This window comes from Tetrao urogallus, assembly GCF_951394365.1.
Source record: "Tetrao urogallus genome assembly, chromosome: Z".
In the NCBI taxonomy this organism is placed as follows: Eukaryota; Metazoa; Chordata; class Aves; order Galliformes; family Phasianidae; genus Tetrao; species Tetrao urogallus.
Window position 1 is genome coordinate 20,105,987 of NC_136816.1, and position 137,975 is coordinate 20,243,961.

Below are 137,975 nucleotides of genomic sequence, written 5' to 3' on the forward strand. Positions count from 1 at the left end.
AGTGCTCCTGACTCACCACTTGCGGACAACATTTTCTTGGAGGAGAGGAAGGATAAGGACTTCAGCCACTTATACCATTAAGTTCAGATGCTACCGAACAAATCACTGTGCTCAAAGACACTGAAGGTTGCATTAATAAATCTAATCTGTGTGTTTCAACATAAGAACATAAATATACTGTGAATATTAAATAGCTTTTAGAAATTCTGAATATAGGACAGGCTTCCATTGTCTCTGATCACATGTAGCTGTCAGTTGCCTCTTTGGCAACAGTATGTATTGTCTTAGTGTCTGGAAATCAGACTAGCTTTGTGAATTCTTTCAGCTTTGGGTCCTGCACACTAGAGTTTTGACCACTGTTCTATGAGTATGAGAAATACGGAATAGCAAATCAAAAAAAAAAAAAAAAAAAAAAAAAAAAAAAAAAAAAAGAAAGAAAGAAAGAAAGAAACGAAAAGAAAAAGAGAGAGAGAAAGAGGAAAAGAGGAAAAGACCAAAGCCAAACCATTGCTATAGTTGCTTCTGTGTAAACTTGTGTACTTTTTAGCGAACCATGAACTCTCTTTTCTTTTGTTCAACTCTTAATTGTCCAGGAAAATACCAAGGATTCTGTGCTCATTGGAATATTACCCCAATAATTTAACTCCCTATAGTTGGGAAGTACCTAATTAAAATGAGAAAAAATGTTTTAACAACGCGTTAGGTATAATGACAGGGTTCAAGGTGGTGAAAGGTAGGACTGCACACCATAAAGAAAGCATCTCTTTCCACTGTCAATTATTTTGTTCTAAACGGGATGGCACAAGCCACAAGAAAAACTGATGAGGCAGGCAATTGTGTTCTACCCTCTTGGCCCAGGAAATGCTGGAGCTTTCATCTTGTGCCACTTGCTGCTTTTGTAGATGTTGTCCTTGGAGAATGACTAAGTGCTGTTACTATTCAAGCGCCTGTAAAATTTCTTTTCCTCAAGTAAATACACCAGCAGAAATATTTGCTTCTCATGTGCCTGCTAATAAACAAGAAGTAGGGTCAGTACTACTTTGAACATAAACATCCATTTCCCATTCAACCACCTGTGCCAAAAATCAGTGTCATGGACTCCATGAAAACTTGCTGAAGTTCTTTAAGTCTGCTTATTGGAATAAAAGTGTGCCTTTACCCAACTGCACAAGAGGTTTTGGTGTTTCACAGTGATAGCTGTGTACTAGTGATGGCTCGTGCTTGCTGTGAGTAGACAGGGATATAGTCTTGCTAGGGTTTGTAGGTGTGGGCTGCATATTGCTGATATCACAGACTATATGCTTCTACTAAAAAGTAGTTCTGAAGCAGATTTCAACTCAAAAGGGAAATCCTGGCTCTTCTGAAGCAAAGGAGAGGAAAGGAATTCCACTGACAGTGAAGACAGGATTCCACTTCTGGCATTCATCCGCAGCTATGTGTTTGTACAAGTGACAACATGACAGCAGCTTCACAGAGATAGCTTGTGGAACAATTCGTACTTGCAGACCTGATTCTGAAAGAACAGTTCTCCACATCACTCTGCTCTCACCTTGCCCCAGTGTAAGAGGTCCCCATAAGAGTTTCTTCTAAGGACTATCCTTTTTATGCTGCCAGCTGGAACTAACAGGAGGGCTGTTCTGAACGTAATGCCTCTCATGTTATGATGTTGGTCCGTGACATCAGAGGTAGATGCTGGCAGTAGGACAGCAAAAGTTGAACCTTCCCACCAACATCCCATTACTTGTTGTTGCTGTGTGACAGGTGGCAGCAGAGGGGCAGTCTGTCAGAATGGTGTCCAACATGGAAATGCACATGAAGCAAAGGTGCGTCACTGAATTCCTCCATGCAGAAAAAATAGCACCCACTGACATTCGTCAATACTTGGTGAATGTTTATGGACACCAAGCAGTGGTGTGAGCACAGTGAAGTGGTGGGTGGTGTGTTTCAGCAGTGGCGACACCGACAGGAGGTCACCTCCTGTGGTACAGATGTTTATAAGCACAGCATGCAAGCACTTGTTCATCACTGCCAAAATGCAAAGCTAATGGTGGTGATTATGTTGAAAAAATAGCATTTTGTATGAGAATTTGCTCTATCAAACAGTCTTTGTGTCTGTTGTGGTTTCCATGGAAACAAATTACTTTTTGGTGTGTCCTACCTATAAAGATCCACTTCCCTTCTAATCTCAGTCCCTTCCTTTTATATTTGGGTTCTGCTGCTGAAACAGGTTTATCTTTTTAAAATCAGTCAGGTTCATGGAAGTCAGTGATTCTGCCTGTGCTCTCAGGATGGGAAGCTTCGGGACTATGAAGTCAGCAGGAGAATGGGGCAAAATGGGGAGGGAAGAAGTGTTACTGCTACATTATTACTAGTCTTTCTAGAACTCTCCTATTCTCCCTTAGTTATCTTAAATGATAGTGTTCGCAGCAGGTTTTTCTGTTTTAATAGGAGAGAAGCTTGTATTTCTTAGCTAGTAACCAAATGATAACCTTTCTCAGAGCTTTTTCAGCCTGTGGATTTCAGCCTCAATAGTCCTTAACAAGGCACTTCAAAAAAGCCATTTAGAAAACTTCAGTTCTCTAACATGAATGGTTTGTTTCATCCTCCCTTAGCCTATGTATCTCAGCCTTACAGCACTGAAGTTAGGGAGCTCTGCTGCTTTATATTGTTTGGGAACCTAGCAGGGAAAAAAATCTGTTCCATTAGTCTTCCTAAGAAATTTGCTTCAGAAGTATAATTTACAAAGGCAGAACGATTTTATCCTCTCTTACAGTGTTCACATCACAATGCTAACTAATTCCATCTCTAATGATTTACTTCAGAATATTTTCTGCTAACAGCTTTCCCAGAAGAGCAGCATAGCATGGGCCACTATCCAGCAAACAGCTGTTCTGAATGATAAAGAGCATATTTTTTGTCACCAGCATAGCTGTTTTATTCTCTGGTTCCTTATGAGCTCCCATGCACATTTCATTCTTGTCCTGGCAAACATGCACCAATTCCCCAAGTTTTGGTACCACATTTATTTTTAATTCCTCTGCCTGTGACAATACTTAATCAGCAGGTAAAACAAACATCAGTGTATTTCTTCTCTTGTTGTGAGGACCACAGCAAAGTGTTTGTTTTGACACTCTCTCTCAAGGCTCTCCCTTCACAGAAAATGCGTACTTTGTATGGATTACATTTCCTGTCTCCAGATGGTCTGTAAACAATGCTAAACATTCATATCTTTAAAGTTTTAATTGCTCTCCATAGGGAACCTAGTGAGATATATGTTATACTTATTACCCAAATTTATGAGGAGCAAGAGACAGGAATGGTGAGTGGTATGAAAACCACTAGAAAGAGGAGGTAAGCTCTGGGATAAATATGAGAGAGTTCTTGGCTTCTATGAACCTGGTATCTACCTGTACTACATCTCCTCTCAACATATGCCTTCCTGCATTATCTACTGCACCTGAATTAGCAACTGAATGGAGGATCTAATCACATTTTGGGGTACAAATATTCAATCATATTCAATCTAAAGAGATGCCTTTCACCTAAAAATTATCTAGAATTCCATTACAACCAAACACTTTCAAGGTGTCCTTCCTTTTGCCTTATACTCTTGATATCCTTGACAGTGTATTGGCTGCACAGACATAATGACAACTTTGTGAGGAGGCTGCTTGCAGATGGATGTGCCTGATCTGCTTGGGGATATGTGACATTTCTGCACATCCTGGGACTCCTAAGAATTTTCCTCCTAGTAACAGCAGCAGAACTGTGAACAATGTGCCTGCAGACAGACAAGATGAGCAAAGTGATGGGGAAAGAGGGCTATGATGTCACAGAGGGCTCTGATGTCGTTGACATCGCTGAGACTTGGTGGGATGACTGGAATGTAGGAATAGGTGAATATAACTCTTTAGGAAAGACAGGCAGTGGAGAAGGGGAGGGGTTCTTGCCCTCTACATCAATGACCACCTGGAGTCCATGGAGCTTCACCTGTGGATAGATAAGGAGTTGACAGAGAGCTTTGGGTTTGGGTTAAAGGGAAGGAAAGGAAAGGAGATACTGTCATGGGAGTCTGTCTTGCTTTGATCGTCAGAGTGAGGGGGTGATTCTTTGATATACCTCAAGTGAGACACAAGTAAGGGCAAATGTCATCTGACCTGTTTATTGTCAATTGAAGTAACGGGGAAGGGAAAGGCTGGTATTATTTAACTAAGAGTGGATCCAGGGGAAACAGACAACTCTCTGGTAGCAGACCCAGGAGAATCAGGCAGCAGTTAAGTACCACACCAAGAGGCATCCAATATAAGGCACACCCCTCCTTGGTTGTCGGTGTCTTTTTTTTAATCCTCTGCCAGTATGGCATTCCTGGGCACTTAGGTTAGAGTCATGTGCAGTACCTGTGGGCATGCAGGTTCTCTGGATGGTTATCTCACTCCAGATGTGCCCACAAAAGGCTGCTCATTGGCCATTTAGCAGCTGCTTTTCTCTGCAAGCCCCTGGCTTGCAAGTCTTCAAACAAAATATTTCTTGGACTTGTCCAAGCTTTGAGACAAAGGTTCAGAAATAATCTCTTACAGAGTCTGCTACAGATTGCCGGATCAGGAAGGTGGAGTGGATGAAGCCCTCTATAAACAGGTAGGAGCAGCTTCACATTCACAAAACATGGTTCTCATAGGGGACTTCAACCACCTTGGTATCTGTTGGAGGGCAACACAGCAGTGCACCAGAAAGCAAAAAGGTTCCCAGAATGTGTTGATGATAACTTCCTCTTCTAAGTAGTACAGGAATCTGTAAGAAAAGGTGCTATGCTGGGCCTCTTCCTCACCAATGAGGAGGGGCTGGTGAGTAATGTGAAGCTCAAGGACACGCCACCAAATGGTGGAGTTCAAAATCCTCAGTGTGACAAAGAGGGTTTGATGCAAGCTTGCTAATCTGTACTTCAGCAGAGCAGACTTTGAACCCTTCGGGGAACTGCTTGGCAGTGTTACCTGGGAGGAAAGCCCTGAAGGGAAGAGGTGACCAAGAAGGCTGATTGGTATTCAAAGCTGATTTCCTCCAAACCCAGAAGCAGAGCATCCTTAGAAAAAGAAGGCTGGCAAGAATGTCAGGAGGCCTCTGTGGATCAACAAGAAGCTCCTGTACTTAAACTCAAACAGAATGTCCATAGGAAGTGAAATCAGGAACAGGTTACCTGGGGAGGCCACAAAGAAGCCATCCAAGCAGCCAAGTGTCAGGTTAGGAAAGCTAAAACCCAGACAGAATTAAATCTAGCCACAGACATAGTGGCGAACAAGAAGAAATTCTACAGGCATATTACTACAAAAAGAAGGTCAGGGAGTATGTGGGCCCTCTCCAAACGGAAACTGGTGACCTAGTCACAAAGGATATGGGGAAAGCTGAACTGCTCAGCTTTCATTGCCTCAGTCTTCACCAACAAGAGCTCTAGCCACAGCACCCAAATTGTAGAAAGCAATGCTGAGTACTTGGAGAAGGTAGATCTGTAAGTAAAAAACAGCTTCAAGACCATCTAAAAAACCTGAAGGTGCACAAGTCCATAGGACCTAATGAGATGCATCCATGGGTTCTCAGGGAACAGGCAGATGAAGTTACGAAGCCACTGTCCATCATATTTGAAAGATCATGGCAATCTGGTGAAGTTCCCATGTCATCTGAAATACATGAAGAAAGCTCTCTATCTCGAATGTGGTGTTAGAAAGTGGCATTCTTTTATTCTTCACGATGCGCATCAGAAACTTGACAAACAAATGCATCCTCTCAGAGTTCAGGTTCAGCATTTATACAGTTACAACATACATATGCAGTGCATTGTCATACATATTCATTCTTTTCCAAGGTCTCAGATATGTGCTAATGTCCCTTTGGGCATGCTCAGTGGTATTTAGGGTGGTCAAATGCCCATCCACTTCTTCCCCTTTTTACACCATTAGCTTCATTATGGAAACCTTTGAACTCACTTTCATTCACGAGTTTGAAAGATTTCCATTGCTTGTTAGGCCACAGTGAGCCATTTTTTAAAAACATTGCATATGGAACCCAAGGAAAATATCCTTGCACGTCTTGAGGCAAAAAATAAAAGTATTCTGTGGTGACTCCAGTACTTCTCATGAGGCAAAATCATTGAGGCAGAAGATAAAAGTATTCTGTTATGTCCCCAATGCAAAATTATTAAGAAAAAAAAAGACTGTTATCCACTAAAGCTAAAATGGATAGTTTTAGAACTATCACTTATGAATTCCTTTTGCTAAACTAATATATTGGTTCTTAAACTAATGTACTAATCCCTATTGCTTAGCAAACCAACCTGTATCATCCTATATCACCACTGATCTGAAAAGGGGAAACATAACCCCCCATTTTCAAGAAGGGAAAAAAGAAAATACAGGGAACTACTGACCAGACAGTATCACCTCTTTGCCTGGCAAGATCTTGGAGCAAATCCTCTTGAAGGCCCTAGTGAGGCAGGTGGAAAATAAAGATGAGGTGATTGGTGGTAACCCACATGGCTTTATCAAGGGCAAGTCATGCCTGACAAACTTTGTGGCTTTTATGATGGAGTTACAGTGTCAGTGAATAAAGGAAAAGTAACTGACGTCATCTACCTGGACTTGTGCAAAGTGTTTGGCAATGTTCCACGTGACATCCCGTTCACCAAACTGCAGAAAAATGGATTTGACTGATGGAGCACTCAGTGGATAAGGAATTGGCTGAATCGTTGCACTCAGAGTTGCAGTCAGTGGCTCAATGTCCAAGTGGAGACCAGTGACAAGTCGTGTTCCTCAGGGATCAGAGCTGGGGCTGGTACTGAGTATCTTTGTAAGTGACATGAACAGTGGGATTGAGTGTACCCTCAAAGCAAGGACTGAAGCAAGTTTGCAGGTGACACCAAGCAGAGTGGTACAGCTGACACACTAGAGGAAAGGAGTGCTATCCAGAGGGACCAGTAACAGCTTGAGAGGTGGGCCCATGCCAACATCATGAAGTTCAACAAGACCTAGTGCAAGGTTCTGCATGGAGCAAGGCAATCCTAAGCACAGTTACAGGTTGGGCGAAGAATGGCTTGAGAGCAGCCCTGAGGAGAAGGATTTGGGAGTGTTGGTTGATGAAAGACTCAAGACAAGCAGACAGTGTGTGCTTGTAGCCCAGAAGGCCAACTGTATCCTGGGCTGCATCAAGACAAGTACGATCAGCACACTGCGGGAGGTGATTCTTCCTCTCTGCTCTCATGAGATCTCACCTGGAGTACTGTATCCAGTTCTAAGGCCTCTCACACATGAAGGACAAGAAGTTGGAACAGGTCCAGAGGAGGGCCACGAAGATGATCAGAGGTCTGGAGCACTCCCCTCTGAGGACAGGCTGAGAGACCTAGGACTCTTCAGCCTGGAGAAGACTCTCAGGGTACCTTATAGCAGTCTTGCAGTACCTGGAGCTTACAGGAAAGATGGGAAGGGACTTTTTATAAAGGAGGTAGCGACAGGACAAGGGGAAATGGTTTTAAACTGGAAGAGGGTATATTTAGATATTGGGAAGAAATGCTTTACTGCGAGGGTGGTGAGATCCTGGGACAGGTTGCCCAGTGAAGTTGTGGATGTCCCCTCCCTGGAAGCATTCAAGGCCAGGCTGGATGGGACTTTTAGCAACCTGGTCTAGAGGGAGGTGTCCTTGTCTGTAGAAATAGGGCTGCAACTAGATTGTTTTAATGCTCCCTTCCAAGCCCAACCGTTCTATGACTTTATGATTCTTTGATTTTACAATTCTGTGAAAGGACAGGCGAGCTTTAATTGCACTCAGGTCTGGGGCACACTGCTGAGTGTCAGGACAGATCAAGTCATGGATGTAGTGTTATGGCAAGACAGTGAAGCCTTGGGCTGATGTTGGAAGCATGTCCAAATGTAAAGCATGTTGCTTTAGAGCAGAAACTCCCGATTGCTCAACTTTCAGTTTTTGTATCCTGGTAGTGTCTTATGGGAAACAGATTTTCAGCAGTCACATGCTGCAGATTTCTATGATTTCCCTTATAATTTCCAAAACCATACAAAAACAACTGTCAAATTTTATGGAGACAGCAATTACAAAGTTAGAGAATTCCTTCAAGATTTGTAAAAATAGTTGTATGGATAGCAGGGTGACTGATTCAGCCTGCCCACAAAGGGAAACTCTGCAGTGTGCACTAGACATTGATAAGCTGCAAAGGACACACAGAAGTACTACCAGTTCTGTTACTCAGACTTTTTTAAAAGGCCTAGGCATCTTAGGAGGAAATGTCACTGGAAAGTTCCTGGATTTCAGCACTTTTCAAACTTTTGCTTATTGAGTGCATCTACAGACATTTTTTTAAGTGTTTGAGGTTTACATGAAACCAACAGAGGCTGTGTTGTGCTTCTTAGAAAGAATCTTGGAAATGAAAAGGCTAAGATAAAATGTCATCCAAACAAGGTAATGTTTACCACAAACCCGAAGTCTCTAGTGAACATTTTGCAAGATAGTTGACAGTGATGTCCAGCCTTGTCACTCACATCTAAGAATTTCTCAAGATAACACTGATCTTTATATTAATGCCAGAACAGTGCTGGCTGTTAATTGCTTCCAAGAGTTTTACAAAACTTCTAAATCTAGTCCTGATGTAGAGTGTAGTTTCTCCATCTAGATAGCTGACTCTTAGTTTTTATGGTTTTCTGATTTACTACCACTTTAATAACTAACACATGCAAAAACATGTAATGTCTTTCACTCTCCACATTATTGTGATCTGGATTTAATTCTGCTTTTGGCAAAAGTACTCAAGAGGTGTCTGCTCTATTTTTGATTTGCTTTTCCATACTTGAATCTCAAACTGGAGAAAAATACAGAGACAGTATCTCTGACTTCTCAGCTTGATAAGCCAATGTTTAGTGAGTTATGTTGAAAATCTCTTTCTAATACTAAAAAGAAAAAAAAAAAAACCAACACATTCAAATACACACAACAATATCTTTCAAACCTATATCTCAAGAGAAACCCGAACTCTGTAGTCTACCATGGCAGATTTGTCCAAGAAAGTCTTATTTCTCTATACAGCCTACAACAGATTTCTTCAACTGGCCTTTTTCCAAGACTGCATTCCCTGTCTCAATGTAAATTGTATGAGGCAGCCAAGGACTGTTGTCTGAGGACTCTACTTGCCTGCATTTTCACAGTGGCCCACAGAAGTGACCATTTGCTGATAGGGTGATCGTACCACCAGCTCATACTCCTTCTGAAGATGTTCTTCCTCTGAAATGTTTCACCCTGACTCCAGTCCCTGCTAGTTCTGCTGACAAATGGTACAGCACAGTTTCTGATTGTTATGAGACAAATCATGAGAAAAAGTAGTTGCTTATGGTTTGCAAGTCAACGCGTGCTCAATATTTAAACCCAGCTATTTTTGTGATGTTTTTGTCATCCTGCTGCTCTGCAACATGTTATGAGAGAAAAGTGTAGGATAATGCAGGCCTTTGATTTATATCCTGTACTGTGAGCTTGATTTCCTAAGAAAATCTAGTTGGTACTAAAGCATCTCCTTTTCTGGTAGTCTCAGTGTAACATATTCTTAACCCACTGAACATCCTCTCGACTAAACAGAAAAGTTACTTATATTGTAAATGTAGATGTAAGAGTAGAGACGTGGCAGAGGAGACAGACAGATGTTGTTGCCTCCCAGCACAGGCAGAACCCAACCCTTACATTTTTTGAGCTGTAGGCAGTGGACTGCTTGGCACAGATCAGACGATCGCCATGCGCAGAGCTCAGTGCAACATACTGTTTGTTGCCAGGAGGTGTTTGGGACCTGAATGGGAGTGAGGAGCAGCTGGGATTGTATGTTGAGGAGGGGAGGGTCAGGGAACAGAAGGGCCAATTTTTACTCAGTATACTCATGTAGCGCTCATCATGGAGCAAGTAATTACCTCTAAATGTAATTAAAGCAAGTATTTAAAATACCTTTTCTGAACTGGGATGAAACTCTGAAGGTAATGGATATACTCAGACTTCTGGTTTATAAATTCGGTCTGATGTAACTCATTTACTATCACCCGTTGAGCCTGACCCATCAGCAAATTGCTCACCCATTGCATTATTTCTTTTCTCTAGCTGTATGCTGGACATTTGTCCAGAAGGATAATGTGAGAAACAGCACTGAAAACTTTTCTGAAATTCAAAAAGTTTACATCTTTTTTTGTCTAGCTAGCAAAGAAAATAGTGCCATCTGCCCATAAAATTGTTTACACTGCTTTCCCAAAAAGCAGACTTATTTAGTATGTAAATGATGAGAAGGAAGAGGAGGCTGTGGATTCATTTTCTGTGCAGATGCTGACTCTGCCAAGTTAAAAACAGCATGTGATGGGCTAGCCCACTGCACTAGAGGTCTGAAGCATCACTGAAGGCTTGTAGCAAGTACACAAGAAAGAGGCAGTGAAGATCACAGTAGGATTCAAAAGCGAGAACTCGAATAAGTAACATTTCCAGACCCTCAGACTGACAAACTCAGAAAGAGGAAACTGCAACTTCAGCAAATAAATTTGATTGCCTTCTGTTACATCTGAAGAAGACCATCAGAGCTTCCAGACTCCTGACTCCCTTGAGTGCAGAGCCCAATCCTCTTCTTTAAGAGAATTTTACATCTGCCTATAAGACATTTACAGCGCTTTTGCATTTTGAAAATTGAGTGCCAAGCAGTTGAATTCTTTCAGTCTCTTACTTTTACCAGGTTGTGGGTGAGCTTTCCACAAGTCAGTAACATGTCAAGCAGGATGCAGGTATGAGGAAGCTGGAGGAGAAGGAGAGGGCTTTGTCAGAAAGCAGACTTCTATATTCTATTGCAATTGAGCAGGGAGTTGGGGATTAATTCAGCACAGTGGTGGTGACATTGCCAACTAAAAACACCTTTTGGTCACTGCTGAGGAAGATTCTGATTCTGATTTCTTCTGAAGAAGGAGGAGAGAAATTACCCTGAAAACTTAGGAAAAAGTTCTTCACCAAATGGGTGGTTAGGCACTGGAACAGGCCTCCCAGGGCAAAAGGCCTCATGGAGTTCAAGTAGAATTTGGCCAACACTCTCAGGCGGCTTGATTTTTTGGTGGCACTGTGAGGACTTGGACTCAATGATCCTTGAGCTCCTCTTGCAATTCAGAGTATTCCATGATTCCGCGATTTCTCCAAAACATCCTTAGATTTTTCCTTTCTCAAAGAAGGTGTAAAAGACAAAAAAATGTAACATGTCCTGTGCACACCTAGGTATTATAGAAAATCCACGAGGAGATGTTCTACAATAGCAACCTGAAAGTGAAAATGAGTTCAGCTATAAAATGCCAGCCAAAAGCTCCTCTTGACAGAGCTCCCATGAGACAACTAGTAAGGAAGAGTTATTCACTGTATGAGACTAGACAGCATACAAGGAGGCTTTCCATCCTCTCGTAATACTGCAGTGTAGGCACAAAATTTATTTCTATTTCCTTATTTGACTCCTTAAACTGACTGTCTTTGGTTATATCCTCTAGTCAGGATTTTAAAGTCATTGGACTCTTCTTCAGATTTCTTCCTGCCATTTGGACAGATCAATATGCTGTGCTCATAGAATAGCTTAACTCAGGAGAGAATTTTTATTCCAAGCCAGAAACGAGTTTGATTTGGTAACTGCATTACTTTAATCTTAAATGAAGTCACAATTCTGCCTGGTTTGGCATAGTTCCTGACAAGAGGGCAAAGGGACTCATGGACCCATGCCCCAGGAAAGAGGGAAGGGTGAAAGGGAAAAGGTGAAGGCTTTAGGAAAACAGCAGCAACGAACTAAGGGAAAACAAAACAAGACAAACAAACAAACAAAAACCAAAACACTTTATTTACTAAACATTACAGCAGAATGTGAGATGCTACAATGTAATACGATTGGAATTAAAGCAAAGAAATCAAATAAAATGAGAGAGGGAGAGTTTCCAGAAGTGAAGTCCTTGCTCTAATGCTGTCGGTGAGACAGCCAGGAGCACAGAGAGCAAAGAGGCAGTCTCATGACTCCCTGTCAGTTTTATCTTTCCCTCCGAACAGAACTATGAAGTCTTCTGGGAACTGTAGTTCATTCTTCTCTTCTGAGAAGAGGTAACCCGAACTACTGACAACCTATGGAACTGCAGTATTAAGTCTTTAACTCGTAGTACACTATGTGATATTACAATGTGGAATACCAATCAAAAATCATAGAACCATGACAAGTCAGTATTACCAAGAGCTGTATAACTTTAAGGAAATGTTTTCTTGATGCAGTTGTTAATCATTTTCATAAAAGTTTCCTTTTCCTCAGTAAGTATTGTAAGTAAACGCCCTAAATTTACTTGTAGAGGACATTAGTGGCTTCATATAAATGCCTCACCAGTACACTTAATTTGTTTTAGGATCTTACTCACTCTTTTAAGAAATGCTAACCATATCATTTATGTCAACAATTAAGGGGGAAATTAAATGCAAAGAGATACTTGGCGCCTAAATATAACAACCATGAGATAAAATGCATTTCACCTAAAGGGCGGAGAAAAAAGACATCTTCCTCTACAAATGCAAAACTTCAAAGGCAATCTAAGCCTGTCAAACTGCTAATCTCAAGTGGTAACAGAACTGGATCTGTCAGGAAACACTAAATATGTCCCCAAGAAATGTTTTTCCACAGAAAACACAGTATCATTGAAAGCACAGAATGATACTGCACTTAAAACCACCAACAAGGCAACATTATTATTCAGTACTAAACTGCAAACTGAATTCCATGCTTGCAACTCTCTTCTTTTACTTTAATTGGTGATTATATTCCATTATACAATGGCAGGATGAGTTTAAAAGGAAAAGTGTTGAAATACAAAGACATCTTTTAATCAGCATAATTTAATCATAGAATAACAGAGTAATCCAGGTTGGACACAACCTCAGGAGCTCTTGAATCCCACCTCCTTAAGTAAGGACAGCCAAGAAAGTACAACAGTGTATTACAATAGCTGCAGAAGCTGGCCCAAGAATTGAGAAAATCTGCCTTCTGAAGTCAGTGGAACAAATAAATATTATATCAAAGTAATAGGTAGTAAATAGGCAGAAGGCTCGTCCTTAGTGCAATAGTGCAGCAAGGAAGAGTTGTACCAGTCTTGTAGAAGGGGGTTACATCTGGAAGGCATTTGGAAGGGGAAGTGGAAGGAGAAGGAAGTATTCTCCTTCGCTTGATAACAAGCAGCAGTGTTTGCTGGTTTGCACAGTGCAGTCTGTGAAGAAACATGTGGCTTGCTAAAGCAGGAAGCAATGAAATCTGCTGAGCTTTGACTACTGACATAATCAGATTATTACAGAGAAGGTTCTGCGCAGAGGTTCTGTGCCACTTCTGCCTCACACAAAGTTAGTGAGAACAGTTCTCTGCAGAAGGTCATGCTGCAGTGAGATATCCTAGACCAGAACCTAGCCTGTGAGATACATGTTTTTCATCCAACTCAGAAGTTAAATGTTAAAATTCTAAGTTCTTATTTCCTCATGCGCTCCTCTCAAAGAAAGGCTTACAAAAAAAGTAACAAGGTATGACAGGGCAAGGTGGACGAAAAAAAAATTTAGGACAAGACAGGTATGTTCTAAAGCAGCAAAGAGATATAATAACTGGTATACAGATAGGCTGGTGAGTCATACTGAGTCTTTTTGTAGACAACATGATTTCATCCTTATCTTCTCTGCCAAATCTGTTATGCTCTGCCTCCACAAAATTTAGTAATGAAACCATCGATGACCAGATCCCAGAGGAACTATCCAAGTATACCTTAGCTGATCATCTCACAGAATCACAATCACAGAATCACAGAATTGTTAGTGTAGAAGGTATCTCTGGAAGCCATCTGCTCCAACCCCTGCTTAAGCAGGGCCTCCCCAGGCCTGAGTCCAGATAGCCTTGGAAGACTTCCAAGTGGGGAGAGTCCACCACTTCACTGGGCAATCTGCGCCAGTCCTCAGTCCCTCATGCAGTAATGAAGTGCTACCTGATGTTCAGAGAGAACCTTCTGTGTTTCAGTTTGTGTCCTCTGAGCAAAAGGTTAAATATTTGAAATTAATTGTGTTAATTGGATTGAGTATTGTTTATCCTCAGGGATGCTGATCATGTGCTGTATTAGGGTATGCTCAAAAAGAAGAAAACCATGTCAGATTCTCAACCTCTGTGACTGTTATCACCAAAAAATAAAAGAGAAAGTTTCTGTTTAGAGAATGCAACAGTATGGAGAACAACAGCTTTGCAAACTCAGTTTGGCTTGAATCAGAAGCCTTTGATTTCTTCCAAGGCAACTTGTATCAAAGAACATAGATTACAACAGATTTTGAGTAAGACCTCTGTGTTCTCCATCTAAAGTGCCACAGAAATGGTATTTGTGACCTTATGCAACCATTCTCTGGCCCCTGCATTGACAGCCCGTGTTTTATAACAACCAGAGACTGTTTCACATGATAGGATGAGCAGCCAGATAATCCAGAAAGGCAAAACACCTTCCATCTCACTTGGAAGGCATCCTCAAAGTGCAGATAACAGCTGTTTATCCTGAGGTGTTTTCCTGCTTCTTGGCAGCAAAAGCTCTTTGAGAGTTGAGTAATCCATGCTTTCTGTAGCCCTTTGGTGAACTCTAGTAACCCTACTGCCTGCTGCTACTTACTTGGCATGAACTATACAGACAGGTTCAAAAATTCCCTTGTGAGCTGGCACTTCTCAGAGATGCAATTTTGAAAATGGTTGTTAGTCTGGGTGTCTTCCACTGCACTAGAATAACCCCAGGACTAGGACAAAAACACTAATTGATAAACACCCTCCCAAAGAGGCCATGTATGTAACAATAGCTTGTGTTCTGCATTTAATTATAATTTTGCAAGCCTGAATGGGAAGTAAACACATCAGCTAAGTGATAACTGTATATGCAAGAACAATCAATACAGGAGTTCCATCAAAGAAAAGATCTGCTGAAAGTTTTATTTCTAATTTAGTTACTGCTTGTTTGTAGCTAATTAAGATAAATTCTAGGGTGCTTTGGGACATCTTAAATCAGTGATTTCATTTTGTGTTTTTTATTTATAATTATTAAATATGACATGAATTACCACCTATATCTTCTATTTGGCCAAATATGCAAACTGGCCACAATAAGAAGCAACAAGTACTAACAGAGTAGCTCAGATTTAACTACAATGCCTCTAGCAATTAGACTATATAGCATCAATGCAGTTGCAGCAAGAAATGGTTCAGTCAACACACCAAGTAGCCAAAATGCTTGCATGGCCTTTGCTAAAATGTATGTATATAAACGCAATGTACATGCATATGTGAGTGCGTGTGTGTGCTTTTTTTATCTGTGAGTTTTAACACAGAAATATGACCAAAATATTAAAGACAGCCTAGGAGGATTTCCGGATATATGTTTGTTATATACAACCACCAGTTGTTGTTGATGACCAAAAAGCAGTTATTTTTATCATGAAGTAACAAACCACACAGTATTCCTTTGATTTTCTGATCTACAAGTACGTTTGCTCCTGGATTTGTGTCAAATATCCTGGTGACCTAAAAAATTTCCATGAATTCCATAAATTCTCAGAACACATTACAGACAGTACTGAATGGCCCAGAAAGCCTTCTCATTTGCAGTCCATGCACAAAGGTTATATGATCTGCGCTTAATTTGGGTTATTAAGGGCAACCCAAAAAACCCCAAAAACCCCAAAAAAAGCAGGAGCAGCCATGAGACCAAACCAGGGTCCTCATGGCTTTGTCCAGTCACATCCTAAAAATCTCCAAGGATGGAGAAGGTACAACCTCTCTGAGCAATCCGCTCTACTGCTTGGCTGTCCTCATAATAGTACAGTTTCTCCTTAAATAAATCTGGACCTCTCTTCTACTGATGGCTGTTTCCTACCCTCCCACTATCCACTGCTGTATCCTTAACAAGCTTCAAGTCAACCAGTAGGACTATGTCATTAAAGCTCCATCAATTTGGAGGAAATACAGATGCCCTTATGGTAAATTTAAGCCTTCTTAACAGGTAGTGGTTTTCTTTGGTCCCTTTACAAGTTGTTGAGGACCGCCAACAACAGCAAAAAAAGCACTGTCAGGATGCATTCACAGGCACAGGAAAGAATGGCATGTCAAATTTCAGCACTAGAGAAAGGCGAAACAGAAAGGTAGAGTACCACTCTGTAGCAGGCAGTAAACAATGGAGGAACTCGGCATAGCAACCAGAGTAATTTTATTAAGCTGCAGAGGAAAAAGTTTTAATGGAGAGAGTATCATCTCAGGTCACTAATGAGGAAGAGCTGGCTCCCAGACTGCTGTAAATCTGTTGAGCTCTGTTTCATTCAGTGGAGATATATGCCTCTAACACCACCTCAGGATCAAGCCTGAAGTACCTTACTCTCTAAGGAGTTACTGTTGTCTCATTCTATGTATCATCTTCCATGCGTTCGTTACACCAGCAGGGAGTTGCTTGTTATGTCTGTGCAATACCACATTGCATGACAATTCATTCCTCACTGACATGTCAGAAATTTTTTTAATGAGGTACTTCTGCTGCTCCAAAATAGGGTGAATGTTGAATATTAAGTTTCGCTGTTTACATTCAGCATTCATTTGGATCAAGTGGTAAATGATGGTTCTGCATAGTTTAAACTTCTTTCACCACATTCCTGCTGTTTAAACAAATAATAATTACTCATTTTTCTTCCACTGTCACAAGGCAAAGGAGGAAAAGTCATTGCAAGGACAGAGAGTTCTGAGTTTGCAGGATGCTAGAAGGTTTCTAGGCAGTTTACTTGCACAACTGTTTGGTGAGACTGAATGAGGGCTATGTAAAACAGAAGAAAAGAATAGAAGGATCTTGTTCAGGTTGAAAAGAAAAGCTATCTCAGAGACAAGGTTGTGCATACTTTTCATTCTGAGTGAAGCTGAAACTGCAATCTGATGAAATTCTGGTATCAATAATAGAATCACAGAATCATTTGAGTTGATAGGGACATTTAAAAGTCTTCTAGTCCAGATGCCCTGCAGTGACCAGGGATACCTACAGCTCGATCAGGTGCTCAGAGCCCCATCCAGCCTGACCTTGAGCGTCTGCTGGGATGGGGCATTCACCACCTCTCCAGGCAACATGTGCCAGTGCCTTACCACCCCGACTGTAAAAAACTTTACTCAGTCTAAATCTCCTCTTCTTTAGTTTGAAACCATTCCACTTTCTCCGATGGCCACAGATCCTGCTAAAGAGTCTGTCTCCTTCCTTCGTATAGTCCCTCTTTAGATACTGAAAGGCCACCCTGGAGCCTTCTCTTCTCCAGGCTGACAGCTCCAGCTCTCTTAGCCTGTCCTTGTAGTAGAGGTGTTCCATCCCTTGGATCATTTTCGTGGCCCTCCTCTGAACGTGCTCCATGCCTCTACTGTACACACCTGGATGCAGTACTCTAGGTGAGGCCTCACCAGCACAGAACATAGGGGCAGGATCACCTCCCTCAACCTGCTGGCCATGCTGCTTTGGATGCAGCTCAGGGTACGGTTGGCTTTCTGGGCTGCGAGGGCACATTGCGGGCTTATGTCCAGTGCCATCCACTGGTACCCCAAATTCTTTCCATCAGGGCAGTGCTCTATCCTTTTGTCCCCCAGCTTGTTATGATAGTGGGGTTTGCCACAACCCAGCTGTAAGACATTGTGGATTTGTTGAATCTCATGAGGTTCACCTGGGCCCACTGCTTGAGCCGGTCTCTCCAGATGGCATCCCATTCCTCAAGCATGTCAGCTTGATGTAATATGCAAACATGCTGAGGGTGCACTCAATCCCACAGTCGTTGAGTTAAAAGTCATTCTATGACATTGCTCTAGATCTTTAATTATGTCCCCTGTCAAGGCAGGCACTTACGTAAATGCTAAACTCTGACTTCAGCAGGGTCATTCACATGCTTCAAAGCTAAGACATACACTTGTTTGAGTGTCTTGGTAAATCAGGGGTGAGTTGGATTAATTTCAGAGCCAAACTAAGTAAGGATTTGTCATGGATTAGAAGAAGTTAGGTTGGCTCCTAAAATGATATGCAGTATCACATGCTAGGGCAGATAGACCACAAAGGCTAGAAAGAATTGTGATACCACACAATTCACATTGTATTGATTTTTAATGAGTCTGTGGGGTAGATCTTCTGATGATGTAATTCCAAATAACAACCTCGCAGCTGGCAAAATTATGCTAGTATGTATTTGCTGAGATTTACTGGCAGAACAATAGGATGGCAAAGTAAAGAACTCAGAAGTCCGGCCTCCCAGGGCTGTACACCAAGTCTTAGCTATGCCACCTTATGCCTAAGTGGTGCAACTGCAGTACGATCTTCAATCCTGCAATACCTATTCACACTTTTTTTTGTGTAGCTAATGAACAATCTGAACTACATTTACTTTTACTTTTTTTTTCTTTTTCTTTTTCTTTTTACAATTTACTTTTATACAAGTGCTCCTAATGTAGCCTTTCCTTATTCATTAGGTAAGTACCCTATCCATCTGCAGGACACCAAATCAGATCCAGGTTTCCCAGTGATGTCTCAGTTAAAAAATACAAACACATAGTAAAGAAACATGCCAAGGCACGCAGCCTAAATCTACTTGATCTGTCTGAACCAAATGAGCTTTCTTCCTGATCATTGAGCCTTATGGATTGTTTCCATTCTAGATTTCAGCTTTCCATTTTCTCCTGTTGAGATGCATGAAAAAAAAAAACATCTTTATTTGTAAGTGTAAAAACTGGAAAGTCTAGGAAGTCTATTGATTGCATCAGCTTGTTTCTGCTCAAGCTTCTAAAAATAATTACTTCTTATCTTTATTAGAGTCCAGATTCAGAAGACTTCAGAAGAGCCTTAGACCAGAAACAATTAGCCTTAATTGTAATTCATTTCAGGTTTCAGGTTTCAGCTATGACCACTTAACATACTGTACATTCTAAAGCACTTCAGAAGCATTACAAACCAGTTGATAAAGCATTAACTGTTTTTCCATTATTTTATAACTAACCAGAAGAATGTATAATTATTTTACAATCAATAAAGGTAAATCATAAATTAATTCCGTTATTACATTATTGGTTTTGTCTCAAGTAGTCCAATCTCATCATAGTCAGACCTGGTATGTGAACTAATTTTTTCTGAGGAAGTCTCCATTGAACAGAAATAAACATGTTTAGAGAAAGTGCTTTAAAAAAAATATTAGCGTGTTGATGTATTTGACAGATTTGTGTAATCACTTATATACTCTATGACTCCAACATTAAAAAAAATACAAACAAAATATACATAAACAAAACAAAACAAAAAAAAGGGTGCTTCAGATATATTTGAAACTTACCTGTTGAGAAATAACATATATGTTTAACTCAAGAATAAAAAGGAAAAGGCAAAGTTCATGCTGAAGCTATATGGAGTCATGGCAGCAATACAGACAACAAGCTTTAACTACCCTGCTCATTTCTCAATTGTTGTGCACAGGAGTCATCGGTGACATTAAGGAACATAAAGGCAGAAAAAGATAAAAAATACATTTTTAGTACAGCTGATGCTATGTGAATGTGTTTGCGTTCATGAAACAGTTGTGATAACAAGAGCTTAAAGTCTTCCCAAACGACCGTACATCAGCAGGAATAACAAACCTGCAGAGAGTTGCTAAGATTTCAATTTAATAGCTATCATCAACAGGATAGGATCTCAAAAAGCACTTAAGCTCCTGGCAGCTGTTACAGATGTGATCTTGATACCCATTCTCACCCCTAGTAATTAACAAGAGGAGCTGCCCAAATTTAGTAACTGCCAAACAGACTCTGAAGCTCTTAAGCCATGTTAAAGAGAGGCCTTTTAACTTCCCTCTCCAGTCCTGTTGTTTCATGTTACCTTCTTTCCCTCTGCGCAAATGGTCACAGTGTTTTAACACAGGTTTAACACCACACACAAAGCTAAAATGTAGGCAGTGACTACTTTTAGTAAAGTGTAAACACACAGAGTTAACTAAATATGAAAAGGACATGTTGCTCATCTCCAACAAAGGTGAAAGCAGCCCCTTTTTTCTCCTTCCTTACAACCCTTCTCAGAATTGTTATACAATAAACATTCAGTCTGTTTTGTGGATTCATACCAGGCCAGAAGCAGTTTATTTCTGCAGCAACAGGAGAGAACACAAAGCAATGGAGGTTTAGCCCTCTATCAGTATGAACTTTGACTTATAATAAATTAGTAGGTCATGAATACGTTTACAGCAGATATGAACTGCTCTGTGAAAGTGCCTGATAAAGCAGGCATGTGAAGGGAACTTTGTTCCAACAGACATACCTGTGTGCTCCTGCTAATTCAGAATCTCAGCTATATGGCTTCAGCATACCTTTCTCCAGATCATCCATCTCTCGCTTGTGACACCGCTGTATCCTTGACAGGTTTTCAGGCATAAGAACATCTGTTTCTAGAAAATCTGCTATCTGAAACATAGCAATTGTTCATGTGTCAAAAATGCTTTTTTTGCTCCTCCTGTTGCTGACTGGTATATTAAGATTTAACAATAATTCAGACTATTATCTTCTTAGTGTGGGAGTATCCAAGAAGCAGAGTTTCTATAGCATCAGAATTTATTGATAGAGCAATGTTGTTTGTTCTTCACTAAACTTTATTCCACTGTCTTTGTGGTTATCCTAGCTATTAGGTAGGGTTAGCTATTAGGTGTTACTGATAGGTAATACATATCTCTACAATTCTACAACTATATACAAGGAAGTTGCAGAGAGAAAGCTGTCTTTTCTCAGGTGACAAGAAGCAGCAGTCTCAAGTTGCTTCAGAGGAGGTTTTGTTTTGACACTAGGAGAAAGTTTCATCATGGAGATTGCTGAAGTATTGCAGTGAGCTGCCCAGCAAAGTGGAGTTTCCGTCTCTGGAGGTATTTAGTAGGTAAATGGACATGGCACCAAGACACATGGTCTAGTGATGAGACCTGATGGGTCAGCTTAAAGATCTTAAGGTCTTTAAGGGATCTTAAAGGGGTCTCCTGGGGATCTTAAAGGTCTTTTCCAACTTAGCAGACTCTGCAATTCCATGATCTGCTCTAGAGACCACTCCCCCCTGTAGTTGTGTGGCAATTAGGTAAACAGACATTCCAGGCTGACAGTACAATTCTATTCCTACCTAACAGTAATTCCTGGCATTACCGAAGTCTTATCTCTAAAGTGTATTTGCTAAATAACTTGCTACATTAGTGAATTTAAACCAGAAACACATGATGATCCCCTGGCATGTTAGTCCGCCAGACTTGAGATCTGCAAAAAAAATATATATATTTTCTAAAAGCAGAAGAAACATAATTAAAATGCTTTTTAGGAAGGCATTTTCTGGGTTTTTAGTTCAACACTTATGGTATTAAAATACTTTACTTTTTTAAATTGAATTTTGGGGGACTAGCAAAATTTGTTGCACAAAATTAAAATGTTCCAGGTCTTAACTCTGAGCTGAGATTCTTCCTCTACTCTGAAAGGATGGGTTGTTTCAAAATGGCACCAAGAGAGCTGTCAGCCTTTCAAATTATTCTTTAATCACAAGGTTACAATACAAACTTCCTTTTCCCTGCCTGTGCCATAGAAAGTGTTCGTCCTCTTTCTTCCCTCATCTAACTCCCAACATGCAACTTTATGTGTGGGCTTCTTAAGCAGAGATCTTCTAGATAGCCTGCTCTTTGGAATTAGCCCTAAATCATAGAATCATAGAATCATAGAATCATAGAGTCATAGAATCATAGAATCACAGAATCACAGAATCATAGAATGGCCTCGGTTGAGAAGGACCACAGTGATCATCTAGTCTCAACCCCCTGCTATGTGCAGGGTTGCCAACCATCAGACCAGGCTGCCCAGAGCCACATCCAGCCTGGCCTTGAATGCCTGCAGGGATGGGGCATCCACAGCCTCCTTGAACAACCTGTTCCAGTGCGTCACCACCCTCTGTGTGAAAAACGTCCTCCTAATCCATCAAACAGTACATCCTTCAAATCCATACCTCTCCAATTTAGAGAGAAGGATGTGGTAAGGGACCATGCCAAAGGCTTTGCAAAAGTCCAGGAAGATGAGATGTATCGCCCTTCCCCTGTCCACCGAGGCCATCACTCCATCATAGAAGGCCACCAAATGGATCAGGCAAGATCTGCCCTTGGTGAAGCCATTCTGGCTGTCTCAGATCTGGGAGATGGGGTAGCAGAAAGGATATATTTTTTGCTTGACTTCACAGCAACAAATTGCAAACCTGACATGCAAAGGTGCAAGGAAAAGCGGTAACATCATGTATTGTGGAACAAAGCCTGCAGAAGTGCTGTGCAGCTACTAGGAATCAAGCAAAGAACTCTGTGGTGTGGACAATCAGCAAGCCAGAGTTTGAGGGCAATTTAAAGGTCAGATCATACGTATAGTACAAACACACTAAGGCCAGTGAGAGGGACTTGCAGGACTGGCTATCACACATAGAAGACTTTGCCATCTAACAGCATAAAGGCAGCACTGTTCAGATACTAAGGGCTGAAAAGAAGGTGTCTCTGGACAGAGTCAAGCAAAAAACTGAACTGGCGTGTCTAGGCACAAGCAGATCCCACCTACTCACCCATGCACATAGAGACACAGTGCTTTACCTTTCAGTAGCAGAGAGTTGCCGCTTGCCTGAGAGAGCAGCAACAAATCAAGGAATAGCAGCTGGAAAGCTGTAATGATGCAATGCTGATGCACTTGCAGAGTGACAAGAGGCAAAAGTTGAACATTTCAGTCTTTGAGAATGAAATGACTGTCTCACCAGCTCATCTCAATGCCCAAAGTGCAGCACATTGGGAAGCTGCAGTTCCCAGCAAAGGGGCAGCCCAGCAAGTCATCCAAAGGGCAGCAGGAGCTGCAAGCAACGGAGCTGCAGCTTAGCAAGAGACCAGGCCATGTTTAGATGTTCTTGGAGGCTACAACATGCAGATATATCTATAAAAATAGGAGGCAAATTCTCAAGTGATATAAATCTGCGCAGCATCAGTACTTCCAAAGGATTGCTGAAATTTTATATAAAAAGAGGCGTAATCTCTGCTTTGGCTAACAGCTATTAATGTCTTCAGAGCACTAATGATAATTTTGTCCTCTTTTTGTGTAACTAGCCGTAACAGTACTTTGACCTGCATGTGGCCTTTAAGGTACTTAGGGAAACTAGTTAAACTGTAATAACAAACAGCTCTGACATTACACTATCTAACCCAAAACATGCAAAGGGCACATTAAATGAAAAATTCTGGATTTACCACTTTCTTCCCTCTGTTCATAAGACCAGCTATACACCAGCTTTTCAGTGTTTAGTTTACCTTTCACTTTACATGTGATAATTGCAACAGCTTGAATAACTTCAGTTATGCTTAATGCTCACAGGAAAACTGAGTTCCTTTACAAAACAATGCAAAATAAGACGCTCCCTTACATGTTGCTTACAATACAGCAAATAGTTAATGATCTTCTGAAATATAGGTGTATATATGTATATGATTTTCATGTCTTTTTTTTCCCTTAACCTTCATCCATGGCAGATCACTGATCTTTTTTAAACAATTCTATCAGCATAGGAAACAGAAATATGGAGAGCAGAATGAATACCAGAACTAGGGCTATGGAGGGGAGGAATCCGTAGTTAAATATTTGCTGAGCTGGTTATCATCTGAGACAAAATTAACACGTTATATCCCCTACAGCACTTCTATTCTGCACTGCCTTCTACTTTTCCTAACAGTTATCAAATATGTAAAGATGTAACAAAAGTTATATGCTCTGAAACTGGAATGGAAGCATGCCATGCTCACCCAGGCGTGAATGACATCATAAGGTGCAAGCAAAAGTGACAGCAAGCCAGCTGATCTTTCTTATTGGGCACAGGGAAGCAGTATTTTTTTCCAAGGTGCCAGCTATGGAGCAGCTATTAGTCTGTCAACAGCTGAAGTAACAAAGTGGTAAAAAAAAAAAAAACAAACAGATTAGAAATATGTGAAATAATTGGAATTTGACCTTTGCTTAGCAAGTCTGTTTTTAAGGAAGTTTGATATTTTTATAATAGCTATATAGGTCCAATTAAGTTGTTAAGACAGATGTAGCGTGTTAGACTATACTGCACCAATCCATTTTGTCTCACTTCTTAGCTACTACTGGTATTTTTCAGCCTCTGACAGCTGATATCTGACCTTAGTTCTCCAGAAAGCTTTGTTCATGTGTGAGCTGGACTCATCTAAGGAAGGGAATTCACATTGCAATACATTCGCTTGCAATACTACAGAAGTCAAACTGCTTACACAGCAGTCTTGATCTGAGATACGTTATATGCATCTTTCATTACCACACTTTTCCAAATGAATGAGTAGTCCAACTCATAAAGTTGATGTTCAGCTTTAATTGCACTATATTTTTTGCCGTTCTAGAGATAAACACTGCCTGTATTTCAGCCCTGAATTATTTCAGGTTTCTTTTCATCTGTTGTTAATTCAGAGGTTTTGCTACAATAGACACTTTCATTCTCTTTCTCTTTCATCACCTGTCACACGTCTCCCAGTGTCAGTCTTTACCCTATCTCCCAACTGCAGGAAAAAAGAAAAACAGCTTTCAAAACAGGGAAGAACACATTCTGAATGACCTACATATTTCCACCTTATCTTGCAATATCAGTTTCTACAGTGACTGTAATGAATACATGCACAAATCAAGCAACCTCATTTTTTTCACCTTGCTTTTCTACTTTCTTGAGGTGATGAATTTTAATGTCTGTTGCTCCAGGATATCTTTAACAATGCTAAGTCACAGTATGGGATCAGGAGAGATGAACGTCGGTTTACAGTGTATCCTATGCACTGCTCTTAACTAATCTTTGCATGAAGCAACATCTACAGAGTAAATATAAATATATATAATAAATAAAAATAAATATATATAAATATATAGAGGAAATAAAAACAGGCAAGACTGGGACTGCTAATTTTACTGATTTGACTTGCTTCGGTGGACAGGGGAAGGGTGATGGATCTACTTGGACTTCTGCATAGCCTTTGACATGGTCCTACACCACATCCTTCTCTTTAAATTGGAAAGGTGTGGATTTGAAGAATGGACTGTTCGATGGATTAGGAATTGGTTGGCTGGATGCAGCCAAAGGGTTGTGATCAATGGTTCTGTGTCAGGGTGAAGTCCAGTCACAAATGGTGTCTTTCAGGGTAGGTTTTGGGACTGGTGCTCTTCAACATCTTCATCAATTACATAGATGCTGGCAGCAAGTATACCCTCAGCAAGTTTGCAGATGACATCAAGCTGAGCAGTGCAGTCAACACATTGGAAGGAGGGGAGTCCATCCAGTGTGACCTGGACAGGCTGGAGAAGGGGGCCCATGTAAACCTAAAGAGGTTCAATAAGGCCAAGTACAAGGTGCTGCACTTGGGCCAGGGCAATCCCAGGTATTTATACAGACTGGGGAAAGATCTCCGTGAGAGCAGCCCTGTGGAGGAGGACTTAGGAGTTCTGGTGGACAAGAAGCTGGGCATGATCCAGAAGAGTGCACTTGCAGCCCAGAAGGCTAACTGGGTTCTGGACTGCGTTAAAAGAAGGGCAACCAGCAGGGAGAGGGAGGTGATCGTCCCCCTCTACTCGGCTCTTGTGAGGCCCCATCTGCAGCACTGCGTCCAGGCCTGGGGCCCCCAGCACAGGAAGGACATGGAGCTCTTGGAGTGGGTCAGAGGAGGACACTGAGATGATCAGAGGGCTGGAGCACCTCTCCTGTGAGGAAAGGCTGAGGCTGTGGGATTGTTTAGCTTGGAAAAGACAAGGCTCCGGGGAGACCTCATGGTGGCCTTCCAGTACTTGAAGGGAGCGTTATGAACAGGAGGGGCAATGGCTGTTTGTGAGGGTGGATGGTGATGGGACAAGGTGGAATGGCTTTAAACTGAGACAGGGGAGGTTGAGGTTAGATATTAGGAGGAAGTTTTTCACCCAGAGGGTGGTGACACACCGGAACAGGTTGCCCAAGGAGGTTGTGGATGCCCCATCCCTGGAGGCATTCAAGGCCAGGCTGGATGTGGCTCTGGGCAGCCTGCTCTGGTGGTTGGCAACCCTGCACATAGCAGGGGGGATGAAACTGGATGATCACTGTGGTCCTTTTCAACCCAGGCCATTCTGTGATTCTGTGATGATTTAACAGGCTAGTAATTCTTCTGAGGATGACAGTGTAATTCAGTTTAGCATCTACTCAGCTGAGCTAAAACAGCATATTTCCCCAGCATAATCCACTGATCAGGTGTGAATGTGAGTCTTTCACAGCCCTGCATTGAAAAGGCTGGCTGTGTAGTGCAGGCTGTAGAGAAAATCTCCCACTTAATCCCTCACAGTGGCTAGTATATCATCAAAGTTTTAACTGCCAGCTGTCTACATCTTCTAGCAACTGCCTTTCTTTCAGAAGGAAATTTCTTACTCAACACATTCTCAATAGTAATTGTACTGTTTAACTCAGTTTTCCTAGAAATTCTGTCTTTTTCAGATGTTTTTTTTAAAAAGTAGTACCCAACAAACAATTTCTCCAGAATATCATAGTATCTATTTCATAAACATTGGAGGCATTTCTTACATTAACAGTCTAGATCTGCAAATGCTCCTCATCCTGTTCAAGACATAGAGTACATGAAGCTATAGTGGAATATTATGAAATAGTTGATCAAGTTAATATGCTTGCAGTAGATTCCTCCCATAAATGTTTGCTCTGGCCCAAGCATCCCTCTTACTCAGATGTCTCTAAGTTCAGCTGATATCTTCATCAGCATGAAAGAGCATGAAAGTTGTCTCATGTTGGGGTAGACAAAGGTATCAAGCACAAGGAAGTACTTTGAATAGTTTGCTACTTACTATTTATTCCCTAGGGGGAATTTATTGTATGACGGAATCATAGAATGGCTTAGGTTGGTAGGAATCTTAAAGCTCACCTAGTTCCAATCCCCCTCACATGGGCAAGGCTGCCTCCCACCAGCTCAGCTGCCCAGGGCCCCATCCAACCTGGGCTTGAGTGCTTCCAGGAAGGGGGCACCACTTCTCTGGGCAGCTGTGCCAGGGCCTCACTGCCCTCTGAGTAAATAATTTCTTCCAAATATCTAAACCTCCCTTCTTTTCATTTAAAACTATTGCCTGTTGTCCTATCACTAACAGTCAGTGTGAAAAATTGGCTACAGTCTTATTTATAAGCTTCTTTAAACACTGGAAAGCAACCGTGATGCTTCCCAGAAGCCTTCTCCAGGATGAACAAGCCCAGCTCTGTCAGCCTTTCTTTATAAGAGAGATGCTTCAGTCCTCCTCGTGGGCCCTCCTCTGGACCCGCTCCAGCAGCTACACATTTCACTCGTGCTAGAGGACCCAGACCTAGACATAGTACTGCGGATGGAGCCTCACAGGGGCAGGGCAGAAGGGGACAATCTCTTGGAATGGAATGTTGTTTCTGCATTAGAACTAACAAGATAACTATTTTACTAATAGTTCTTTTCAAATGGAATCTTTTTACTTCATCGGGTTCTCTGCTAGTCTTTGCATGCTCAGTTGAAGTAATTTATAGTCAAGACAAGAGTTGCAGTCTTTGTACCTATAAATTATTCTATCTATCTAATGGAATTATTCAATCTTGAGAAGAGAAGGCTCAGGGTAGACCTCATCACTCTCTACAACTACTTGAAAGGAGGTTGTAGTGAGGTGGGAGTCAGCCTCTTCTCCCAGGTAACAGTTATAGGACAAGAGGTAATGGCCTTAATTTGCACCAGGGAAAGTGCAGATTAGTTTGGATATCTGGATATTAGGACAAATTTCTTCTCAAAAGGAGTGGTGAGGTGTTGGAACAGGCTGCTCAGGGAGGTGGTTGAGTCACCATCCCTGGAGATGTTCAAGAACTGTATAGACATGACACCAAGTGACATGGTTTAGTGGGCATGGTAGGAATGAGTTGATGACTGGACTAAATAATGAACAAATTGAGAGTTTGTGGGTGAGAATTAAGGGGCAGGGTAATATAGGTGACACTGTTGTGAATGTTTACTAATGTTTAGTACAGGCCACCTGATCAGGAGGAGGAAGTTAATGAGGCCTTTTACAAACACCTGGAAGTAGTTTGAACAGAATGTTACTGGGAACTTCAATCATCCTAATATTTGTTGGATAAGAAAAACTGCCAGGCACACATGGTTCAGGAGATTCCTGCATATGCACCAAAGATAACTTTCTCATGCAAGTGCTGCAGGAGCCAATGAGGAGAGGTGTGCTGCTGGATCTTGTTCATACAAATAAGGTCTGGTTGGAGATGTGAAGGTTGAGAGCAGCTTGGGATGCAGAGATCATGAGATAGTGGCATTCAGGAGCTTGTGTGGAAGAAGCAAAGCAATAAGTAGGATTGCAATGCTAAACTTCAGGAGAGCCAACTTTCACATTTTCAAGGACCTTTTAAAGGTCCTTGACAAGGAGGTACCCCACAAACTAGAGTGTTGGAAAGCATGGAACCCAAGCTGGTCAATACTTAAACACTGTTTCTTCCAAACTCAAGATTGGTGCATCCCTAAGAGTGAAAATCAGGGAAAGTGGCAGGAGACATGCATGGATTAGCAAGGAACTCATGGATAAACTCAAAGGGAAGAAGAATGTCCATGAAATGTGGAAAAAACCAGACCTAGCTACTTGGGAAGAAGATAGGAATGATGTTAGGGACTGCAAGAATGCAAAGAGGAAGGCTAGGGCCTACTTGTAATTAAATCTGGCAGGGGAGGTCAAGGATAACTAGAAAGGCATCTTTAAGTAAGTCAGCAGCAAAAGGAACACTAGCGAAAATGAGGATCTGCTTAATGAGATGGATGTGCTGGTAGCAGGGAGCGCTGAGAAGGCAGAGTTACTGAATGCTTTCTTTGCTTCAGTCTCGACTATGACTTCCCCCTGGCTGAGGAGGAGCAGATCAGAGTGCAATCTAGCCAAAATCAACTCATACATATCCATGGGACCTGGATTGGATGTACCCACGTGTGCTGAGGGAGCTGGCAGAAGTGACTGCTGCAGTGCTTTTTATTGTCTTTGAAAGGTCTTGGAGTGTGGAAGAGGCGCCTGAAGACTGGAGGATAGCCAGTGTTGTTAAGGAGGTCAAGAAGGAGGATTTGGGCAACTACAGGCCCGTCAGCCTCACCTCCATACCTGGAAAAGTGCTGGAGTAACTTGTTCTGGATGTCATCTCCAAGCAATTGGAAGAAAGAAGGTTATCAGGAGGAGTCAACATGGATTCACCTAGGGGAAATCACACTCAACCAACTTGATGTCACTGGCTTGCTTGGTGAGGTAGTGGATGTTGTGTATCTTCACTTCAGCAAGGCGTTTGACACTGTGTCCCTGAACATACTCATAGACAATCTTAGAAAGTGTGGGACAGGTGGGAGGGCAGTGAGGTGGACTGACAACTGGCTGACTGGTAGAGCTCGTAGGGTTGTGATCAGCAGCACGGAATCTGGCTGGGAGCCTATAAGCTAGTGGAGTTCCACAGGTGTGGTACTGGGTCTGTTCTTGTTCAATATCCTCATAAACAATCTGGAGAAAGGGATAGAGTCCACTCTCAGCACGTTTTCTGTGACACAAAGCTGGGAGGAGTGGCTGACATATCAGAAAGCTGTGCTAACATTGGACTCAGTAATTTTCTCTCCCTTCCAACCCCTATGATTCTATGATTCAATGATCTTAATGGTCTTTTCCAATCTTAATATTTCCATGATCTTTCCAGGCAGCAGGCTCACCAGCCTGTAGTTTCCTGGATCTTTATTTCTACTCTTCTTTAAAAATGGGAGAGCTGTCTGAAGCTGCACTTAATAATCTCTAGACGTTCCTTGCAATCACTGCAATTCTGTGATTCCCTTTTTCCAGTCACTTCACCTGGCAGCCATGACTTTTCGAGTACAATGGACAGTGGTTTGTCAGCTACATCAGGAAGTTCCTTCAGGACCCTGGAATACATGCCATCAGGCTCCACGGATCTGTATACATTCAGTCTCATAATGTAGTCTCAAACTTGCTCTTTGCTTACAGTGGGAGGGATTTGGCTTCTCCGACCCCTGCCTAGAGGTTCAGGGACCTGAGATAAATGGGAAGCCTGACAGCCAGTGAAGACTAAGGGAAATAAACTGCTGTGTACCTCAGCCTTCTCCATGTCTGTTGTTGCCAGTTCTCCCTTCTCATTTATCAGAGGGGTACATTCTCCTTTGCCTGTCTCTTTAGATCTATGTACCACTAGAATTCCTTCTTGTTATTTTTCAGATCTCTTTCCAAGGCAGTCCTTGTCCAGTCATACTGGCCTCCTGCCTCCTTTGCTTGATTTAATGTACTTGAGGATGGAGAGCTCTTGCACTCTAAGAAAAGTGTCCTTAAAGAGCTGCTAGCTATAGTCAGTTCCTCCCTCTGTTCATAAGGACAGTTTCCCAGGTGAATCTCATCCACTGATTATCTAAGCACCATGCACCCTGCCTGCTCTATCCCAGTGAAGCAGTGGACTGCAGCTTTGCTTAGTTTATCTATCAGCAATCTGAAACACCACAAAACATAATTTACAAAATTCACATAACAAAGCTGGTACTTTTCTGTGGCTAAATTTTTGCCAATACTATTGTAGTGTGTGCTTTTGAGAGCTCTCCCCTTCTGTTCAAAGTGTAGAAGTTTTTCTTGTTTCCATCATCCCTTGATGACTAGTAAGAAGCAACACCCATCCTGTGAAAGAAGATGTGGATCCAATGTTTTCAACTGCCAAGTCTGAATAGCATCAACTGTAAAGCCTAAGCACAGAGCAGCTGCCCCTTAAAACTGTCACAGCTGGTTTACTATGCAACCAGCCATCTGCTCAGCTAACACAGACGACTAAGAACAGATCAGCTCTGGTGTTTGCTCTTTTCACTGGTTCCAGGTCAAAATAAGATGATGATTTTGATCTTCACATTATCATGGAGATGGCCTTTCCAACTGTCGAAGGCTTCTGCAACACAAGTAGGACAATGACACAGTCACATGGACAACAAGCAGAGCAGCTGCAGGAGGCAGAATGTACACAGGGGCTACAGCAGCTACTTGGGACATTCTTCCAGAGGAAATAGAGATGTCCACACAGCGCACCACTCTCCTAAGAATATGCACAGACGCAGAAACAGAGCTTCAGAAGACCCTCATGAAAGGATAAAGAAGTCTTTTTATGATTTCTCTTTATGAAACTGTGAAATGCTCAGATACCATAGCAGTGTCTAAGAAGGGAAAGAGAATTAAAAATGGAAGAAATGAAGCTGCAGGAGGAGTGAAAGATTAGGGCTTGAAGAAGAATGTGGACTACTTCTAAGTCCCATGCCTGTCCTCTAACTCAGCTGGGATGTATTCTGCTGATTGTGTTACAGTGCTTTATTTTCTGAGGCTCCCATTCAGAATAATCTCTAGCAATCTTGAAATCAAGTTCCAAGTAAGTGAATAATCCAGATAAAGTAGAAAAGATTGCTTGTGTGCCCAAAATGCAGCATGTGTGTCTTGCTGAATAGAAATTAAAGTAATCACAGCAATTTCTACAGGTGAAATAATTGTCACTGATATATTCACATAGTGTATCACTTACTGGAAATCCTGCAACATGTTAATTTCACTTCCAGCTTTATGAAAAAACAGAAACTGACAGTGACATAAAAAAAAGGATATATGAAAGATAAGCTATTCAGTGGCAATAACAAACAGTGATATAGAGGTAAATCTTCAGAATTTTAATTCTAAAATTACCTTGGTTTTGCTGTGAAATTGTCACAGAGCTAAAGCTGAACTTGTTCAGTTTGCCAAAGATCTTTCTAAAATACGCAAGCCCTACTGAGTTCCAGTAAGGACCAAACATTCATGTAGGAAAAAATGAGCTTTTTTTAACAGTCTGGTAGCTGACAGAGCCCTGGTTCTTAAAGAGTTCACTGGAAATCTGGATAGACTGTAATAAGACAGTATGAATGAGAATTTGAAGGGAAGGGAAAAGTCATGAAAACAGCAAAGAGCCAAGCTTTCAATTTCTGTGGTAAATGGGAAGCATTACATATCTTATGAATGGTAGATCAGCCTTATCCTGATCCTTGGTCACCAAGTTGCCCTCGGTATCCAACAAGGGATGGAGACTCCCCCTAGAGACTCTCCCTAGCCCTCCTCTTGCTGTTGATGTATTTATAGAATATTTACTGTTGTCCTTTATCTTGGTGGCCAAGTTCAGTTCTAGCTGGGCTTTGACTTTTCTAATTTTCTCCCTGCACAGCTTCACTACATACCTGTAATCATCATAAGCAGCTTGTCTACTCTTCCAGAGACCGTAAACTTTCCTTTTGTTCTTGAGTTCCAGCCAAAGGTTTCTGTTCAGCCAACTTGGCCTCCTTGCCTGTCTGCTCACCTTCTGCGACCTGGGGATGCTCAGCTCCTGCACCTTTAAAATTACTTCTTTAAAGTATTCCCAGCATTCCCGGGCTCCCACACTCTCCAAAACTACCTCCCAAGGGACCCTCTCAACCATGGTCCTAAAGAGGTTTAAGTCTGCCCTCCAGAAGTGCAAGCTAGAAGTTCTATTGACTCCCTTCCGTGATTCAACAAGGATTGAGAAATCTAACATCTCATGATTACTTTGCCACAGATGGCCTCCAACCTTTACATCCCCCATAAGACCTTCTCTGTTAACAAACAGCAAGTCCAGGATTTTGCTTCTCCTTGCTGGCTCTTCACCAGCTGTGTCAGGAAGTTATCTCCTACACACTCTAGGAACTTCTGGGACTGTTCCCTATCTACTATATTATAATACAACAGATATCTAGGAAGTTGAAGTCCCCCACAAGAACAAGGGGGAGAGACCCTGAGACCTCATGCAACTGTCTGTAAAGTATCTTGTCCACCTCTTCATCCTGATTGGGTGGCCTGTAGCAGACTCCCATGATAGCGTCAGTCCTATTGGCCTTATTGGTCATGGAGTTTGTCTGGATTTGCACCTTCTAACTTCATTGCGTAGACAAATAGGACAGTGACAAGGAAAAAAAATAGCACAAGGAGGTGGAAAAAAATATTACAACCATGATTTTTAGCCTAATTTTCAAGTGACACAATATAGCTGCTGCCTGAGAATAGATGTAGTGCTACATTCAAATTTTCATATTCTGTGAATTTATTCTATGACAATCTTCTGCTTCTATGAGGTTCTCCAGACTGTCAAGGTTGTCACTGTGACAGTGTCCTGGGATCAAGCAGAAGGACAAATGAGATTTACACGCTCCAGAGAATAAGCTCCACATAAAAGTTACTATGCTTTAGAATATTAACTGCACCCATTTGTGTGTGCTCAAAAGCAAGAACGGTACAGATATGAAGTGCTGCTGCCTATGCTGGTTGATGTTGTTCATAAGAATTTTGCTAGGCAAATCCTGTTCAGTCCATAAAGACCCTGAAATAGACAAACTGCTGGTTTTCAGTAGCGTTCCCCACTGTAGTCTAAGAAGAACAGATGTGTTGTATGAATTTTCAGCTTTAAGAATTCACTCTTAATTAAAAATACAAATGTCAGGAGGTCTAGGATGATTTTTTTGACAACCTTTCCTTTTTGTCCTTGAGATAATATGAACTATTTTGCATAAGAAGTTCTTTGGGAAATGATTTGATACACTTAATATGGTGAAAAGCATTATGATCCTGTGAGAAATGCAGAAGCAATGTCTTTTGACTCCAGACTGAGACTACACTTGTTTTCAGATCAGTGACCTAAACAGAAAAGCAATGAGAAGTAACGTGTGGTGAGAAGTAATTCTGTTCTTCACAGAGGGGACAGTCTGCATCTCTACTTCTTACCTAGAAATATCTGTATATTGCTAAGACTAGAGACAGTAGCCTTCACTTGCTCCTGTGCTCTTGTATCTTCATTTCATTCTCTGGTCCTAATACAGAGCAGCTCCTGCACTGTCAGGACTTTCTTCTGACCTTCAAAGTACTTAAAAAACATTTGCTTCAGCCAAATACCCCATCTCTGGAGGTGCTGAAGGCCAGGTTGCATGGGGCCCTGGGCAGCCTCATCTAGTGGGTGGCAGCCCTGCCCATGGCAGGGGTTGGAACTATATGGGCGTTAAGATCCCTTTCAACCTAAGTCATTCTATGATTTATGATTTAAATTTAATTTAATCTCAAAGATTTGGACATAAAGAAAACTAATTCATTTCTAATGTGGTGGGACAAGACAAAAATACTGACAGATTTGCACACAGTATAATTTGACCACTAAACAGTAGGTTTGGCAGAATCCCACAGATATACACTTGGGAGGGAGGATGCACAACTCAGGAACTCATGCTACCTTCATCTGGGACTAGCAAACAATACTGGAGCAACTGTGAGGAATTCATCAGGAGACAGGTACTTGCATGATAAACTGGCAAATGCGACTTCAAAAAACTTGTTTCGTTTGAAAAAGTCTGCCTGCTGAAAATAACCTTCTGCTTTGCCTGCCTTTCATTTCATAGTCGGAAAGCAAGGTCTTCCTTTCGGAGCACTTCTACCACTAAGTAATACACAGAAAGTGGGATTCAGTGCAGCTAACACTTCAAAGGTTGGATTGCACTTCTGAAAAGTGCAAAAGAGAAGCTGTGTGTTGTAAAAGCATATTGACTCAGTGGGCAAGCGGGCACATTTGGCACTAGAAGAAGCATACAAGTGCTTGTTGAAGTCAATTCTGAGTACAGTCTTACGTCTATAGCCAAGATAGGACATAAATAAAAAGATGAAAATAGAAGTCAGCATTGTCAGGTTGTAGAGGAGGTTGCAAAGTGTGCTTCCACTAAATACAGATCCAGATGCTTGAACTCCATAAGGTAGGATGAGATCAGTTGTTTTTAAGGATACAGCTTTTAGACATTGCTACTGAGTTTGTAATGACAATTTTTGGCTGAAGACTGTGGTAGAAATGGGTGGAAACTGTTAGAAATATCTGGAAAAGGGAAATGTGAAAACAGCCTTCCCAGACATGGACATGTCTCCTTCAACCATCTAAAAGAAATGTGGATCTCTTTCTAAGTGTCCAACTGGAAAGTATCTCCATTAAGTACCTGGCCAATGACAGGCATATATAACTTTCCAAAAGACTGGGAAAACAGCTGGACGTGGATGTTTTATAAATGAAATGCCTAAATTGATGCTTTAATCCAGCATTTCTCAGGTGATAGCAGTGGCATTCAGTTCCAGATGACCATAGCGTAATGGAAACTTTACAAAAGAGTCATATGTTTAATAGACACTGGGCAGGATTCAGGAGAAATTCAGATGTATTATGCCACCTTAATCTATGCAGAAGTTTATGATCAAGAATAGCAAAGTACGCATGACACAAGGAAAATAACAATAATAAATCCAATTATTTTTACTTTGGTGGTACATCTTTTCTTCCTACTGCTAAATTAACAGAGCTGATCAACAGCTCTGAAGCCACTCATATTTTCTGCAGCCTGCTCATCTGATACCGGTCAGTCAAACTTAGCTATTAGTTGTGTTCTATCCTTTCAATCATGGAGGATAAGTAAATAATTTGCTATCAGACAGTCACATATGAAAAGTCAAAATAAAACACTCAATAACAAGTCTGGCTTTAGTTTTAACACTGCAGTCCCTAGATGAGTTCAACATGTCCTCACTTTCTCCCTGGGAACGGTTCATAGTTCTTTGCTGTGTAATGACTAGCTCTTTTTATCTTTCCACTTAATTTTCTCCGTTGTATCTCCACCACCAACTGCATGTCAGACTTTACAGTACAAGTTTACAAATGCTTTACTGGCCTTCTTGTCTCACTGTTTTTGACACTGCAGCAAGAATGATACACTTCTGTTTCAGTAAAGCGAGAACTCACTCTCAATATGCCAACAGTCACCTAGGATAAGAACAGTAAGCTAAAACATCCAGACACAATAGAGTTAGAGGTATTTGTATGTACATTCAGATCTTTCCATCAAGAACTTTGAGACTTAAGCAGGACTGGCATTATTTTTATGGTACTGATGTATGAACTCATTCAGGAAGAGTGAGAGCAAACATTAAGATGTTTGGCACTGTATTCCCTTTATAGGTTTGATGTTCTTTGAAAGTTCGTGCTGTTTTGAAGCAGGAATAGTTACTTGTACTGTTCAGATTACAAAGACCTGCTAACATGGGTGCAGCTCACATACTGGTCTATCTATGTCCAGAGCAGCACAAAATCTAGCAGCCAAGATTCTGCTTCACTTGCTCTCATGCTCACAGTAACAAGAAAACTACTGGCATTTTGAAGGGTCTTGTTCATCCAGGAACTGCAAAAAGTTTGCAAAAGGTCAGTAAACATATTAACAATATATTAATAAGCGAAGCATTGATCCCCAATTTAAAGGACTTTCTCAAAATAATTCAAGGTATTCACTGTATACAAAGGGGTCTCTGAATCCCAGTCAGTCAGCTGTTATGTTAAGCAAATCACTTTTCCACTGTTATATAAGCTGACTGCTACCTAGAAAAACCTAACTATAAAAATACCATCTTTCATAGAAGTAAAGAGTGTGTCACTGGAGATGCTATTTCACTCTCAACAGAGCTCTCCTTCAAATATCATAAACCAACTTCTGCCTCTATTCTAGTATTTTGCAGTCTTCTTAGTTTACTGGTGAACAACAACAAAGCCTGTGTATTAAGCTATCTATGTGAGTAGGCCTTGACTTCATCAAAGACATATTTACACAGATAAAAACATTGTTTTGTATTGGACACGTGTTTCTGGTCAGACACAGATTATCTACCTAATCTCAGGTAGCTTTAAGCAAGTAGCATTCCAGAGAATGGTAGGCAAGCTGATAACATTTTTGTCTTTGATGTACAAACGAGGTTGCATGTTTGTAGAGAAAAGGAGAAAAAAAAAAGCAACAAAAATAGGGGAAGTAAGACCAGATTCTGTAATAATAATGGTAACAACAACAACAACTGTAGAAACCATGCTTGATCATCTGAAACAAATAGCACTAAACACTGAACACAGCTCTCAGGGAGAGCTGTTTAGAGAAACAGAAAACATTTACACTATATATTTCATCAGTATGACAGCTATGAAACATGAAGAACTCTCATAACACCATACAGTCATCGCTTCAATGAGTTAAACGGATAGATGACTTTTTGAAATCATTGTAATAACAGCAAAGCCAAACATGACCCACTGAGCTTGACCTTAAACAGTGGAAACATGAGAGTAAAGAATGCTAGAAATCTCAAGGTCAGAGCTGTTCAAATATATATCTTTCTGTTGCAAATCATCTGAAGACCTTGCTTGAGCCCCTGGGTAACATGCAATCACGTAAAAACATTTTCTTTTCTGTATAGTTAATGATTTTAACTGAGAAAGAGAAAAGATTTGGAACAGAAAAAGGAGAAGCACACTTGAATTTCCAATCTTCTTTGTAGCCAGTATGCAGAACTGACTTCATCAATCATTGTGTGGCTAGAATCAGATTTATAGGAAGACAGAAAATCTGGTAGCAGATCATCTTCTTGAAGAATATTATATGAAAAGCCAGAGTACTCTTGAAGAAAGAGTCTTGAGCTTCCACTATACTGGCAGAAATAACTGCATCTAATAAACTAATTAAAAGCACAATTAAATCTATTGTAATTGAGTCAGCTTAAACATTTTCAGTTTGGTCATTCGATTCAAACAACCTCTACATCCTGGTCCACAAAACAAACTCCCCAAATCAGAAACTAAATGCAGTCTTGTGCTAACTAAGCTCCTTAGTGACAAGAAAGACCAGTCACAGGTTGATGGATGAAAAGCAGCACGCAACTAGCAAATCTGATGAGCTATAGAACTCCTACACTTCCAACCAGCAGCTAAATAAAAGGATGGGGAACACTTTCCCTTTTCTGCAATCACTTCAACATTACTTCATCTCGGATTGTCACAGGTGCTCCCACTGATATAGGAGCTATGTCATCTGAATAGCACTGCAAACAGATCTGCATAAGTATCATACAGAAAACATCACAGAAAAAGATCTATGGGAGAAAAAATCCACCGTCCACATGAAGTCCTCTCAGTAGAGTTTGGAAGAGAATTAAGGAATATTACTGCATCCGTGCCCTGTGCTTGACTTCTTGAACATTGTTTTGGCTCACATTTGAGAAAGATGAAACAGCTGGCCAAGTGTGACTCTTATAAAACAGAACAGTGAAGAGAGAAATGCTGTAATCTATTTTTGTGGAAGGGAGAATAATCACCAGTTTTAAACAGCCACTTTTTGACCTGTCTGGTGTACAAATTAAAAGGTGCGCTTTTTGATATAGTCATAAGAGGGCATGCAGTGTGGTTTTCTTCCACCACACTAGCTTGGAGAGAAAGCAAACTGCAGTTTATTTATGTGCTTTGGTCAGTAATTTACAATGGCATCACTGCAGATGAGTACCTGGAGAATATAACATTTTCTTCATCAATCAGGTTTCACTAACATAACGCCAGTCCAGCGCTGCTCTGCTTAACTAAACACACGCAAATGATTTTGATGTGCTAACTTGCAAAAGCATTGCAAAATTCAGGAAGGAGGGGAACGGAGATGTTATTTTGCTTACTGGGCAGAGAAGGAAGAGCCATCAGTCCATAAAATGACCAAACCAACAGGCCTGGCAAGTAGAAGTTCATAGTTGCAGTAGTGCTGCTGTTAGTGAACTGCTCATCTTCACATCCTGTCATATGAAGTAGTTTGATTTTCAGATGAACTAATGGCAGTCAGCAGGAAGCTGGAGGCCTAGCAAGGATGTAAGTGGTTATTTGCAAGTGGTTCCTTCCAGAGACAAATCCTCTTCTCGTGGAAGGCAGGCTTGAGCTGCATCTTCACTGGTATTGCAGTGTTAATTCCATCTGTCCCAAGTAGTTATCAACTGTACTCATGCGTTCTGAGACTACTTGAGTCAGAAACAAATCTTGGGCCCAGAAACATGAATGCCAGCAGCTGGCAAGCAAAGCACCAAGTAGTCACAGATGTGTAAGAAGCTCAGCTCGTCCTTCAGCCAACCATTTAGGTGTATAGTTAAAATCAATGGCTTGTGTACAGTGCTTTGCTAGACTAGACCCTCTTGTCAACAAAGTTCTGATACTGAGTTCTGTTACAATTATGCCAGACAGTGGGAAGCCTTTCTGATAAAATCATTTAGCTGTGTTTTAAATAACGTCACTCCCTGGGGGGAAAATAAACACAGCAGCCAGTGGGGGTTGATTTTTGGCAATAATATCTCTGAGAAGTCATTAAAGTTTCTAAAATATTCTATTATCTGCAAAAAGCCAGGAATAAAATTAAAAACAAAGTCTTGTATCACTGTATGCTAAACAGAAAAGACTTCCACTTTGCAGGAATAGCCAAAATATTGGGATAAAAAAAATGTTGTCATTGCAAGCTATTTTTAACACAGTAGTTAACAGCATTTCTGCTGACATCTAAATGCTCTGTGCTAAAAATATTTTCTGCCTTCATTCTAGTGTGAAATTCTAGTGTGCACAAAGAAATAGCTGCTGTCTTCTTTGAACACAGACTAGATCTGACTTCAGAGGCTAGATGCCGGAAAAAAAACCAGCAGAATCCCAGGGCCGTGAGCTCTTTTATTCTAATTTAGATATGCAGTTATTACAGCTCTGTGGCAAATCATGTCTTTGAATATAGAAACAGCAAGATGGCTATCTTACTGCACAGTACAAAGAAGGAAAAGCATTATTTTTACAAACTGCACAAACACATTGACAAATACATTGTTGTAAGGGACTCTTCCACCTTCTTGAAAATAAAGTATCATAACATCTGAATAGAAATAAGATTCACCTTTTTTTTCCCTCAGGTTAAGCAAACGTACTTATAGATGGGGGCACTTACTTTCATAGAAATAGCAGAAATTGAACTAGATTCTCCAGTCTTTCAATGAAACAGCCTGTCTTCAGCAGCTATCATATATAGAGCAAAGTAAAAAAATATATATATATATACACACATTAAAAAAAAAAATAATATATATATATATAGCTTCAATTTTAAATGTACAAGAAGATCATAGAATCATAGAATGGCTTGGGTTGGAAGAGATCCTAAAGATCATCAAGTTCCAACCCCTTGCCACAGGCAGACTCCAGATCCGGAACTAGACCAGGTTGCCGAGGGCCCCATCCAATCTGGCCTTGAACATCTCCAGTTATGGAGCATCCACAGCTCCTCTGGGCAGCCTTTTCCAGCACCTCACCACTCTTTCAGTAAAGGACTTTCCCCTGACATCCAACGTAAACCTTTCCTCCTTGAGCCTAAAATCATTTCCCCTTGTCCTATCACTGTATACCCTTGTAAAATGTTGTCTCTCTTCCTGTTTATAATCCCCTTTTAAATATTGGAAAGCCATGAAGAATTCTACTCACAGCCTTCTCTTCTCCAGGGTGAACAAGCTCAGCTCCCTCAGCCTATCTTCGTGGAGGTGCTCCAGCCCTCTGATCACCTTAGTGCTCTCCTCCTAGACAGACCTCTGGGGGACAGCACTCATCATCAGCCTCCATGTGGACATTGTGCTACTCACCACAACCCTCTGTCTATGGCCTTGCAACCAATTCCTTATCCACCGAATAGCCCACCCCTCAAATCCATATCTCTACAATGCAGAGATAAGGATGTGGAGGAGGAGCACGTCAAAGGCCTTGCACAGGTCCAAGTAGATGACATCAGTCACCTTCTCTTGGTCCACTGATGTCATCATTCCATCATAGAAAGTCACCAGATTGGTCATGTATGACCTTCCCAAGGTAAAGCCAAGGGCTGTCTCAGATATCACCTGCTCATCCCTAATGTGCCATGTCTTCTAAGAGGATCTGTTCCATGATCTTCCCAGGCAAAGAAGTGAGGCTCATTGGCCTGTAGTTCCACAGGTCCTCCTTGCTACCTTCCTTGTATACGGGAGTGATATTTCCATTTTTCCAGTCCCTGGGAAGTTTGCCTGACAGTTACAACTTCCCAAATGTAATAGAGAGTGGCTCAGCAACCATATCAGCCAGCTTCTTTGGGATCTTGGGATGCATGTCATCTGGCCCCACAGGCTTGCATACGTTCAGTCTCATGAAACAGTCTCAGACCTGTGCTGCACTTATAGCGGTGTGGGAGATTTTCTCCCCCCAGTTGCCACCTAGAGGCCCAGGGATGCTATGTGCATTTTGAATTAGAGGAAGGAACAACTCTAAGCTTTTCTTGTGGCTTTTCTTAATGTATGTAAAATATTCCACTTTCCTATTAAAAACAACAACAACAACAACAAAAACCACTTTTTGCTAAGAAAAAAAGAGGAAAAAATCTCTCCAGAAAAGGGTGTTAACAACACAACTGTGTACAAAGACTTGATGGAAATAGGAAGAAAATATAAAATCACTTCAATCACCACAGCAAGCAAATTTCCTTCATAGATTTCAGTACTCCTAGCCACGGGGAATACAGCTGATGAAGGTTAAAAGCACTAAATTGTGCATGTGGAATAATTTTCAGAGGGCTCAAGCCACCGAGCTGTAATCAGGTTTTAAGTCAGAAGATGCTGAGATCTGAGTATATGGTATCTGTGGTTTTAACCTGGCAGACAGCTCAGCGCCAACAAACGGTTCACTCTCCCCACATTGAGATAGGGTAGAGAACTGGAAAAAAGTTAAAACTTGTAGGTTGAGATAAAAACAGTTTAATACTACAGAAAAGGAAGGGAAAATAATAATGGTAAAAGAATACACAAAATAAGTGATGCACAGTGCAATTGCTCACCACACACTGATCGATTCCAACCTTCCCAGTTTCGTTGTTCATTGTGACATCATAGGGTACAGAATATCCCTTCAGATCCCTTTGGTTTGCCTGTGTCCTCTCCCAGCTCCTGGTGCATCCCCAGCTCCTCACTGGCAGGGCAGTTTGAGTAGCTGAAAAGTCCTTGGCTCTGTCTAAGTACTGCTCAACAATAACTACAACATCAGTGTGTCAACATTATTCTCATTCTAAACCCAGAACAGAGTACCATACCAGTTACCAGGAGGAAAATGAACTATCCTAGCTGAAACCAGTTAATGGTTCAGAAGATTATGAAGACTGTAAAATGCAAAACAGGCACTAGTAAATAACTTCTTATTCCAGCTGAATTGCCCTTGAGGCCCAAAGATTTTGGTACAAACTTGAAATCTCACTCAACCTCTATGAAAGGTTGAAATGAGTTTTTGTACTACCAAGTTCCACCTGAACACCTCTACTTGAATGACAACTACTTGTTTGGAATGAAATGCAGGAGAAGACAGTCATTCCTTCATCACTAATAAACTGGAATGTTTTTCTACTTTGTGGACAACCAGAAACTTCACTTTAAGTTTTACTCTGTTCTCCAGTCATTCTAATGGGAATGTTACTGAGAAGTCCTTCCAAAGTTTATAGCACTGCAAAATAAGGTAATTACAGGATTATGAAAGATGGCAAACGTGTTTTTCTCTATACTGCACGATTGCCCTGGCAAAGAACAGTTCATAACCACACCTTTCAGCCAGCAATGTTTCCAGATCTATCAGGGCAGAAAACTGCAGACTTATTCCAGACTGGGAGGTCTTGTTCTCCTCATTTGTTGCAGGATAGACCCAGCACATGGCCAGATTGGCCACATTGACACATCTGCCACATTGGCAGATGGCCAAGCACAGAAGATGTAGCAACTTCAAGATTAATGTAACAAAATAGAAACTGATAGGGTCTGGAACTGTTTCATGCATCATGTTCTTTATCTTCTCTGCCACATGCCTAGAACTTTTAACTCTAAAATCTCTCTGTAACATCGCATTCCTATTAAATGCATTTCTTGGGCATTCCCTATTGGTAGAATGTGCTTGGAACAAAAAACTGTATTTAAATATTCTCCCTATATTGTGTGGCTTGGACAGTCAAACACAAAAAGGAAGAATCTCTGCAGAAGGAGATTAAAATAAAAATCTCTTTAAGCCCGAATTTTCCAAGTGATTCAGCTTAGCTCCAAAAATTTCCGCTGTGATCCAGCATCAGCTTAGATTTCCACTAGTGTTAGCCAAAACCAGTACAAGATTTGTCTCAGAGACAAATTCCTTCTGATGAAAAATGCAAATACTGTCCACCAAATAGAAAAAATCTCTGGAATCAGGGTAGGGCCTCTGTTGCTAACAGACCAGCAAAACAAAGCCTGAAGGATAGTATTACTAGGAGAACCTGTCAGATTTGCCTGTGTCTTGAATCCAACATAACACAAGTGACTCACTGGCTGCAGGACAGACTGCATCCTTGAGAGGGAGTCCTGCTTTTTCCATTCACATGGTATCCTCTTGTCAGAACTTCGCAACTCACCAACAGGGACAGAACTGAAGTAGACTGCAAGCACTGGGGAAAAAAAAAAAAAAAAAAAAAAAAAACCAACAAAAAAACACACCTCCACTTGTTTTAGTAACGCAAGTTCTGCCACCTAGTGACAAAGAAAGATTAACCTACAGTTAATGAACAGGCTGAGGGCAGATCAGCTCAAACAGCTAAAACTGTGCCATAATATCATCAGCACCTGCAGTTCAATCAGGCAGCCTGCCTGCATGCTCAGAGCATAAAAGTAGAAGACCGTATGCTGCTTAGCAAAGCACAAAAAGGATGATCACAGCAATATGTACATGTGCAGTCCCAACATTCATTCAACCACACAACACTTCAATTGTTGATGACTCTACACCTTCTGTGGGGAGCTCAACAAGTGGGCTGAACTATTGCCTACATAAAAGCACAACAATGGCAGAGAGCAAGAAGGCAGACACTGACTTTCTTTTCCAATTCTTTGTCTTATTGAGCTATGAGCATGGTTTGGATCCCAAATCTCTAGCACATAGGTGGTGATTCCAGCAGGATGTTCCTGTTCAGAATTCACACACGGAACCTTTACAGCACCTATTCAGAGTGAAGCTTCACAGCATTGCTCTCCAGATGAACTGCCAGCAATAACCACCGTCTGTGAAGCGTGTTGGCCAGTGAGTTTTTCAATGCAATATTCTAAACACCAGGTGGAGTACTCTGAGTACATTCATACATGAAAAGGACATCAATTGCACCCAGTGAAAATGTATATGCTTCTCTCTGCTGAGGATCTTCTGACCATATTTTCATTGTCTTGTGCCAAAGGCTCTGGGAGGAGATAAGACATTAAGGTGGAAGTTCAGCTGTGCTTACCACTGGAAACAGAAATTGAAAATGGCATGGTCCATTGCAGAGCAAAACCATGTGGTTTCTACAGATCTGCCTTTAAAGAAGTACTTCTCAGTGTCTACCTACAGCAAACTATTCTGTAAGTTTATGTAAAGGGGATGGTAAAGAGGATAGAAAACTACAGTTGCAAAGACAAGCTCCATGGCCACATCTCCTTGAGAGCAGCCCTGAGGAGAAGGACTTGGAGGTCCTGGTGGACAAGAAGCTGGACATGAACCAGCAGAGTGCACTTGCAGCCCAGAAGGCTAACTGGGTTCTGGACTGCATTAAAAAAGAGGTGGCCAGCAGGGAGAGGGAGGTGATCGTCCCCCTCTACTCGGCTCTTGTGAGGCCCCATCTGCAGCACTGCGTCCAGGCCTGGGGCCCCCAGCACAGGAAGGACATGGAGCTCTTGGAGTGGGTCAGAGGAGGACACTGAGATGATCAGAGGGCTGGAGCACCTCTCCTGTGAGGAAAGGCTGAGGCTGTGGGATTGTTTAGCTTGGAAAAGACAAGGCTCCGGGGAGACCTCATGGTGGCCTTCCAGTGCTTGAAAGGAGCATATAAACAGGAGGGGCAATGGCTGTTTATGAGGTGGATAGTGATAGGGCAAGGGGGAATGGCTTTAAACTGAGACAGGGGAGGTTGAGGTTAGATATTAGGAGGAAGTTTTTCCCACAGAGGGTGGTGATACACTGGAACAGGTTGCCCAAGGAGGTTGTGGATGCCCCATCCCTGAGGCATTCAAGGCCAGGCTGGATGTGGCTCTGGGCAGCCTGCTCTGGTGGTTGGTGACCCCGCACATAGCAGGGGGGTTGATCACTGTGGTCCCTTTCAACCCAGGCCATTCTATGATCTTGCTAAACTAAAGATGCAAAAAGCTGAACCACTTATGAGTCTTTTTACTTATTAGTAAAGCTTGCAGTTAGTCATTAAAAAGATGCCAGAGCTGGAAATACAATCCAGGCTTACTTTCTCCCACTTGCTTGCTTAAACCCCTAAAAAATCCTCTGTCCTTGTGTTGTTGTACATCTGCTTTACATCCTTAGTAATACAGCAAAAGAAAAAGCTACTGGAAGGAAAACTACAAGGCTTTAATTCTAGTCATCCGGTTCATTCTTTTTCATATATTTGTTATTCTGTGATTTCCATTAGAATCAATGGAACTAAAACAAAGTTAGAGGAGAGTTTAGTGCAATGTCTACAGAACTATATGTCTTATACAGCCACTCAACTTCATCTCAGTAGAAGGCCAGCTATTAAGGAAAGCCTTTTCACTGTACTTCAGTGTACTTAGCATTAGCTGGGATTCTGGTTGGAGCTATAGTATTTAAGTAGAGAGATTTTATTTTTATTTTTATTTTTATTTTTATTTTTATTTTTATTTTTTTGCCTAAGAACAATATGAAAAGGAAATAAATCAAAAAGTATTTACTCTTTCTGATTAATGGCAGACTTCCTGCCACAGAGGTATTTCTAAAATCTTTGGAAGGCATTCCCTCCTTCTGCACAGTATTTACTTACCACTTGGAATCCAAGGCACTCAGGATTGTCACAGTAATGCTGTGAAGTACATGTAAATCACCAGAAGATCACTCAGCTTTTTCTTCTTCATACTACCATGCTAAATGGAAATGCTACATTGTTGGTAATTAAATCATGTATTAAAACAACTAAACACATCAAGATTCTGGTAGGAGAGAAGGATGACAGCCTCTTGCTCCACAATATACATATTTTATCTCCCTGCTCCATCTGGTTTATTAGCTCGTCCTGTTTCTGATCAGGGAATAGGAAAATCTAGCTACCGCTTCAAAGCAGAACCACTAAGGCAGCATTTGTTTCAAAACCAAAATGAACTAAAAAATAACGCCAGTAAAAACTGGGAAGTTATATAGATGCAAGAAGAGATCTACAAAATGTTTTGATTTTTATGTTCTTCTAAGGAACCGAACGCAGAAATTGCTGAAGACAGCAGCTATATCTTAGGGACACAGTGGAGAAGAGTGTAGAGATCTCTGAAGTGGTAAATCTAAAATGTTTGACACAGGTAAGGTATTCCGCTATTATTCTTGCAATGTTTCCTGATGCAAATATGCAGGCAGCTTTGTTTTATGAACCATACTGCCCTACATGCTCCACTGGAGACCAAAAATCCCAGCAGTAGACTGGATATTCCCAGGTCAATACTGCAGACAGTCCTTAAGTGACTCATGTTTTGACTGTCCATCCGCATTGCATTCCAGAGTCCTGAAGGAACTGACTGACAAAGTCACCAGACGCTTTCAATGATATTTGAAAAGTCATGGTGGTCAGGTGAAGTCCCTGGTGAGTGGAAAAAAGGCAATGTTATAGCCATTTTTAAGAAGGTAAGAAAGGATGACCCAGGGATCTACTGATTTATCAGCCTCACCTCTGCATCATGGAAGAAATATACACCTATACAAAACAACTGTTATCCTAACAAACAAGTATTAATGACTTGTACTTCATGCCTAGATGCTGAACTGGTGGCTCTGATCAGAGAAATGCTTTGCAATAGGATGATATTTACTCTTATAAAGCCCTCGAGGTTATGCTCTTTGGCAAACATGTTGGAATCAAAGCTGAAAAGGAAGTCAGGTCTTTCGAGCATAACTGAAGCTCTTTGAAACTTTTACTTTGCCATCATTTTTACTGCAATTGAACTACCTTCCTGTTTTAAGAATTTTTGACTTAATAGTTTCTCAGTGAAAATCACAAGCTTTTCAAACTGAAACAACTTCTTGTGATGCATAAATTCTGCCATAAATCTGTGAGAAACGAGTTTTGATAGCTGAAGTACAATGTGTAATGTATAGTGGAGTCTGCGCCTGGTGGTCAGCCCTGGCATAATCAATTGTCCAATGTGTAAGGCATTCACATGGGAAAACCAGTGAACAGTACAAGAACGGTTTCATGAACATCTGTAGTACCTTATTAATTAGCTGATAAATTGATAAAGCAGCTTTTTTAATAAAAATGTGGAGTTAATTCCTTTTTTTTATACCACAGAATAAATAGCTACTAGAAGCTGTAACTGTGGTATTGTAATCTTTTACCCCTGATAAGTAGGTCTTATTGTGTTGAGTCCAATATCTAACATTAGTCTGAGAATCAGTGAATGCAGTATTTTCTGCAAATACACAGCTCTTCCTTTTACTGTTCTCACTTATTCATTGTCACTGCTCCTAAACAGACTTGCCATACCCACAGCTATCTGAGGGAGCCAGCTGCTCCACAAGGGAAAGGAGACAGTGACTTTGTTACGGCTGGTATGAGCAGAGACCACACCAACAAGGTGCCAAGATGCAGAGCGCAGGTCCAGGTGATGATCAGGGACAGAGATGGTGGTGTTGGAAATATCCAAATAATTTATCAGGACGGTATTTCTGATAAAGCAGATCCTATTCGCAATTGCAATGGCAGGCATCCTGCAAGCAGGAGAGCACACAGAAAACAGTGTTACATCTTTTATGTCCCTTTGCCTGACACATCTCTTTCTCCCCTAGTTCCTCATTGGCTGAGTACTTCACATTCACAATCTTCTCGAGTCTTCAGTAAACATACAAATACTGGACAAACACACATCTTGGCTGGCTAAGCGTAAACCTCTAATTACTGAATTATCTTCTGCACTCACTCACTCCACACTTGGTCATTGTTTCTGGATATCTGCTTGTCCTCTTTGCACAGAGATAAGCTCGGGAGGAGGACAGAAGGGAGTATCTTGATGCCTGCCTGTTGCATGCCAACCTTCCCATGGGGTGAGACACTCTGGCCTTGCATAGAGGCCCTGGTGTCTCTGATGTTTGTTAAATCCGTTTTTATTTTGCTGGGAGTTTCTTATCCTAACAGTAGAACCCTAAAATACATTCTCTAGTCCATAACACTATACCCACATTGTTTGGAATTTAAAAACTACTGCAGTTTTGCAGGAAAGAATTAATCACATAATTCAGCAATTATGTTTCTAAAACATGCTGCTAACATATACAGTGTTCCTACTTTTTACATCAACTATTTCTAAGGATAAGTTACAGAATACAAATACATTATGTTCTACTTCTTCAAATCAATTGCCCTTTTTAACATCTAATGCAGAAACAACATTCCGTTCCCACAGTGGTAAGGCTCAGATGCTATCCATTGATGAGGCAGTCGATGTGAAGCCAGGCATCCCAGCCAACAGGCATGGGTCATGCTGAGGGCTGGCAGCTGACAGCTTTGCCTATACAGCTGTGATGTTGCCAGGCAAGGGCCAGCAGTAAACCCTCAGTGCAGGGGCGGAAGGTCCTTGTTTCTGGCTTCATTTACAACAGTTCCTAAGAGTGGAAGAGCTGACCTTGGGCTCAGATAGCTGTACTCAACTCAGCCGACTCAATGAAGGAGGATGCACTCTACACCCTTCACAATGAAAATCTAGAGCAAGCAGGGAGAGGATTCCTCATCTAATTCTAAGATTTAGAAGAGATTTTCTGGTATTTGGATACTACAAGCACCTACCTTGGATAGACTTGATGGATAGGCTCCATTCTTCTACAATAAAAAATATTATTGCAGCATTGTAAAAATAAACATAGAAGCAAAGTACCAAACAAAGGAAGAAGGGAAAAAAACACTTCTGCATTTAAATGTTTTCTGTCTTTCGGAGTGCAAACTGTATCATGATATCTCTGGAACTTCGAAGTGGCACACTCTTCACTCTTACCCAACCCTCCCACCAGTTATGGCTAACAAGAACTCCCTTACCAGTCACTGCATCCTACCCTATGGGTTTTCCAGCATAACATGAACATCGGCAAAGCTGCAGTGTTAGTACTCAGCATGTGTTCACATCTCCATGGACAATATCAAACTGGCTGCCTCAGTCAGGTTTCTGGAATTTAATCAGCAAGGGACTGTGTCAGAAGGAATAATGAAAATCTCTTCAGAACATTAACAGCGCTCACCCCACCTTCCTTCTATGTTCTTATGTCTGCTGCCTTGGTCCATTCACACTAACGTCTCAATTCTGTATGATTAATTTCAATGAAAGTTAAACACTTTTGCTCATGTCTGCCACAGCTGTTTTGATGTGACAGCAAAAGAACTGTTTCTCATTCTGTCATCAATAACATCTTCAAGCATCTTCTACAGCATTTTGCATGTCAGTCCATTATTTACATGCAAACCACTTCTGCTTTTATTTTGGAAGTGTTCTCTTACCTGGAAGCTTACAAAAATTGATGATGGAAGCATCAGGCAAACATAATGCAGGTGATTAACGGTATCAAAAAAAGCAAAGAGAAATGTACTGAGTACATTAACAGTATAAAGTACTGTTAACTATTCAGAAATGGCAAAGAAAAAAAATCTGCAAACAAATCCTGGCTTTCCATGCATTATAATACTATTTTTTGGATGTTTTGAAGATTTAATGGAATACTTTGCCAAATGAAACAGATGTAGCTACAACAAAATAAAACAAAAAATATATATATATTAAAAAACAAAAAACAAAAAACAAACCAAAAAACTCACCACTGACTGATTGTGTTCCTGTAAAATACTTCTGAGTTCAAATGAACAATCAAAAGCAACTACTACATATTCTGCAGCTGCTCACAGTTTCCAGGTAATCAAAGATAAAAGTGCTGATGTGAAGAAATGTTTGAAGACATTAATAGAACTTGCTCTTTCCAGGAACAATGCCAATCACTATTCAGTGTTTTTTTCTTTCGTACTTATACCATGGGGATATTGCAGATGGGCAAGGATGTTTTTTTCCTGCTCAAGGTTTTCATGGCCTTAAGTCACCACAGCTGTTAGTATGAGGATGCATCAGCTACAGAAAAGGGCTGAGACACATGCCTGCTGATAATATGGCTTATGGTAAGCGCTCTCTATAGATGTAAAATCCTCTCCTGAGATACCAAAGTATTCTCCTGCAGTTAGCGATATTACTGTCCTACCCTGCTTCTGCTATAGGCACAACAGTAGCAGTGTACAGGAGGTATGAACTTGCGAAATAACTCACTGGCCAGTCTAGAACTTGCTTGAACACCAGCCAATGATCTGGTACTCAATGTACACAATGCTATTTTATAGCACGTTAATGGAGAATTAGTACATTGCTGGGCTTGGTGTGGCTTGACTTTTTTTACCCATCTTCCTTTCATTCTTCCCGTGACATATTTTTGTGTAGGAAGCTGATGGCACCAGAAAAAAAAAAAAAAAGGAAAAAAAAACTAGGTGGATGGTTGGACAAGATGATCTCAGAGGTCTTTTCCAACTCTAATGATCTTTTATCAAAGTCAGCTTATCTAGCACACAATAAAATGGGGTATCGCCTTCAACTGCTCTCCACAGTTCTGTTACGTGACGTGCAACTTGCTTTGCCATACTGTACTGTAGAGAATAAAAGTTGTTGAAGGAATTACCCAACTGACTAGACATCTGTGTCACATCAGAGCTCAGTAGATGTCAGGAATTGGATGCACCCCATTTGTGTCACTATAGCATATTGTCACCCTGATTGCAGCTCTTTGCAGGCTAGAATCTGATACAGAAAAGAAAAAACACTTTAAAAAAATGTAAAGATGCTGGAGTAAGGCAACATGGAATCAGAACACTAGAAGAGCTTCATCCATGCATTTAATTGAAGGAATAACGTTTAAGGTTTTGCAAATGTCCTTGACAGGAAGGAAAATTAACATAACACCAGATCAGATTTTTCATCATTCTTACAAACACCAGCAGGTTTTCTCTAAGCAAAGCACTTAGCAATGAGCTTAAAGGTAAACATCAAGATAGCACTCAGAACTTCTGTGGAAATATTATGGTTAAACACTTTGCCAAACTGAGGCCTAGTTCCTAATAATCAGCAAATGACTTCAGAAATGTTAACAGGTATTGCTCTAGAAAAACACATAATCACTAAAATGCCATTACTCATTGCTTGATGAACTGCAGAGGAAACTAAATATGCTATTCCTTCTATATGCTCTCTGTCATAACACATTAAATCCATTATTCCCATAGGTAACAGAGGTGCAGCTAAATTTTCTCCTCAAACAACAACAACATAATTATCACCTATCAAATTCACAACATTGCTATTGCTTTCTGCAGAGAACAGCATAAGTGATATAAATAATGAAACATATCTCATATCTGATATCATGAAATTTAAGTCTGCTTCAAGGGACATGGACAGTCCAATATCTAATACTGTTGAAAAAATGCAATAAAGATCTTCTGGATGCATTTGTATTGACACAGTATCATTCAACTGTCTAGAACCAGTAAATATTGAACTCCAACCCAAGCTCCATCTCTTTCCAAAGTTAAATTATTTTCTTAAATAAGTGATGTGATTTTTTCTTTTAAAAAGAAAATCAAGATAAAGGGAGCTGATGGATGCACAGAACTTCTGAAAGTCTCTATATTTTTCATGAGACAGAAAAAATAACGATCCATATCTAAACATTTTTATGAGCACTTACAGGCTTCCACTAAGCCAGACAACTATAACAAAGTGTTATAAGCTTAGAGATTAGCATTTTTACATGTGCAGGAAACATATAAATTGAAAACCTCAATTTCAAATAAATTTTGATTCCTCTTTACATATATTTGTACTTGTTTTTAATTGGAGTGGTGGACACTGCATACAAATAAATTACTTCTCAAATTTTTTATACTCTCATTTTAAAGATAGACCTCAGCGTTATAGAACAAGTGAGTTTCTTCAGATAATCAGTCACTGCCTTGAAAACCCATTCTACGTTTAAGAAAAAAACAAACAAAAAGTCATGCAAAAATCAGCGAGAAGCCCTTTGTATTTTCTTTCAGCTGTCACCACCAGCTTCACTGACTACATGTGTACTGGCAACTGCAGTATGGATCTGTATTAGTATGAGTCCTATCACAGTTCCATCTCTCTATTCACACTGCTGATGTAACTCATCCCCATCTTCATCAGTGTCTATTCACTTACAGTATATGAATAAGCATTTGTGTCAAAGGTGAGGCACAGTAGTCTTAAGCCCGCACCTGAGTTGAACACAAATTCTGAACATGATGCAGATATCCTTCATAGTCAATAATCCATAACAGTGGCATAGACTCATAGAATGAAGGAATGGTTTGGGTTGGAAGGGACCTTAAGGACTACCAAGTTTCAACCTCCTTGCCCACCAGATCAGATTGCCTGAAGCCCCATCCAACCTGACCTTGAACTCATGCAGAGAGAAGGCATCCACAACCTAGGAATTTCTATTTGGCCAATGATTTAGCTAATATAAAGTCCATTACAGCTTAAGACAGTCTGGATAGTGATTTCTCCTTCCCTCTCATGGAAAATACCATACAGTAATCCAACTGCATGTTAAATATTGTCACATCTCCTTTCTTGTCTTACTTTGAGAAAAAGGTAAATATTTCCTGATGCTTCCTTGCATAACATTAATGAGTGCAGAGTGGAACAATACCTTCCTGAACAGCATCCTCTCTAAGAAAACAAAGACAAGTTCCTTTAGCATAGGTTTTGTTTTATCTGTTTGGTTTGTTTGTTTTATGCAATGACTTTTCTCCAGATTTACGGCAGCAGCTTTACAAGAGATTTGTAACAGACAGTGCTCCATCTGCAGCCTTGCATTCCCTGTGAGAGAGCCATAATTCACCTAGACTGAAATGACAGGAGATCATAATGGCTAATCATGTATTATGATTATACTGCTTCTGCTGGAAGACTTGCACTTGGCTTTCTGTGTCTCCTTTGGGCAATGCAAAACTTTCTCACAAAGCTGAGACAAATAGTACTATTCTGATTACTAATGTGACATCAGCTGGACACCTCTCCTCCCCCTCAGGCATCAGCATTGTCCTACAACATGAAAAGTGGGTTTCTCAGTGGTTTGGATGCTGGATACAGAACACTCAGTTGCAAATTGCCAGCACGATTCTGGCTCACATTGGTGATGATGTAAACATCTGACAGATGTTTTGCTTGCATGAAATGATCTACTCACATAGTTCTCATGCACAGGTGTCCAACATCAGCAAAAAATAAAAGATTTCAATGATGCAAAACAATACAGAATCATAGAATCATACAGAATCATAGAATTGTAGGGGTTGGAAGGGACCTCTGGAGATCACCCTCTGCTAAAGCAGGTTCCCTATGGCAGGCTGCACTGCAAAGTGTGCATACAGGCTTTGAATGGCTCCAGAGAAGGAGACTCTACAGTCTGTCTGAGCAGGCTGTTCTAGAGCTCCATCACTCTCACAGTAAAGAAGTTCCTGCATCCTAGGATACCAATGGCATTCTTGGCCACACTGCTGGCTCATGGCCAACCTGCTGTACATCAGGATCTTGAATAATGAGAACAGCTCTCCCATATTGTGAGAACAGCCTTTTTCTATAACGTGAGTGGATACAAGCTGAAGGATGCCTGCATACAGGTAAGCTTAAGAACAGAATGCAGAGTCCATGGAAACTCGCTGTCAAACAATGATAGGAAAGAAGAACAGATACACTTGTTGAAGATAGGTCAGTGAAATAGATTCCTCAGCTTAATACAGCACCAGTATGAGCTGGTTAGGGCTACCCCCTTCTCCGCCCAAAAGGTTGGAAGTTCACGGTGAGGTAAACTACTAGCCTTCATCCAATGACCACCAGAAACGCCCACTGCATTTTTAATATACATGCTCAAGAGGGTGGGACAATATATTAATGATTACTTAGAATTCTGGCCCATTTTCTTGGAATGTATTGAATATGTATATGTTACGTCTTTAAATATGTAACCACTGCTTTACTCAGTGTGCAAGTTAGGAGGAGTTATCCCCCTCACACCCGGTGCCATAATAAACATGCACACTTTATAACCTTCTTTCTTCCAGTTGCTTGGAGATGACATCCAGAACAAGTTACTCCAGCACTTTTCCAGATATGGAGGTGAGGCTGACGGGCCTGTAGTTGCCCAAATCCTCCTTCTTGACCTCCTTAACAACACTGGCTATCCTCCAGCCTTCAGGCGCCTCTTCCACACTCCAAGACCTTTCAAAGACAATAAAAAGCACTGCAGCAGTCACTTCTGCCAGCTCCCTCAGCACACGTGGGTACATCCAATCCAGGTCCCATGGATATGTATGAGTTGATTTTGGCTAGATTGCATTCTGATCTGCTCCTCCTCAGCCAGGGGGAAGTCATAGTCGAGACTGAAGCAAAGAAAGCATTCAGTAACTCTGCCTTCTCAGCGCTCCCTGCTACCAGCACATCCATCTCATTAAGCAGATCCTCATTTTCGCTAGTGTTCCTTTTGCTGCTGACTTACTTAAAGATGCCTTTCTAGTTATCCTTGACCTCCCCTGCCAGATTTAATTACAAGTAGGCCCTAGCCTTCCTCTTTGCATTCTTGCAGTCCCTAACATCATTCCTATCTTCTTCCCAAGTAGCTAGGTCTGGTTTTTTCCACATTTCATGGACATTCTTCTTCCCTTTGAGTTTATCCATGAGTTCCTTGCTAATCCATGCATGTCTCCTGCCACTTTCCCTGATTTTCACTCTTAGAGGGGCACCAATCTTGAGTTTGGAAGAAGTGATGCTTAAGTGTCAACTATTTCTCACAGGCCCCTTTACTTTCCAAATCTGCAGCCCATGGGGTACCTATAAGTAAGTCCCTGGAAAGGTCAAAGCTTTAATATAGAAAGGATATATAATTTACTTTAATTACAGGATCAGTGGACTACTACTTAAAAGGTATTTTGCTGACACACTCCTTGAATATTTTTGACAGATATCAGTGGCCAGGACCTTTGCTGTACACTTCTATGCTCACAAAAAAGTTACTAGGCTAGACAGTTTCAGAATGTGGGAAGTTTTCATCATCCTGATTCACTCTGAAAACTTTCTCCTTCTCCTTCCTTGGAGTTTTCATCTCTCAAACAGAAACAAATCTAAGCTGATCAATTTATGGGGCTACAGCAAAAGTAGAATCACAGAAGGTTTTCTAAGTTTACCAGTAACTTCACTAAATTATCTGTTCTTCTGTGGTTAGGAAGTCACCAAGAAGAAACTTAAGAACTCTTTCATTGAGCAGTACATAACTTCTCCTGGTAAGAGACAAAAAATTCTGCAAGAATCCTTCCATTCTAACTGCATAGCAGGAATACTCAAACGCTTTTGCCATGATTGAATAAAACTCTTAACTAACAGTACCTTCAGTGTAAATACTAGAATCTGTAGGATACAGCTTCAATTCAATCAATGCTTGTAACTGGTGTCCCAAGTGACTGATGCAACAGATGCCGTAGTTTCCCAGTAGTAAACAACTGTAAAAACATGTTTAACTTTTCAGGAAGACCATCAGTCTATATAAAATAATGTAGCCTCGAGATGCTGAGTAGATCAATGGACTTTACCACCACATTGCTCAGAGCCATACCATTTGCAGTGTGTTTACTGGAACACCTTCTCATATTGTTATTTCATTTCTGTTCTGGAATCAGCAGAATCAGTCTTACATCCTGCACTGACAGACATGTATGAAGGAAAACAGCTAGTTTGTTCACAGAGCAAAATGAATATGTGATTCTACATTCAAAAGGAATAAAAAAAGAAAAAGCCAAACAAGAAATATTGACGCTAGGAGCACAGAAGTTACACAGGATTACATTGTTAAAAATACAGAGTGGTTGCCAAGCATTTATGGGTGCAAAGCTGTTAGTGGGCGGAAAAGGTTAGCATAATGGTAACAAGTTGAATTTGTCTTTTAGAAAAGGGAGGGGAGCACAGACTCTAATAACACCTTGTACAGCAGAACTGGCTTTTAGCCTGCATGATGCAACTTTTCATTAACAGCAAGGCTTGATCTGGATCTCCTTTTGATTAAGCAGGCAGCTCAGTACTGAGGCTTGTCTGAAAATTCTGTCTCAACATTCTCATTTAAAGATATATACAAAAGATCTGAATTTTATCTACTGATACGTTAAAGGCATTTTTCCCAGTAATTAGGAATAGAAGCTAGAGATTGTTATTCAACTTTGGAAAGCCATTAGGTCTTTAAATATGGTTGCCCAAGGTCAGGATTCTACACCTGGTGAGAAAAGATAAATTTTGTCACGGAATACGTGCTTTCTGGAATGCTTCCTTATCTTCTATTTTGTCCCTCCGACATTTCCTAGAGCAGAAACAGTCTGGATATAAGCTACAATTTACTTATGTACCAAAGGCATTTTGTCATTTTAAGGCCTTCTTTGTGTTGCTGTCGCTCTTTCTCAGTATCAGATGATACTTCAGAAATTCTAACCTGCCATTCTGAGACTAGAAATTAAATAAACATTCATATGAAGTTTATCCTTCCAGGCTGAAGGGAGAAGGGTAGATTCAAATCTGTTATACAAGTCTAAATTTTTATTAACCCTAAATCTGGGCAGTTAGATTTAGATTCTAACAGCTTGTGATATAAAGATGCCTTAGAGCTAATTATAATCAGCTTCAAAAAGAAATCCATAAAGCATGGTTCAAAATATCTACTTAAGCATTTGCTTAAGGTTCAACTTCTGCATTACTAAATTAAGATTCAGCTGTTCTGCTTTCTGTCCCCTCAAGTTTATCCCTGAAATACTAATCTGAATTTACACAAAAACAAGTGCAAACATGAGTAAGAAAGAACTTTCAAACCCTTTATCTTCTTTCTGCAACTGGCCCAAAAAAGTGCAGTTCAACTAACAAAAGCCAGACATTTACTGCTGCCTCTATTACTGCCTCTGTCAAAAATACAACTAATTTCCTCAGGGCAGAGACACAGATAAGGGCAATTACTCTGACGACTGCTTCTAATGCTTACACTTGACCAATTGCTTTCTGCAGTTATCACATACTGATTCTAGACCCCAGCTACCTATGTGACAGCTGGTATGTCTTTACAAGCTTTTCCAGAAGTACCCCTCCTCACTGTGAAGGCCCAGAATTACTTAATCACTACAAATCTACCGCTCCCTCCACACAGCTGCACAGAGCTTCTGACTGCTGAAAGAGTCTATAAATGTGGAGATCATGATTTAATCCACTGCTTTCTTCAGATAATTATGCTGAATGTATGAAGTGTCTAATTAAAAAGCAGAAGCAATATTAAATAATAACAACAACACTTTGATGAAATACAATGACTACATCAAAAAAGTCTTCTTAACAACTAAGTCACACCTACGGCACAGGTATCACCTTGCTGTTACTGAAGGAAGTGAGACAGACAAAGGCTAGGCCAAAGGTCAATTATACAAACAGCAAAAGTGACTAATGTGTTCAAAGTCGTGCAGTCATTGACTGGAAGTTTCTTATTGCCTATTCCTGCATTGATCATCAAGGAAACATGCCTCCTAAAGCATTAATGCTTTTGGCTTGCATGGGCTACACTGAGTGAAGAGAATGGTCTCGGGCCACATATATGTAGGTTACTCTGAAAGTTATGACTCCTATTTATTTCTACAGAAATTATAACGAAGAGTACAGTAGCACTGTTTGATTGAATAAATTCTCAACTACAAAACACTGTTTTTTCACACAATCACCACCATTAGCCATGCATTTTTGCCAGCAATGAACAAAGGCCTGGATGTCGTGCTTGTAAACATCCACAACAGCAGTCACACCACTGTCACTATTGCCACTGCTGAAGTGCACCCACCACCTCGTGCTCACATCTGCTGTTTGATCTCCATAAACCAAGAGTTGATGAATGTCAGTGGGTACAATTTTTTCCACATGGGGGGAGTTCAGCGACACACCTTTGCTTAATACATTCCAATGTCAGATGCTGTTCTGTCAGACTGGCCCTCTCTGCCATCTGTCACACGGCAACAAAATGGAATGCGATGTTAAAGGGAAGGTTCAGTCTTTATTGCCGCAACACCAGCATCTAAGTCTGATGTCGTGTCATAAAATAGGAGGCACTGATTTTGCAGCAGCCCTCGTTAAATGTAAAACATAGTTAATGTATATAAAGTAACAACACTTATTTCAATTTCAATTTTTTTTTAATTAAAACATACACTAACGTGAGTAACAAAAACATAAAACTAGTGCAATATGTGACCTTGTTTTTGTGAAACTAATGCATCAGGCTAGTTCAGTGGCAGTGGATGAAGTTCTCAGTGAGCTCTAAAGGTGTTCAAGTAGAGATTTTTGTTGAAATTTTACTTTTCCTGTACTTTATCCTTGACAATTGTTCTCAACTGTGCATGCTACCAAAAAGCAACGACACGAATAAGGCGTGACTGTGAAGTGACGGGCATTTCTCTCTGTTAAGAGAAGTCTTATAAAAGTCTTGAGATGAAAAAGGAAAGGATAAAATTTCCTTGCAAAATAAGCTGAAACTTTGGAAGCATAAAGAAGGACGGGGGGAAAGGGGGGATCCCTGCAAAACAAGATAAAGCTGAGGAGAAGAGTTTTGGTCACAAGGATCTGGTTAAACAAATATATCTTGCAAACTCTTGCTGGCTTGACAAGACAAAGAGGAGAGTTAATCGTGCACCACTATTTGGTTATTGCTGAGGGGCCAAGGTGGGACATTCAGAAGGGAAGAGATGTCACCATGATGGTATGGGGCAGGGGGCAGCTGCATTGTGAGCTGTGCTGGGCCTCATGCAGGCTGCGGTCGGACAGGCCTGTAAGCACTGCTGCAAAATACTACTTTGAAGGTCACACTTTCAAATACCATGTAAGTATTTGGATAGAATCAGGCAGAACAATGAAAAACGATGGCAATGTGCATATGAGTGGTAAAAAAAAATTTTAACCCACAAGCAAGAACTTATGAAATTTGTGAAGGCAACATTGTTTGCCATTAAAGTCAGAAGAGCTAAAAAAGATGCATGATTCATAATTCACCCACACAACAGTTTTAGCTCTATTTGAAAACCTTAACTAGCCTCCTTTGCTAGTCACATGCCCTCCTTTAAACTTAAATCAATCTGGCGTTATTTCTAATTGTGGGTATTCTGTTGTATCAATGGGATTGCACTGACCTTCAAGTAAAACTGCTGGGCCACACAACCTTACCCAGAAAGGGGCTGCAAGCTTCCAAGGAGAACTCTCCTCCATTCTGAGCGGAGTTGTTGCCTTTGCTGCTATTAATGACTACAAGATGCAGCCTCGCCATTACTGATCTCAGCTGCACTGAGGCATCTGTTGCCGGGGACTGCTTCACACACGTGGTCCTGCCTACACTTGGAGCCTGAACTTTGATGTAGCTGATGAGCAACATGAAACCACTTTTTCTGCAGCCACGGAGGCAGACACCTCAAAATAGCGATCCTGGAGCTTGTCTCTGGGAAGGCTGCAAAACTTGCCCAAGCCAGCCGAGAAACATATGGCAATCGCCCTTACTGCAGGGATACAGGAGCATCATCTGCAATCACTCCAGGCCACCCTTTCACCTGGCCACATGAGACCACAGCTGCGACTAAAATAAGAGCTGCCGAACGGGATAAAACGCACCCAAGGCATTTCAAGGCACGGGCCCGCGGGCTTCTCACAGTGCCTCCCAACGGGGAGCAGAAAAGCACCGCAGAGCTGCGCAGGGACCTCCCTCTGCGCTCCGAGAGCCTTATCTGCAGCTCCCAGACCACCGGCGGGGCACCCCGCGCCGCCACTTCGCTCGGCAGCCACTCAGAGAGGGAGGGCAGCCTGGCCCCGCGCCAAGCCTGCCTCCCTCCCCGCTGTCGCCTAGGCAACAAGGCGAACGGGCAAAAGAGATTGCGCCAGCGGAAGCGACCCCCCGCGCGGGGCGGAGCGGAAGCGGAGGCGGTGCCGGCCGGTGGCGCAGGTACCCCCGGCGCTGCAGTGCCCCGGCCCCGCCCTCGCGGCCCGCCCCGCCCTCAAGCCCCGCCCCGCCTTCAGGCTCCGCCCCTCGACCGCGGCCGCCGCCGCCGGGGAGGCTGCGGGGGCGCCGCGGCGAAGTCGTTAAAGGAGCGAAGCTGTCTTGAAAGGACCCGGCACTGCCCCGCGCCGCCTCGCCCGTCGCCGCCGCTGCCACCACCGCCCCGGGGCGGGCCGTCGCGGCGGGTGGATGTCCAGCGCCTAGCGGGCACCGCCGGGGCGGGGACGTACGGACGCCATGGGGTGCTGCAGCTCCGCCGCGCAGGTGAGCGCCCCGCGCCCCGCTCTGCACCTCCGCCGCCGCCTGGGCCCCCCGCGCCCCCGGCCTCGCAGCCCCCGCCCGCGCTGTGTCTTTTGCCCCCGGGGCTCCTCCTGTCCTGGCTCAGCCCTTGCCCCCGGCCCTGCCCCGCTCCGGGCCCGGCTGCTCCCGCCGCCCTTCCCGGTGTGTGGGGCTGTCCTCGGTCCCCCCACCCCCCGGCCACTTTCCCTCGCCGGGTCCCTCCACTCGTGTAGCGCTGCTCCCCCCGGAACTTCACACTGTTTGCTCGGCCTCCTTCCTGAGGTTGTGACCGTGACTAACGCCGCGACGGTGCCCGCCCGTAAATGTTGGCTCTCAGGTTGCGGTGGCTGGATCCAGCTTCCAGCGGGCTGCTTCTGTTGGAAAGTCCATCTCTGCCGTCCCGGATGACTCATCACAGGGATGAGTTTTTTAAGTCAGCCGTTCAGTGTTCAGTCAGTATTCCTCTTTATTACCGTATTTTTAATCTTTTTTTTTTTTTTTTTAAAGGATTTTCCTTTTTAAAGGATTCTGTCCTTCCCACGCAAAGCGCTGCAGAGCTGTCCAGTTGCAGTAGGAAGTAACATCCTTTCTGTACGGCAAATTTTGCTGCAAAGAGAGAGGCAGTGAGCTTTGTGTGGTATGTGGGGAAATGGTCTGGAGTTACAGAGGATGTCGTTTTCCACGAATGTTAGAGGAGATGTTCAGATCATGAGGCCACTGCAGCAGGCTGCTGCCAGGGAGTCTGTGATTTGAGGTTTGTTAAAACTGTGCTGGATAAACATCTGCCAGGAGTGGCTTAAGCGAGGCTGATACGGACTTTGAGCACTGTGAGCGAGGCAGATGTTTTGAAGTGATGTTTGGAAGTCCCTTCCAACCTCATTTCGTTCTTGTAAGCTTTTCGTACCCCCTTTAAGGTGTTTCTTATGAATTTGAATTGCTTGTTCGGTTTATGTTCTTTTCTTAAATGAAAAAGCAGGTCTGTGGTTTTTGTTAGACCAAAAGCAGGGAGAAATAGAAGATTGGATGTTTTAAGTTCTCAGATTTCAAATAACCCATTTCATTTTGAGGTGTTTTTTTTTTTTTTTTTTTTTTTTTTTGTGAAATTTGCCTTTCCGCGCCAGATCTCATGATGCTGATGATATGCTGCTGAAACTCTCATTTGCTTTCCTTGTGTGTGGCAAGATGTGGCACAGTAATTGAGCTTAGCATCCTGTCTACGTAACTGAGCTGTATAGAATGGTTGATTATTTAATTCCCTAACCAAGAGCAATTCTGCATCTCCTCAGGAAATGTGAATCAAAGGCTAGTTGCTGAATATTTCATCAGCAACAGTTTTCTCTGGCATATTGTTTGCAGAAACCTTTCTACCAACAGTGCAGCTCTGCTTTACAGCCTATCATCTGTCATCTCCTTCCTTTATCATTAACAATAGATGTTGGTTTCCTCTATTCCTGCCTTTATGCCTTCCCCTCCCTTATTTCCTCCAAAGCTTTCCTTGAGATCCATCAGATGTTCTTTCATGTTGCCTCGTATCTTGTTTCTCCCTGTTCAGCTTCATGTTAGGCTTTCAAAGTCTTCCTTATCATAACTCCTTATTCTCATTCCTTATGACCTTATCAAGTTCATTTCTCCTTAAGTTTATTCTCCAGATCCCTAGCTTGTTTGATCTTCATCTGCTAATCCTCATTCTTGTTTCTGAGAGGCGATTACTTGTATTTTGGCTTTGCCAGCCATTTTCTTGTCTAGTTCTGCATCTCCAAGTCCTTTCTCACGACTGCCACCTCCTCATCTCATTGATGTTACTGCATCTACCTGTGACTGGCTGTTGAACCAGGCAGATTTCTTTAGTGTCTTCTCCATAGCTCTTATTTCATGCTCAATTGCCTTTTTTTTTTTTTTTTTTTTTTTTTTTTTTCTTTCAGTGCATTTCCTGGTTCCTTTGCTTTGTAGGCTGTCAGGAGCTCTGCCTTGGGCTTTTTCCTGTTTTTCTTTCCCTGTAGAATCTAAAGGCTGCAAAAAGCAAAACAAACAAAAAAACAAACCTGATTCCAACTGACGTGTTTACCTTTTCTGTGCACTGAGCCTACTACTTTCAGTGATGGATTCCCATGTTTGTTGTCTGCTGCTTCTGCCTTTAATTACTTAGCCTGACCCTAAATTCCTATTCATTCTGTTTATCTCCAAACATCTGGGCTTTTGTTTTTTGGTTTTTGTTTTACCTTTTCCTGGATCTTACTGCCTTCCAAATCTTATCGAGTTACTGTCCTCCATTTGTAGAACTGACAGCTTCAGTCTGCATTCCTTCTTTTCCAAACTCCTGGAACAGGAAGTAGAAATCTAAATTGTTGGATATTCTCTCTTCTTGTTCTTGTTCTTTCTCGCTGTTATGGCTGTCATGGTCTATGGTTCTTTAGGTGCTCATGCTATTCTATACTTATTTATGTGGACTTTGCTGTAAGTTTTTGTGCTTACTTGTTTCTCTGCATTTTAAACCGTGAGCTTTTTGACCAAACCTTGTGCAATGCTGGCTAAACTTTCCAACTGTGTACTATTAATTGATTAGGATCCTCTTCATGCTGCAGTTTCTTTGAAGTGTGGTTGTAAGGTAGAGGTGCAGTGACTTATTTGAGATGAAAACCTTGTAAAGGGTGGAAAAAAGCCTCACCTTTAATGCATCTCTTGCCTTGCAGTGCTGCTGCATTGTCAGTACCTTCATGCAGTTGCAGCCCAAGGTCCTCCCTCACTGTGTTTTCATCATGAGTTTTGCAAGGTGCTTCTGTCTGGGTGCATCTCTTTCATCATAGATCTGCTGTGCAAGAAACTCTGACAATATTTTAATTCTTTTTTTCTCATTACTCTTTGTTGCTGTTATCCTTTCGAAGTGCACTTTCTGAATTTTAGTGCTGAAGCTCTGAGTAGATAGTCAAATTCCTTATCAAACACTTGGTTTTATCTATTTAGAAAAAATGAGTTTGCAGTTGTGGGGCAACGCTCTTTCAGATCTTTGCATTACTTCTCAGTGATGTTTTCTGTCTCACTGTACTAGTCCATGATAAATTGAATTTGCAGGAGATACTACAAGAGTTCATCACTTCTGTCTCATCGTAACTGTCAGTCTCTGCTGTAGAGCTGTTTGACTGAAGTAATCCATACAGTTGGTGGTGGATTGTTTTGTTTGTTGTTGGTTCTGTTTTATTTATTTTGTTTGCTTTTGCAAGAAAGCTTCCATGATGGTTTAATTCTGATTGCTCCAGTGGTCTGGTTTGCATCTCTGTTGTAGGGATACAGAGTTCTGGAGTTCGTGGAAGGGGACAAGCTGTGAGACAAAGTGGATCTTCTTAAACTGCTTTTTCTTGGGTTAGCTCCAATATGGAATTCTTTCTCCTTTCCTGGTCTTATGTGGATAAAGTGAAGAAGCTGAGTGTAGTTACTAGGTGTGTGCTTTGGCATTCTGTTGTAGGATCAGTGTTTGTGCTTGGTCAGGGAAATAACTCTGTGGCCTCAGTGTTTGTGCTTCGTAGCTTTGTGTGTGTGTGTATGTGTGTATGCATATGTATTAATCTTCACATCTTTCTTTGCTGTAAACTTCGTGTAAAATGCATATGAAAAGGACTTCAAACCTTGCTGGAAGCTGTAGGGAGGAGTGGGTTAAATATAGCATGAGCTTTAGTAGTGGACTTGTTTTTTTTACAAGACCAGAAAAACATTCTGTAAGAAAAGGAGAAGACGGATCATCCATTAACCTTCCTATGGCACTTGATGTCAAAGCATCAAAGAGTAAATTTGGAATTCATAGTTTTTATAATATTTTCATAGTTCTGGTGAAACATAAGCCTCTTGTGAGCTCTTATGGACAACATATATCATTCATTGCACATTAGCTCCAATAAGATCTTGCAGTCAAATTTCTAAATGCAAGGGGAATCAAGACATGCCTGCTTCGCTGCTACTATGAATATGATTGTGGAAGAAGATGATCTGGTTAACGGTGTTTATAGTTAAAAGAATGAGATGTGAATTCTTCCAGCAGTTACAGCATTTATTTTCCTTCTCAGCACCTTGATTCTAGATGAAGTCTCTGGCAAGCAGATGCAGAATGAAGGATGAAGCATGCAAGTAGGATTCAGAAATGGTGCTTTTTAGTCAGGCATCTCACAGAGCTTTTTACTTTTTTTTTTCTGGTATTTCTGGTCTGTGAACTCCATTTACTCCCTGTGAAGCATCAGGTGTATGTTTTACAAATGCTGTCACAAGCAGCTACACAACCTGTGCATATGATTCCTTTTGATCTTTTCATAGAAGGAAATACTTTAACTACAGAGCTACTTGCAAATACTCCTTTTCAAATCCATTGAGTTTTTTTGCAGAGGCCTAGCTCCTTCTGGAGTGTAGACTGTCTTTAAGTTATGTCAGATCTTAAAAGTTGTAAGTAACACATTATTTCGTTTGTGAGATTGATAACTCTTGACTGGCTTTTTTTTTTTTTTTTTTTTTTTTAGCACTTCAAAAGCTGAACACTTGGATTAAGAGCAAGTATAGAGTATTGCATCATTAGAAGATAATTTTTCTGTAAAGAGAGAATGGTTTCAGGAAAGATTGCTATCTTAATGGTGAATGCTGAGTTAAAAGCTTATGGTAGTCTAACTGGCATCTGGATTGCTGTCAGCTGTCAAACTTCCAGGTTGATAATCATAAGGGGTGTATTCAGGATTATGCCACTGACTACTTCTGTTTTTCCTGATGCAGAATTGGCAGTGTTTGTGGTTATGTGGTGAAGTTCCCGGCGTCTTGACGCTTTTAGCTCTGAAGGGAGCTTTTCATTAACTTTGCATGCGCTTTTTTACTTTAGGCTAGTTATAATTTTTGTTCATTTGAACATCAGTTGTTTTGTCTGTGAAAATCAGAACTAGTGAACCAACTTGAAACTGTGTGTTTTATTTTGTATTTGGATCTTTCTCACTTGAAGAATCGGGGCGGTTGTATAAATCCTGCAGTTTGCTTCTGAAAGCCAGTGATGAAGCAGGGTGTTGCCAGATTATTTATACCCACTGGCTGAACTGATTGCAAATTTGTACCTATATTTGATGAAACTATTCAGAGAGTTTGTTTATGCATAAATTGCATGGAGCAAGTTTGAGTTGGTGAATAGGCTTTCTAGTCACTTTAACAGGCTTAGGAGGTGAGTGAATTTCATTGCTTTTAATAGCCTCCTATCCCTGGGCCATCCCTCTCTCCCTTTTTAAAAAATATTTTAGATAAATAAATTTGTAATGGGGAATACAACTGTACAGTTTAAAAACAGCCTTAAGAGTGTTTTAAGAAGAAAAAAAGCATTAATATGCAGAATCTTCCCTTTCAAATCCATCTTCACCATTTCACGATTTTTTTTCTTTTGCTTTACTAACACCCAACATGCAGTGCACTGCAAGAATAGGAGATGATTGCACCCTATAAGAAAGTTGAAGTTCTAACATATGCTTAATAGTTTCTAGCTGTAGCTGTTTGAGCCAGTAATACTGCTGGAGTGAAGTGGAGCGTAATGACAAAGGGAATGTGGTGACTTATGCACTTATGCCTGACATCCTCTCATCCTCTCTTAATAAATATGATGTAATTAAGCAGCTGTTTACAGCACAAATGAACTCTGGCCTGGATTTTTTTTTTTTGTATTGGAGCCAGTGTTGCTGCTCTCCAGATGATTTATTTGACTGAGAAAGGGAACTCTGAATGTTGTTTTTGTATCTGTAGAAACTAAACAGGAAACCCATTGAAGTGTTTTGTACGAGGCTATAATCCTTAGGACTTGGGAATTCCATCACAGGCTCCCCCTAGTTTGCTATGAAGAACTGCAAAATAATTGCTTACACACAAGGAAATGTGTTTTTGTGATGAAGTAAGTACCTGATGCATTATTTGCCTTTTTATTCTCCTACTCTTTCTTCCATATATGAAGTAGAGCCTTCTTAATGTTGGTTCTCATTAGTTTAATGCGCTTTAGTGTCCTCAGACATTGGGGCAGTCCTCAGACTGCCCTCTTATTGTAATCCTGAGTGGTTTTCATTCCTGTTCTGGAACCTGTAAGTCAGGACTTTTTACGGAAGAATCATATTAGCTCAACATTCTCCTGCTGTCTGTGAGGGGAAGCTAGTGCTGATGATAACCTTTGAAGTATGGTTGAATATTCCCAAAGGCTTAGCAATTTCTGCTATAGCTCTGTCTTTCTGTTTCCACATGCAGTGATACGAAATAGTGTAGGTGACCAATGTATATATCCAAGAGTTAGTTCCTAGTGTTTAGTGTAGAGTCATAATTTTTTGTTCCAGAACTGTGTTTGTGTTGGCACATGCCAGTATGACTCTCTAAGCTTGCAGAACTCTTTACTAAGTGGGTCTGTGCATTCAAAAGATAGGAAGCTCTTCTGCAGGGATTGTAAATGCAGTAATAATAATTAAAACAAAACAACAACAACAAAAAAAAAGAACAACCAGGTCATGAACTCTTAAAGAGGTGTGTTGATTTTGGTCTTGAATTTCAGCTTTAGATACTTCAGAAAGGAGAAGTTCTTTTAAATCAAATTGCTTACAACAGAGTGCGCAGAAATGGGCAGCATTTTCTTACTTTCCCGTGGAAGCCCCACATTTGGGAATTCTGCTGAGTGCCACGTTCTACTGCTGGTGTCATGTTGTGACAAAACTATCTTCTTTGGAAGCTAAGCGTGTGCTGTAGCTGTACAAAGTTTTACTATTCCAAAGTTTTAAAAATAAATGATAATTTGAGACTCGCAATCTCAATCGTAAAATCCGAGAAGCTGTTCAATAGGTTAATGGACAAATAACAAAATCCATGTGGAAGAACTAACTCGGTGTACACTATCTTTAAAGTGAGCTTTCTTTTATGCCATAATTACTTTTTATTGATTGTAAAGCCCCATGGAAATACCAGACATGCTCTGAAATGCGTATTTTACTTACATGAAAAATATTACTGTGGTATTTTTGAAATGTCTCGACTCACTGCTGCTTTCAAATAAGTACTTCACTAATTTCTTGAAGAGAAGAAACAAGAACAAAATATTTCGAGAGTTAAAAACTGAGGTTTTGTCTCTGGATGGCTGTATTTTTGAAATTTAAAATATCAGCAGGTGTGCTGATCGTGTCAGCTCTTTTTAAAACAGCTGTGTCACATTGTAAGATAAATATTTAAGTTGTAGCCTATAATGGAAGCGATGTCACCAAGGGGGTTTTAGAAGCAGTGTTAAATATGAGTCGACTGAAAACGAGTGTAATATGATACACTGCACAGTGTGTGTCAGATGCATAAATGAAGTCTCAAAGTATGAATTTCCAGTGTAAGCATATTACGCCATCTACAATATAAGCACTGTCTTATGTGCTTTTGTTTTCACTTACATTATATTGAAAACTTGTAAATACTGTGTGGTGTGTATGAGAATATTAATGAAACAGCAGGTGTGGAAGTACTGAAGTACAGTGTAACTTCGTTACCTTTTAGTGCATAACATTACAGCCATATTAAACTATCAGGAACCTCTTCCTTTTTGTAGTTGGATCTCTGAACATCTTTTCTGGGAACAAGGCCTTGGATAATGGTTGGTGATCTGGAGCCATTAGGCAAATTTGGGTGCAGGTCCCAGAAGTTCAGCTAGCATTTGCTTCACAGCGTCTTGAAAAATAAATGAGATCGTAGTAGAAGTAGCTCAGAAATATGTATGAAATGAACCACCACCGTAACTCTCATATTTTGTAACACAGTTCTTTTTGGTGTAGCCTAGAGGAGTTTGGATTGGCTTATATTATGCAGAGAATAGTATCATTGTGGAGGGCACTTGCAAAGAACACCGCGTACTGTTTTCATTTCTTTTTAGAGATGAGTGACTGCCACTTGTGGTAGCGTTTGTGACTTCTGTAATAGTACTGCAGTGCCATTCTCCCTTTCCCCTGGAAATGGGAGCCTACCTTCTGTTGTGTAAATAATGCGCATTTCCAAGTTTCTGTCTGCCTGGAGAAGCTGTATTGGCAGGCTTTTTGCAGTAGGAGTCCAAGTGCTAACCCTCAAGGACAGATCAGGCCAAGTCTAGAGTCACAAAAAGGTTTGGGCTGGAAGGCAGCGCGAGGCTCACCCAGTTCCAGCCCTGTGCCATGGGCAGGGCTGCCACTCCCACAGCTAAGGCTGCCCAGGGCCACATGCAATGGGGCCTTGAAAGCCTTCAGCGATGGGGTACTGCAGCTTCGCTGGGCAGCTGTGTCAGGGCCTCTACTCAAGTGACGTATGTCCTCCTAATATCTAACCTAATAGGTAACCCTGGCCAGGGGTGCGCCAGCTCTCATCAATTTGTGACTCTCCTCTGGATCTACTCCAGCAGCTTTGCATCTTCTTTGTGCTGGAGGCCCCAGGCCTGGATGCAGTACTCCAGGTGAGGCCTCACAAGAGCAGAGCAGAGAGGGACAATCTCCTCCCTCTCCCTGCTGCCACACCTCTGTTGATGAGCCCATACTGTTGGCCTTCCAGACTGCACACTGCTTCCACAGAACACACTGCTGGCTCACGTCCAGCTTTTTGTCTGCCAGGACCCCCAAGTGTTGCTCCCTGGGGGATACGTCACTGGCTTCCAACTAGTTGTAGAGCCACTGACCACAGCCCTCTCACTGCAGCCATCCAACCAATTCTTTATCCACTGAATAGTAAGATCGTCAAATCCCAATCTTTCCAATTTGCAGATGAGGATGTGGTGTGGGACTGTATCAAGGTCACTACTAAGAATTTCTTTGTTATTATGGAGGTGTTTTTATTTCTACAGCATCATTTAGATATTGTACTGAGGGACATGGTTTAGTGGGACATTTTGGTGACAGGTGGGCAGTTGAACTGATGATCTTAAAGGCCTTTTCCTACACTGGTGATTTTGTGATTCTATGATTCCACCTTTCAGGTGAACTCATAGTGATTACTAGAGTCTGAGTTTTCTGTACCTACTCAAATAATGAAGGAGTACTCGTATATTGCTGCATAATAAATCAGCTATAACGTGAACCTGAGGGAATTGTCAGAATCTGTGTTTGGCTGTTGTGTGGCTGCAGTTCTATACTGTTGGGTATTTTATCTGAACAATTTTAAGTGCTGCTCAGGAAATCAGCAGGTAATGAAACAGCTTGTTCCAGCAGGTGATGGAACAGCTTGTACTGGATGTCATCTCCAGACAACTGGAAGAAGAGGAGGTTATCAGGAGTAGTCAGCACGGGTTCACAATGGGGAGGTCGTGCTTGACCAACCTGGTAGCCTTCTATGATGCTGTCTCTGGCTGGGTGGATAGGGGGAGAGCAGTGGATGTGGTCTACCTTGATTTCAGCAAGGCATTTGATACTGTCCCCCACGATATCCTTATAACAAAGCTGAGGAAGTGTGGGACAGATGAGTGGACAGTGAGGTGGGTTGAGAAATGGCTGACTGGCAGAGTGCAGAGGGTCGTTGTTGGTGGTGCAGAGTCTGGCTGGAGACCTGTAACTAGCGGTGTTCCTCAGGGGTCGGTGCTGGGTCCGGTCTTGTTCAACATATTCATCAGTGACCTTGATGAGGGGATAATGGCCACCCTCAGCAAGTTTGCTGATGATACGAAGTTGGGAGGATTGGCTGACACGCCTGAAGGCTGTGTTGCCATTCAGCGAGACCTGGACAGGCTGGAGAGCTGGGCAAAATAAAACCAGATGAGGTTTGACAAAAGCAAGTGTAGAGTCTTGCATCTGGGGAGGAATAATTCCATGCACCGGTACAGGTTGGGGGATGACGTGCTGGAGGGGAGCTCTGTGGAAAGGGACCTGGGTGTCCTGGTGGATGACAGGTTGGCCATGAGCCAGCAGTGTGCCCTTGTGGCCAAGAGGGGACCTGATCCAGGTCTATAAATATCTAAGGTGTGGGGAGCAGAATGGTGAGGCCAGACTGTTTTCAGTGGTGAGTGGAGACAGGACAAGGGGAAACGGCCAGAAACTGCAGCATAGGAAGTTCTGCACAAATGTGCGCAAGAACTTCTTTACAGTGAGGTGATGGAGCACTGGAACAGGCTGCCCAGGGAGGTGGTGGAGTCTCCTTCTCTGGAGATGTTCAAGACCTGCCTGGATGCCTACCTGTGCGACCTGGTGTAGGGAACCTGCTTTGGCAGGGGGGTTGGACACGATGATCCCTGGAGGTCCCTTCCAACCCCTGTGATTCTGTGTGATTCTGTGTAATGTTGAACATTTTAACCGTGTTAGTGTTTCTGTAGTTGAAGTCATGAAGTCATTGCAGACAAATTCAGCACTTAAGGACTTTACTTTGGCAACACTTTTTATCACATGAAAATTTTATGTAGAGAGCTAGTTCACTTGAGATAGTTCTTTCTCTCAGATGCTTTATGTGTGAAGAACTGAGTGTGTTTATTTTTTAGGAACAGAATCATCCAATCTTCCGAGTAATAGAAGAGCCTAAAATAATCAGACTTAATTCTTCCTAGAGATAGCTTGCGTCAACTTCCATATTGTCGGAGGCTTAGGCTCTGTTTGTTATGTGTGAAGGCTTTAGAAAATGGGCATATCTTTTCACTCCCTCTCAGTAGGAGTCCCTTTATGCACTATTTTAACAGGTTACGAGCTACTAATGCTTTTCTTTGAAAATATGAAGCAATACCCTAGATCATAATTTAACATTCAGATGTTTTACATACTTTCTCAGATCAGTTATCTATTATCTATTAGATTGGCTGTATATGCAGACAAATCCTCTCCTTTTCATGAAGTAATGTCTGACTCATCAGAGTTTTCATTCATCCTCAAGAAGGACACACTTTGTCTACTTGTGTGATGGTTATCATGTGTGTTTTAACTTCAAAATGAAAGTCATAGAATCATTAAGGCTGAAAAAGACCCCTTAGATGGTCTATTCCAACCATCCACCTACCAACAATGTTGCCCACTGAATCATCTTCCTTAGTACCACATCCCTGTGTTTCTTGAATACCTCCAAGGGCAATGACTGGACAGCCTACTTCAATGCCTGACTGCTCTTCAGTGAAGCTTTTCCTCATATCCAACCTGAACTTCCCCAGGAGCAACTTCGCACCATTCTTTTTCGTCCTTTTGCTAGTTACCAGGAGAAGAGTACAACTCCCACCTTGCCAAAGTAGGTGCCACTGGAAAGGCCAACAGTCATGGAGTCAAAGATGCAAGGGGCTGAGACATCTTCACTGTCTCCTTGTGTACCTTCTATTTACCAGAGTAAATTCACACACAGACAAGTGTAACTGCCTAATTCATGAATTCTGAGTTCCTCTAGCAGTCACAGCTAGAAAAAAATCCCAAGTATTTATAAATATTGGGGATTCCTTGTAAACATAAATCATCACAGGTGGCCCACTGCAGATGTGACTGCTCTCTCCATGAAGACCTGGGAGCAGGGAAGTGTGGCACAGGGCAGATGCTCTTGTTGCGACAGATGCTCCAGCTCCATGGTGCACAGCCTCTGGTCAGCAGTGCACCTGCCATGTGTGCCACGTGTGCCTGCTTTTCAGCAGCAGGCCCTTCTGCTGGGATTCACTGATTTCACAGATAGTTTTGCACAGCCTTTGAGCTGTTCAAATGTCCCCTCCACACTGAGACAGACCAACAAAAGGTACTGATACTTCAGGATATGATGTTGTTCCTAAAGCTCTCATCTGTCCTGTTCCCTACAGCCTTCTCCCAGGTAGTCCCATGGAAAAGAGGAGTGAAGTAACAAGTGAGAAGGCAAACAAACCAGGAGAGATATGTAGTGTCAACAGGAAACTAACAAACTGGCACAAGGCCGTGATATACCCATATGGTACTTTTAATACCTCTGCGAGCTTCCCATTCACTGCTGAGCAAGAAATCTATATGAGCTTTTCCCAAATCCCACCTGAGAGAGTTTGGAAGGAAAAAACACTTCTATTGGTAGCATTAATTTTGGATATAGCCTACTTATTCATTGCAGTTTGGATTCATTGTGAAGAGGGAGAACTATCTGGAAGACTGGATACTTTATGTAATTATGTCAAAATGAGGCAACTGTTTATAGAGTGGGAAAATTCTTTCTTTCTTGGTGTTAGCTTCCAAAGTAGAGTAATCTAGAAATATACTGAACTATTAATGAGGTCAAGACTCATCTCCTCTTCCATTTCAGTTCAAGAATCAGGATCTGTTCAGAGAAGTGAAAGAAATTTTGTTCGGACAACGAATAGTTAATGCTAGTTGTTCATGTAAACAGCTGAACAGTGTAGAAAGGTGTTCTGTGCCTCAGGCACAAAAGTGCCATGCTGTCTGGTAAACCACAGATTTACATTCTTGCAGTAAAAACTTTTTTTTGTTTGTTTCACCTTTTTTATAGGTTGCATTCAAAAGCATCAGTGCTTCTGCATAAGGTTTACCAATAACAAAGAAAGTACATGGAAGCAAGTTAATACTAATCAACTGAATAGAGAGGTAATGATGTTACTGGGGGAGGCTGGCCAGTGGAGTGTCTTCCCTCAGATTTTCTCCAGCACATACCAGTGGCAGCCAGCAAGATGTCCACACAACTCCCTTGATAATGTGGCCAGATGTATACAACAGCAGGAGACAGCAAAGCATGATGTATCAGGGTGAGCAAGGTAGCTCACAGAAAGCAAGGATACTTACAGCTATAGGGCAGTTTCTCACAAACAAGTTCCTTCTATCAGCGTGATGAAGCTAGAAGCAGTTTACTTGTGCTTCCGAGCTGACAACTGCTCTTTCTCATGGACTGGTCGCCTGTTCAGGCTGTGATTTGTGTTTTTCCACAAAGCTTGCTTCATGGTAAAGGCCAGCATATGAATAGGCCTGCTATTTAGCTCATAAATAAAATGATACATAAAATGATCCAAGAAATGTGCCTTGCCTGGTAATTAGTTAGTTAGGAAACACTATTTGTGACGGACAAATGTTTGAAGATTTTTTTTTTTTTTCTGGCAGTGTGAGCATATTTGAAAAATAGCTTGTTGGACAGCTTCTGGACAGGATGTGTTTTTGGTAGCAAGCTGTTTGACTTGGTGCTCTGGAGGAGAACTCAGGAGTGGACTATGCCTTGGGTGCCATTTTTTGCTATGTGTGGTATTGCACCTGACTTTAGATTTTCTGGAGCATTATAGTTCTACTGTAGATGTAGAGTGACTGTACAAATGCCCAGTGTGCAATTCAGATAAACTGATAATCGGTTGATCTTCTTTCAGGAGAGAGCTGGCTCTGCAGGACACAGTAGTTGTTTCCCACAAAAGGACCTGGTCAGGATGAGTGTCTTTTGCCTCCAAGTGCTGTGTATTAGTGCTTTGTGAATGCTGTGACTGTATTCTGTGTAAATAGGTGCTCAGCTACACAGCCATTCCTGAATTCCTTCATTTGCAAATACAAATACAGCTTCCAGCAGCTGTTACTTCTGCTTGCTCTCCTGCAGTCAGCTGCAGTTGCGCATACTCTGAATCTAGATGTTAAAGCAAAGTGATAAAAAACAGAATTCAAAGGGGTTGTGGTTAGATCAGTATCGCTCTTAGGTTAGGTTTTGTAACAAGTGATCTTAGACTGCCACATCACTAATAATGTCCCTGGGGATTTATTAAAGTACAATGAAAGCTATCCTTTCATTTAGAGAGAAAAACAACCTGAAATACTTTCAGTCCAAAATTTCAATACCCTCTTAGTATTACTGAAACAGTCTGAAAAGGATAACAGTGAATATTCCTTTTTTTTTTTTTTTTTTTCTACAGAGACTCTGCAGAGCAGTAGAGAAATTAAATGAATTGTAGATATGAGAAGTTCATTTATATGATCCTTTTGCAATGATCTAAACAGATGATTATTTATGTTTCAAGAGAAAAAGCTTTGGCACAAATTGCCTACATTTAATTCCTTCAGAGCAATACTTGTTCTCCCCCAAATAACTCTTATCATTGTCCCAACTTCAGCCAGGTTGGTACTGGTAGCTAATTCAGGATTGCCAGTTAATTCAAAGCTTTTTACATTCCTGTGAGTTAATGAATGACTGAGGTCGAACTGTCACTGCAAGAAAAAGGGCTGTGGCAAGAGCTGATTTATTCTGAGATGCCAGAAATCTTAAGAAGGGTAAGAAAAAGTGGGGGGCAAAATAAGGGAATGTTTATACTGCAAGAAGCACAGTAGCTGTTTCAGAAGTAGGAAGATATGAATGTATCATGTGGAAAGTCCGAGAGAAATAAAAGTTAACCAGTTCCATGCCTTGCAGAGCTAATTACTTTTTTTTTTTTTTTTTTTTTTTTCCCAGATTCTGTGCTCAAAAACAAATAGAAATCTGTGCTTCTGAAATAACTAGCAACAGACTCTAATTCAGATATCCATGCATGCCAGCATTTGTTTCATCAGCCTAACAACTGTTCTGTGGAAGTCGAATCTTAAATTTTATTAAATTTTCTGATTTGATGTCAACATGCTCTTAGGGAAGAAATCTTTTTAAAGAGTGTGCAGTTTCTGTGGTAACTGAGATACTCAAAATTTGGAAGGTGGGTTGGATAGAGAAGGGCGACTAAGCATTAGAGGATGAGGTCTAACAAGTGCAGTGTGTTTGTTAAGGGGAAGTACTGGGGTAGATTTAGGTTGTGAACTTACACAGCCTTTAAGGAAACGTAGGTCACGTACTGAATTTAATGGTGAAAGCTGTGGTGAAGCCTTTGTACATGTTTTGTGTCTGTGTGCCTGGCAGTACTGTAGCCTAGCAAAACTTTCAGCAGAGTAGTGAAACCAGTTGGTCTGAAAAGTCATCTCATTAAAGCATAGAATGAACTGCTAAAAGGGGGATTGGGCCAATTGCTCAAGTGCCTGAGACTGCACTTTTAAATCCTTTAAAAATGTAGACCTGATTGTTTAGAAACAGCTCTCTAAAGTCAAAATTGTTTTGTATTCTCTATGGGGTAGAAAAAGAAGCGTCAGTTTCTAGGCTAGGAAATGTGAGAGCTTATTCTCAGTGACTGCAAATGGATAACCAGGTGTTCTGTTGGATTGAAGGTAAGAAATAACTAAAAGAAAATAATTGCCTTCTAAGAAGGAATGTCAAAATGTTTTATGTGTATCTCTGTTTAAAAATAATTTCAGTTCTTTTGTCTTATTTTCTGGTATTTTGGCTGCAAGTAGAACAGAATAAAACAAAATGCTAAAGCACAAGAATTTTAAGTCACTGTTGAATCTATCATTATTTGAAAATGCAGGTAACAAACAGTTTGTCATGATTTTGAACTTTCCAGGAGCTCTGGGAGCCTCATCTTGAATATTTCCCCCACATTTCACATTGCAGGAGACATTGTGTCTTTAAAGAAATTCTTTGATATCTGATTTTCAACATCCAATTATCTTTTGTGCTTTTTTTTAAATGTCTTTTTTGCTTCAGACTGTGTCAGGGTAATCAGTGTTCTGTGGCTTCTGTTATGAGGTTGTTTTCGCCATTCTGTGCGTTCTCTGTAATTTCTTGTGTCTGTAATATTGGTCTGACATGCCTCATATTTTACTTCTTTTGTGCACTTACTTAAAAACATGCACATAAGCACTCAACTGCCCAACAGGAGTGATGCCCTCCAGTAAGTACATCAATTACAGTGAAAGTATAGTGAAAGTATAACCACTGGTTTTGTGCTGTGCTGGTAACTGTAAGGAATTATATTAACGTGTGCAGGAGAAATCTATATTCAGATTTCTCTCACAGCTTAGTCCTGCAAAGGTGTTCTTTGGAAATGTGAGGGAGAGAAGAAGCTGGGAGAGGCATCTGAATGTGCTTTGAAGTGGTTGGATAGAAGGAATGTCAAGAAAATTGTCTTTTCTGTTTTGTATTTGCATATGAACACTTGCTTACTTGCAACAGTGTAGCTCTGAATTTGACTGAAGAAGTTTAAATTCTTCTCACTTCTCTCCAGTGAAAGTAAGCCCACGTTTATACACCGAACTTTCTAGGTTTGGAATGAAGATGTTGTTGTAAAATTGTGCTAAACCCAGCAGTTCTTGTGGGAGAGAACGTATTGTTTTAGTGTAAGTAATAGGATGTTATGCCAGAGGGACATACCTCGGAACCTTTGAGACAAGATTTTGTCAGTGGTTAAAGAACGGAGCATGTGCATTCTTGAGAGATAAATGGAGAGTCTGGCTGGCCTGTTAATTTTTGTGCTCACCTCCCTTGGGGAGGTCGCTGGGTGGAGGGTGGGCTACCAAATTAAAGGCTGGGAGACTTACATCAGCACCCAGAACTGCACAAGAGGAAACAAAGTTATTAGGCAGATATGTGAAGGGGAGATACTAGCTTGGTATCTTTTGGATTCTGTTTGCTTGGAGAAACAGGTGGACTACCTAGAGGATATGCATGTGAAGAATGTGAACCTGGCAGCAGGCATGGGACTCAGCATTGGGAACTAGGAGGTACAAGAGCTCATTTTTCTTACAGCAGGCACTCCTGCTTGCAGAACACATGCTGTTGCAAAAGTGAAATATAATACTGTTCACTGAAATCCTTGCCTGGGCCTAAGTCATTGGCTTGTGTTTCTCACATTCTCATTTGTTTTTGGGAACTATTGAGTTTGCTAGCCATTCTTGAAATTGTTCTAGCACAGATTTCTCAGCGCTCATTTGGATTCTTAAGCAAATAACTCTTAAACCATTGAAATTGGGAGTGAAATCAGCTGTTGAGGGCAAGAAAGCTTTCCCAACCTGCCAGTTAACTTGTGGAGCTTTTTATTGCCTGTGGTCCATTTTGTCTGACAGCATTTCTGGTTCTCTGCACTGTTGCAGTGGTGTGCAGTCCTGTGCTTTCTTAGCCATAGGGGATCCACAGGTAGCATAGCATAAATAATGAAAGCTTTATTTAAAGAGCGAAAATATATATTTTTGAATTGTTTCCTCTCTTTTATTTAAACTTCCTGCCTTGCCAAATGTTGAAGGATTTTAATCTGTCTTGAAGAAAGCTGCAAATTATTAGAACTGCTGATTTATGGGAACAAAGCATCGTTTCTAGACTGCAGGACAATGAACACTTGTTATAGCTTATGTTTAGCACAGACTCATAATTTCTGTTGCTGAAGAATGGAAACTGGTATCTGAATAGAAGTATAAGTGTGTAGTGTGCACAGGGAGTAGCCAGTACAGAGCCATAGACACACCAGGGTCAAAGATGATAATTAAGGGTTGTGAAACTAAGGAAGAAGTTCAAGTGAAAATCCGGAGTACAAGGAAGCAAATGAGAAGAAAACAGCAAACAGGTATTGGCTTGGGTTGTAGCAAGCCCTGAATTAGAGGTGGGGAGAGCCTACCAGAGACATTATCCTAAAGATGCGTAATTTCTTACTGTACTTGTTTGCTGAGTGGTTAAAGTGCCAGTTGATAAGTAGTATCTTTTTAATTGCTTCCAGAGGCACTTTTTATTTAAAATAACTTCCCTAATGCTTTCTTTGTTTTTCTTTTTCTGTTTTTCCCCTACAAAAGCTAGTGTTTTTGAGCCAAGTTAAGACCACTCAAGACTGAATTCATCTTGGTAACTTTCTACATACCTGTTATGCCATGGCTTTTCAAGTTGTCTTTTTGAAACACAAATTGCAGTCCACTTTTGGAGGTAAAATGGGTTACTTATTGTAACTGTGACTTGTCAGGCAAGCTGAATGTCCTTCAGAGGATGTCCAGAGGCTTTTAAAAATCCTATTAGAAGATTTTGTTTGCAGATGGTACAGAGGATAAAAAAAAAAAAAAAAATCAAAAAAACCACACCACCCTATCCTTCTATCTGCTGCCTCTTTTCTCAAGGGCAGATTACTCTTAAGGTGCAGCTATGGCTGAAATTTTTCTCTGTTGTGTATAAATAAAAGTAAGACTCTCAAATATCAAGGGTTCTTGGAAATGAATTTGGGAATACGAAGCGCAAAGCTTTACATATTTTGTGTGATTCATTTATGTTAATTAAAACAATATAAATGTCACAATCTTACTGCAAATGTTAAGTCTGAATAGTGTGTTGGTTCTAAGCGTGAGCTTGCCAGGATCAGAAGGCAGTTTTGTTGAATGAGTGTAGTAGGATGAATGATGTGACCTTTTAGTGCCTCTTACAAGTGATTGCTGAGTAAAGTAGCAAGATTTTTGACTGATGGTGAATGTGTAGGGCACAGATGAAAAATACAAACACGTGTATCTGCCACTGCAGTTTCTTTAATATGTGGCAAAAATAGGGTGGAATTTCCTAGTGAAAGTCTGAGCTATTCAGAAGGATCCTTTTTGATACACACTGCATGCAGGATTTACTTTACTTGGTATCGTTATTGTTTTCAGATGGCATTATTTGTGTAGGATATCCACCCAGATATGTGAATAACAAAGCATGGCTTTCTAACAGCACAAAGGCTACATGCTTTTATTTTATCTTTTTTTTTTTTTTTTAATATAAGAATCTGGGAATAGAATGGTTGGTTGAAATGTCAACAGTGTTTGTTTTTATTCAATATTGACATTTTCTACCCTGTCAACTAAGTCTTGAAGATGCTTTGGAGTCGTGAGTGGAAAAAGAAATCTGAAACTTGGGTAGGCAATCCCCTTTGATTCTGTTTCTGAAGAGAGCTGTTCTTTATGCTCATATTTCAATCTCATTCTCCGAACATAAGGTCGGTGTGAGTGGTCTCTTGGATCTTGAGAGAAATGTGTGAACAGTACTTATTTTGGAATTAATTGTAAAGATGCACACTACCTGAAACTATCTGTTTTTAAAAGTAGCTATAATTAATATTGTCATGATAATAATAATAATGACATTCTAGTATGGTGATTTTATTTTATTTTATTTTTTTCTGCTACAGCTAGTGTTAATTCTTTACATGAAAATTGTCGTTTTCTTGAACTGTTTGACTGGACAGCAAAAGACCTAAGTATTTTAGTGGTGTATGCCCACCTGAGAAATTTTGCCTCATGAGCAGCAAACAACTTGAATTGCTTAAGACTGCCTGTTTATTATTTGAAGCATAGTAAATAGCATTCAGCTTTATTGTTTTGACCTTGTAGTACAGAACTTTCCTTTCTGGCTCTTGGGCAATACTGACTAGAGAATTCTTTCCTGAAATGTTGTGTTCAACTGCTTCTTTGAAGGTAGACAAGTGTTTCTTTAACACCAGTTTATTGTATCTGTTGTACATGTACTGTACTTGTTAAACCTGCCTGTAGTGTTTTAAAGAGTTTTTGAAAAGTATAATACCAAATAATGCAAAGCAGATGTGGAAGTCTACAGTAGAAGACACTGATTCAATGCTATTAGCTTCTTTCTAGATAATTTAAAAAAAAAAGAAAAAAAGAAAAAAAGAAACCTGTTTATTGGATGAGTACCTGTAAATTCCTGCATAAATCAGTTTTTTTCTAGGTAAATTATTCTTTGTTGACGTAGTTGCCAATGGAGATTTTTTTTTTTTTTTTAAAGTGCCTTTCACAAGTCTTACTGTCCAGTTTTTTGGCCATTGATATTTAAGATTTGATAGATAACTCCTGCTGTATGTTAATGTCCCATAGTATCATTTTCTGCCTTTTTATCTATTAGGAGCAGAAAACTTAAATGTTGTTAACCCCATCTCTCTTTTCTCATATAAGAGCTCCAAACGAGAATGGAAACCTTTGGAGGACCACAGCTGTACAGATGTACCATGGCTGCTCTTGTTCATCCTCTTCTGCATAGGGATGGTGAGTAAAACTTAAAGGGTTTTACGACTGTTACATAGTTGAAGAGTTTGCATTATTTGAGGAAAGTTCTAGACTCAGTGACTTAATGAGTAAGGTCAGAATATACTGACATTTGAATTATCAGCTGTAGAACAGAGTTGAGTACTATACACAGTCGGAAGACCTTTGATGGGATTCAGAATTAATTTTTTTTGTGCCAGCTTCTGCTCCAGCTTACTTCCTAAAACTCCAGTTCTTATACTGCTGTGACTTCTTGGTATCTTGTGTTGTTTCATGAACCTGTGTATTCCTTTTTTTTTTTTTTTTTTTTTCCTAGACACAGAACATCTGTCAACATTCTGTATAGCTGTGCTGTGTGCCGTAGCCCTGAGGAGTATGGATTTTCTAAAAGCTATCAGCTTTCTTTTCTGCAGTTCCTTAATCTCTGGTCTTTGGAATTCTTAATCCACCAACAGAATTCCTTTTGTTTTCCTGTAGTGCTAGTCACTGAGTGCACTTGAAATGCAAAGATGACAGTATTTTCATTAAATAATGTAAGATACATATATCTTAAAATAAGATATGGATATCTTAAAAGCTTTGAAAGCATTCTATTTCGTGAGATAAACGGCTTTAGTTGTGGTTGTTTTTCTCCAGCCTGTGGTGTTGATGATCTCTGGTTACTCATTCTGTACCCACCTGCTCCACCAATCATAAATTAGTTTGCTATAGGTTAGAGTCCGAGATTGTCTTGTCTGAGGAATACAATACACAGAGCAATTACCCCGTTGTTCACATATCCTTTTAGTTGGTGTTCTATGGGAGAGTTCAACTGAGCAGTCAAGTACCAAGATGGGCTGAAATGTCATCCTTGCATTGTCTTAATTTAGATCAAATGGGGAGGAATTACATGATTTCTTTTAATTGTGTTTAGGGAAAAATTTTTGAACCATCCAAGAAGCTGAGTACTATAGGATGTAAGATGCATGATCTTAAGGCCTTCATGTAATGTAAAGAGATCCTGTAAACTGAGTCAGTGTTGGAAATTAGCTTTAATTTTTACTTGTGATAATAGCCCTTTCCCGACTTTGACCTTGTTCTCACTTTGAGTATTAAATCTGTAAGTGCGTTAGTGCATTGGAAAGAGGAGGACAATGAACAGCTTGCTGTCTGAAGTTTCTCTACAGTGATAGCCTGTCCATTATAGAGGACCTCTGTCTTGCATCTTCAGACCTTTAAACCCACTCGCATTTTAAGTATTCAGAGCCGACTTTGTTACCTGTCGTTGTCATCTCATGTGATCCTGCTGCTCCATGCATTTGTGTCAACTGATTTCTCATGTCATATTTTGCCTCATCATTAATGATAGTGGGGCAAGCATATGGTTTGCTTCTCCCTGCCAAAGGCATAGCTAGAAAGCTGGTGATGTTTTTCAAAACAGTATCATGTTCACATCATTGCTGGCTTGATGCTAGTTTTGCTAGTGTGAGAGCTCTGAAAATGCACAGCAAGGTCTGCCTGACATTGAGTGTTTGCCATTTTGCCCTGTGAGTCATTTTGCATTCTCTTGCACTGTATCTCTTTTTTTTTATTTTTCCAGATTTGCACCTAATGTACGGAGCAGTCGTGGCTTTCACCTGGCCACTTCTTTTGCTTTAGAGCAAAAATATTTCTTTAAAATGAACTTATGTCATATAGGCCTCTTCACTTCAGCTTATCATTGAAAGCACTTAATTTGAAGGAAGAACAAACCATAATGCAAGAAAAGCAAGACTGTCTGAAGTCCTGTAAAATGCACTCTCAACAGTGGTAGCTCTCTTTTGTAGCTCTCTTTCACTGTGTGCCTTTGTTCTCTCTTCTGCTTCATGCACCACTTGATGAGGGTATTATGACTCTCAAAAAGGAACACCTATGAGATTCTTAATTCTGCTTGGATTAATGTGCAGTGCTAGATATGAGCCCTCTTTTGGCCTTGCATTTTGTTTTATAATGCACAGCAGTTCACTGTGGATTGTCCTTGTCTTTCCTTCTTTGACCTGAAAGAATTTTTAAAGAAACTTTGCTTAGAAACAAATGAATTAAACTAAATTTTCCCAGCTGTCCAACAGAATATTACCATTGTGGATTTTTTTTTTTTCCCCACAGGGCTTTATCTGTGGCTTTACAATAGCTACAGGAGCAGCTGCAAGACTGCTTTCAGGATATGACAGTTATGGAAATATCTGTGGACAGAAAAATGTCAAGGTGGAGGGAATAGCCAACAGTGGTCTGGACCTCACACAGAAGAAGTAAGTATGTGATTCAATTGTTCTATTCTGTAAACCAAAAAAACCAAAATTTCATCCTTTCATCCTTTGAAAGTGATTTTCAATGGAACTGGAAAATGAATATTCTAATTCTTTTCTTCTGATCGCTCTCCAGTCTTCACATCTGTGGAACCACAACCTTCCATAACACAGAAGTACTTTAAAAAGTGTGTATTGACGAAAGTGTAACATGAATGCAGTTAAGTCATTGAGAAATTTCTTATTCTTGGCATCCACATGGGATGTGGGGGTATCTGTCAGATCAGAGGGTCATCTTTGTTTTGGTTTTAGGTATGACAGATGCTCAGAAATTTGAGGTTAGGCCTTTGTTATCTGTGCAGAAATGATAGGGCTTTTGTGATTGGTTTCTGCCTTTGAGTTTAGGGGAACTGGAAAATGTCCAACACATTAAAATAGGACTTCAAAACTTTAAACTTTAGATGGTATGCAGCATGTATAAAAGGGGCATGTGGAGAAAATATGCAAGAGCAGTGCAGAATTCTTATTGAGCAGTGTCATGAGGAAAATACACAGAGATCAGAATCAGCAAAGTTGGGTTCTATCTATCATGAGGAAAATAATAATACTTCAGTATTAGTTCAGGAGCTAATTAATGGTAATTCTGGGGTGAAGACTTGGAAACCTGTTGAGTGAATGTCTGTTGAGATCTTCCCTCCTGTCAGTGTTGAGAATGCATGTATACAGTTTGGGTAATTTCAGATAGTAAGCTATTTAGACTAGCACTGGAACTCAGGTATTAACTGACCAAAAACAAAGTCTCTTTCAAAATTTGATCATGTTGAAGAGTTAAAAAATCTTCGATTTCTGACAGTGATGTGATTTTACTTCATGCTTTTACTTTCAAACTAATGGAAAGTCATTAATTTGTGGGTGTTATTTTAGGAGGATGCTTTTCTAATGTATGTTGTCGTTGTAATAAAGATTTCCAAACATCTAATTTAAAATTTAATGTTGCCAGGTATCTGTTGTGTCATTAGAAGAAATTAAATAAATAGTCTGAAAACTTCTACAGATTTTTTTCTGTCAGGAGATCTTTTCTTAAACTGATCGGAATTTCTAGGAGAGTTGAAAAGCTTAAAACTTACCCAGCGTAATTTTCCTATTTACTATGTCAGTATTTCAGTGCTTTTTAAAGTCAGATGTGTGTTGTACGGAAGTGTCATTCTTGTGTTATTAGAGAAAATAATTCAAGTGCTGTTCCTTCAAGTACAAAATGATATAAATATGCTGTTAAATGAGAAGAGTTAAGGTGGCATTTCACCTTAATAAATAAATAATATTAAATATTAATATTTTAAACTTCCATCCCTTGATAAAGAGATGGTGTCTGTCTTGGTATAGGAAGGTGGAAAAACACAGGCACATGACTGAAATATATAATAGTGTGATAAATTCCAGAGAATCCATTTGACAGAGATCATCATGAGGAGAAACATCTGCAATCGTGAAATGAATTCATCTTGTACAGACATGATGGAAAGATTACTAATAGAAATAGAGAATATTTTAAATGCAGTTAACATACAGTGTTTTTTATGTGTCAAGCCAAAGACTTTGTACAGTTCAGAAGGATCACATTTTTCTGAAAAAGGTATTGCAGCTTCAGAAATGGCTTAAGTGAATGATTGGGTACACTTACATGGGATGGGATCATTTCTGTTTGGTAAGAGTGAGAAAAGGCCTTCTTTCTAGTAGGACAAATTATTCTCCAGCTATTCTGGTATTGTCAAAGGTATCCTGATTTGCTAGAAACCAATTCTTTTGTAGCAAGTGATACTTTGCATTCTCATACTCCATGACTTTTTAATTTTTTGGGGTAGTTTTTCAGAAGAAACAACCTACTTTCGTAGAACAATAGAATGGCTTTGTTTGGAAGGGACCTGAAGGATCATCAAGTTCCAACCACTCTACCTCAGGCAGGATCACCAACCTCCATATCTAATGCTAGACCAGGCTACCCAGAGCCCCATGCAACCTAGCCTTGAACACCTCTAGGGATAGGGTATCTGACAGATACTTTGCTCTGTCTCTATTATATTTTATATATTATATTTTTTATATTATATTTTATCTGTCTCTAGCAGATGGAGCTCCTGCAGTGTCCGAGGACAGGTCATGGGAATATTCCATGGTCTGTTTTTTTTTTTTTTTTTCAGGAGTACTTTCCAGACATATGTAGAAATCATGTTGTCTTATTCCTATTTAATATTTCAGTTTGTATAGGGAAGGGAAGGGCTTTCAGCTCTGTGATTCTGGAATAGTTAAGTTATTCTCATTTCATTCTGCTGGCAGAGTAATTCTGTCTTCATTTCCCAGTCCAAGGCAGAAGAGCTAAATCATCTCTAAAAACAACATTTTCTTTCTTGTAAATAACAGTAAACCTTACAGACAGTAATGAAGAAGTGAAGAATGATCTGCATGAATATGAAAATCTGGTAGTAAGGATAAGGATCTCACTGTGGTGTGATCATATAGGTGCACAACAGTTACACTGAAATCAGTGAAGCGGAATTGGGGAAGGAGTTTTCTACAGCTTGATCTTGTCAACAAAGAGTGAATCAGATGTCTTTGTATTCTATGAAGGAAAAACAGCTTTCATAGACTGTGATTTTGGAGTAAGATGTAGAATTATAGTCCAGCACTGGATTCTCAGTAAATCTCTCCACTTTAGATTAGTTTAGTTAATTCAAGTTTTGGCAGTTACGATAGGGATAAAAATGGCTTTTTATTCAGAAGCATAGTTGGTTCCTATTGTTGTTGTTCAGGTTCCTTAAATGCTAGCCAGTGGTATTTTTGATCAGCAATATTATGCAGAATTGAGTTATTGCTCTTCCTTCAAGTACAAAATGATATAAATATGCTGTTACAGAGAAGAGTTAAGGTGGCATTTCACCTTAACAAATGCCTTTGACTCATGAAAAGTGTTGATGTTTAGCTCATAACAAAAGCCAGGTAGAGTTTTAAGCATGCATGCAGGAAACTTTATTTAGTAAAATTAGATGCTCTATACATCATTTATTTTGATTGTGATAGTTTAATTCAGTTCTCCATTATGTTGGTAAGATGCTTATAAATAACAGTAAATGATTGTTCTGTAAAGTGCTCATTTGCCTGTATAGAGATGCCTTCAGGATGTCAATGACACTGGCAAATAAAAGAATGTATGAAGTACTTGAAGGTAATATAAGCTTATTGACGTAATTTGCCACTGTGCTTAAAATGTACTGTTCATGCTTCCAGAATCGAGATGTATTGTATAAAAGGATGATGCTTTGACTTCCTGTTTTTACATGGGAAGAGGAGATCACTGCATTTCTCATGGTCATGAATAGGTCACTTGTCAAGAGCCAGAGCCATTGATGCTCTGTTTCTAATCTCAGATCATTTCTGAAATTACATTACTTCCTTTTACCGTTAGGAAAAAAAGGAACATATCAAAATAGAAACTCCAAACAATAAGGAAGATTATCCTATATACCTGTAGTTTTTTAAAAAATTATTTTATATATTCTTTCATTATATATGTATAAGTTTGATACAATTTTAAAACTTATTCTGAAGTTCATTTTGAACGTTCTTCCTCAGCATGAACAACTTGATATTGATCTTACTTTCAGATACTGTGACTTCTGAAAATTGACGTAGTCTCGTGCCATCTTTCTCTATGTGTATAAGAATTCATTTAAAATGAGACATGAACTCAACATTTTTAGTTTTTATTATACCTATGGAATGTAGACATATTAAAAACTTAATGCATTTATTTTTACCTGAAGTAATTTTTTTTCACTGTGCTGAATTTCAGAGACAAATGTTGTTTTCCAAAAAAAGTGGGTTGCTGAGATATTATATAAGAGTTATTAGGCTGTGAGTTTGACATACTGAATTTCCTAAGGCAAGCAAACTTTCACTTGCAGCATGGAAGCTGCAAGTCTTTGTATTGCTGATCTAAGTTACGGTCTTACCAACGAACTGGTCTATTTTTGATTCTGAACAACTGAAAGTGCAGTACAAGACATGAGCAAAACTTGTTCATTGGTGACATGGTATAGAATTTTCTACGATAAAATTAGTTGTTTTCAATAAATTGTAGCTCAAAAGTCAAACCTTTCCTCTATCATGCTGTTGTTTGATATTTCATGTTTTAGCTGTTTGAAATAGAAAAATGTGATTCGTAGAGCATGGATTGAAGTCACTGATTTCGTAGCTTGGAATTTGATTTTCAGCTGCCTTATTTCTGTTAGAGTCATCTCTGAACTGTACAGTGTAGTATTTGAACTACATGTGTCCATTTAAACATACTTCTATCCAAACTGTGTATGGCACTATATTTGCATTGTATTTCTGAGTTGCCTGTCCTGACTTGAAACTGTAGTATTTATTTTAGAAAACACTAATTTCTTCTAGGTGTTAAGATTATAGATTAGTCCTTGAGTTCATTTGAAGAATGTTGGGCTGTCTTCCAGTCTGAGTACCAGCAATGCTGAAGTGGTTTTCCTTTGCTTGTCCCAGCAGTACATGTTTAAGGATGCTGGGAGTACCCTCCTGCACAACCATTGGAGCCCAGCCTAGGGATTTGGGGTGTCCCAGGCTGAGGGACACAGCTGAACAAACACTGCAGAATGCTGACAGGACACACAGCACACAGGCACAGCACAGTCCCCTCCTGCCCTGGGGCTGGCAGAGCCAGCAGGCCCTGGTGCAGGCTCACACAAGAGATCCACAGACCATCATCATGGCTGTGCCTGTCACCTCAGGGCTGCTGGCACCACATCTGTATGTACTGGTCCCCTGGTAGCTCTTACCTGGCAGCATTGCATGGAGCAACATCATGCAGAGATGATGAACCAAGGGTTTAGTAAGAAAATTGGACAGGCTGTGGTAGTCAGCTGCAGGATTCCTTCTGACTAGCCTTAGCATACACACAGCCAACTCCTTTTACGCATTTTTATGTCTTTCCCCCTTTGTTCCCATCCCTGTTGTCACCTCAGCTGGCATAGATCCACTGACCTTCTCCAGTGTCCTGGACCTTTAGGTTTGTATCTGTATCAGTTGCAAAGTCTCTGTTTGCCTGCTACTACTTGATAGCCCATCAGTTGCTATAGTTCACTAACGGCGCATGTTTTACGTCCAAATGTTTGTCTCCCTCCTTTATCAGAATTTGACAATAGTGAGATGACCAGGTTTGTGATCATCACTGCCTCCCTCATCATTTGTTGTTCAGATTTGAGTCTTAGATGTTCTTGTTAATGGCTGCTTCAACTTAATATGCCCTTAAACAACACCCAAATTCCCCTCCTTATGGGAGGGAATAGCATCTTCAGGGACTTGCTTTCGTGAAGAAGAAGTGGTGACAAGACTATCCAATTAACATGCTATTGTCTATCTCAGTATCAATTCAAAGATGTTTATAGAATGTTTATGAAGTAAGGACAAAGAAAAGAATGCATATGGTGTATTACCACTTTACTTAGATAACATGGATTTCAAGTTTCAAGAAATGAGTCAAAGTCTTGAAGCTAAGGGCTGAGAAACTGCAGAGAGTAGTAGTAACTCATACACTGGAATTGGATAATAGGTAAGTTTTACTGGGAAGGAAGATTAGTTGGGAATTTGCACATAAAAAATGTTGAAACGGAATCTAAACATTAACCTTTATGAGCATGGCCTATGATAGAATGTATTTGTTTTTACATTTTCTGGTATCTGTGCTGTGTTTTTTGAAGCAGGTTAGTTCCAATTATATAAGAAAGATGTATGGTTTGACATTTCGTCATGGTTTGTGAGATTTGTTAAGAATTATGTCACTTTCAAAGTATTATCTCTAAAGTATGTAGTGTCAAACATATTGGACATTACGTTTTGTTCTAACTCTTTCTGACGTGGCAGTATCAAGTATGCAAATGAAACATTAATGTATTTATTTCTGTTAATGTGCTTCTAAAGAAGTCTTATGTGCACTATATATTTTAAGATGTACTTAAACTCTATATAACTGTAAAGTAGCTTGGAAAAGCTTTCTGAGGTTAGAAGGAATTTTTATAGATTATGGGATGAATTTCTGACTGCAGAAAAAAGTCATTTAATATCGCTTGCTTTTTTTTTTTTAAATCATTATTATGTTAGATAATATGAAGAGAGTATTTGAATTCATGACATGTTACCAGAGTTATGGGAGTTTGAAATGCTTGTTCAGCTTCTGGGAGAAGAAAAACAGATAATCTGACTTCATTATACCACAAATGGGCAATACTGTAGGGTTAGTCTCTGCAATGAAGTATGCATAGCTAGGAGATAAAGTCGGCTAGGGAGCTATAGTATGTACTTCACAAGCAGCTTGTTTGTTTGTTTTTAGTGGCAGTGGCCATCATGGAAAGTTGTGAGATAGAATCTCTTTAAAATGCTGCCCTTGAGCTCTAGCCACTTGAACTGCATGAACATGAATTTTAATTTAAAATAAATACTAATAGGATATGCTCGACTTCATGGGCTGGTGCTGTAGAAAATCAGTCTAAACCAAAAAACTGTTTGGAATTTTTCATATTGTGTGTGTTCATTAACAACAGATGGTCATTTTTTGTAGAATAAGTATAACCTTATGTGATTTGTTGTGTATCTTTTGAAAACCTGGAAATACTGAGGTTTTTTTTTTTTTTTTTTTTTTTTTTGAAAGAAGCTCTATCTTTCAATTGAAAGACAGATATCTGTGAAGAGGTGTGATAGAAGTGCTAGTCTATGTATTTGTAAACATAGATTTGAATAGATTTGCATCTGATAGTTTAATATCCTTGCTGTATGATCCAAAAAATAAAAAAATCAGTGAAAATACTGATGTATTTGTGGTGCATATATTGAGTATATGAATTCCTTTTAATCATACAATTGTATTAATGTAAAATTTTACACATTTCCTGGTAGATTTAAAGTTATTCTTGAATGAATCTTGTAGTTTGAGATTAATTTTCTTCAATGTAATTGTTGATTAAAATAGAAGTAATTTGCATCTTTTTCCTCCTTAGGTATGTATTCTTCTTGGACCCATGCAATATTGATCTGGTACATCAGAAGATCAAATCTCTTGCTTTGTGTGTGTCAGCTTGCCCAAGGAAAGAACTAAAAACTTTGGCTGATGTTCAGAAATTTGCAGAAACTAATGGTATGAAAAAAGCATATCTATTCACGTACCAATTTTGTAAGATTGTAGAAAGACTTGTGCATTATCTGAAAAATGAAATCTCCACTAAGAAATAGTGTTGAACTTGTAACGTTTCCCTTAAAGCTTACAATGCTAGTATGTTTGTGTTCATGTCTTGGACAGTTTTGAAGGCTCGTTCTTAAAACAGGAGCAGAAAGTATAATGAGGATGTCTAACACTGAGCATGTTCCAGCTCTTACAGAAATGTTCTGATATTGCTGTTCACTGACTGTTGAAATACCTTCAAGAGGCCTGTGACCTCTTTGCATCTCTGCTGTCAGACTGCACATGAAGCATGTCTGTGGTTGTGGGAAATTGTCCTGCTTTTATTCAGTGCCACAGGGCAATACCTTTTTGCTTTGGGGATTGTTTTTTTGTTTCTTTTTTTTTTTTAGAAAACTATAAAAAAATAAACACTACAAAAAAAATAACAGGGAGAACAACTGTATTGCCATATAAGATACTGTACTCCATCCCCAAAAGCAGTACTTTTTCTCTGTAGTAATGATACTAACATTTTTATATTTTAACACTATGCATAATAAAATGCATGAGATATAATAAATTTTTGGACCATACAAAACAAAGTAAAGGTAAAAACTTGAAAATAATTTGAGGAAATTGTCAAGTTCTTCCACTATTAAAGTGGAGAATTTTGTTCTAGACTTCACACCTGTTATTTTATAATGCTATGATGAGATGTCTTCATGACTCAGCTAATGATGAGTCTGTCTGGTTGACCAAGTTCAAAGCAGTGAACTTGACTGCTTTTCACAGACAGAAATGACGTGTTGTTCTCTGTTCTACTACTGGTACTATGAGCACTTGTTTTTGTTTTGTTTTTTGAAAGCAGAATGAGTTCAAGTGGCCCTAGAACACTATTAGCGCTCTCAGGTCTTCCCAGTGAATTGTCTGCATATCTTGGTATCTGACAGGTGAATCAGGGAGCTTAATATAGTGTGGAATTAAAGCATGTTACTTGAAAGACTGTGTGCAAACAGCTGTCTCAACACCATGCAGGGCATAGTCTGGGAGTGATAACTTCCTCATGTAATTTGTTTACTGCTGTCAATTTTAGCCCACAATGAAAGTTAGTATTACTGTAGAATGGTTTTGCTCTTCACCTCTAAATGTGGCTGAGTCTCTCTTACTTAGTGCAGACTCAGTATATTTTTGTGTGGAGTTTAAGTACGTCTTGAAGTAAAAAGCAGCCTGTGTTACCTGTGTTAACTGTAATACCTGTAATACTGTGTAACCACAAATACTGTTTCTGTGTTTCTATGTGAAGTTTTATGTAAACTACACCTGATATATTTTCAGCATAATCATTTTTTAAAGTATAGCAAAAGTTGCTCTTCCTAAAAACTATGTGTCTTGTCTTAGTGATTCTAACTGTATCTCCCTTAGCATTTTTAGGTTTTAAACAAAACTCAGATTTTCATTAATTAGTATCCGAGCCAGTTGTTTCAGCTTAGAGAAGCTTGGCCAAAAGTGTGAAATATGTTGTTAAAGCAAAATAGAAGCCCCAGTTTGCATTATATGATTTGGGCTTTTCAAGACAACCAAAAAAAAAGAGTACTGAACTAAGTCAGGCTTTCTTTTTTTAAGTGTATGCTGTACAAAACTGGAATCACACAGTTCTGTGGAATTTATTTTCATGGCTTTAGTTCTGATTTAAATGTTCACCACTCAGGGCAGGTTCCAAAAAGTTTATTTTGTAGCAAATAAACAGCCTACCTGTTGAGCACCGTAAATGTTATGGCAACACAGTTTGCGTATAGATAGTAAAATTGAAAGCATTATTCAATCCTGCAATAGTGAAAGAACACTGAATTAATGTAAAAATTACAGGATTCGTTAATCAGGATCTTTTCTCTGAGAGCTGCTTTATAGCTTTAAGAAAAGGTTTAAGCTACATAAAACTATTAAACTCTTGCAGGCTATTTCAAGTGACAATAAACCCTATAAAAAGAATGATGAGGAAATCTGAGAAATTTGAACATGACTGCACACAGTTTAGTTGCAGTTTCTATTCTAGTGATGTTATCAAGTTAAGTTTGAAGAAGGAAGGCAAGAGATTTGTTTGGTTTACTGTGACAGTCAGTGGAGTTTTCCATGCTAACAATTTCTAATGCCTGTCAAAAAAAAAAAAGCCTCAATATTTGAAAATGCATGGGTGTAGGATGCAATAAAACCTTAATTTTGATCTGCTGAACCTTTCTAAAAGCTTTAACTCTTCTACAGCTTGAAGATTATAGTGATGCTGAAGATAGGCTTTGTGTAGGTTGCTGCATGTAATTTGAAGAACTAGCTGTTTTCATCTGGCTCAGATGTCCTTCCTGAAGTCACCTTACCTGTCTCTACACCTTGCAATTTCTTCTTAAATTACTGCTTAAGAGTCATTCTATTCAAAAGAAGTTTTCTGTTGTGCCTCAGCCCATCACAAGTTGGCACAGTAAATTCAGATGAAGAATTTTACCTGAACGTCTTTATGAGAAGCTGTAATACATACTGCAACATACTGATTTTATTATTTTATTGACATTAAGATATGATCCTTCAAGTAGTTTAGCATTTATGGTTTCTTTCCTAAAATGGGGCAGGTACTTAACTGCTTACACACAGTGTGATAGAACTGCTACCCCAGAACTCAAAGCTTTTAGGGAGGAATTCTTTGTTATAGTGCAGTACAGCGTGTGTTTGTAAGCAGTACAACATGTGTTTGTAAAGTTATGAATAGGCATCTAAGGCAGATTCTTAATTCTTGCTTGAGGCATGAAGAGCATTTCATCGTGAAGCAGCCTTTTGGCTTCCCGAATCAGTGATGATGCACTTGCTATTCGGCTGTAATTTGGGAAAAAGAGATGATTTGGTGAATAGTGCTGCCCCATTTCAGTTTAGTAACTTCTTCTCTACCCCACTTGGTTTCTCACTACAAGGTCCTGCATTAGCAGTGCCATTGCATCTAAGAAAAAGAGAACTCTGTTCTTCAGAAAGCCAGGCCGAGATTCAAGAAACAGGAAAGTGTGTGCCTTCAGTCTGTTGAGAGTGATTGATGGACAGAATACTGGTAATTGGTTGGGACCTCTTAGAAGTGGCAAAACAAGGAAGGAGAATGCTGGGCAGTTGGCTGAGATCTTCACCCTGTACAAAGATGCAAGCTGAAAATCTTAAATATGTTTTGAAATGACTCCTGAAGCTGATGCAGCATTTACAGGGAATGTTTTCTACTTCTGCTCTCACCCAGACAAACTAATAGTTGACTTTATGGAGCTAATGGATTTTGTACAACAAAGAAATTTTGTAACGTGAACCGGTTATTGGCTGATCTCTCCAGGACTTTGTCACCCAGCAGAACATTTCAGGCAGGGATTCGATGTTTTTGTTTGGTCTTCACACTTAGCAAAAAAACAAAAAACCTGTACATGTTGTGTATTGTTTCTTTTTTTTACAGAAAGCCGATTGGTGCATGACATGTAGGAAACATTACAGTGGCCTTCTCAAGGCCTTGCCAAAGCATTTCTTAACATCCCTGAAGATGTAATTAATTTATAATTGTGAGAAATGAGCTATGTGGTGTCAGTATTAAAACAAACAAACGAAAAAATAAACAGCACTAAGCAGCTGGCCAGAATGTCTGACATGTTTAATTAAACATTATTTGTAATAACTAGTCTTTATGAGAGCTGGCATTCATATATGTTTTGTAAATAACTACATGCAGATTTAGGAGCCTGAAATACTTCTGTTCTAATATGTGTTGTCAGACATCTCCATAAGGAGAATTCTGTATTTAGACCAGGCAAGTTGGGGTTCAGGTAGACTTCAGAGTTTGAGATGAAGGTACATTAAGTCTGCTACTGTAACTGACCCGAAGTAAGTCAGTAAAGGAAATCAAGCTGCCTGGACCAGAGGAGGGCATCTGTCTGAGCTCTAGGGGAAATCTTTTTTTTTTTTTTTGTCTGAAGATAATTTTTTTACACATAATAATCAAAGTAAACCTTTATAGTGTGCTGATAGTATTTGCCATAGAAATACCTTAGAAATAGTAGTTATATAACTGCCAGATTCTGACATTTTTCTTCTGTTTCTGTTCTGTCTACTACCATTTTTTTCTCCTTTCCCTCAATAGAAGTGTCTTGTTTGAAACTCAATTCTTAATTTTCCAAAAGACACTTGTTCCACATTAGATGTAGGCATATGGTTAAAGTGATTGTGAACCACAAGATCTTTGGGGAATCTGAATGTATTAATTTTGACTGCCATTTTTTTGAACTTTTTTTTTTTTTTTTTTTTTTTTGATAAAAGGCAGTATGGCTACTTTGTCTGTTACTACAACCTTCCTGTCAGAATTATTTTGTGTTCAAAATGGGCTGCAGTTGGAATGAAGCAGTTTTACAAGAGAAAGGGAGGCTGCTTTGGAATCTTTCAGTAATCTGCACCAATACAATATTTTTGATTACATTAAAAAACTACTTGGGAAGGGGAGGAGCAGTGTGGTAATGAATCTTGCTACTGCCATACAATTGTTTACAATTACATGAAAAAATATGATGTCAGTGATAGTGGAACAAAATATCAAATGTAATGGAATACCTGCAGAATGAAGGGGTAGGAAATAATCATTGGTATATGTTTTGTGTTTTACTACAAACAGGTTATTGCTGCTTGGGAAGGAGATTTTGAAGCTACTTAGTACAATGAAAGAATTAGGGGAAAGCACAGAATTGTCCAGAAGTGTAAGATTTATTAATTGTTAAGAGAGGAAAACAAGAACTATATTACATGTGTGAATTCTTGCTCTGTTGTCATCATAAAGATTGTGTTATCATCCTTACTTTGTGAATGTCAGGTGATGGTACATCCCCTTGGAACACCCAGGAGTTTAGATACATTCAGTCTTCTCACTTTCCTTCCTTTGAAACCGTGTACTCCTGAAAGACACTGAAGAATAGTTCTAAAGAATGAAACTTGCTTTATTCACTGAGAACGAATCTGTTGTATTTATCTGAGAAGTCCTGACCACAGTGGTTCATCCAATGCCATTTTGCTAATCTCAAGGCATCAGTTCTTTTCTGGTTTCTAGTATGACCCAGAAATTAGATTAATATGTTAGGTAAAATTCTGTCGTCATGAGGCCTTTTACGTATATCCTGGAACCATTTACAGCAGAGGTGTCTACAGTATATATAGGTATGTTTATGCAGACCTCTGATGCTTGCATGTTAATTACTACTTCAGACTGTATTCATATCAGTAGCTGAGATGTGGAGTTCTTGTTTTCTCACTCATTTATACTTCTGATGCTAACTTGTGCATAACATAATGCTGCTTCATTCCTAAATGAAGCATTAAATATGAACTATCTGCTTCTGAAATGTCTTTGTTACTGCCTTGTCAAGTAGGAAACTGATCCAAGCCTAAACTTTATGTATTCTTAGTGCTTGCGTTCTCAGTGCAGTTATTTCATACGGTTGTTGACAGGGTATAATCACAATTGTCAAACCTAGGAATGAAAAATCAGCACAGTGTATTTCCTTTCATGATAGCTTGAGCCTTTTTCAACTTGGGAGGAATGAAGAGGGACTTCTGTTAGCAATGAATAGTAACTTAATTTTGTATGGAAACACTGCTTGTCATCTTACCTAGTCTGTGGTTTTTGGTTTTAGAATTTACAGCAGAATTCTTCACAGGTAAATGATCCAGTGTCTTAAGCTTCCATCTCTCTTTTTTTTTTTTTTTTTTTTTTTTTTTCCTTAAAGGAAATGGGACGATTGCACCCATGACTGTGTTAAGGTTGGAAGGAAAGCATATCTTCTGAGATGCTTTGTTCCAGTCGTGGCCTCAAAATATTCTAATGCCTAGAGCAGCTCTTTTTATGGATAAGCCATGGGACAGAAACGGTGTTGCATCTCCAGAATACCACCTAGTGTATGAAAGCACCAAATAAAAATCCCTATGAGACCATAAGACTCTGGTGTATTCATTGCTGGCTGGGCAGCTGTTAGTCCACACGGTTCAGAAGTATTTTTCTTTAAGGTTACAGCGTGTAGTGATCTCAAATTCAATCCATGTAGGACAGTTGAATGTTATTTGCCTAATTATTTCTCCAGAAGAAATATATGCAGAGAGATTAGCAAATAATTATTATATAATGATTTTTCAGTTTGTTCTCTGAATTCTACATATAATGTTTATGAAACAATTAAGAGTGTTAGTAGTTTAGGAATAATAGTAATGTCTTTGGTAAACTAATTGTCTCAGCAAAGTAGATAACTGGAATTAATCTTTTAGCTTCTCCAGGACTCATAAACTCAAAGAGCACAATTGAGACTGGCTATGCAAAGATTAGTCTCTATAGCCCATATTAGAGGAGTCTAAAGAAGCAAGTTCCATGAATGTAAAATTGAAAGCCATAGCCCAGAGGAGCCCTGGGAGCAAGCAGTTCATAAGAATCATCATAGAATTCTAAAATGGCTTGGATTGGAAAAAAACCTTGAAGATAATCTAGTTCCATCCTCCCTGCTGTGGGCAGAGTTGCTACCCACTAGATCAGGCTGCCCAAGGCCCCATCCAGCCTGGCCTTGAGCCCCTCCAGGGAAGGGAAGGGGCATCCACAGTTTCTCTGGGCAGCCTATGCCAATGTCTTACTGCCCTCTGAAGGAAGGATTTCATAGAATCAGAGGGGGGTTTGCATGTCTCCTGACCAATGTACCTGCAGAACGCCATGATATTTTTTATATCTCTTGTCAAGTTCTTTTTTTTTTTTTTTTTTTTTTTTCCTGCACTTTGGCTTTCCTGATTTTATTTTTTTTTCCCCAGTCTGTACATGTCTGGAATTGTTCCAACCAAGGTGCAGCATCTTGCATTTGGCTTTGTTGAAACTTAATAGGTTCACGTGGTCCCACTTATCCAGCTTGTCCTTTAGATGGCATTACTTCTTCATATCAACTACAAGAGATGAGAGTCCCAGACAAGAGGTGGTAGTGGCAGCCAGAAGCATCCATTGCTCCTTTGAATGACAGGATGGGGCGTGCTCAGGAGGGTTCTGGGTTGAACTGACAACATGTTTCCAGTTTCCTCCACAGCCAGGGACTTTCTGGCTCATCTTCATCAACAATTTCTGCTTGAATGTCTGTGTGCAGATTATGATCTGGCATTCACTATTTCTCCCATTACGTTTTTGAGTGGGATGCAAAGAGAAAGACTTTGAAACACGCTTCTTCTTTTGTCAGGTTCTCCTGTTCCAGGCCTATAGTGAATCCTGATTTCTCTTTTATCAGCTGGGATCAGTAAAAGTCACAAGGGAACACCACAGGCCTTCCACAGGTCACCTGTCCTCTGCGCTTATATGGTGTGGGGGCCTCTGTATATGTTACGAAAGCTGTAGCTGAACACTGGTAGCACTGAACAAGAAAACAGAGCAGACATCTCATTTTCAGTGTCTTGAATCTGTATAAGCTTGTCCTTATACAGTCCCTCCTACTTCTTCATGAAATAATTTCTGTAAGTTAGATTTTGGTCTCTGTATAGAAAGCAGAACACAGTTAAGTATCTTCTTGTTCCTTGTGTCTGTAAGAGATGGTACATATGTGACTGCTTCCTGCAGTGTACCCCACCTCATAGCTCTCACACCTATAGCAATGTGTCCAGATCAAAAACTTCTGCAATATTATAGTGCCTTTTGTCCAAAAAGAACAATAATTACTTTTAAATACTCCTTTTATCACTGTGATGTTAAGAAGGTAAATTTGTCTCATGTCTTTCTATATAATACAGTATTATCCACAAAATCAGACAGAAGCATCAGGATGCTTACAAACGGTAAAATTAAAAACAGAGTTCAGATGTTTTCCCTCTGCAAGAAATCTAACTTTCTTCAGTGGTGTATTTGGTGTTTTGGGTCTTCCCCCCAGAAATTGACTCTGCAGAAGCAATACTTAAGTAGTGTTCCGGAGACTGAATGGAATAGCTTCCTCAGCTGTTCTGTCTTCTGTTCCAGCCCATAAATAGAGATGTTTTCATAGGGATAGCAATATGCCAATGGTAAACAAGATACCTACAACTTCTTCAAATAGTATGTTCACTTTCTATGAATAGTACTTATGTTTTGTGTCACACAAGCCAAGATAAGAGTCTTGTTTCTCAAGACTCACAACTTAACTTGTGGAAAAATTAATAATGTCTATATTATTTAGATCCAGTTTGTAGAACTCCCTTCTACTAAGTATTCATGGAGAGAAGACTTTGAGAATATGAGGAATAAAATCTACCTGTGGATCACCAAGATGTCCTTAGTTGGTTATGTAGCCTTTACCATTCTTTTTTACATATACAGAATCCCTGCACTGGAGAATTAGAAAGCAAACAAGCCTGGGAAGAAGCTCACTTGGGATAAGCAGCTCATCCCCTTGCAGCCTTTCTCTCTTCTCTTCCCCTGTTTCTGAGAAACCAGTGCTCCAGTCTGACTTGGCAGTTGCTCTTTTCCTGGAAACACTGGTGTCAGTGTTGAGTATGTTGATCATAGACAAATGGGAAGAGAGCTGCCTGGGTAGTATATGTCCATTAGGCACATGTTTGATATTAAGTAAAACTGAAATAATGTTTGAGTTTTGTTTTTGGCGATTTGATATTTATAATACTGTACTGACTTCTACACGTAGAATATTTAGCTTTTTTAAAAGCTTTAGAGATTTGATACAGTCAGACCTTGTAGTTGGCCAACTACATAACCTCTGCAGTTTGGTTCCTTTATTCCTTTCTCTGAAGTCTATAGATCAGTTGTATTTTAAGGACATTTTTTTAAAGTAAACTGAATATTTATTAATGTAATAAGTGTTGTATTATGCAATATTCATACACTGAATCATCAAAAAAAAATGTGGTGGGGTAGCAGGGAAGAATGACTGTGAGGTGCATTGTGTCTTTTACATGGGATCATGAATCAGCCTTTTCCTCTTGAATTTATCAACTCTGGAAAATCCAATACTAGATGGAAAACATAATTCTGTTAACTGAAGTATATGCTGGGCTTGATTCAGTGCTTCATTACAGGAGGAGCTGTAGCATAACATTGCAGTAATAGCATGAGGCACTGCAGAATGACAACCTGTATCAGTTTTGATATTGTTTGCAAAGATTAGGAATATTTGATTTTTCTCCATCAGTCTTTTTCTTTTTTTTCCCCCCTCTCAACAGGATCTACTCTGTGTAGCTATGAACTACTGCCATCAGAATATACTACAGACCCGAGGGCTGCCAAGTTGTGTCCTAAATATCCTGTTCCAGAGAGGTAATATTAACATCTTATCTGATGTGGGGGTGAAGGGAACAGAGACTTGATTTGTTTATATGATTAAATGTTCTTTAGAAAACAAGCCTCATAAATTTCTTGTTTTACAGATGGATTTTTTTTTATTATTGTTGCATGTTTTTAAAACGCATTGGGAATGCAGCTTATAAAGGAAAACCTGAATTATCCACACATGCATTAGTAAGATGACTGAGCTGATATAATTCAGTTCTCTACTGTCTCATGTAACCAGTACAGTGCTGAATATCAGCTGTTTTTCTACCTTTTACCCACAGCCAGCTGCCTTCCAGTGCTACAGTTCAGGGAGCCATGTGTGACTATGTCATTTTCCCTCTCAAAAATCAAATATGCCTCAGAAATTATATGTCGAGTATTCACTTTTTGCACCTTACATCAACTAATCAGGTGCAGCAAGTTGCTTCATTTTTAATTCTTTCAGTTCCCAAATGACCAGTGTGGGAATGCTCAAGAAATAAAAAGGGATTTTTATTTTATAAACAGATCAATTTGAGTTTTACTGTTCAAAATATTATGCTGGGCTGCTTTTTGTGAAGTAGAGAGAAAGGACTCTTGCTCCAAAGACTCTGCTATTGCTAGCCGTGTTGGCTCCACTGGAAGCATTTCTGTGAAAAGAAGTGATTGTACACATTTTTATCAATAATTCTTCTCAAGAAGAATCCAGTTCTGTTTTCTCACATTTTAGCTTTTCAAGCATATCCAGTAGAGATTGTAACTGCTTACTCTTGCCCTATACATCATTTTTTGTTAAAGTTTAATAAAATGCCAGTTCTAGAAACTCTAGTTTTAAGTATCTCTTGTTGTTATGGTAGGCTATCTGGTGAATATATATTTTAATGTATGTAGCAGCTGGAATTAATTTATTTATTTTACTTTTCCTCACAGTAAGTCAGTATTCTATGCAACTAACCAGCTGTTATAGCTGTAATACAAAAATGAAAATTTCAGTGCTGGCTTGCATACTGAAAAGCCTTGTCAGTCTTAATTTCTGTCAGGTATATATTGACTTTTCTCACTGTGTGTTCCCATGCCATTCAGTCTGAATGAATGTAACTTAATAAGAAAACAGATAAGTAGAACAGTATGTCAGAACTCTAATGATACTATGTAAATTCTGTGGAAAGGCTGCCTCAAGTTATTTTGGAAAAGCTATTGTGTCAGTGGTGTATTTCCCCTTTGTTATTTGGCATGAATAAAATGTACAACATATTTGAATATTTTTGAAATTGAGAAGTCTAAGCTTGATGCCCTCAGGCAGAAAAGGCCTATATTGTATATGTAATCCACTCTGTTTTTCAGATTTTTATGGTTAAATTATTTGAGAAAATTGGTGTAATTTGGAGGGGAAATGGAATCCTGTGGAGGGAGACAAATGAAAAGCCTGCACATTGTAGACTGAGACATTCTGGCTGAACTTACCAGCCCTCCTTTTCTTTGATTCAATCTGTCAGAGGTAGGAAACATCATCTAACTCCCATTAGGTCAGTGGAATTGGAGGTAGCTCAAGCTGTGAGGTCTGTCCCTTGATATTTGATGACTTCTCACCTTGCAGTTGAGACTCTGGTTCTCAAGGGACTCCGATCCACCACCTTCAAGGCACTATGTACCTTTAACTTAACCGTTCAGCCTAGCAGTGCAGTTGGCAATTCATGTTTCTGCTGTGACTGCCTAGAATCTCTGAGTCTCAGGGGATCACAACCTTTCTTTTTAGTTTCGGAATAGAGAACACTAGAGGAAAATCCATTCAGCTTTTTTCCTCCAGTGTTTCTCTCTCAGCCAGCTCTGTGGAGCTGTACTAAGAGTCTGTTTGGTAAAGCTTATAGAAAACAAAAAGCTGGGTAACAGTGGCATTTCAACCAATCACCCTATACATAGGTGTACAATAAATGAATATGTGGATATTATAATTAAGAAATACACAAGAAAGTTAGGCTAAACAGATTATCACACTAAAGAATGGATGGAAAGCTTGCCCTTGTCCTGGATTCACTGAGAAGACTCCAGGAGGAGCAGTCTCCAAAGGAGATCCTTCTCCAGTGATAGTCAGCTCTTAAATGGGATCTAGGAGAGGTGGAGCCAGGCTCCAGCCCTTCCAATAGCACAGGAGAGTTGTCTTCACCTGTGCTGCCAGGACTGACTCATTGCTCACCTCCAGTGATCAATCAGAGGTTCAGGCCATGATTCAGCTGTTCCCATATAATAGGTTTCTGTGCGTATAATTGTGAAAGAAAAGAGAGATTTTCTGAAATTGAATACTTGAACAGTTTGGTAGAGGTCTTAACTTCGTCTGCTGGCTTGAACTGCACTTGCTTTATTCTTCATTAAGCGCATATTATTATTCTGAGAAACTTGCAATTCAATTTCAGTATGCAATATACCAAGTAATGATTGAGAGGCCATACGAGATAGTGCAAGTCACAGGGAATAGATCTATTATTGCATTTTTAATTAAACAGGACACCTTGCCTTCCTTTCTCATTGAGACAGAATCACTGAAATAGTAGTAGAACTCAAAAGATGAATTCTCCGGAGTGCAGTTTATTCAGGAGAGCTTGTAGGAACCTCATTTTTTATTAATTATGATAAAGTTAGAAATTAATTATTGCATAGGAAAATAGGTAACTTAAAATAGTGTACTGAGAGTACTGTAATACGAGGAGTGTTTAAATAGGCAATACAAAGTGGTACACAAAAAACGTTTTTTCCTATTAGGGCGGATTTTGGAATGGCATTTTATTCCTGCTAGACTTTTCAAAATTGGTATTTTCTTATTCATATTGCAGAGATAATAGTTCCTTCCATACTCCCAGCTCAAAAATTGTGTATTGCTGCTGGTATTGGCAATTTTTTAAATACTCCAGAATTTGTGCAAAGTTGGAGCAGTTAACAGCAAAATAAAAGTCAGTTTTCAGTATTTCCCAGTATTAATGCTTATAACGAACTGTAGCATGTTGCATATCCCAAATAGACTGAGAGGATGCTGTCTTTTAATAGAGCTGCCATCAATATTGGTTTAGTTTGTTTTTTTTAACAGCCGCACAGAATTGCTCTGCTGTGCTTAACTGCCGCCTTCATCAGTAACCAACAGTAGATTATAACATGAGCACTTGCGAATGTGTTCATCTTTTCGGCACCGTGAGATTAGAACTGTGTAATTTATAATTGTCAGTCACTTCAATCATAACCCTAGAATCTATTAATTATCTAAGACTGGAAGGTAATCATAATTTTTCCTGAATTCAGTGCAGATAATTGCACTCTCATGGTTTTAGGAATGTTGTCTTTTTTTTCCTTTTTGTCTTCAAAATAGAAAGCAGCAATGCATAGGAAGAATGTGCCTAACACAGCTGATTTGCTCACAGTGTGTTTAAGATAAAGGTTGGAATTCTAGAAAGGCTTGAGATTTATGAGTAGTTTAAGCAAATAGGAAATCATTGGTTTATGAGTCATTGCTGAAATGGGGATACTGCAAAATATTATGTGCACTGCTGCTGCAATCCCCTGAAATCTTGTAAGGAAGGAACATAACAGAAGAGGAAATAAATTTAACTATGAAAGATTGACTTAGCACAAAATATATTTCTTTTATTGGATCAATTTACAAAAAGGAGTGTATGATTAATGAAATATACATCTGAATTGCAATTGGGAAGTTTGACACAAAGATTTGGTAGGCTACTTTGAGATGTGACATCGCTTATGAGCCAGAAATAGGAAACATTTGGAAAACAAAATTATCCAATTTTCATGTGAAGATTTTGCTCTTTTATCTTCCCCTGATACACTTGATAGCAGATCGTGCTGAGCATTCAAAAAAATACTAGTCCCAGTGTTTTGAGAGAGGATGCTTCCAAAGCAGTTAAGGAGTAATGACGTCGTAGAGACATCTTTGCATGTTTTTGCAGAGAATGTAGTGCATTATTTTACTAAAGTAGTGAAGCTAAACAGTGTGACTGTAGCCTTTAGTAGAAGAATAAGTGTAGTATGGGGGAATACTAAAAATGTATGTATTGGTTTTGCTTGACGACAGTAAACGGCGGATGTCTTGAAGTGCAAAATGTGTCCTTTTAAGAGCAGTATTGTCATTCTGGGATTTCTTTGCTTCAAACATGAGCAGTACTTCACTTCAACATGTGTGAGAGGCATTGTTTCAGCTGCTGGTTCACCGTGTGACGCTTGAATGAGAAATGTTTCAGTGAAATAGGAACATACATTTTGTGAGCCTTACTGTTTATGGGTGGGAGGGTAATATGCTATTGGAATGTGCGCTCCAACTTCACAGGGTTACCTGTAAGAACAACATCATTTCCCATACAATCATCCTCATTCCAGCAGCACTTGTGCATTCAACACATGGTTTCTGGTTATGATGTTATGAGGGTGGAGTGGTTGCATCTGTTCACCTTTCATTTGTGTGTTGATGTGGCATTTATATTAAGTAGGAGTAATTTTTTTTCCTGATTTTTTTTTTCTTGTGTCACCAGTGCACCTATTCCATTCTTCCATCGCTGTGCTCCTGTGAACATTTCCTGCTATGCCAAGTTTGCAGAGGCCCTGATCACCTTTGTCAGTGACAGTAGTGTCTTACACAGGCTGATTAGTGGAGTTATGACCAGCAAAGAGATTATAATGGGACTTTGCTTGTTGTCACTAGGTAATTGTTTTTCTCATTATTAGCTATTTACTGCAGTAGGAGATTGTTAACACCCTCTAATCACAATATGAGAAGAAAAAAACAAACAGACATGTATTATAGCATTAAGCCCTTAGAAAATGGTTCAGAATGGTACATATTTTTTGACAGCTAGATGACTTCTTCAGAAGCAATGCATGTGCATTCTTGTTTTTTTTTCCTCTTCCACTGATGGGAGATAGAAGATGTGGGACAGGTGATTAGTTAACATTAGTTTTGGTGTAGTTAACAGAGCATCTACATTCTCCTCATTTTTATTAAAATATTCACGTTTTTCTTTTATAATATTCATCTGCCAACTGAAGTCCCTTTCCAAATAAAAAGAACAGAGAGGTACACAATACTATCCTTCTTGTTTTGGTTTGTTTAATTAAAATTAATTGTGCAGGGATGCTCGAATTTTATGAATGAAATGTAATTTATGTTACTCCATCCTCCAAAATAAATAAATAAATAAATGAAACTTCAGGCCTTTGAAAAACTCAGCCAAAAAGCTATAAATTCCCAGCTGTATAGAGGTACTGAATGGTTTTTCAGTTAAAATACAGGCCTTTTCTGGCTTGTAAAGTGACAAACTACACAAGAATGAAGAGCTGTGGTAACAAAATATTGTAAATTAAAGTGTAATGCTAGTCACTCACATAAATTACTTTCCTAATGAGTATACTCCTACTAAGTCTTTTTTCTGAGTATACCAGATATAGTAAATGTGAAATGGAAAGCACCAGACACTAGTCATGCATATGAGCAGTGTGAGGTTAAAATAAAAGGCTGCAAAGCTGTAACTGAAAAACAAGTCTTTCTGTTTTAATCTGCCTTTGTAGTTACAGCAAATAAATAAATAAAAAGTAGAGGCTAGTTACCACTCAACAGAAACAGAAGACGATTATCTTTTCAGCTCTCAGAGAGCTGATTATTGTTTTACCTTGTAATGATAAAATAACTATCCAGAATATTCTGAAAGTTAGTGGCTGAATTATTAGTGTTATTTTGGGTTAAGAGGCGGAAGTTTGTACAGTGTTTCACATACAGTTAGTTTTAACTTGAAAGAGAAAACTGTGTGATAATTTCCACTTTTTTTATATTTTCATAGTTAATTTACTTTTAAATAATTGGTTAGATAGTGTGATTCTCTAAGCCTGTTTTTAGTAGCTTATTATTGTGTACAAATAGGTATGTGGAAATGTCCACTACTCCCTAAATTATAGATGGCTGACACTGAAGATGTCTTTTTAATATGTAGTTCCTGAATGACAGTGGAACTGTATGAGCAGAGCTTGTTAAATAACTCATTTTGAATGTTGAAAATAAGCACAAAGTTGTGTTCTTGAGGAGGCGTGCTCATGTTACTAGACTCGAGTACTAACATGTCTTGCTGTCTGTTATGTCATTGTCTAAATACATCTGTCTATACGTACGCATTATGTTTTGTATGTAGTGTACCATGTACATGTACTTATACTATCTTTTGTTTTAATCAGCAGCACCAAAGCAGGAGATGTAGAGGTGCCTGATTTCCTTAACTGTCTGTGCAGTGAGTCTGTAAGATGCAGAAAATAAATCTGCCTAAAAATTATTTTGAAGGCAGTCTGATCTTAGTGCAGAGGAAGAATTAGAAACGCTATTCCTACTTGAAATAATTGCTCTGCTTATCTCATTCATCTTTTTTTCTTTATTTTTTTTTTCAGTGTTGTCCATGATTTTGATGGTTATAATCAGGTACATTTCAAGAGTGCTTGTCTGGATTTTAACAATTCTTGTCATTCTGGGATCACTTGGTAAGTTGTGTTCATCTCTAAGTTTTTAGGTGCCCTGTTCTTTTATTTGTTTTCTATGTCTACAGACTAGCAAAATGCTGCTTTTATTTTGGAGCTATTCCTTTTTGTTCAGCTTTCATTTGACCTCCTTGTAATTGCAGTACACTCTCAGATAGCATGTTGCTCCATAGGGATTTTCTGCACTTCTTGCTTGGCAAGCAAGCTTCTTTTCAGCCTCACTCGTACAGTCCTAACCGCTGCCTTTTGCTTAACTTTGCAATCATATCAGCAAGCTGATCTGGATATGTTGATAGCATACCAACCCATTGGGTGTACTCAGGCTTTTGGGAATCAAAGGGCAGATGTTGTTTATGTGGCCTCAGGGTATCTCAGGACATAGATTTGTCCATATCACCGTGACACATTCATGATATCCTTCAGTCCTCCTACAGGCTATTTTAGGCCTGTCCTTAAAGAGAGGAAGCAAGGATGGTTTTCTGTAATTTCTAATCAAATCCTATTTCCATTGACCTAGGAAGTCCTGCGTGACCTAGGTAATGTATGAAGTAGAACCAGCCATGACATCTTGAGCATAACCAAAGATTGTCCTATACAAAATGATTCTTAGTCTGCATTATCTTCTATGAAGGTTATATTCTATATTTGTAATAGCAACAGATGTGTGATGTATAGACAGATGAATATAAGGGAGGAACAAGAAAAAAGCCACTGAATTAGAAAGTACTAGCAATGTGATTTTCAATTTGTATTAGCAAGGGATTGGAAAAGAAAAAAAAAAAAAAGCAGACTATCGCTTTTTTTTTCTGCTTACTGATCCCAAGGTCTGTGACCACAGAAGAGAGAAAAAAATACATATATATTTTCTTCGTAAGCTTTATTATATATTTTCTTTACTTTAAAGTAAAAATTAATAAGAAACTCTATCTTTGAAGACAGCAAAAATAAAGCATTTAGTAAACATAGAGTTTAAAAATTGTCTTTAGGAGAATGTAATAATACCTATGTAGTAATTAAAACTGATAGTGGTTTGCCCAGCAGGATGTGATCATTAAAGCCAGTGGGTATAAGCTTTTGGGATTTCAGCAAAACTTTCAATACTGTTTCTCAGGGAGTTCTTCTAGGCAAAATATCCAGCTTGACAAAAAGATAATACAGTGAATGAACTGACTGGCTGACAGGTTCCACTGAGAACGTTACAGTAAATGTAAGGTAGGGTAGGTAGGGTTCCACAGGGCTCAGAGTTCCTGTAATGTTTTTTTTTAAATGTCCTGGGTTCAGGATTCAAGTGCATACTAAGTAATACAGATGACACCAAATTGAGAGGAGCTGTGGAATTTCTCAAACATAGGGAGGCCTTGCAGAGAGATCTTGACACGTTGGTGGGCTGGCCAGTCAGCAACTGCATGAAGTTCAACAAGAGCAAGTGCTGGATTCTTTACTTAAGGTGGGGCAGCCCTGGTTATATGTACAAGTTGAGAACAAGAGGCATAGAGCAGCCCCGGTGGAAAGGGATTGCAGGGTTCTGTGTGACAGCAAGCTGAACATGAGGCAGCAGTGTGCTGTGGAGCCCAAAGGGCCAACTGTACCTCGGGGTGCAGCAGGCCCAGCGCTGCCACTGGGCGAGGGGAGCGGCTGCCCCCTCTGCTCTGTGCTGTGCGGCCTCACCTACAGCACTGCGTGCAGGTTGGGTGCTGCAGTACAAGGACATAAAGCTATTAGCATCCGAAGGAGGGCTGTGAGGAAGGGCTATGTGTGGAGGGCAGGTGCTCAGTGCAGAGCAGAGGAGCTGAGGGCAGCCCTCAATGGCAGCTGCAGCTCCTCACAGGGAGCGAGGGGCAGCGCTGAGCTCTACTCTGTGTGACAGTGACAGGGCCTGAGGGAACGGTATGGAGCTGCGTCAGTGAAAGGGTCTGCACCAGAGGGCGGTGGGCATTGCCCCAGTGTCAGAGTTCAAAGAGCGTTTGGACAGTGCTCTGAGACATAGGGTTTGAGTTTTGGGTGGCGCTTTGTGGAGCAGGAGGTTTAATTTAATCCTTGAGTGTCCCTTCTAGCTCAGAATGTTCTGTGGTTCTAGAAAGGCAGTAAGGAGGCCATATGTAATAAGCAATGAGCAGTACAATGGGATGCGGATGTGGCCAGAACACAGACAGCTTCTTCAGAAGTGGACTGTGGGAAAACTCAAATGGTTCCCGTGACATTACCCATGCCCCCTTTTATTGAAGAAGTGGCAGCAGCACATTTTTTTGCTGTGTGAACATTTGTGTTTACATCTACCAATTACAGCTTCCTTGGTCCTTATGAGTCCCTTCCAACTCAAGATGTTCTATGATTCTTGGGTAACCAGACTGAATGAAAGAACTTAATAACTTTTCTTACTGTAACTTACTGTTACAACGTTCTAAAAAATTGCAGCCATCACAGAGACTGAAAAAGGACGTGTTCTCAATGAAATGCACTGCTTATTCTTTATTTGATGTATGCTTATGAGATGCCAAAAGAGCACCCTCCGGTTTAGAGCTCAGTAGAGTACCTTTAGCAAAGTCAGTGTGATCTCCAGATAAGCTTATGGAGATGATTAACAAGGAATAACAGAAAAGAATACTACAAGAGAAAAAAAAAAAATAACAGCTGCAAAGGTTAGTTCATTGAGAGGCTGGAATCCTGTATTTAAAAAAAATTCTAACTTGAAAGACAGGTAAAATATGCAATTGAAGTACTGGTTTAAAGGCTAGGTTTTCATAACAGTGTTTAGAAGAAGGTATCATATTGTATTGGCCTCCTGGCCTTTCGTTCTATTTAAACCACAGTACCTTTCAGTGATGTTTTTGCAGTGCCTGAAAGACAATGTCTTGATGCACATGTAGCTCTGTCATTAATCTGAGGTGCTGTTTTCAGGGTCAAGACTGTTCCTTTATTTCTCTGTAGATCTTCCCGGAGATTATAGGTTCCTCTTTTTCCCTTTGATATTTTGCATCCTTACCGAAAGTTCACTCTTGGTTTCCCCTCCTGAATCTTTGTATACATCTTGTCATATAACTTCAGCATTTCTTCTATTGCTCTTTCTTTCCTTTCTTCACTTTTACTTCCTCTGTTGTCTGTCTAATGATTGCTGTTACCTAACTCCTAGAGTTTCCTATGAATTAGTTGCATCACACACTTTCACTCTAAAACATAAAAAGCTGTAGATCTTCTAAGCGGGCACAGTGGGATGAGATTCTGGAAAGAGTGTATCAAATTGAGAAGACAGAAACGGAGGAGAATTGAGCATTTCTCCATCCTTTGAAGTGAAAGGTCTTGCACCTGGGTTACGATAACCCTCCACTGTCACTACGAGCTGGAGGATGTAAAGACAGCACACAGTCCTGCTGAAGAGGACTTGGGGGTAGAGGTGGGTGGCAGCTGGACGTGAGCCAGCAGTGTGCCCTTGCAGCCTAGAAAGCCAGCTGTATCCTGGGCTGTTCCAAAAGAAGTGTGGTCACCGAAGCAAGAGAGTGATCCTGCCCCTCTGCTCTGATGAGACCTCACCTGGAGTACTGGATCCAAATGTGCAGTCCTTAGTACAGGTGAGACATGGACCTGTTGGAATACATCCAGGGGAGGGCCACAAGAAATGATCCAAGAGATGGATCTCCTCCTCTACAAGAACAAGCTGAATCTATTCAGCACAAAGAAGAGAAGGCCCTGAAGAGACCAGGTAGCAGCCTTTCAGTGTCAAATGGGAGACTGTAAGAAAGAAGGGGACAGGCTCTTCAACAGGATGTGCGGTGACAGGACAAGGAGAACTGGTTTCAAATGAAAAGGGGAGATTCAGACTAGATATAAAGAAGAAGTTATTTATGATAAGACTGATAAGACACTGGTGTAAGTTGCCCGGAGAGGTGGTGGATGCTCTGTCGTCCCTGCAGATGTTCAAGGTCAGGCTGGATGGGGCTCTGAGAACATGATCTAGCTGTAGATTATCTTAAAGGATCTCTTCCAATTCATAGGATTCTGTGATTCTACAGATTCGTATTGGGTTATCCATTTGTTTCATTGAATCTTCTGTTTCAGACCAGACTTGAAAAAATAAACTTCTTAGTTGCTTTGGTACTAGATGTGACTGTATCACAGAAAGAGCATCTTTAATATGACTTCTGTTTTCCTCTTCTAAAACACAGGTGGAACAGGAGTCCTGTGGTGGCTCTATGCTAAAGAACGAATGTCTGCCAGTGCTGTTGAGACTCAAATAGCCAAAGAAAATCGTCAGGCTCTCCTGATCTATGCCATTTCAGCTACTGTTTTCACGGTATGTTTTTCTAGTTATCAAATGATTTTCTTGTCTGACCTTTCTGTTTGTTTATTCAGGTGTGAGGTTTATATCTCGCAAGCTTTAAATGTTTATTTCTACTACAAGTTCTGCTGCAATGTCTTTTTTTCCTTCTTAGCATTGTTCTGTAATATGTTCTTATATCAGGAGGGAGCTCTTAACTCTGCATCTGTTCTGTTGTACTCTAAGATGTCCACAGAGACCTCCCATGAATATGAAGCTCCCAATCCAGTTTCACTTATGAGATTTTTGTTAGGCTCCCAGTTCAGAGGTACTTTGCAATTTCAGTTTATTTAAAAGTCTGCTCGTATTCCTGAAATCACTTGTTCCCAAATTTCTTCCACTTACACAAGGATCTTTTTGAAAGTGCTGGCACAAGCTGCCCAGTGAAGTTGTGGATGTCCCATCCCTTGAGGTACTCAAAGCCACCAGGTTGGATGGGGCCCTGATCAATATTATCTAGTGCCTGATTTAGTAGTTTGTAACCCTGCCTATGGAAGAGGGGTTGGAACTAGATGATCTTTAAGGTCCCTTCCAACCCAAGCCATTCTATGATTCTGAAATATTAACACTACTAAACCAGTGTGTGTTCTCTCAGGCATGTTATTCACTCAGAATCATTGACCTCGCAACTAAAAATTGTCAATGTTTGACTAACTTACATGACAAGTCCACCATACAGTGTCCAAAAATGAATGTTAAATTGTTTTCTTTGTTAAATCTTCCAATCTTGCTGAATTCATTGCTATAACAGCGTAACTGAGGGTGAAATCTGGCATCCTCTTGTAAGCCTGTAGCTGATGATGATTCCAAATAAATAATTTGAGATTAGAATTCCCTAAATATGTAATTTGGAAAATAATTTCTCACCAAAAGAAGCTGATCCAGACTTTACATTTTGATCTTGTGCTCGCAAAATAGAACATATGTTAATTTTCTTTGTTTAAATATCCCAACTGTGCAAAGTATTTGCTTGCTTATTTTTGAGTTCTCTAAAATGTGATTTGTAAAACTTCTTCTTCTAGGTTATCTTGCTTTTGATAATGTTAATTATGCGCAAACGAGTAGCTCTCACAATTGCCTTGTTCCATGTGGCCGGCAAGGTCTTTATTCACCTGCCACTGCTAGTCTTCCAGCCATTTTGGACATTCTTTGTGCTTATCCTCTTCTGGACGTATTGGACCACAGTCCTACTTTTCCTTGGTACTACAGGTAAACAGCTCCCAGGCTTATTTTGAAAATCATACTATATTTAAGCCAGCTTTTGTATGTTTTGAAGAGATGGTAATGTAAGGGCCATTGCATGCATTTGCTGTCTCCAAAACGTAAGTACACTGGAAGTGTTAGTATTTTCCAGATTATTAGTGAAATATTCTTCGATTTTTCTTCTGTTTGTACATGTTATTCTGAGAGAAGCTAGTGTACTCTGAATTTCTGCCTGTTGTAGGAGCATAGACGAGGTCTTTGTTCATGATATGGTCTTGTCAAGAGCTCCTAGAATTAGTCAGTCTTAGAGGTTCAAGTCTTAGTTACTTCAGTAGAGAAGCCTAGCAAATGCTTTTAAAATGGAAGATGCTTGTTTTAGTTTGCAGTTAATTGTGGACAGTAAAGGCCATAATTCATCACCAAAACTGTAGAATTTGAAAATTACTGCTAATTCAGTGTATCAGTGTTTCGGATCATAGAGCTATTTCTGTAACGATCACTGTGTAAATTATATCAAGAATAAAACAGACAAATCAAGAATGAAAATATAATAAAATTATTTTTATTGGTACTTGGTAGGTCTGGTTGGTCTTGGAAGTTTTCACTGTGTGGCTAAATGAAAAAATAATAATGTTGTAGCATTTTGAATATTATGCATATTATCAACGTTAGTGTATTTTTTCAACTGCTGTTATACTGATTGTCTCAAAAGGTATGTCTTTTTTATGAACTGTTTTCCTAAATCTGACATCTAGTAGCATGAGTGGAATTTAGGGTGGCTCCTCTCTGAATGGTTATGAACAGCTAATTACTGATTCTTTCTTCTTAATTTCTAGGTAATCCTGTCCCAAATGAAGAAGGATTTGTTGAGTTTCGGATGACAGGCCCCCTGAAGTACATGTGGTGGTACCATGTAGTAGGACTCATCTGGATCAGTGAGTTTATCCTAGCCTGTCAGCAGATGACAGTAGCAGGAGCTGTTGTGACATACTATTTCACAAGGTAAGGATAAACTTAGGTTTATTGTGAGCAGCCTAGAAATGCAATTAAGAGAAATAATGAAAGATAGAGCTTTTGGGGAGAACACTTCCTGCCTGCCTGAAAGCTGGAGGGTGGTTGAATTGTATTAACCTGTTTTATATCATGTGAAGTTTTATAATAACATGTTTTGCTGGTTATGGATGATATTCTGGTGTTTAGGATTATCTACCTTGCAACACGTGCACATTGTGAAAACATGGGTGATGGACTAGCAGAAAAGAATGCGCCTAGAAGGCTATCTGTAGTACTAATACTAGTGCTTATAAGCTCCATAGAGACTGAAAAGCTACTGGCAGCATTTTGTTGTTATTATTTTTAATTGCAAAATAATGGCCTTTAAAATGGCTTTCATTAGTCTTTCTTACTTCAGATTGCTCAGGGTATTAATAGATTCATTATTTACATGTAGATGCTCACAAAATTATGTACAAATATTAAAGTGATACTAAATATGTATGCGTTAAAACTCCTTATTTCACTGCATGTCCTCAGCTGGGTATTAGAACATTACCCTGGCTATTCTGCATGTATCTGCTGGCTGCTCAAGAAAGCAATAGTAATGCTTAGTAATGCTTAAGCAGTGTTTTTTAACAATCTTCAGGCATTAGAATTTGGTTTCACAGAGATAAGACTAATTTCATAATCACAGGCTTGTCCAGATAATTTCATCCTAGCTTTAGAGTTTTGTCTTTAGTGTTTGAAGACTTTTCTGAAGTTAAGGGTGCTCAAAATGTACACAAAATAAGCGAAGATTTTCTTGTTTAAGCCATTTAGGATCCACTTTTTTCCCCTGGAAACCAAACCAACAACAGAAAAAAAAACAAACAAACAAAAAAACAAAAAAACCCAACCTGATATCAGATGTGTTATTAGTATTTCATGAGAAAAAAATGGTATTTCAACGATCTGAAATACTGTGTTTTGGTATGTGGAGCAGAACTGTTGCAATATTTTTGTTAAGGAAAAGAGTCAACGATTCTAATTATCTGTTTATCACTTTTGTAAAAGCAAAATAGAAAAATGCACATCATTATTCAGGAATGAATGAACCTTCACATTTTCTTGGTCTTTTCAAGACAATATAATGCAGGTTCTTTGGCTAAAGAGCAGCATGAATAAAGGGTGTTGACACAGTATTTAGCAGTATTGATTTAATTAAGCAAGCTTTTCATGTGAAGGATATGATTAAGAAAAACTATAAGGGATATCCATCAACCCTACTTTATTCTTGTGATATGCTATGAAAAGTCTAATTTTTATTTTAATGGGTTTTCAAATAATCATACAGATATCATTTGAAGTGCATAATCACAAATGTTTAGTTTGTCTTTTTTTAGTTGTGACTGTTACCTGAACTACATTTGATTTCTTATCTGCCCTAGTCTCTTTAAAATATATCAAATGTAAGGCAAGTAAATTAATTTACTGTGGTGACAGAGTCTATACTTATTAATGATGATGTCCTCCAGTATACCAGTGAAATACATCTGAGAAGTTGTTATCGGATGCTGCAGGGTTGTAAAAAGTAAAGAACTATAAATGTACAGAGTAAAGTTTTACACTGATGCAGGTTAACAATGCTTGTGTTTCATTTCCTTTATTGATTTATGTATTTGCCCTCACCTGAAAGTGTATGATTTTACTTTCATGTGAAACTGTCATTCCTTAATAGGAAGTTTAATTTAAGATAGCAATTATCAATTGTTCCATACGATTAGTCTTTCTTGAATTTTGAAGTATAATTCTAAATTGAAAAATGACTTGGTATTAAGTAAAGGGCATGAAGATATTTCCACAGCAAATATATATGGAAGAATGTTTTAGATATGTTTGCTGTTTGTTCACCTTAGCAGGAAAGAGTTCTTGCAACTCGGGCAACAGTAGATCTCAACATCGTATGTGATAGAGTCATCATTCAGTTACATTTACTTGACAAGGAGATAGTGATCTGGTTGCCTACGTATAGGGCTCAGGCCTTAAATTTCGTGTGATTGTGTCCAAAGGGGGATTTGACTTCCCTCACCTGAGCCCTAAACGTTATTTGGGAGAAAATATAGGGAAAACCTGTTTAGTTATTAACTTTTCATGGTGAAGTTGCACAGAAGTTATTTTCATATGATGAAGACTATTTCTTGACCTTTTTGAATGAAGCTTGCATGAAAATAGTTTTCTCTCGAGATGGGAACTCTTTGCTTTTTTAATACGTGGTTACTTGAGGATATGGTAGGTAAATTAGACATCCAAAATTGTGACTTGCACAGACTATCAGTGTTTTATGTGAACAATATACAGTCACAACTAGAAGGGGGGTAGGAAATTCCTTTTGCAGCCAGCCTGTTGGGAATTGGTAGCAGTTCTGTAGGATGACATTAAATGCATGTTGATTATTCTATGTCATTCTTTTTTCAACAGGGAGAAAAGGAATCTGCCATTTGCTCCTATCCTGGCGTCTGTTAACCGCCTTGTCTGTTACCATCTGGGAACAGTTGCAAAGGGGTCTTTCATTATCACATTAGTGAAGATACCACGAATGATTCTTATGTATATTCATACACAACTCAAAGGAAAAGTAAGAGAAATAGATTCCATATCCTTTCTGAAACTCAAAGCCAGATGTGCTTGCAGATAATTTAGTTAAACTTACTGTGGAGGCTGAAAGTGTGATTTTGAAATATTTGGTCTTTCAAGGACCATAAGACTGAGAGTAACTGCTTGAGTTAACAAGTTAATTATGAGTTACTTGAAACATGAAGTAATATTATTTTCTTAAGATCTGCTCTTTTTACTGTCTTTTTACTTTGCTTACCTACATTTTGTGCTTTCCTAGGAAAATGCTTGTGCTCGCTGTATGCTTAAAGCCTGCATCTGCTGTCTTTGGTGTCTAGAAAAGTGCCTGACCTATTTAAATCAGGTAAGATTTTCAGTATTCAAGTTTTATGTAAAGTAATGATGATTTATGTGATTCGTAGAATGTAATATTAGGCTGACACATAATGTGTTGTACTTTGAAGCTGAACTGGACAATGGTACTTAAATCTTGTCTTCGTTACTGAAATTAAAATACAAGGATTACATTAGTCTTTGTTTACGTTGCAAAGGTGAAAGCCAGTATTGATCTTTGCAAAGTTTGTATATCTTCACATTAGATCAGATGGATTTATTTAGAGGTTGGAGGTGACCCTCTCTAAGTCCTCTGTAAGGCTACATCTGATTTTAAAAATGTTTGCTATGACAAGGGACTGAACCTTTTTCGGGTTTAATATTTCATATTTACACGATTGAAAAGCATTCAATTTTCCCCATTTTCCCAATTTTTTACTCCTTCTCCTATTGCCCTTTTGAAAGATCTTTCATTAAGTAAATCTTCTCTTTCTTCTTCCCAGAATGCATACACAGCCACAGCTATCAACAGCACCAACTTCTGCACCTCAGCAAAGGATGCCTTTGTTATTCTAGTGGAGAATGCTTTGCGAGTGGCTGCCATAAACACTGTTGGGGATTTTATGTTGTTCCTTGGAAAGGTATGTCTTGGCAAGCTTTCCTTAGCATTGACTTGTACCTCAGATAGAAAGTGTTTTAAAATTCCTTTTTTTTACTTCTCACTTTATTGCATCTACACCATGTACAGAAGGAGCTGTCCTAAGTTAGGGTAGGTAAGCAGATGATATGCTTAGGTCAAGTAGAAATGGCTGAATTATGAGCTTTTGCATGAATACATTTTTAGGGAGTCAGGCGAAGTGTGGCCAGAAATTCTGAGGATGTGTGTGTTTTTGTAGTTAGAAATGTAAAATCTTAAGGAAATGAGCATTTCTTCTGAATTCTGCTCTTCTGGTTTTTTTGAAAGTTGGCACTTCGTCGATCGCCATTTTTGACAAAATTGCACTGGAAGGCAGTATGGGAGTATGCAATTAAGAACTGTCAGTTTAAGCGACAAAGTTACTTATACTCTGAGAAATGAAGTAGACTAGAATAATTCCTGTGATCAGTCAGTCTTTTGTCTCTCTAGGAACTCCCCTGTACTTGGTGCTTGTCAGACCATACCTGAAGTAGTATGTTTAGTTTTGGGTCCCCCTGTACAAGAGGGACATTGAGGCTCTGAAGCATGTCTAGAGAAGAGCAATGAAGTGTCTGAAGGCCATGTCTCAGGAGAATTAGTTGAGGGAACTGGGATTGTTTAGATTGGAGAAGAGGAGGCTTCTGGGAGACAATGCTCTGTGCAGTGATTTGAAAGGAGATTGTAGAGAGGTGGAAGTCAGCTTCTTCACCCAGATAACAGAATCCTGATGAGAAGGAATGGCCTTCAGTTTTGCCATGGAAGATGCAGGTTGAGTATTATGAAAAACTTCTCAGAAAGAATGGTAAGGTATTTGAACACGCTGCATAGGGAGGTGTTGGAGTCACCTTCTCTTGAGGTATTCAAGACCATGTAGGTGTGGCACTAATGAACATGATTTAGTGTGTGTAATGGTGATGGGTTGATGGTTGGACTTGATGTGGGACATATTTTCCAACCTGGACAATTTTGAGATAGAGATCTGTAATCCAGTAAATTACTAGCTTTCTGAGGATTTAATTATTGATAGTGTTATAGCAAATAATTGCCATTATTTACTAGAATTTGATACTTGTCCACTTAAATCACCTGACATTTTCCCACTAGTTGAACTGTTTTCCTTATTACAATTCTTCTTCTTCTGTTAAATCAGACTTCAGTGCACTGAGCTTTAATCCAGTAACTAAATCAATGAGATGTGTGGAGAAGTAAATATATAATGAAAATATAAATGCTCTAGGGATCATAAAATACATAATGCAGTTTTGTGGAGGAGTCTGAAATGTGTTAGAGAACATCTCCTGTAAAGGGTCTCTTTTAAGATTATTAGAGAAATACACCAGTAACAGAAATGTTAAAATGAACAGTGCAGTTTGTTAAAAATAGTATCAACTGAACAGTGCTAGGTTGCCGCTCCATCTCTACAATCCAGCCCTGTGTTTTCATGATACAGTTAAGCTGACCTATTCTTCAGTTTGAGTTTCAGCTGCAGTTCGTAATAAAAGGTTCATAAATGTTAAAAATGTTGAGTATCCACAACAGTTGTTATTCTGAAAGATGAAGCTGATACCTAAGGAAGTACCTCCGTAGTTTTACAGAAACATATGATGCGCATTTTGTACAGTAAAACCATTGTAATCTGACCTATAGTCAAATCTGATCATTTCCAATTCTGATCTCCTTTCTCTGTATGGAGTCAAGTCAGTAAAGACAAACGTGGAAGATGTTTTGGCTAAGTTAATTCCTACAGCAAAGTAAAAACCATACCTTTGCCCCAAGCTTCACCCCCCCCCAAGACAAACAAACCAAAACCAGGCACAGTTGCACCTATGTTGTTCTGTAACATCTGGTTCTGTCTTTTATTAATAATTATAAGAGTAATGTTTTTTTGTTGTGAGAATATTCTGTAATACTAGAACTATTACCAGTTGGATATAAATGTAATTGGACCTGAAAAATACCTTGTGTATTGAAGGATGTGTTTGAAACTATTTTGATTTTCATTTGCTGGGCTAACAAATAAAATGTCATTTCTATTCAGAGAGGTGGGGAGTCAATGGTCTAAAGATGCTATCATTGCTAGCATCTGCAACCTCTAGTTATAGGATTGGCAAAGCAAGGAAAGCGTAACTTGAACTATGACAATAGTAATGATAAAAGCCTTTTGATGATTTATGTTTTCCACTTCAGGTCCTGATTGTCTGCAGTACAGGTTTGGCCGGGATTATGTTGCTGAATTATCAACGAGATTACACTACCTGGGTGCTGCCTCTCATAATTGTCTGCCTCTTTGCGTTCCTGGTTGCTCACTGCTTCCTTTCCATTTATGAAATGGTTGTTGATGTCCTTTTCTTATGTTTTGCCATCGATACAAAATACAATGATGGAAGCCCTGGGAGGGAATTCTACATGGACAAAGTTCTCATGGTAAGTTCACATAGCTCTCTGAGTCAAAGCATATAGTTCCGTAAGGTGGATGTCTTGAGAATGCAGTGAATGCACTAGCTGGGTATAATTTTTTTTTTTTTTTTTAAATTTAGATTACCTCACTGTCTTATTCATGACTTGATCAGCCAGGAGTGCTGTGATGAGCATTAGATAAGTAGTAAGGCCTCCCTGATTTGCAGTTATCAATGCTGACTTAAACTTGCCGTCAGCTAGATGAGCAGCCCTCATACAGAATCATACCTTTGGGTATCATTTCTTGTAAATGATGCAGTGCAGAAGAGAAGGCAGCAAAACAGCGTGGAAAGATTTGCTAGTTGTTCTTTCCTAAAAAGGACCTCCCTTGTGACGTGGAAGAAAATAAACATCAGAATATTCTACCTCACGTACAGTTAGTGACCACATTGAAGTTTTTCTTTTCAAATGGACAGCAACTTGAAATATATCGTGCATAAAAGCTACTGGTTTTATGTTCTGTGCAGGAGCCTAGATTCTATGTCAAGACCCTTTGCACAGTTCAGTTTTTGTTGTTCTGTCTTATTCCCTGTTCAGTCTACCTGGAGAATGAGACACAAAAATTCTGCCCCTCAAATTGTTCAGTTTGTTGATGAGTAGATGACTTATTTCTTGATAATGTTTTACCACTTTAAGTGGCCCTTTTCACCCCCAGATGTAGGCTAGAGGATGACACTTGTGATTTCTTAGTGTAATTTTTTTTTCTGACTAACTTGTTGGAAAGTTGTGCCAAGAATTTAACATTAATTGCTGGTAAAACACTACAGAATTTAGGGTATATGGTAAAAGGGAGTACTATCTGATGACTTGCATTTTAGTACAGAGCAGTAAAATGCAGCGAAGATCAATCACAAAAACATTGCAGTTTTCTTTAGTCAGCAGTCGGTATCACAAAGTGCTAGTAGTGAAAGTTTACTGAAATTGATACTGAGTGCTTGCCTTTAAGAGGAGAAAATAGATGAAAAGCACCTCAGTTAATCTTTGAGTAAGTAGTTTTGATTGGGGAAAATTTAAAGAATGTGCTTTCAGGGAAGTCAGGAAAATAAACAAGACTTCGCAAGTAATGATCTCCAAGTCCTTCTATTTAATGGTGTTCTGCCATTGCACTTAATTCTTAGGACAGGATTTAGTAACTGCAATTTAATTTTGTGACAATTGCCCTCCTACCTTCCTTCCCCAAAAAAAGGGGAACTTTGTGGACATTACAGAAGTTGTTATGGCACCCCATGACACATGGTTGTTTCTTCAGAATTTGGTGGTGGAGAACCGTGTGGTGGCTCTTTTGATATTTCATGAACAATTTTACTCCAAAGAAGTGGAAGAAGGAAGTTGCACTGACTTTTTGAGCAGTTACATCTCTGAAGTTTTGTATTTAGGTTAGATATTTGAAGTCTGCTCTGAGAAAGCACTTTTCATGTTACTGCTGTTTTTCAGGAATTTGTGGAGAATAGTAGGAAATCTATGAGAGAAGCTGGCCGGGGAGGTGGAGCTGAGGGCAGAGAGCTAAAACCAATGGTAGGTGCAGATGAGGAGGTGGCCATCCTCCAAGAGTTTCACTTTTACTTCCTCTCCCTCTTTGTCTTTACTGACTGCACTTCTTCAGGAGAAGTTTTTGTTCTCTGTATCACTCAAGACGTTCTGCTTTTTCTGTTTGTGAGCTTGCCTATCACCTGGATGGCAGAGTTTTTGTCACAGCTGAGACCATCTCCTGTAAAAGTAAGATGAAAGGAACTGTGTCATATGAAACAAATGCACTATTGTTTCATCAGGCTTAATAGTGAATGCTGTGAGGTATACAGATAATCTTAACTTCTGAGAATTTTCAAAATAATATGACTCTGGAATTTGTTTGACTATTCTGACTTCAATCTGCTTTCCATTCTTGAAATAAGCTATTTTTGTTTTACAAACACTGTAAAAGCCTGAGGAATACTACTGAGCACATCCATTGTTGCAAAGTAGAACCAGGCATTTAAAGCTGTCACCAAATTATTTTATAGAGTGCCAAGGGATTGTGTACAGTAATTCCTTTCAACCTGCTCAAATGACATTTCTCCCAGTTGTTTGTTTTTATTGCCAACTACTTATGTTGCTTGTCTCTTTGTGTGCTCTTTCCATCTCACACTGTCAAATATGCAGACAGTGAACAGTGCATCATCTATGCTTCCGCAGCCTGTCTTACTTATGATGTGCCTATTAGGAAGGCATTGCATGTCTCAGTAGCCTGGAATAAGGAACAGCCTTACATGGTACAAGTAACAGATAGGTGGATCAGTTTGGAAGGTGGAGAACTGAGAGCATACGATGGAAAGCCAGGCTGGGCAAGGTATGACTTGTCATCGTGCAGTATGACTTTGTGAAATACAGTCATCTTCAATCATTAATTTCTCAGAGGGGCCTAACTCAGTTCTTCACCAAGTGGACAGTCTGTTAATCTAATGGGATCCGAATAGGTGTATGCTAATAACTAGAATTTTTTTAGTTATATACCTGAGGCCATGTTGCATGAGCACTTTCTGACCTAGCTGGAATGAGTTCCTGCTGTAGAATTGATAGATGTGTAGCTTTGCGTGTTTTGCTATTTCATTATAGCATACCAGTCTCTAGATTTGCTTATGCCTAAATGCTTCTGTGTCTGTACATTTTAAAAACAAATTCTATGCTCGTTTACTGTTTCCTTCAGGGAGTAATTCTAGCTGTACAGACACTTACGTTAGGATTTTCAAAGTGGTCTAACAATGAAGCTGCCATTAAAATGATTGAAAATTGGGTTTGTAGACCCTCTAGTCACATTTACAAATATTATCCTTCAAAAATTTTATGTTAATGTGAATCAGTAGTTTGAATTAGAGATTAAGTGGTTTTCTGCTTATGCTTTCCTCACTGCTTGCACAGACCAGTACTCTGACCTGTCTTGACACCTAAAGCTTCATTATGAAAGCTTATATCCATTCCCCTCGTAAAAAGGCAAAGGAAGTACTGGCAAGTCAAGCATCTTTTTTGTTCTTGTAGAAACATGACTCTAGGCAACTGAGCCTGGCAGTGATCAGAACTGCTGGAGAAGATGCTGAGCTCTTGAGTGTCATGTGCTGAATTACTCCCATTTCTGGTGCTCATTTGATAGTCTTGTTTGGAATGGATGGGGCCTTGTTTTCTCAAGAGGTACCCATGTTGGGGTGTTAAACCCAGATGAATAAGATAAATATTAGGTCCCAACTTCCTGACAAGGGCTGTGAACAACATAGGTAGTGGCAGTTATTACATCTGGGAAGTCTCTGATACCTTGCACCAAAGCACCGATAAAGGTTTCAGATACGTCGGATTAGGATCATTAATAGGTCTGTTCTGTAACTGTAGCACCTGTAGCCCCAAAATTGGATGTTTCAAAATCAGATTAATTTTTCTTCAAAACAAACAAAAAAAATTCTAACAAATAATCTTTAGTATTTTGCCTCAGTTTTCTCGAAATGGTTACTTTCTAGGTGTGACAATTCTAAAAATGGAGCACCCTAAATGCGTTTGTATTTTAGATAGATAGATACCAGAGGTGAGGAAACATTTAGAACATTCGGTCTCCAAAGAGACTGCCAGGAAAACCTTTCTCTACTTTCTTTATGGTTTCCAGTGACCCTTTTGACTCAGTTTCTCCTTGACCTATGGCATTTGTCTAAGACTATACTGTATGACTTTGTTTTCTAGGCCTCTGGAGCAAGTTCATCTTGAAACTAGCCAGCCATATTGGAACCCATTGACATTCCAAAACAATATATATATACATATATATATATATAAATATATATATATATATATAAATAATCAGCCAAAATCAGAGAAAAGGAACAGGGATTTAATACTTTTTTTAACAATTATTTTTGTGAAACATGTACTCTTTTCATACGGGTGGCTTTTACAAGCAGCTTTATCATTGTTCCATTTTTTAAAATTTATTCATTGTAGTCACAGAAATGTTGATTCTTATCGGCTTGATATTTCACAATCTGGAGGAGGAACCATTGTAAAGATAATTTTAATGATGATTGGGTTTAGAGACAGATTTCCAATGACATGGCTAATCTGCTGAGAGCTTTTTGTTTCGTTTGTGTAAATTTGCATTAAGTTTAGGACAGCTACACATAAGCAAAATCTTCAAATCAAGAAGAGTATTAAATTTAGCTTTCTAAAAGGTAGTTTTAGTGTGAGTTACTTCAGTTCTAACTGGTTTGTAAGCAGTCATTTTATTCTACGGCCCTGGCAGGGCCCAATTTTGTTTATCAGTATCAGATATCACAATAACCGACTCCTCAGGTATTCACATGTTTGGGAGCCCTTGCATCTCCTATTCAGCAGAAACTAGACAATGGGGAATAATGATTTTTATATGCAATTTACTTCATGTTTTACCCTACTTACCCTCTTACCAATTCCTCCCTCCCTGCCCTGCCCCAGATTCAGTAGCCTCCTTCAAACGTCAACAGTGCTCCTTTAGGGACATAGATTCTCCATATGAGCAATTCAAAGAACAGATTATTAAAGCTCAGTCTTAGTCATACTCATGATTAATTCATGACTTGATGTGAACATGCTGAGGATGGAAGGAGAAATGAACTGTCATACCGTACAAACAAGTACTCTGTAGTTCATTTCATTTAATGTCAGAGAGGTTTGGGATGTGTAAGGGACCATTCCTTGCCTATTGTTTCACCCATATTTCTATGTACTGTAGCAGGTGGTTGAAACAGGAAAGGGCAGAGGTACGTTTCTTTGGAAGTGTAACTGCCTGGGATAGTTATTTGAAGTCATCGAATAATGATAAGAGAACGTGTTTTGTTTTGTTTTTATTTAAAAAAAAAGAAAAAAAAGAAAAAGCAGTAGTAGTATGGTTCTGAGATAATTGCATTTCTTTCAGTCTGGAAGTTCACCAGATATGAATGCTAATATTTTGTTCAGCCTGATGTACTGGTAAATGGTTAAAAGTGTATTTGCTAAGAATTCATGATCTGTCAATGCTGTATAGTCCTTTTGTTACGATTTTTTTAAGAAAACTATTTTTGTTAATGTAAAGTTAATACTGCAGAGCAGAATTTTTAAACTTATTGCACTAAATATAAGCTCTGTACAAATAAATAATGCCTCAATGGTTTGATCACTCCATTCAAGAAAACCTTTTGAAAGAGAAAAGCCCTTCTGTGGAAGCTGTGCAATGGAGTGAAGAGGTATGTCTAGTTAAAGAAACTCAGTTGTACTTATGGTTTAAAGAGTAAGCTGTTCTCTGTGCTTCCTCTCAGAGGATCAGACGTTTAAAAAATAGAGTGTCATGTAACTAACCAGTGCTCTTACCTTTTGGCAATAGTGAAATGTTTCACCTTTGCTTCTAGAAATCATTTGATACTTACACTTGTTTAGTTTTCTTTCAGTAAGCCAATTAAAAAGACTTACTGTTTTCATATCACAGAAAGCAAACTGCATGAAAAGAAAATGAAAATATGTTTAGAGGTGGTAACTGCTGGGGAGATGGGAAGACAGAATTAACCAGTCTCGCAAGCACTAGACACTTATTTAACCAAACCACATCAGCTCCTCTGACATCAGGAGGGCTCTCTAAAGTAGTGAAGTTGTAAGATACATTTGTGTGTATGTGTGTGTTAATTGAACTAGAACTTCAGCCTAGGGTTCAGACTGGAGCACTGACTGGTGAGGCCTCTCAATGTGAGCTAGAAGTCAGGCTATCTAAAAGAAGCCCTGTAACAGCCTTAAGCTTGTGGAGAGAAAGCATTCCTGCTGTTAAAGCTGGTTGCTAAAGCTGCAATTGCACTGAACACTGTTGTCTGTGTAGATCAGTGGGGTTTAGCAACAGAAATTTAAAAACTGGCTCATGTGAATCCTAAAAACTGGATTCCAAGGCTAAGAGACTTCTCACATACCCAGTTGCTTCCAGAGAACTGTAATTTCCGTCTTGTTGGAAATTATTGGAGGTACTTTGATCAAAGCCTTGGATTCTGCTCATTTTGACAACAATTATCTGCCGTCACAAGTTCTGCAAGTTTGTGCTCTCTGCTCACTGGAAGTGGGAGCTTTTCTCTGCGATCGCAACTAGAACTGCAATTGGAAACAAATTTTGTATTTTTGTATGACTTGACTGTGCACCATTTTTATAGCAGTTTATCCTGTTTTAAGAACAAATTTGATTTATTTACATGGTGTTTAAGAGATACAGGCAACACTTTTCTATGGGTAGCTGTAAAGTTTAAGTGACAAACCTATATCATTACAGAGTTCTTAATAAAATCATATGCACCATTCTTGTGTGTATCTGGCACGCTGAGCTTTTCAGTCATGCCAAACTGCGTTCCATCAACATGCAGGCTTCCAGTGGCCCTTCAAAGCTTTTAAATGTTCTTTAAGGAGAATTGCAACCAGACTGCAAGCTATCCTCTTCCAGTGTGGTCTTGTGCAAGGAGATAAATAGAAGACTGGAGTCTAAAAAAACTTTTCAGGACAAGCCTAAACTCTGCTTTCCTCCCCCTTTAAGGGAGTGGTGGAGAACACTTGAAATGTAAATCCGTAGTTGTAGTAAAGGTGCTGGGGACTTCCAATTGAGATGGATTAAATACTCGTTTTGCCGTCAGTATATGGACTGCCTTGTGGAAAGCAGTCTGCGCCACTTAGAGTGTGGTGCACTGGGAATAACACTGCAGGAGGAGGAGATACAGAAATAATCTGCTTGGAAAGCCCACTGAACCAAGCAGTGCTTGAGGACTGGTGATTTGAGCCAGTGTAGTTACTGGTTCCCAGCATTTGGTTTCTGCAGGCAGTCTGGCACATAGCCTCTAATCAGCTAGGCTCCAAAGGAAAAAAGCTTGCTGTTCTTTTAATTGTTTAATTATTTTCATTTTGTTATCCTCTGTCTTATTTGGAGGCTGAGCAACGTGTTATTGTTGCTTTGGCAGAGGTTTGAACTAGATGAGGTTCTTTCCAACCCTTTGATTCTTTCAACCCTAAAGAATCCTAGTTGTTCTTTTAGCTCTCATTTCTGTATTGCTCTTTCAGTGAAGGAGTACCAAGCGGCTAAGTGTCAGCTCCCCCTGTCCCACCAAACAGCCTGTGCCTTCTCACCTTCCCAAGGCAATGATATCACCTGGACTGAATGGGAGGGGGTGCAGAGCTGAAATTCTGAGATTCTTTTTGTGTGTGCAATACCACTCCATCACTGTGCTTGCTGTGATAAGGAGTGAAATGCATTACTTTAACAATTCTAGTGCTGCTTTGCAGCTAAAGTCAGCACATGGTATGGCCAATTTAGAACTGTATCTTCAGCCTTCCATGAGCTTGTGTTTGTACTCCCACCTGCCAAAAACAAGATTCGGTTTTACGTGTGGCCTTAGCTTGGTGTAGTAAGACAAGGATGTTCAGTATAAGGAAGCATGTCCTAGAATGGTGGAAAACCATCAAGTGGAAGACCAAGTACATACTGTCATGGGGTTTACCCTGCCTGCCAGGTAAGCCCCTGCTCCTTTTGTGCCTTCCTTTTCAGGAAGACTGGGGAAGAATCAGAATGTGGGTTGTGGTAAAGACAGCTCATTAAATAATGGGGAAAAAATCAAAGGGGAGAAAAAACATCATCAACCAAGTGTTACAAAGGCAATCGCTCACCACGTCCCACCAGCAGACTGATGCCCAGTCAATCTCTGAATAATGGCTGCTTTGGAAGACTCTCTCCCTCCCACTGTTTTTTTGGGGTTTTTTTGTTTTTTAATTTGAGTGTAATATTCCATGGCACAGAGTATTTTTTGTGTGGTCTGGGCCAGCTTTCCCAGCTGTGTCCCCTCTCAGCCCTTGCCCACCCCCAGCCTTCTCTGCAGGAAGGGAGAGACAGAGAAGGCCATGACCCTATGGGAGCACCGCTCAGCAGTGGGTTTGTATACTGTGTGCTACCAACGCTGCTCTGATCACAGATCTAAAACAGTACCATATGGGCTCCTGTAAAAAAAATTATCTCTGTTCCAGCCAAACCCAGCCCCCTGGTCCACTTACCTAAATGTTAACCCAAGACTCACTTCCCACATTTCTGTACAGCACCTTCTCAGGGTGGTTACTTCTTTCTGAAAGGGCTTTTTTCAGAGTAGGCGATGAGTCTGCTCCACAGTGCTCCCTTTAGGGAGGGAGCAGGGTATGCTGACTCTTACTCTTTCAGCACAAAATGGGGATGTAAAGCAGAAATGAGCCCTGTCTGTATCAGCGTCCTGGCAACTGAGCAGCCAGCGCTGAAGACAACATATTTAATGTGCCCTCAGGGCCTGCACTTTAGTGGTTTGCTCTGAGTAGTTATGATGTATTCTATGAATGTATGTTACAGAGTCAGAATAAATGCATGTAGCAGACATATACTCGTCATCACCATCCAGTGATCATTTGGTTCTGAATGCATATTACATGATGTACTGGACATCGCACAGTCATTTTAAGGAACGTTAGAGTTTAAAAGTAGATACCTAACGGTGCGCATCCCAGTTTTGTAGATCATGGCTTTGCCTGTGCAGATACTGTTTACTGAATCTGAAGCCCATTGTTTCTTGAACAGCTTGTGTGTCACGTTGTCACTACTGAAGTTCTGTTTCATCTTTGTGAAAAAATATAGCTCCTTCCCAAAGGAGGAAACTCCTTCCCCTCCATGGAAGAAAAAATACTGTTTCACGGAACAAAACCCAACAGACTTACGTGAAGCATTTCTTGCGCTCTGCTTTTTGCTGGGACAATGGAAGTTTACTCCAAATATCAAATTTTTTCAGTGCTCTTCCAGCTGTTTTCACCTCTGCTGTTAATTCCATCACATTACGAGAGAGATAATGGAGATTAGTAACTTTATATTTCTTGTGCTCTATAGCAAATACTGTTCTCAAGATTTTTTTTTTTTTTTATATTTAGAGAGATGAGAGAAGATACGAGTTTTATCTCTTGTGATGTGGGTCATACACAGAAGGCAAAATTTCTGGTCTGGGATGGTACTGCGAGGTATCTTGCAGTGTTTGCAAGCTGATGCAACCAAGCCAAAGCTCTTTAGGGACATTAGGATTATGAGAATATTTCCAGGGATAATAGGTAGCATGAATACATCTAAAATATCCATTGGGAGGCTAAAATACTTGGCATTCATTTGAGAGAAATCAGCTAAACCAGAACTACAGAAAAGTAAGAAACTCCATCACATTCTACTCCCTTGTCTCACTGAGGCCATCACGTGATATGTGAATATACTGAAGCACAATTTGGTGTTCTAAGCATTTGGTAATTATCTGGAAAATTGTAGGGCTCCCTCCAGAATCAAAGGTGCAAGAATTTTGAGCTAAAGTAATAGGTAACTGCAGAATTAGCCAAATGTCTGAAGTTCCAGAGACACCTCTGGCACCTCTGAAGTACTGCGGTAGCAGTGGTGGTCACCAGTCCTGAAGTGTGCCACCTCTCCCCTCTTGCTTCACTGAAATATGGGCAGGTAACGACCCCTTCAGAAAGGTCTAGTGTGATTGTGAAGCTGAAGACTCCTGAAATCCAGTGAAAGCTGAGCACTGACTGGAATCCCTGTGAAACTCATTATTTTTATCTTTAAAATAAGTACTGTGTGTTCTCCGGTGTTGGTACTGGATGGATCCGTCCCTGCTCAAACTGTAGAGTATCTCCTTAGAAAAACAGCTGTGGGGTCATCTGTGTGGAGGGGGAGAGGAGGAAGAACACAACAAAAGTTTGTTTTGTTTCTGATATAGGCCAGGGAGCAAATGCCGGAGGCCAGTGGAGCCGTGGAGAGCAGAGTTTCACAGGTAGAAAATAGTTCACAGAATCTTCATAGTAAAGAAAATTCACGTTCCATTTCACAGACATCTCACAGCAATGTCCCCTGTGCCCTGCTTTTATTTTGCTCTTCAGAGCAAGAAAAGTGCAGTCTTACGGAAAGGAATTATTTTTATACTTTGGATTGTGTTGCTGGTTACAGTAACTGTGGTAAGGAAAAAGGAAAATCTTCCAAACAAATGTTAAAGGCTTGACAGTACTCAAAAAAATTCTTGTGTTGTCATAGCCCATCAAAGCTTCATGTAAAAGAGTTTTTCATCCTCTTTCACTCACAGTTCTAACAGGGAAGTTAAACCCCTGGACTGGTTGAATAATGTACATTCAACTAAAATAAATTAACAACTGCTCCATTTTTCCAGTGGAATGCCACCTCCTTTTGGAATGGGAAAAATAAATGTGAGACTGCTTATTGTTGTCTGAGAACTAGAAATGTTTTATACTGCAAGCTGTGAACGCAGGAAGAGAAGGGAAATATAACAGTGCTGATCTAATCTTAGATTTTTCTGTGTAAACTGACATTGTGCCAGAATACTGATGCAAAACTGTATTTTAGTCTAAGAAATGTATAGATTTTTTAATGTATCAAAATAAAGTTTGTTTTTTGGTTAAATAAGAAAGTCTTTCTGTCTCTGTGGAGTGCTAGGAGCCACCTTTCCTCATAGAAATGCTATCTGACAGCCCTGAAAGCAAGCAGAGTCTGCCCAGGTCTGTGTTTCGGCTTCTGTGCTCTGTGGCAGCCTGCCCTCTAGATGGGAAGCTGCAGCAGTGCTGTGCGTGGCTTTTTGTCTCCCTCACTTGTCCTGGTGCCAAGAAAAGCCATGCTGTACAAGCGCTCTGCTGGGCTGGGTGGGCCGAATGGGGTTTTGTAGAGCAAATGTGTTTGTGTTGTCTTTCTTCTCAAAAATCTTTTGCTCCTCAGCTTATTTCTTAGGGGTATGAATATGCCTCGTTAACTCTATGCTGCACATACAGATGAAGTCTCCCCCGTGGCCAGGTTCCTTGGCTTCACAATGCAGGCTCCTGAAGGGTGAGACCCACACTGAGCAGGTTGATGAGCCTTCACCTTCCATCGTGCACATGCAGAGTCTTTTGCTCACAGCCCTGTCAGGGCTGCTAAGGCTACCTGCACCTGCTACCTGATAATGTGCTTTGTCCTACAGAGACAATTTTGGGGGAATGAGAAGTGGGGAAAGGTGAAGGAAGTCCTGTTCTGTATTGTGATAGCTGTGCAAACTTTTCATCCCAGTGCTGCCCCGACTTACTTGGAGCCAGCTCCTCATTAAAAAATGTTTTATACATGTTATATATATATAAATGTTCCCCGCTCTGTTCTGCAGAGATGTTCTGAAGAGCTCAGAAAGCTACAGATGGGTGGTGAACAGAAGCAATTCATAGCCACATCTGTGTAATCTTATTAGCAGAGATGTGTGCAAATGCACGTTAATCCTCCTCATCTTCCAATGGGCACGCCTAGTTTCTGCTTTCTCTGGCTGCCAATTTTTTTTTTATAAACTAATATGCCAAGCTGAACAATGTTTTCTCTTTGTATAATTATTTACTGCAAACCACATCAGCACTGCATTAGCATAACATGGTTTAATTCACCTGGGAGCCACTTCCAGCTCTGATGTTGAAGCCATTGTGGCAAAGCAGTGAATGAATGAAGTCGGGATGGAAAGGGCCTCTGTACACAGACAGTTTCCCTGAAGGTGCGCCCCCTCATCTGAGGACATCTTTTTCGTGTCTTTAAAGGATGAGGCTGCGTAGCTTGGCTGGGTGGGTTTGGTTGCCTGGAGCAGGAGAGGTACAGTAGATGCTGTTCATCAGCACAGGAGATCTTGGCCTTCTGTGGGGCTGCGACCTTCAGCGTGCCACAGACTGAATTCTCCCAGCAGTTCCTCCCCTCCAGCCACGGCTCCTTCCTCCCACAGGAGGCACCACCAAGGAGCTGACCCAGTTTTAGTCGCTGGTATTCAGATGTTTAATGAAGATTAGCCAGTGCCTAGGGAGAGATTATTTAGAATTTCTAATTACTGTTTAAATTATGGGTGTGTGAAGTGGATGAAGCTTGCACTGTATACAGAGCACCTACAGAAGCTGCTCTTCTGACATCTACTGTCATACTCTGCACCTGACTCATTCCTCATTTGTCAGTGTATAAGAAACTGCGCTGTAAGGGCAGACGTTGTAAGACCCTTGTTAAAGGAGTCAAAGGTGGAAGCAAAGCTGATGGCAGAAGCTCTGAATTGTTTTGTTTGGCCACCCGAGCTGGCAGTAATCAAGTGGGAGGTAAATAAACGGGTGAGCGGGTGTTTGACTTGCGTGCTTTGAAGAAGGAAAAACAAACCTGAATCCTCTGACATGCTGGGGGAAAAAAGAAGAACAAAATGTGAGTCTTCCACAGTCCCAGAAGCAGCGAGATGTCACGTGATTTTAATTACTTTTCTGACAGCTCTTAGCTGTCTTCTGGTTCTAAGCACAAAGCCCTGGAGGAGTGCAAACCCTGAGCAGAGAAAAGCCAGCGGGTATTGGCGGTGTTGCTTGGAGCAGGGTGGTGTGGCAGGGCCTGCCGTGTCCCTCCTCCCTGCTCCAGGGGGCAGCTCTGTGACTGGACACAGCCTGGCTTCCCACGGCTGCTCAGCACCACCTGCTCTGGGGCTGGAGTCCACTGCCCACAGTCCCTGTGCTTGCTGTCTGGCTGATGGGAGTGCCAAGAAGGTGAGTGCAAACCGTATCAAATGCTGAAACATTTCTAGAGACAGGAAGGGGGTTTCCAGGAGTTTGCTGCCTGTTTCATCATGCCTCATAGGAGGGCTGCAGAGGACTGCCCCGTTCTTGTGAGCACACTCCTGCAGCCTGCAGGAAGCCTGCAGGAAGGCCAGAGGTTGATTTGAACACTCAGGTGTTGGATCCATCCTCTGTGAAACAGCACAAGGGCAGGAAGCTTCGGGAGGGGGCTGCAGCACAGAGAGCATTTGGGGTTCTCACTTGGCTGTGTTGAAGCTCAAAAACTGTATCAAAGCATGATTTTCTCAAAACCCACAAACAAACAAAGCTACTAACAGACCCGGCACAGGGATGTGCATTTCTGAGCTTCCCAGAAGTGCATGAGAAGCAGCACGTTTCTTTGCAATGTGTTTGCTTTTCTGTTTGCATCTACCAATTACAGCTTCCCTGGAATAACAAAGCTTCTGCTGGCAATTAAAAAGAATTAGGTCATCTTTGGCTAGAATTAGGCTTTTGCATAAACCTATATGGGAAAACTGCAAGAAGACAGACAAGCCTCTATGGTCTGGGATGATTGAATGTGCAGCAGAAGGGGCTGCTGGAGAAGCTGTCCTTCAGCATCTTACTTCTGCAGAAGATCAAAGCTGTCCTTGCTTCCTGTACTGAGAGAGACACTGTTAGGGGGTCTGAGAAGGAAAAAGGCACCATATCAAACCAGGACAAACACCATTGTGCTGTAATATCAGCAGCACCGCAGGCGATTGGTGCTGAGCATGTCGTGTCTGTATACTTTGCGAATGGTGCTTGATTTAGTGATTATTTAGTGGAAACATACTAGACCAGAAAAATGTGGCTGCTCTTGAGCCAAAGGGTTAATTTTTCATATTAAAATGCTTCAATGACTGCTTCCAAATGAGCCCTGCCAACTTGCAGCCTAAGGCCACAGCTCATTACAAGGCATAGGCAGCATCAAGAGTAAACTTCAACAGCTTGATCTGCTGTTCTGTTCCCTCCTTTGCAGTCACAATATTGAAATCCAGGGGGAACTGAAAGCACTCTGACTGCAGAGCCTGTCGGCCAACCATTGTAATTTGGCCGTGAAATAGATAACCATTGACTAGCAAGCACAATTAGCTAATAAGATCAGTGCTTCGTCATAACCCCACTTCAAAGAGACTGCTGGTAGAGTAAATTTGACACCAAAATAGCATCACAGGAAATGCTTATTCCCTAAAACTGAAGGTGTATCCAATTAAGCAGTGTTGCAAAGAAGCCAGCAGTGACTTTCACCACAGGCTGCCATCAGCAGCCGTTTATCTGCAGAATGCTGTGCACAGACCCGTGATATCCTCCTCAAGCAGCTCACTGGCTCAGCTCATGCCTTCACCCATGTCACTGCTCTTTCCCCTGCCCATGAAGACCAGTGCACCAAAACAGCCACACATATTTTGCTGCAAACCATTTTGATGCATTTCTAGAAGAAGAGCTTGCTGGGGCCCGAGCTGCACACGGCTTATTAGCAAAGCTTTTTAATATCCAGCAATGTCTGCTCCTCCTGCATCCTGCAGGGATGAGCTCTGCTCCCTGGGCTGTGCTCCCACAGCCCTGACAGCGAGCCTAGTGCCAGGATTCCTGCAGCTGTGTCAAGAAATTTGCAACATGTTTTAGGTTTTATTTTACATTATGAAACTTTTTTGTTCTGGCCCTCAAGCAAGCCATCAGCAAGCAGCGCATCTTCTGAGAAAGATAGAAATCCTGGGGCCTTCAGAGGCACTTCCTAGGCCAGTGTTGGTTGCTGAGAGGAGCTGCTGATGGGAGAACATCTTCAAACTTCCCTTTCTGCTCCCACTGCCTTCATGCCCTCTCCATCTCCTGGCTGGCTCTGGACTGAGCTCACTGCAGTGCCAGCCACAGCTGCTGTACAGTTCGATGCCTTCCTCAAAAATGATTACTGCCTGTTCGTCAGCCTTCTAATGGATGCTCATGGTTCTCATCCTCCCAGAGGGGCTGGCTTCTGATGTTTGCTCCTCTGCAGGCTATGGGTCCAGAACCTGGCATGATTTCCCTGCAGCCAGACTGTGAGTGCCATGCCAAGCATGAGCAGATGAGAATCTCACCTTGTCACTCACCCAAATCCAGGTCAGGAGAAGGTCCACCAGTGGCAGTGATGGTACCTGACCCTCTTGCTCCAGCTTGCTCCCAGCTGGTCAGTCTGGGATGTAAGGTGACACACCAGAGGTTGCTGCTCTCCATAAAGAAGCAGGAAATCAGCCTTCAGGGCAAAATTTATCTGCTCCAGTGAATTTCAGTTGTGGCAGCTGCAAGACAGAGTCAGAAAGTCATTTTGCACTCCCCAGCTTCTTGTGCATAAGGAGAGTTAGGCTCATCATGCTTAGCTGCACCATGGTTTTTCCTGCTGCATCTTATTTGCTGTACACTCATCTCTTCCCTGCAATGCATGGGACTTAAAGGAGTCAGGTCTCTTATCATAGAGTATCACAGAACCATAGAATATTGCAAGTTAGAAGGGACCCTTGAGGGATCATGGAGTCAAACTCCTGGCTCCACACAGTACCACCCAAAATTCAAAACCTGTATCTCTGCTGCTGTTGCTCATCTAAGGGGGCAACACAGCTTTCTCCAAGGTGTGAAAATGCTGTCGTCAGTGATGTCACATTCTCATCCATGAGTCTTATATCCTCCAAATCATCTTTTTTTTTAATCTCGTCTATATCACTGCAACCTTGTTTTCTCTTTGAACAAACATGAGATCTTCATGCAGCAGGCAGCACTCACCTGTGCCCCCACTGTCTGTATTTCTTTTTGCTTACTGTCCAGCCCTACTCTTCCCCTGCACCCCATCCCAGGCATGGCCTCAGTTGTGCCTACGTCATCCCATCTGTTCTTTGTTGTCCTCTGTGATTTTCCCACATCACCACGAGTGGTCCCCAACTCTCCCCCTCTCAGCCCCTCCCTTCCCACCTCTCTGCTCCTCCTGCTCAGACCCTGGGTGCTGCACAGCCAAAGCTGCTCACGCTGACTCTTGATCCTGCTATCTGGCAATGTTCCTCTTCTGCTGCTCACTGTCTCTGTCCCTGTCAACTCAGGTATCCTATTTGTCTGTCTTAGGGATCTAGACATCCCTTGGGGAAAGGAGGTGAAAGCTGCCTCTGCTCTGCTGTGCCCTGGTAACTTAAGGTAGGCAGATGGACAATAGCTCCAGCCAGTGCCTGCCTCTCACAGGGCTGCTTGATGACCATGCTGTTCTGCTGCTATTTTTAGCTGTAATCTCCTTCTCCATTTAGTAGCTAAATGCTGGTAACAGAGAACACAGCTGTGTTGCTGCTTTCCTGCACCCTCTGTGCTACCATTTCTGTCTCTGTGCATGCAGGTTATCTGTAGCACTTGATAAAACAGAGCTCCCACTCTTACACAAAATATCATCCATGGAATTTCAATTGCACTTGCCTCTGCCTCCCTTAATCCTGCTGCAAACAGAGTGGAGAGCAAAATGCACTTTAAAGTGCTTTTAAGCATCTCACAATGAAACGATTTGAATAAGGACCCAAAAGCCTCACGCACTGTGGATTTCAACTGCTCTCTTCAAGTGGTATTCAGTTGAAAGGGAAGGATGCAGGGTTATCACGTGGGTGGTGATGACTGTCAATGTAAGTGGTAATCTTAATATTCCATCTAGAGAAGCAAGCCTGGCTCAGACCTGAACAGTCCAAAGCTTTCTGTTTAGTGTGTGTGTTGACTTGCCATGTAGTAAACACTGGGGTTTACTTGAAGTGCTTGCTCTTTTTGAGGAGGTGTGAGAAAGCTGAATATTACACTCCGTTTGCAATCCAGAAACACAGGCTCACCGATTTCTGCAGGGTTTTGCTGTGCCTTTCAACAGAAATCCAACAGCACCTGAAAGTCACTTGTATCTTTGGTAACTAGCATTTTTTAATTAAAGCTTCCTTCTGTTAATGATTTTAGCAGGCACAGTGCCACATGCTCTGAGGCTCCATAGCTTTGTGTCCTTTGTTCCTCAGCTCTCTTCTGAAAGACCACAGCTGTACCCCTCAGTGCACAGAGCAGTCATATATGCCAGCTCTTCTAATTGCGGATTTGACCCTGAATCAGTCTCACAGTGCCCTCTCCTGCACCAATGCTCAGCATCACCTTCTGAGAGCAGGGACTGAAAGAACCTGTGGACAAGGAGTGCAGCAAAAGGACTGCTGATAACCAAATCTAGTGGGAATGCTTGTGGGGATGCAGCATGTCTTAGCATAATGCAGGTCACAGCAAAGGCCGTGGAAGTGTTTGCAAATTTGCATTTCCCATGTCTTTCCATCTTTTATCTTTCCATCTCTTAGGGAATTCCTCAAGACTTCCCAACAAGTTCAATAAACTCTCAGCCAAATAAAAACTTCAGCCACTGCAGGAGAGGACACAATCCTCCCCCAAGGACCTGGCAGAAGCCACCTTTTATATGCTTGCTGGTGATCAGTCTGTGATGCCTCTGACCAGCAAATGTCTGCTAATCCAAATTGCATTAGCAGCAGGCAGCTGCTTCCTTGCAGAAACACATGCAGACAACACAGCTATTTGCTCAAGGACAACCGCCTGCTTCCTGTTGCAGGACTCTGACCACAGTGTTGCCCTCCTGCAGGAACACATTTCACTACAGAGAAGGTCACAGGCCAGAATTAACATATGGAGCTGCACTGACTTTCGCAGAGACTTCATCTACAGTCAAAGAGAGGGCCAAGTCTTGACAGTGATGTCTGCAGAAGTACACTGGCATCTGTTGAGGTGCCTCTCCTCAATCCCTAAAGCAAAGGGATGTCATGGATGCCCATATGTCCATCCCACATCTTCTCCTGTGGCAACTGCCTTTGCATTCATGGGTCAAACTCCACAAGCACACAGTGGGGACAGCCCCAGCAGAAGGACCTGCAGCTTATGGGAAACCTGTGCTGGAGCAAAGATGGGTCTACACCAGTCCTTCAGCCCTTGCTCCTCACTGTGGAGCAAGCCAGCAGGTTGTGATAGGCATGGGCTGTCACAGCTGGTTGTGGGTTGGTTTGTCCTGCCAAGGGAGCAGGAGGCACTGCGGGAAGGGAGCAGGACTGTGGTCTAGGTGTATGATTGATGTCTGGAGCACCTCTCTTCCTCTGATGGAGATTTCCGGAGGTGCCAGGGACAGAGCTGGAGATGGCTGTCCCTGGGAAGAAGGCATGCTCCTCTGGCTTTCTGCAGAAATACACAGATGTTTCACATGAGTAGCTGAAGTTGATGGAACATTACCCTGTGAGAAAGCACTTCAAATCTTCCATTTTTAAGCAGAGAAACTGTAACACAAGCCCAGATGAAACTGCTATACAAGCGAGTAGGAACATTTTACTTGCAAAGTTTCCTTGTCTTAAGAACAAAAGAGAAGTCATACATAAAATAATTGCCAGAAGACAATCAGGAAAAGGTAAAGTTTTTGGCCCAGAAATGTTGTTTGGCAGTGTAGATGGCATACAGAGGAGGTGTGGTGAAGACTGTAAATCAGGAAGCTATTGGAAAAGCATGGTCCCTCCTGGGAGGCACTCACCTCGAAGTATACTGCTATTTAAGAAAACTCTGTAGAAAAAATCCCTCCTTCAGTTTATTCAGTGGAAAGCTAGGGGTAAATCAATCGTGGGGCTGGCATGTGTAATTCCCACAACAGTTTCAGGCCACCTGCAGCTGGGAGGAGAGGACTGCCATCCAGACAACAACCTCCTGCTCCACTGTGCCCAGGTCTCCACATGTGCCAGAGCTTACCCTGCACCAAGTCTTCAGGCTCCTCTGCCCTGCCCAACTTGCTGTGTGGGTCACGCACTGTGCCAAGGGCAGCTTGCCTCTGTTTGATTCCTGTTTTGGCTCCGCACTGTAAGAAGGACATTGAGACTCTGGAGAGCATCCAGAGAAGGTCAACAAATCTGCTGAGGGCTCTGATGTCTAATGGGGAACAGGTGAGGGAGCTTGGATTGCTCCATTTGGAGAAGAAGAGACCTTATTTCTCTCTGCAACTGCCTGAAATATTGTGGTGATGTGGGGGTCAGTCTCTTCTCCCACTCAACTAGCAATAGGATGAGAGGGAATGGCCTTAAGTTAACCAGGGGAGGTTCAGGATTGATACGAGGAAAAACTCTGTCTCAGAAAGACTGGTCAGGTTCTGCCCAGGGAGGTAATGGAGTCACTGTCCCTATGGGTGCTCAAGAACTGTGTAGGTATGGCACACTAAGGGATGCAGTCAGTGATGGACTGATGGTTGGACATGGTCTCTTCCAACCTTAATGTTTCCATGATGCTATGACTCCTGCTGCAAAACAGTCATTGCAGGCTTTCCTCTTCCAGGAATCTCGTGCCATCAGCTCAGTGCCATCAGCTCACCGTTCACAGCAATCTACTTGTCCCTGATGCACAACAACTTTGCTTGCAGGAGGTAGGAGGTTCATCATACCCACTTTTGTACTCCACCAGCAAAGTGGACGTAGGTATACATAGAGTTTGTGCCTGCCAGCTGGCACTGGGTGACCAGGTCCAAGCACAGAAAGAGGATGAGGAGGTTCTGAGCCCATTAAGCAGGCAGCCACTGATCTGCACTAGCAAGCAGCAGCACAAAACCTCTCATGTCCTCCACTGCATGCCACCACCCCAGCTTCTCCTTGCTGAGTGCCAGCTAAGGCAGCAGTGGGGCCCTGGGCACACCCTGTCTCACCACAAGAGCCTGAAGACTGTGTCCATGATGTGCTTGGAGAATCTTGTATGAGGGAAGGGAGGACCAGAAGGCAAGCATGAAAAGCAGTGTTCCTTAATTTGTAGTGGTCGGAGGAGTGCAGTCAGCCATGCAGTCCTGCAAAGTGTAGCCAGCCTTGAACACTGCACTAACTGTGCTCCCTTTCTCCAAAAGGCAACTCTCATGTTGATCTCTTCTCTGGAGTATACCAGCACACAGCATTGCAGGATAAAGCTCTTCTTTCTTCATCTCTTCTTATTTCCTGTTCCGTAACCCTCTATTAATAAGAGCATTAAACAGTGGACACTTTTACCCAGGTGTTCTTGCTTTTATGAATCCAAAAATCTTCCTTGATTTGCTATTTTTTTTCTTCTAACGTTTCTTCAATTTTTCTCATTTCTTTCTGCTCATGACTGCAGGGCTTTTCAAAATTTGCTTCAAAATGTGAAGTGACTTCTGGACTGGTGGCTCCAGGCCAGCCCTCCATTTGTGGTGGCTAAGAAAATGTACTTATTCCCT

At 40.4% G+C, this 137,975-nt stretch overlaps 1 protein-coding gene across 1 annotated transcript; it reads left to right on the forward strand.

Annotated features, from left to right (window-relative positions):
* Window positions 1-58,975: 58,975 nt before the first annotated feature.
* Window positions 58,976-119,854, forward strand: SLC44A1 (solute carrier family 44 member 1; the record flags this gene model as incomplete). The annotated part of the gene is made up of 16 exons (XM_079548240.1): window positions 58,976-58,998; window positions 59,659-60,695; window positions 80,121-80,260; window positions 82,385-82,527; window positions 89,586-89,722; window positions 98,960-99,053; window positions 103,577-103,746; window positions 105,474-105,563; window positions 109,721-109,848; window positions 110,895-111,081; window positions 111,912-112,077; window positions 114,529-114,685; window positions 114,944-115,027; window positions 115,500-115,637; window positions 117,860-118,096; window positions 119,564-119,854. The coding sequence occupies 16 exons, from the start codon at window positions 58,976-58,978 to the stop codon at window positions 119,852-119,854; spliced, it is 3,222 nt and encodes a 1,073-aa protein (XP_079404366.1).
* Window positions 119,855-137,975: the final 18,121 nt, after the last annotated feature.